The sequence below is a fragment of the Tripterygium wilfordii genome, chromosome 18 (genome assembly GCF_013401445.1).
Source record: "Tripterygium wilfordii isolate XIE 37 chromosome 18, ASM1340144v1, whole genome shotgun sequence".
NCBI lineage: Eukaryota > Viridiplantae > Streptophyta > Magnoliopsida > Celastrales > Celastraceae > Tripterygium > Tripterygium wilfordii.
This window is the reverse complement of record NC_052249.1, coordinates 9,483,707-9,621,859: the sequence shown is the minus strand read 5'-3', so window position 1 is coordinate 9,621,859 and position 138,153 is coordinate 9,483,707. Positions and strand designations below refer to the sequence as shown.

The window sequence follows — 138,153 nt, the reverse complement described above, 5'->3', positions numbered from 1 at the left end:
ACAACGCAGTGCTGATAGAAGCAAGGCAATCACAACACAGTGCTGATAGAAGCAAGGTAGACACAACAAAGTGCTGACAGATTCACAAAAGCAAAGCATTGTTGGTATAATTTCTTTCTGCAATTGTAAGCATGAATACATTTGTCATGGATTCTGAATTTCATACTATACCGCAAAGAGATTTGGGTTCTTCGTCATCTAATGAATTGGCATATGTGCCTCAAGTAGTGTTTGAAAAAATTCCTAAAATTGGACAAGTGTTTGAGTCATTAGACGAATCCCAAAAATATTACAATGAATATGCTAGGTTGGCTGGTTTTAGTGTTAGAAATTATTCTAGTAAGAGAAACAAATGCAATGAAATTATAAGAGAAGAATTTGTTTGTTTCAAAGAAGGGATTCGGGATGAAGAAAGATCCAAAGCCAATTGTAGTAGGAAACGTGGGTTAACATGAGAAGGTTGTAAGGCAAAGATGACTGTTGTGAAGAAAGGTGCATGTGTTTTTGTTGTTTCGCAATTTAATGAGATCCATAATCATATCCTTACAACACCAAGAAAGGTGCATATGTTAAGGTCTCATCGTTCTATGTCAAATGCCAAAAAGGCATTGACACAACAATTTGCTGATGCAAATTTGCCCATACATAAACAAATCAGTATTTTTGAGATACAATCAGGAGGTATAGAAAATATAGGGTGCATTGAGAAAGATTTTTACAATGCTCGAAGGGATGAGGTAAAGTTTTATGCTGGACATGATGCTCAGATGTTGTTTGAGTATTTTCAGGCTGAAAAGGAGAAAAATCATGAATTTTTTTTCTCAATCAAAATGGATGATGATAGCAAGATTACTCATTGTTTTTGGGCTGATCATATATGTAGAAGAGCATATAATGCATTTGGTGATGTACTGGTTTTGATACAACTTATAACACTAACCGTTACGGGTTGATATTTGCACCATTTGTGGGAGTGAATCATCATGGTCAAAGTACACTCTTAGCATGTGCCTTCTTAAGTGATGAAACAACAGAATCATTCTTATGGCTCTTGCACCAGTTATTGACAGCCATGTCAGCAGGTGCTCCAAAAATGATTATCACTGATTAGGATCCTGCTATGAGTAGAGCCATTGCTGAGTTACTCCCAAACACCATACACAGATACTGTATGTGGCATATCCTCAGCAAGTTCTCAGAGAAACTAGATGCAGTCAAATGGAAAGAACAATGCACCCAATTTCAGAAATGCATATGGGATTCTGAGAGTCCAGAGAATTTTGAAGTTGAATGGTCCAGGGTGATAGAGCAAAGTGGCATGTCTGACAATGAGTGGTTAAAAGGGTTGTATGATATTCGGTTCAAATGGATTCCTGCTTATGTTAACGACACATTCTCTGCGGGTATGTTGTTTTCCTTTTCACTAATTACCTTATTTTATTAGCTAGAAAATGTATTATTTGTTTTAACTTGATTATTGTTTGTTCTTTATTGTAATTACTAGGCATGTCCAGTAGCCAAAGAGCAGAAAGTTGTCATTCATTTTTCAAGCATTATGTGTCAAAGAAAAACACATTGATGGATTTTTGTGGTTAGATTTTCAAGGGCACTTAAACACCAACGACATCAGGAGTTATGTCGTGATCATAAAGACATCAATGATCAGCCTATCATGAAGACTACATGGCCAATAGAGAAAAAGATGAGTGAGATATACACACAGAGTATATTTTATAAATTTCAAGATGAATTGTACCAAAGCATGGCTTATATAGTAGCAATGGACCAAGAGGTAGGAGATAAGTGCATGTATATTGTTAGTCGGGCTGAGATTGTTGATGGACGCGTAAGAAAAGTCATTGAAGATAAATCCATCAATTATGTGAGTTGCAGTTGCAAAAAATTCGAGTCTTTTGGAATTCTTTGTCGGCATATATTGGCTACCTTCAGTAGGTTTTAGTTGCAACAACCATTGTCTAGTGTTTATCTATTACGTAGATGGACCAAGGCTGCAAAATCACTAAGTTCATTTAGTGTTGGAGGTGGTGGTGGGAAGGATAGTTGTGATGATTCTTTAGTTGTGAACCACATGGCCTTACATAAACTTGCGTCGAATATAATTGATGATGCTTTGATGAGCCACGAGACTTGTGAGTTGGCAAAAGATACTTTTGCGTCTCTTCACAGCATGATAAAGTCCATGAGCATAAATGATGGAAGACAATCTACACCAAGTGTTGGTCCTTCAGATGCTATTTACAATGAGCCTAACAAAGTTAGGGCAAAAGGTTGTGGAAAGAGGTTAAGGGGGGTAAAGAAATGGCATTGACGAAGAATAGACATTGTCATGGGTGCGGACTAACGGGACATGACAAGAGGAATTGTCCTTCACTGAACAATGTGTAAGTATTTTTTGTTTTTGTCCTTCACTGAACAATGAGCTTATATGTTTTTCTGAATTGTGTTTACATTTTACAGGGCATCTCAGTCGCAAATTGTGGATGACACTCTGCCTTAGCTTGATTGCTGAACTGTGGACTAATTGGTTGCTATTTGTATTGTGCTTTGGCTTGTTTCTGGGAGATATGTCTTCCTGTTAGATTAGTTTATAGTGGATGGTGTTCTGTGTGATTTTTTTCATGAACTTCATCTATCTATTTTTGGAATCTGAGATTGTTACCAATTACAAATGTAAGTTTATGAACAATGAGTTTATGAGCTCAGCATATATGTGTTAGCTTGTTGAATCACTACCATGATTTTTGAATGGTTTTAAATTCCTGTACTGGTGGTTTGATAATGCTAGTTCAAGCAAGCTAAGGCATAAACCTTCTCTTGGATATCAGTAAAATGAGTCTATATTAATTCTTGCACCAAGGGGGTGCTGCCCATTTGTCATACTTCTTGTTTCGATGCTACGCTTCAACTACATTTTTCATGTAGAATGTTCTTGCACTAAGTTGAGATTGGGTCCAACTTCATTGAATATTGAAATGTATAGAGCACTATAGATGAAGGCAAGAAAACTAACAAGAACATAACCTAGAAAATCAAACAGAGGGAACTCTTTTTGCTTCCATCTGTTAATTAGTTTACCAGCAAACCAATGACGTCTTAACATTGTAAAACTACAAAAACAACACTCTCCGATTGCTCCGATTCAGGATGGATAATAACCCACAATAGACCCTCTGTTCATTGGTTTATCAGTTTCAGCTATTAAGTCTGCGAATGATCCAACAAGGAAAACAACGACAAAAGCCAAATCATGATTGAGCCAAGGCAATGTAAGGGCGATGGGATCGCATAAGCACAAGATCCCCTATCGTCTACACAGCTCCATCAAAACCCAGCAAGGCAAATCGTAAAGAGAAGATTTCTCAAAGAATCTCATAGAAAATCGGCATGGTGACATGAGAAATTTTGGGGATATTGCTTGGCTGGGGATCGCAAAGATCGACGACTGGTTAATCGCAAAGAATCGCAAGAATCCACGGCTGATTTGCACAGGAGGATAGAATCGCGTACGAAATGGACGAAATGGGTCATCTGTGAGAAAAGCGGGTCACGTGGGTTAAATTGGGTTTCATCAATATCACCGTTTGATAAATCGAAGGGTCAAAAGCGTGTGTCCCGCACTTTGCTGAAATAAGGGATCCCGCGTAAGAGAACCACGCTGTAATTCAATGTGTGGAAAATTATATATATATCACTGACAAAAAGCCTTGCTTAAAAAATCAACCCTCACAAGTCACAATTAAAGAAAACTGAGTCCGAGATCATGACTTGTTATGGTCCCCCAATGGCCAATCCTTCTTTAATTTCTTTGAATGAATTAACTTGACCGCAAATGTTTTTAAGTCACGTCCTCAAATGGCTCTTGTCACATCCTTGGCATTGAGATCATGAATTCTCAATCAACCCCCGAGTATTTTACAATACTTTCACTCATTCTTCTATTATTTTAGTTACTTCCATGAACCATAACTTCAAACAGATAGCGTACGTACTCACTCTTGATCAACGTTGGTGTTCACTTTGATGATTAAGTGAAGGAAACATGTATAAATATTCAGTAAGTAATCAGCATAGATATATCAATTTACAAGGCTAAACACATACACACATATATATATTGACGCGGTGCGGTAATACGGATCGATTTATTAGTTTACGACTAAGCCAACGTAACTTAGAATCTACCAAGAAAATTGAGAAAAACCTCAAAATAACGTGGACTTATTTTATTTCAAATATTCAAAGATAACTTAACCTGACGGCTTACTACCATATAAATATTAAAACTATAAAATTAAACCCTAATTGATATGAAATTACCAAAAAGTACTAATAATAAAATTAGAAATACTAATCTGACTAGAGTTCCTATTAAGAATTAAAAATAAAACTCTTAATAACATAATAATAAAAATTCCTAATAATTAAGTAAATAATACGAAAAGTGTCCTACATCATTATAAGAGCATCTGCATCAGTTTCTCTTTACAGATTCCCTAAAATACAGATAAAATGTCACTTTCCCCTATTTTACATATTCCCTATCCAATCAACACTGCATCAGATTACCTATCGTATTCTCTATTGCATTAAAATAATATTTATTTCTCTTTCCTTTATTTATTCTATTCATATAAATTACTTCTATTTAAAATAATAAATTAATTACATTTAAAACAATATATTAATTAAAATAATAAATTAATGTTATTAAAAATTAGAGAAAAAAATTGAGGAGAGAGAAAGAAGAGAGAGAAAAAGTGAGGAGAGAGAAAGGAGTGAAAAAAGTGAGGAGAGGAGAGAGAAAGAGATGAGTGATGAGAGAGAAAGAAGAGAGAGAAAGAAAGGAGTGAGGAGAGAGAGAGGAGAGAGTGAGGAGTGAGAAAGAAGAGAGAGAAAGAAGAGAGAGAGAGAGAGAGAAAGTGAGGAGAGAGAAAGAAGAGAGAGAAATGAGTCAAAATGTGAGGAGAGGAGAGAGAAATAGATGAGAGAGAAAGAAGAGAGGGAAAGAAAGGAGTGAGGAGAGAGAGAAAAAGTGAGGAGAGAGAAAGAGTGAGGAGAGAGAGAGGAGTGAGAAAGAGAGGAGTGAAGAGAGAGAGGAGGGAAAAAATGAGGAGAGAGGAGAGAGGAGAAAGTAAAGTAATAAAAAATGTTATTTTATGTTTAGGGAAGTGAATAGTGGTTCTCTAGATGTAGGGAACTACTGTTCATATTCTGTAAAATAGGGAACCTCTAGTTAATCTGATGCAGAGCTCTATTTTGACAAAATCTCTATAATCTTTCCCTATTTTACAGACAGATTCATATTTAGGTAATCTGATGTGGATGCTCTAAGTCAGTAGCAGTCGGTTTCCCACTTTCTCTTGCCAAATGTTTTTTTTTTTTTTTTTATAAGCTCCCTTGCCAAATGTACTTCTCCATACTTCACATCTAATTGAATACAGATAACTTGCGTTTGATTATCATGTTTTCGGTTCATCATACCTCAAATTCGGATTAGTCTTGATTGCTACTTAGTTTCTTCATCTGCTACTCATCTAAAGAGAGACAAAAACTACTTCTGTAATAGTTCGTTGTCGACTAGACTAGTGTAATGAGGCATTTGACGAGAGTTCGTCACGCTCATATTTGTTGCAGTTTTTCGTTTATTTAGTGGTGCTTGCAATTTTTTGCTTATTTAGAATAGTGGTGCTTGCTTGGGATGAATGTTTAGTATGCTAGGGACATGATCAATTTGAATTTGTTTGACTGGGCACTGTGAGAAAATAGAACAAGGCAAGATCATAGTGGCTCACCTTCGAATTGAAGAACAGCCAGGAGATTTTATCGACAAAGTGATGCACGGACGATGTCCCACATCGGTAAATCATGGACTCCAAATCTTGTTTATTAAGGGTGGATAATTATTCATTTTCTAGTGATGAGTTAGGCATATTCCTTGTCACTGGACTTGCTTGAGCCCAGGCCCGAAAACCCTCTTGGGTGTGTGCGCCCTATTTGCATCACAAAGCCTCTTTCTGCTTGAAGTCTACGACACCTACTTTCCAAGCTAATCTGCTTGATCAAACTCCTTCCCCTTGCGACGGGTGAAAGGATCGGTACTCGTGACATATCTTGTTCACCATAGATTCAGCTCGCGCGTTACCTAGTGATCACCATTTCGCCAGCGGGCTAGGCCCGCCCCGGTCCGAAATTTTATCGGGCTTGGGCTCCATTTCTGGGGTTGGGCTCAGCCCGACGCCTCAGGCCAATTTTGGCCCGATCAATGTTCTGCATATATATATATGTGTATATGTTCTGCATGACTGCATGTGTACATATATTTTTTAATCAGTTTTGCATGTGTATATATGTTCTACATGTACATACATATCACACACACATATATACATATATATATCTCTACATAGCACACAGATATATCTATCCCTTATGCATGTATATATGTATATATATGTATTATTTCAACTTTTCTCTATCCCTTCTGCATGTATATGTATATATATATGTCGGTGTTTGTGTATATATATATATGGTATGTGTGTGTATATGTTCTGCATGTATTAACACTATATTTAAAACAACCAAAAAAATTAGTCAAGGCCCATGCCCGGCCAGAGTTTTATGGGCCCGGCCTGGGCTTGGGCTGTATTTTTCCAATCAAGCCTGGCCCGAAACCCTATGATCAATACAAGGGTTGGGCCTGAAAATATCCGGCCGACCCAATGCCGAGCCCTAGCCTTACCCTAATGGCCTAATCGTTGTCTTTGTCTTCCTCTTGAAGACGAGATCGTGTTTGTCTCATCAAGAGTAATGGGATTAGATTAAGTTTATTCATTGGGTCACACAAGTTGGGCTTAATCAAGTGGACTGATATCATTCTTATTATCTGGGCCTAATATTGTCAGCCCATGTCCATCATCCAGTCGTATTATTCAAACACAATAGGATACTATTTTTAGTCTACATCAAAAAAGCCGTTGGCTCATTATTTGTTCTCATATAAATTGACATATCGCCGTTGTAAAACTTTAACTTTGATGAATGAAATACATTGTCATCTCTGTCTCTGCTGTTCTTATACCCAGCCGAACCCTTGGTTGAAGGTTTAGAAAATGGTTGTCGAGGGGGGGGGGGAGGGTTAGAGCCGAATCCTCCGAACCCAACCGCCAAGCAGTACCTTAAGAGGTAGTAAAGGTAAACAACGGTGGGATATTTATCAATGCCTACCATAACTCTGGTCAAAATGGCACAATTTCATGGACTCGTACACTTTTATCGTGGCTCATCCAACCATCCCCTAAATATGGACACAAGGACAGTATGTTCATCAGCTCTAAAACTCCACATTTTTGCTGCAAACTTACCGTCCAAATTTCACAATTAATTGCTCTTCACCTTCTTATCCACTACATTATATACGTACATACCTTAGCCAAGACCATGACATTACATAACATCACCACCTCAAAGTTTGTGTGCAATGTAACATACCCAATTCAGACCACCAAAGCCGTTGACTGGTTCTCTTGGCTGTCCAAAACCACTCTTGAGCCTCCGCTAGTCTATGAATATGGCCTTGCGTTTGCTCGGGACGAGCTCGAATCCGAGGATTTGCCCTACTTCAACCATGCGTTCCTCCATAGTATGGGAATTTCAGTAGCTGAGCATAGACTAGAAATTCTCAAGCTTGCCAAGAAGGAAATTGGACCGGGCCGAATCGGCGGGCTGTCGAAGCTTGTTTGGGCAATGAACATGACCAAGAAGCGCATCAAGAAGTGTATCAACAGGTGGGGTTTTCACAAGGAGTTGATGATTCAAGCAGTGCCTGAGGAGGGTGAAGAGGAGGTGGTGGTAGAGAAGGCAATTGTGCAAGCAGGAATTGTAGCAAAATCTGGGCCTGTTGATGGAAGAATTCAAGAGAAGAAGCTGATGGCCACCAGGCACCAACAGAAGCGTCAAGGTATCTGGGCCTTTGGATGTGAATCAGTTGCAACAGAAGTTTGTGTACACATGTACAAGCCCACAATTCTATGGGACACCTGATCCAAGAAAGCAACAAAACTTCATGGACAGTAAAAGAAGCCCAATGATTTTTGAGCCCGTAGATAGAAGAAGTCCAAGCCCATTTGAACTGAAGGTGAGAATGGTAAGAGACTACAGTGATCCTGATTCACTTTGGGCTACACTTTTTAGGGACATAAAGCCCACTTGAAAAGCATGAGCCTTTTTTTTTTCTTTTTTCTTTAAATTTCCTGATCTATTACGTTCAAGTTGGAATATATGATGGTGATGTTATGCTAAAATCAACAATAACTCACACAATAGCACCAACTAAGTTGATCAATCAAGCATCCAAATATCAAATAAGCAAGTAAATAAAGCAAGAAGTAAACGGACACGAGATTTACGAGCTTTGGCTTAAAGCTTATGTTCACGAGCGGTAGAGATCTTTTGCACTATGTTGGAGAAGAGATACAAAGGAGAAATCAGCGTCATACAACAAGATTAGGCCCTCTCTCACTCAGAAATAGTGTAATTTATCTTTCAAAGTCGACTCTCTAGCTATATGCAAAGTTAGGGTAAAATCCTATTTATATTTATTGGGCGAATTGCAGATTATCGACATGTGTCCGGACAGTTTCTCAACTGAAGGTCCACCTCGAAGACACTCTTGATTTACAAAGTAGGTGTCCGGACACTTGTCCTGGGTGTCCGGACATCCCTGTATGTGTTTGTATGCAATATGTGAATTTGCCTATTTTACTGGGTAATTAGTTTTCGTTTATATTTCTAGAATTCTTCATGTTGTTCCCATAATATTGTTTTATTATGCCCTATTTTTGATCTTCCAAGAGAGATTCGCCACTCCTTAACATATGCTGCTTTGGTGCCTCAATGTCATATATATACTCTGCCAGTGCCAGGTGACCTGATAAAAGAAATGCACCGAGAGGATTCCCCAAGGATATGAAGTTGTAAACTAAGAACAGAAGCCAGAAATCAGGCTTGATTTACAGCTTCCCTCAATTTGAAGTCCTCCCCTCTTCTCTTCTCACCCTCAGCAAGAAGCATAGCCACCTCAGACCCATCATCATTTTCAAGAAAACTTCCAAGTTCCAAGCTTTGCTTCCAATATTAATCAATGTGTGATGACTTTTATATTGTGCAAAAGGCAAGATGGGCCATTAATCTTCCATACAGCTTAATTCTTTTGCCCTTGAAATAGTTTGGTATGTACTTCATATAGTCTATAACGACACAACTCCTCTGTTTCCACTCGACCTTATCTTCTAAAATTGTGTGCAGAAAGCTTGAGAACATGAGATATAGATACATCCATTTAAGGTTATCCACTTGGGGCTGATAATAGGATAAACCTTTGATAGTAAAAGCTTGTCCAGCAATTGATACTTGATAGTAAGCCGCTTGTCCAATATCATACAATAATTTTTATTAGAACCTACCGACCCATAACGTGTCTCGACTCAAAGATGTTTAGTATTTGTCTAAATTCGGATGAAACATATATGGATTCATTTCAATCTTTTATATAGTTCTACAGTAGAGGGTTCACGTCATGCCCCCTAAGCTAGGCCTCCATTAATAGGAAAGACTCAGTCTAGTGAATTATTCAATTTGTCAATGCTTTACTCTCACATATAGTCCTACCAATTTTTTTAGAAGTCAGGTCTTCAATCATGAACAGTAGACAGTTCTATAATTGTTAGCATTCTTCCACCCATTGCTTTGTAACACTAATGCCTTACCTAAAAAAACAGTTTTATAATTTATATTCTAAAGACCATAGTTGTTTTTTTTTCAATGGTTATGTACTTAGGTGATCGAATCCGGAAAATTAGATGGAGACCCAGATCCACGTATTGTCTTTTACCTTATATTTTAACATTTAGATCAAATTCAATTTTATTTTATTCCACTAAATCAAAATTCATTTTATAGTCCAGGAGTTCATGTTCTCTTCCAGCTTCCCATGCCGTTCAGGTCCAGATTTTCAATCCTTTTCTTAAACACAAGTGATTTTTGAAGAGCAAATACCCCTGTAAAAAATTAAAAGCAAAAGATAGGGAAAATCATAAATAAATAACATAATACAAAAGAAAAAAAAATACTTAACCTTCAAGACTCGAGCAGAACCAAACCACGCATATAACCGGCGGACGAACGTATACGGATCCTCACCTCACACGAAAACCCCCTACAAACAGCAATACACGTAATACGTCAAAACCAAAACAAACGGCAGATACGACGGAGAATACACAGAACGCACACGGACTGAAATCAAAATTGAAAAACCAAAGAGGGAATGAAGAAGATGGAATCATCTCTGAATGATAAACACGACGTATGGAACGAATTTAACGAATTAATTTCAATTTTTAATTGCGTTTGATTTTGAATTTAGGTTGTTTTAAGAGAGATTAGTGTCCTGAGAGTCTCAAATCCACCATTAATGGCCGCAAAGGTTCATATATAAGCTGTATATACATAACAAAAAGAAGTATAATATAATGTAATCGCAGTTCTCCAATCGGATTCTGTGTTTCGGTCGCCGGAATACTCTAAAACAAGTCCGCCCCGAATCTCACGCGCCGCTCAGTTTAATAAGGATCGACAAAAATAATGGAAGCTTCGTTCCGTTGGAGAATTTCAGGAATCTGCGGCTTTACACATAACCGATAACCTGCTCGGCCTCAGTTGGAAAGCGGTGCGGCGGCGCTGTTGGTGCGAGGACGGACGAATCAGGGCAGCAAGGGCTCTCTTGACCAGATCCCCTTCCACTCCACCGATCCTCACCAGAGAGTTCGTCATCGCCGATCTGCGCGCGTTAAGCCGATTACTCGCCGAAACACTCCCTCCCTGCGAATTACCTCCGAAATTCTTGTGGAGGCTGCACCGGAAGGAGCCCGGGTGCGTTGTAGGAGAACACAAACAGGTCCGCTTGGGACCACTCTGTCTCTTCACAACCTGATGCGAAGGTTTGGCACCGACTGCGGACATGGAACGGTTAGGGGACACCGGTCGGTCTAGGGAGAACCAGGAAGACATGGCGGAATGACCGTAGACGTTGACACGTGTCGGAGAAGCTGACCGTTGAAAGAAATTCGAGGGACGAGAGGAGAAGCTGGAGCTGGAGGAGGCAAAGGCGGAAGACGAAGAGCTAGGGAATCTTCCGGACGGAGAGTGAGAACGGAAGCCCGGTCTTCTGGAAGATGCGGATGTTGCCGCCATTAGTGATTCTGCTATCGTTGTTGCAGTGCAAAGTAGAGCGAGAAAGATGAGAGAGAGAGAGGAATATTTAATTGTATTCCTATAAGCCGTTGTTTGGCAGGTTCTTTCGGCAAACCTAGCACCACTCAAGCGATGAGTCTCGAGGGAAGGGAGAACCGCGGGACGAGCGAGAGATTGCGAGTTTTCGCGATATTTTCTTGTTTAGGACATTTATTTCCAGCTTTTACATACAGATCCCCATATTTATTTCTCTCTCTGTTTACAGCCTTTTTTTCCTAGAAACATCCTCCCCCCTAAATATTTTTTTCCAAATATGAGTCAAAATGAAATAAATTAAATTTTTTTGAAAACTTTCCCAATTGCATAAAAACCAAAAAATGGCAAAAGTTCAATTAATCTTCTGCCTATGGCCCTATGAGTAAATATGACCACATAATGATTTGTCATGCAATGAATCACATTATTTTGTTACCAAGTATAATCCTCCTAATGTGGTTACTTAAAACAGATAAATATATTCTTACATTTTATTTGGATTTTCCAAAATTAGGAGACCCACTTTTTAGCAAAAAATACAAATACAGGGACTTGGATGCAAAAGGTCAATTCTTGACTTTGACTCTTCGAGATGAGTGGATCTCTAGCACATCAGTTTTGTGGGATCCAACGGTTTTGAAGGAAAAGCTATGGGCAATAGCGGACAGTTTTTTGATCCGTTTATCTGACAACTTTATGGGAGTACTCAAAAGAGGACCTGCCACGTATACTGTTACTGATGATGACACACAATCTTTACATTCCACGTATCTCTTCACTTGAGTAATTGAAAATTAGGTATTAATAACGTATGCCTTAAGAACAATTACAATGACAAATTTTTGTTGAGGCTAACAAACTGTATTGAAAGATGTGTTTTATTATTGTGATTGGATTAACAAAATGTATTGGTACAAATGTATAAATTTGTTAACTTGATTTTTGTGTAATAGAGGTGGAACCTAATATTGATTTTTGTGTAAAAATATGTGTGTATGTTAAAGTCGGTCTCATATTGACAAAGTGAGCCAACTAGTCTCCATACTAGTATGCTTGGGCCAACATAATAAGGGCAATAAATTGACCTTGTTGTATCAAAAGTACATTCATAGGCAAACAAAATATCATTGTTGCAATTGCTCAAGAGTAACCACAATGATGGTTTTTTGTTGGGGACAACAAAATATATTGAGAAAAGTGTTTTGCTGATATGGTTGAGACAACAAAATACATTGATACAATGGTGTAAATTTGTTTTATCAAAAAAAATGATGTAAATTTGATGGCTTTATTTTTTATATAATAGAGAAGGGACCCGATATTGATTTTTACATAAAAATGTGAGTATGTTAGTGGCGGGACTCACATGGTGAGCAAACCAATGTCCCCTCCTCTCTACATGCCACAACAAAAATAAACTAAGAAAATCTCATTGTTGTATTCATCAATTTATCCATGCCCCATCAAATGTTACTTTTTGAGCATCCATGTCCCCCTAAATTCCTACCATTGCAATTGCTCAAGGGCACTTGTTAAGAATTCATTACAACAAACCATGATATGTCATGTGTGATGAGTATTCGAATTTCTAAGGACAAATATTATCATTTTCCTTGAAAATTTACCACAAATTTTTTTTTTTTTTGGAAAATTAATCTGGAAATGGTGTTGGGTATCGGATTCCATGAATGAATTATTGCTACAATAATGTAAATTTACTGGCTTGATTTGTGTGTAATAAAAATAAGACTCAATATTAATTTTAGTATAAAATGTGTGCACGTGCACTATGGGGTCCAACTGCGAGCAAACATATGGATATTTGATTTGCCATGCCCACATCCATGGGAAGCAAAAAGAGACCAGTAAAATCATACCGTTGGAGTGTGAACAGCTGCATGCTGGCCAAATTCACTTTTTGTCATCTATGAACAAGTAAAAAAACCCCATTGGAATTGCTCTTAAGGGTACACATTATCATTTTCCTTGAAAATTTACCATGATTTTATTTTATGCCCCTGTTTTGGGAAATTCGTCAGGAAATGATGTTGGGTATCGGATTCCATGAATGAATTAAAATGTCAGTATTATTTGGTGGGTGCACATGGGGGTAGGGTCATGGATCTTGTTTGGTGCTCTTTAAGATGTACCAAATTGAATAAAATTATAAATAATCATCAATAATTATTATGCTGTCTCAATTAGTTTGTTTATAAGCTTGCTTTGTTATGTCAGGATGTGAGATAGTAATGAGTATGTTAAAAAAAGGATAATTGGCATTGGGTAAGAATGGCAATCAGTTTATGACTACGGTGTTTATCAATAAATTTTTTTTTTTATGAATAAGGTAAATTTGTTTGCCAGTTTGGTCAGGCTTGGACGAGTGAATCTTTTTGGGCTCAAAGTGTTTGGACTCGGAAAGTCTTGAGTTCAGTTTATACTGAAACAATATTGGAACGCATTGAGTTATGACCCAATTTATTATTGTCAAGTAAAAAATTTCTGTGTATGCGAATCAGACGGCTCGAGTTTAGATCCTTGTTGACGTTCAAAGAACAAACTTACATAATGTAATTATAGACTACTTCAAAAAAGTATGCATCTGTTTTATAAATACAATCCCTGAAATTGTGATCATTGCGTTGATAGTTACGAAATGCAGGGGTCATACTAATTTTTGTATTAACAAAGCCTCCATGATGCCACAGCTTGTATAATATAATGTCCACTAAACAAGTGAACAAAAAATGTATTAAAAAAACAAAAACAACGGCTCCATTGTTGAGTAGCCGCCTTGGTGGTTGGTACAACCTTCAAGTTTTGAAAATGTTGACTTTTCCTCCAATGATGCCAACCTTGGTCAACTACCCTCTTATTTGCTTTCATTTATTTTTTCCAAAAATAAAAGAGCATAAATTGCTATCCCTATATTAAAATTTCCGATCATTTAATTTTTGAATTTGATTTTTGGAACTTTTTGATCATTTAATTTCCCTCTCACACACTATGCTTTCACGAATTTGGCACTTAATTTTTTTATTTTAAAATATTGTTGAGAAATATATTTCTCATTGGAATCAAACTTTGTAAACAAATATGTCTAACTTAGCCGATTGTCAACGAACCACCTCTCGTCGGTAAATTTGGCACCTAATTGTTTAATTCGTGGACAAATATATGCATGTACATAGGTGCGAAGTATATTGATAAGAAATGTCTTTGTGTGTAACGCTTGATTAATTAATTAAAAATGCATTTAGGTGCGAATTAAGGTTCAAATACATGACTAGTATGTAATAAATTCATGAATAACGCCTAAACGTGTGGGGCACAGCGATTAATTAAGGGTTAATTGTACAAATTATACACGTACCCTACAAGGGTTTTATTTTCACTTTTAATTGTTGTCTCTATCAGTTGAAATTAAAGGTAGATTTCCTATCTCTTTCTTTTGTTTTTATTTTTTTTTATTTTAGGAAAATGATGTATTGACCAGGTCTAGAGTTACATGGATTGGTTGTCCGAGGAGAGAATTTTAATTTTAATTTTTATCCTATCCACAAATATTAATCTTCTGGTTACAAATTCGTAAATTTTTAGAGAGTGAAACGATTCAAATATCTAAAAAGTTACTTTATTAGTGAGATCAAACAAGTTATTTTAGAAATATGTCAATGATAATATAATACTTGATAAAAGAAAAAAAAAAGAACAAGAAGATAATCAATTCTTTTTTGTCAAGGTAATTGTGTGCCTTTGACACCAGCGTAGATTCTTGGGCGATGTTTAGATTGCCAAATTGGTCCATTTATCTGAAAATACATTGGTAAATCGCAGGATGTTAATATGAAGAGTTCAGTTTAAATTTCGCCGATGAGAATCACTTCATTTTCAGCCAATCTATCTATCGTCGAAAATGGTGAGGAAAATAGATAACTAGAAAAAAGCGTGCTAAGTATGCTTGCAAATGAAGCTTATTATCACATTTGAAGATCTAATAAATCTCACCATCATTGGGTTTTGAAACGAACCAAAACTAGATCATAGTGACAAAGTAGCTCATAGAAAAAGTAGAAAGGAAGTTTGTTCATGTTAGGGCAATCATTAAGTTAATTGGTATTGTGGATGATAAAAATCCTATGCTAAGTTAGCTCGACGACTGGCAAGGAAAGAACTACTACATAGGAGTTTTCTTACGCGAGATTAGCTACAGAGAAGTTTTCCAGGTCAAATCGTGGAGGATTTAAATCTAGATTATTCAAATTCAAACCAGAAGATGGAGATGAATTGTTGAACTCAAATTTCAAATAACGAAATCAAAACAAATTCGAGAAAAGAAAATTCCAACAGACACACTCCACAACAACTATAAAAGAAACATCACACCTAAGAACGACGTACGCACTAACAATCCACTTCGGAAGCTCTTTGATTTCTCTCTATGAAAGATTCTAACTTGAGCGTCGAAGTGTTCCCAATTCACGAAAGGCTGTTAGTTTTTATCTTGCAGGTAAGGAGGTTCACCATCTACGTCATAACCTAAGGTTATTATCCCATATTGATAAGATGTGTGGATTATTACTTCTTTATAAGGACAAATCCACCTCTTTACAATATAGTTGATTGCATAAGACTCGAGATTTCTTATTGGTGAGTCTTTTTTGGGAAATAATTTGTGTCCCTAAACATTAAAGTCAGCGTTGACCGTCTGACTTTATTAATGTTTTTCAAACCTTAGAAGATCAACTAGTGTAGCCACCAATATTGAACTTCTTTTCCTCCAAACAACAACTTCCCTACACAGTCACATATGTCAACCTCTCTTATTTAATGGTATTTTAGTTTGTTTTCTATTTTTTTCCCCAAATTAATGGTGATTTTATTTTTTTATTATTTTTCTAGAAACATCATTTTTTCCATTTTCTGTATTCAAACTATTCTTCACTATTTTCAAGTGATTTTTTTTTGTTTTTCGTGTTTTCTAAAATGAACAACCAAACTTATTTTTGGGGTTATTTTCTATTTTTTGAAAAATAAAAAACAGAAAATACATGGAAAATAAGTATAACAAATATATTAGACAATATAAAAATATGTGCAGTGTACATGATATGAAAAATGGTTCATTGTAGGAGAATATTCTTCCCTTCACATGGATAGTTTTAGATCTCCCTAGTTAACTTTTGAAAACTGGTATTAAGAAACTAATTACGCCAATAACTACTTTATTAAAGATATACTTTCAACATAATTCGTTCACTTTCAAATGTTCTAGATTAGGAGGAAATCTATGACTATGACGACATAGTCCTTATCAAAATGTGAAAAGAAGGAAAAGTAATTGAAAATTCGAGACTTTACATTTAATTAATTCGTGTAATGATTCTATCAAAATAAAATAATTTTGTGTAATATATATACATATATATATACCATTCAGTCGACACACTGTTGGGATGTTTTTAGGATGATAACTGCAGACATATGTGGCACTTATGTTTTCTTAATTGTGAAGTATTAATTGCATGGATTTCAATCTATTTTTAATTTTCAAAATTTTCTAAACATGACCACAAGTTTTGTTTGTTAATTTTCTCGAGAAAAATTCAAAGGCTAGCTGGCTCTCTCCAAACCAAACAAATGGCACACTGCCCTCCAATGGCATCTCTAGTGTTAGTGTGGTGGTCCTTAATATTTTGGACTTTTGAAAAAGTAGAAATAATAGATTAAATTTTTTTAATAATATTAAAGATTAAAAGGAGTAGTAAGTAATATTCGTCCGCGTAATTTGGAACCCCACAACTTTGGAGACTTGTCCCTCTTACGACACCTCTACCGATGAATTATTCAAGGTCAAAGTCAAGCAACGAGATCTTTTGACCTAATAAAGAGATTTCTTGGGGAAGAAACTTTGATTATCGATCCTACCCTTATGAAGTATGAACCTTCTTGGGATGAGGGGGTTTGCTGTAAAAAAACTAGAGGGTACCCACAGTATTTTTTTTTAAAAAAAACACCAACATAATGTTTTTATAAAAGGTAATTCATGCGTCTTTAATTGAGTTTAATCTAATGATATACTTTTTGTCCCAACAAAAATCAAATTGAATGTGAAAAATACATAAAAATTATAGATCATTGAATATAAATACGAAGAATTTTTTTCACATCTAATTTGATTTTTGTTTAAGACAAAAAAATACCGTTGAACTCGTAAATCCAATTAAAACACATACATTATTTTTAAAAAAAAAATTGTAGTGACTTTAAAAGCCACTTTCACGATCCTTGTGTGTATCGTCCAATTTTTATTATTTGGTGCTTGATGTTTCTTTTTTTTTTTTCCCGAAAATGACATGTAGTCCATCTATTTGGTAGTCCAACAAATTTATTTCATTGATTTAATCAATAGAATAGTTTTATTTACACTATTTTATCCCATAATTCATTGTCCAAAATTTATTGGTTTAATATAAATTCTATTGTTTTTTAAAACACAGTTTAGAATTCATTGTTTTAGTTCTGAATTCATTTGTTTTTGAAATTCATTGAAAAAAAACAATGAAATTAAGATTTACCCGATAAAACTCATCGACAGTGGATCTTGTTAGAAAAAATTTTATGCGCTGATTCTAAATATGTAATTTAAAAAAAAAAAATTAACATGTATTTTAAGAATTAAAACGTTTCAAAATTTCATTTAGGAGATTTGGACTCCTATGGGCTACCAGAGTTACCTAGCACTACTGTTTTTTTTTTTTTGATAAGTATTGGTGTTCGATGTTGGAGCTACCAAGTACCAACATATGGAGGAACAATTTGGTAATTGCATTTCTAAAAACTAATTAAGAAATAAAATCATAATTTTACATTGAAAATCTATATTTTTTCTTATTATAAGTAGGGTAACCAAATTGTTTACAAAGGGCCATTTTGTCGTGCCTAGTCCCGACTCGACTAAAGTTCTTGGGCCTCACTTGTTGTCTGGGCCAGGCCTATGTGAAATTGCAAATATCAGGCCTACACAACTGGCTTATAATGTGATGTCTAAGATATGAATGCATAATAGGCCCGGCTTGGCAATTCATTCAGGCCTATTTATTGTGTCCAGGCCCATCCCATGGGCCTAAACTTACCTGCCGAAGCCCGCCCTTTTTCATATTCTGATCGCCAACCTACCCCTTGCCCTTGAAAAAAAAAAAAAACCAGTAATGGCATTGAAATCTCCGTCACCTACAGTCTGTGACATCGTAAATCTCGCCCCCTTCTCGTTGTATATGGTACTTGCACGCTGCATTACACTCTAGACTCACCAGAACCCACCAACTTTGCAAACCTCTCCCCTCTCTCAACAATGGCAACAACTGCTTTTGCTAATTCACTGTTGCCTTCTGTTTTGTCGTCTTCATCTCTCAGTTTTGATTCTACGTTTTCGGATCGTCCGACTAATGTCTTCTTCTGTCCCTCTCGAATTTCTGCGTCCCTTTCCAGCGGATCTCATTTTGCTTCGTCTCGTTTGAAGAAGAGCAGTTCGCGTCCTTTCACTGCCTACTGTTCTCTTGATGCTGCAAAGGATCCTGATAAAGAAAAACCAATTGAATTAAGTACGATTCTTCCTTATTTCGTGTGTTTTATGCTTGTATAAGTTGTTCAATTTTTTGAAATTCAGTGGATTTGTTGTTGCAGGGTATGGGGCATACCCTAAAGTGATGGATATCAACAAGATTCGCGATATTTTGCCCCACCGGTGAGTTAATTCGTGTTGGTATATGGGTTTCATCATGCTTGCCCGTTGTAACCCGTTCTTTGCCTGACAAAAAAAAAAAAAACTCTTTTTTTAGATTGAATTGTTGAAAACCCATGTTTGGTTGCTGAGAAAGTGAACACAAAATGAAAATTTAGGAGATGATATGTTCTCTTTTCCTACTTAATATTGGGAACTAAGAAGGGACTAATTATAGTATGATGTTTTCCTTCTCTTTTCCTGGATGTGGTCTAGGTTTCCTTTTCTTTTGGTGGATAGAGTGATAGAGTACAATGCTGGTGTTTCTGCTGTTGCTATTAAGAATGTGACAATAAATGATAATTTTTTCCCTGGGCATTTTCCTGAGAGGCCAATCATGCCTGGGGTTCTCATGGTTGAGGTAATTTCTTTGATTATTTCCATATACTTTCTCATTTATCTCATTTCCTTTCTCCTTCGTGTTTCTATTTTTAACACTTGACCAAATAAGTTATCCTAAATTTTTTATTACCTTTCCTAGGTGATGTTTATTGCTTAGTAAATGTACATTGTTACTATGTGATGGATCAATTTGTGATTCTTCATTTTGTCCTAACTTTTGACTTGTGCTTTCTTAAATCTAGCAGCGGCAAATAGATGCATTGTAAGCACACATTATCTTCGCATTTAGTTTTTTTTTTTTTTTTTTTTTTTTTTTTCAAGTTTGGGATATCTGATAGGAAGATTTGCAAGTTTCTTCAATTCTATCTTCACGACCACTGGCCCATTTTGGAAGGCGTTCCATTGCTGGCGCCTCATTAACAGGTTATTGAAATACATGTTTCTCATGCTACTTTGAACATCTTTGGGCAATAATGCAATATTCATTTCATAAACCAGCATTTTTTTCTTTTTCTTCGGCACATATGGAACTTTTTTAGTTTTCTTTGGTTCTTGAATGTGCTAATCAAATCATTTGATTGAAAATGATGACTTAAAATAAATATCTAGTGAAGTTCTGTTGACAAGTATGCTGTAATGTGCATTCCTTTTCTTCATCGTTAGACCCCAGTGGAGGTGGTTAGCTTTAAAGAATTTGATTCATAGCTTTTCAAATTTCGTTTCTCTTCAATACATAGCAGATAGATGAATAGAAGACATAAGATAAAGCATTTTTGTTTAGCTTAGCCTTTCCCCTCTGAATAAGTATTGGTTGTTTCCAAGTTTCAACTGCCTCAGTGATTTCTGAATAATTATTTTGACAGTATTTACATATACTTGTTGACATTTAGGTTTGGAAGTTACTTGTTATTATCATGTTGTGCATCCTAAGGAGTAAGGACTTTGTTAAAGGTTTTCAGTTCATGCTAATATCCCTTGGATTATTAAAATTAGCCAGATGTCGTCAACTAGGAGGATTGGATTATTAATTCTTTCCCTAGTATATGACTATCTTATTTGATCTTTGTCTCCCACAGTTAAGAAAGAGTAGAGTTAAGCATGATAATAACTCAGAGTATATAAGTACCTGTTTACTCTTTATGCTTGATTCCCTTCATTTCTTATTTTATACAATGGATTAGTCTAGCTACTGTAGGTACATGTTTATGGTGGTTCCATGGTATTGAGCTAAATAGTAATTTCCATTGATGTCAACTGCTATGGGCTGTTTGGGAGTTGTGGGATTGGTAAAAAGTTTGTTCTGATAACACTGTTTTTTGAATTCCACAAGAAAGAATCTGATGACCTTTGTCTGGATTTTATGGCAATTTTTCATTTCATTGTCATGGATTCTCGGGTGTTTAAAATCGACCACCTGCTTAAATACTATGAGAGCGTCAAAAACCATTTGACAACTAATTTCTGGAATGAATTTTTATCTCTAAACGACCATAACAAATCATCAGCAGAAGCTTCTTTATATAGCAGCCTGTATGTAGTATTCTTCATCCTGTGGACATGGCAGGTTTGTTTTAAGAAAGACAAAAGATTGTAAATGGTACAGGGAATGCAATTGTCTGGGAAAAGAAGTAATTACATGTCATGAAATAAATATTTTTGGCATTAGATTTATTGAAAGCAAGATGAAGCACGCACATAAAATATATTAAGCAAGCAAAATCTTCAAAATATTTTATAGCAATTAAAATGTAGTTTTAAATTTTGTCGTCCTCTGTAACTTTTGAAATATTGATTTACTTGAAGATTATATCATATTCATGACTGTTCTAACTGCTTTCTGTTAGGTTATGGTTATTGCCATGCATTTTTATTATGATCCCAGATCCCATGATTATAGTCTTATTTTCTGTTACAAATGGGCATAGGGTTTCCTTGTTCTAAGATGAATTTCATATCATATTTCTTCAATGGTTTGATAAATGAGTTCAAAGCTCATTTGGCTTCAATCTGGAAACTGCTGTATTTAAAAATTCCATAGAAGGGTTTGTCAATATTAGATTTTCGACACATTCTAGTTTAGATAATTTACGAGCAATATCACTTGTGGTTGGATCCAGGCAATGGCACAGGTTGGTGGAATTGTAATGCTACAACCAGAAGTAGGAGGCTCGCGTGAAAACTTCTTCTTTGCTGGAGTTGACAAAGTAAGATTCCGGAAACCAGTGATCGCTGGTGACACCTTAGTTATGAGAATGACCCTTGTCAAGCTGCAGAAACGCTTCGGAATAGCAAAAATGGAGGGCAAAGCTTATGTTGGGGGTGATGTGGTCTGTGAAGGCGAGTTTTTGATGGCTATGGGGAGTGAATAATTTTTCCATGCCAGCAGTGGTTCTACCCGGCCTATCGAGCTGTTGCAGTTACTTGATGTTCTTGGACGGCTGTCACTTTTCTATTTAATTTTTAATTTAGTTGGATCAAACAGTTCAATTGACACTACTGAGACTTGAACAGGTGTTCCTCATCTTCAGAAAAAAAAACCATGTCAATTGCAAACCTAGAGGCCTTGTATTACTGTCATTTATCAAAGCTTTAGCTCTCAAAGGCCCATAAGATTTCTCGGAAAACACAAATTTTCTGTTTCTTGGGTGATCCAGGGAAACATATTTCATACATATAGTTCACAATCATACATATTTCACCCTCAGAACCGAAGAAAAATTGACATGAGAAGTGCTCAATGCAAGAAAGTTCAGGCTTTTGAATTTCGTCTCTAGAATTATATCTACATTACAGAATTTTCAATTTTCTAGCTTTCTACAATCCAAGAGCACCAAGAGGTGTCTTGCCTTGTCCAGCCTCGAAATAGAAGATCAGCATAGCCACCATGGCAAGCCTAGCATGCTTAATCTCAGCCAATTTGAGTCTCTCAAGCTTCTCAGTATCAGGAATGTACTCGCCATCCTTCAATGTCCCAGCAAACCCCAGTGGATCAAAGAACTTGCCTCCCGGGTACCCCTGTTCACCGGTGGAGTTCGCAAAGTTCTCGGCGGTTCTCGACCATGGTGTTGCCCATTCCACGGACTGTGAGTCTGGGTTGAAGAAGTCCACCCACCGCTTGCTCTCCACCCAACCCATGAGGAGTAGCTGAGTGCCTAAGAGAGTCCCGAATGAAAATGGTGCAACGGCACCAGGAGCTGCTCCGGCCTCAAACCAGGGAATGCCACTCCATGCTTGCCCCACGAAGATTCCGACCACCGCCGCCATAGCCCACCGGCCATGGATGAGCTCGGCTTCTCGGTACCACTTCAGGAATGCTGGGTCCTTTCCTAAACCAAGTGGGTCAAAACCATAGTCACCTGGGAGCCTAAACAAGTCGAACTCAGTGTGTTAGAGAGAACATAAGTTATTTGACAAAATGCTATAGAGAGAGTTGTACACAAGGTGTTCGACAAAATGTATGAGAGAGTGCTTACGAGCCATCGAGCCACTCGGGGTCAACCAAGCTGCCACCGGCTTTGACACCAGGAAGCCAAGACTTCTTTGGCTGAAGAGCGGCCGCAACCACCAACTTCCTGGTGCCGGCGACGGCACCACCATCCCATCTTGCTGCACCAGCCAAGAAGGCTTGACTTCTCTTCCCTCCACTCAAGAAGGAAGAGCCCAACCCATTTAGCAATGCACCGGATGTAGCTGCAGCCATTTTCCTTTCAAGGTTGGTTCAGTTGTTGTTGAGTGAGAAATGAGGATCTAAAGGTGGGTTTGTAAAGAGTCATGTAAGATAATGAGAATCTAGAGACGAAATCTTGGCAACGAACTTGGATAGATTTCGAACCAATCAGAGATTGAGCTCAATCCGCATGGGAGCCAACCACGTGTACCTTTCTTCTACTCACCAACTTGAATATCAGTCCAGTGGGGACATGGTCCTGGTGTTGTGTTTCCTCGTCCACAGATCAAAAGTGGCGTTTATTACCTTGCACATTCGAAGCAATCTCTACTCTCTACCAGTAGTTTGTTCAACAATTGAATGCAACAAAGAACCTGAGTATCAGCATTTAAAATTCTTTTGACCATGAAAATTAAACTGTTATTATGTACAAAAAAAATCCAATTAAACCGCGCAAACCCTTCTTTTCGAGGAAGATGAACTCACTAAAAGCTCAGCCCACGAATTCCACCTTAATGATAAATCTACGGGTCATATTTAATATTCGTAAAAAAAATGAGCCGGCTAAGTCATAGGTTGAAATTCAAAGTGAAAATAACGTCAAATCGCATCAGAATGAATGTTAGAACTTACAATCTCTCATGCACGTGTGGGTTCAAATAACTAATTTAACCATGTAAACCAACTAATTTTTGTTTATATATGCAGAAATCCAATAGAAATGGCAGGCGAATTTTAATTTGACAAGTTAACGTATAAAAAGATAAATTAAAACCTTAATTGGATCAGCTGAATTGGAATCCAAACAATCGGGGCGAATCTCAATCCGTATGGGGAATGGCGTTAGTTTGGTTAGGTTCGGGTCTTTTGAGATCCGGGTACGAAATGGAACCATTTGATCAAATACTACATTACGTCATTACCAACCTTATCCTCGTGCTCCCGGCCGGGAGGTTACTCTCTGATCACTCTCTGCATCGAATGGCCGATCCTCTTTTCATATTCCAGAGGCCTTTCACCATCAACACTTTCGTCTTCGCTTCCTTTCCCTTTAATTCCTATCCGAGACAACGCCGCCGTCCTCTCAGGTTCCTTTCCGTCCGAAACAATCACACGTCCCCGCCCGACGTCCCCCGCATCGACGTCATTTCGACGACTGGTAGGTACACTTGCATTGTCAATGCTAATATTTTGAATTCATTGAAGCTGTCTTTGTTTGTTTATGTACCTATTGGTGGCTTTCGCAGAGCTTTCTGATGGTAGCGTTTTGTTCCGATTTGGGGATGCAAGCGAGATGGCTAAGGAGAAAGTCGTAGAAGATAAAAAGAATAATAACAGTGTAGCAGATAATCATAGGGCTAGACGGAGCGAGAAATTGTCGAGAGACAACGTTGGAGTGGTTGATGATAGAGGGACATCTGAGCATTGCGATTCTGGAAAAGCTATTTCTACTACTCTTGAAGTGAAATTGGAAGCGGAGAACAGTTATGTGACTCTTCATGGGGGAAAGGAGAGCATGAAGAAGGAAGACATGCGTCCTTCTGTGGCTACCATGGAAGATGGTGATGCGGGCAATGTGATTGTAGAAATTCCAGAGTCAGATTCCGTTCATTCAGTGGATGTAATTGTTGAGACAGATAGAGTTGAGAGTTCCAAAAAGGTTAGCTCTATTCGATTTCAGTTTGGTTGTGAAGTCGCAAGCAATTTGTCATCTGCTCTGGCGTTAAGTTGTTGTGAATTACTTTGGTTTCCAACTAGAAATTCGTGATAGTAGCTTTACTGTAGCCGTATTTTGATACTGAATTACCTTAATTCAATTAGGTTTGATGTTACTTGTAGATAGATGACAATGTGGCTCTTGCTTCAAGCTCATTAGATGAAATTACTGAAGGTAATGCAAATAGCAGCAGTACAAAGGCAGACGCTTCCATTTTGAATGCTGCTGAATTGCCAACCACTAGAGCTGATGTGAGCAGGTACTATCACCATGCACCTATTTCATTACTATCTCCAAACCTCATATGTTGTCTAGAATGGTCAACCTCACATACAGATAGTTTGGGTTTGATAAATATTAAATACTAAATATACATGATATACGGGAATTTGGTGTTTTAATAAAGGGCATTCAATGGTAAAAGGTAAAGATAAAAAACTCTCGTGCACAAGGCTCCCGCAATGGGTGAGGTCGAGGACATGCAATATGTATGCAGACCTTACCCTCACATAATATGTGGAGATTGTATAGGCTATTTCCAAGAATTAAACCTGTGACCTCTAAGTTGCACCCTTGCAACTCTATCATTGGGTGGGCATTCAATATGTAAAAAATAATAATAAAGGACATTCAATAGCCCAGCATTAAATTATTTGTATCTCCCTTGAGCCACCAATTGTCGCATTGTTGCTGTGTTTCCTAGTGTCCTTTTATATGTGTTCCTACGTGCCATATCATTTTTGAATCCGGTTAAAGAAATTTCAAGTAAGTGATTCGAGCATGCATGCAGCATTGTAAAGAGCTTGTTGTCTTTTCCTTTATCTTTGTGGGTATTGTTAGACCTTTTTGATCTGTTTGCAAATGATTGATTCTTTGTGGCGTTTCAAAGTTGTTTGGCTGAATAGTGATTTCTTAACAAACTTTCTTTTCAATGAATCTATCATTGTTCGTTGATTTTGAAACTGAATAGAAAATGTATGTGTGATTGATCTCTCATAAATTCTGAGGTGAGAGAATAATTCATATGGTCATTGCTCTTTTCTGCTTGGTTATATAATATCTAAGTAGGGAAGAAGAAAATTTTACAGCGACATTGTTCTTGTCTTCGGGTGCTGCTTCATTACGGCATTCCTCTGAGGTAATTTCATAATTTACCATATGTTAATCGCATTTCTCCTTTCTCTTCATGTATTTTTCGAAACGCACATCTGAGCTTACAGAATTATTTCATGACTTATGAAGCAACAATGCTTACTTGAAAAAAAAAAACTTGAAAAATGTGAAATTAGAAGACTGTGGTAACATTAAGATTTTTGTTGTAGACTTTAAATGTTCCAGGTAAATAATTCTAGAAATAATGATTTCCAGGCATTGACAGGTGGTGAGGATGCTTACTTTGTTACTCACCATAACTGGCTTGGGATTGCTGACGGAGCTGGTCAATGGTCGCTTGAAGGTATTTGTTTCATAGCCAAGTTCTCTGTTAAGCATCTCAGCTTATGCAGTTTTATATCCCCATATCTTTTATTAATCAATTAAGAAAGGTGTGGGGCTATGTTTATTTTTATGCGACGCCATTAGCTCTACCACCTTCCTTCTTTGTCCTTTGTTTTATGACTGTATTGCAATCTATTCATTCCATGGCAGTTGTCGCTATCCCCTAGAGGCAGTCATCAATATCAAAGTTGGCAATTCAATGAAAATATGATGTTTGAGATCTAAATAAGTTATGAAAATTTGAGGATTTTAATGAGAGGTTTTGAGTTTTGACTTTGAGTTGCCGCTATTTATATCATGAGTGTGATTGGCGAGTTTAATTATTGAGTTTAAATTCAAGAATGAGGCACTCGGAGGCTAAATTGCATCAAATGTGATAGTGGGAACTATATTTTATCAATGATCGAGAGTTCAATCATAGACAGGAAAGTTGTTAGGCACCTTTTCACTTGTTTCACTGTTGGTTTCCCTTGTGCAATATCATGAGGCATTATATAACCTGTGTTTATGTCTTATTTGGGATACTTTATTAAGATGTGCTTTATTCTTTAGGGATTAATGTTGCTGGCCTATTCACTCATGAGCTAATGAAGAACTGCGAAAAAATTGTGACCGATGACGACAACATTTCGATAAATGACCCAGTAGAAGCTCTTATGAAAAGTGTTGCAGTGACAGAGGCTCCTGGATCATCGACCGCATTGATTGCTTTTTTTAATGGTCAGGTATGATATAAACTAAAATGAATATACTTTTCTTCTGTTTTGCAGTCTAAACAACTCACTTGCGCATTGTATACAAAAATGGTTTGATCTTTGTTGAAGAGCTTAGGCATGCATATTTTCAGTCAATGTATATTAACGCACTTGTTGATCTATGTGGTACCAATAATTAAAAGACTCAAATGTTGCATTATACTTAATGCAAGCGTTGATCAACTTTTCTGGACTAAAGAAATTTTGGTACTGAAGCAAAGTGAACTACCTCTCTTTCTCTGTTTTTAGTGATACAGTGCTCTTCAATTTTGAAGCTAGAAATATAATGATTTTTTACTTTTTGTGTTCTATGTTAGTGCCACTGCCATCTTTAGAAAACTTACAATCAACAGGTTCTTCATGTGGCTAATATTGGAGACACGGGATTTATTATTGTAAGAAATGGCACTGTGGTTAAGAGGTCTTCTCCAATCCATCATGAGTTTAACTTTCCAGTACGGATTGAGAGTGGCGATGATCCTTCAGCAGTTGTAGAGGTACAGTGCCATGATCTTTGAACTCCAACTATCATTTCAGCTGTCAACTTGTGATTTCTTATCGTTCCAATAAAAATAGAACTGAAATTTACACTCACCTTCTACTCCTGGCAATGTTGATCAGAATGGGAATACTCGAATGGTATTGCAAATATCCTTCTTTTTTTCTTCACTTTTAGTTTGTGTACCAGAGACTTAAAACCAAGATTTAAAAATTGAACATGGATGCTTATTATTATAATTGTTCCTTGTGTCAGGAATACAAAATAAATTTGGATGAGGGCGATATCATTGTCACTGCTACAGATGGTCTTTTTGACAATCTATATGAGCAAGAAATAGCGTCAATTGTATTGAGGTCATTGAAAATTTGTTTGAAACCTCAGGTGCAGAGTCTCAACTCTAGCCTACTTATAATTTTCTTAGCTTTTTCTGAAATGATGATTTAATTTCTGATGGAAATTTGTCATATGAAGTGATATGGGATTGACTTGCTAGGCGGGTGATGCACGTATTTGTTAGAGATATATTATGTTTTATTAGTCTTGAGGTAGTTTAGTCATTCTCTTCTTATGTTCTCTCTATACATGCTTGTAACTCTAAGACTCTTACTATATTCTATTCAATATAATCAACTCTTTCATGTTAACATGGTATCATAGCCAAGTTTTGATCTTGGGACCTGTGGGTTATGGACCCACCACGCTTGAAATGTTGGAAATTATGTGAATGTTGAATTGTCAATTTTCTTTTCTTTTCCTTCTCTCTTTTTTTATGGTTCTCAGTTTCTTATTGTAGATCTTCCATCATGAGATCATTATATCGTATAAGAGAATCATTAAAGTTATACTCAGCACACTAGACTCTTGTCGTGGTGGTGGAATTTGGGGAATGTTAGACATGCGTTCTTGCCCCCATTTTGTGGAGAGAATGTTTATGTGGTTTGAACTTATGACAATAGGGTTAGAATGGGGCAACTTTACAACCATCCCAAGATTCGCACTTACAAGAACCATCATTATATGTAAATGCAGATTGGATGTTGACCAAGCTAATACTATTTTCTTCTCTTTTTTTTGGACCAAACTAATAGTTTTTGTTTTACTAATCACTCTCTTTTCTTGTTGATTCATGAGCAACACAATTGACAAATGCAAATTTGTTGGTTCTAGAAAATTCATATTGTAATGTGGCTTTAATGAGTTTGTATTTATGAGTTTCAGGAAATAGCAGAATTCTTGGCTGCAGGAGCACAAGAGGTCGGTAGGTCCGCCAGTGTGAGGAGTCCGTTTGCGGATGCAGCCCAGGCTGCTGGGTATGCAGGGTACAGGGGTGGCAAGCTTGATAATGTTACTGTTATTGTGTCTTTGGTACAAAAGAAATCCGACTCTCACTTACAGTAAGTTTACTGTCTTTCTTTCTATTATTTGTTTCAGTTTGTACATACGCATCTAGATTTTGTTGCATCTTCATAAATACTGGCCTCGTTTATGTATTTCTTTGATGTGGAAGAGTTGGTTAATTGTAACAATGTTCTTGACACTATAAGTCTAACAACTGTGTAATCTCTGGTCTGCACCTGCTTGGTGCCTTAATAAAAAATTTCTATTCAAAAAACAAAAGAGAAGAAATTAATAATAATTGATAATTTGTTAAAGTAGGAAATATCAGCATCAACAGTAAGTAGTGTTGCAGGTCTGACTAACTAAGTCATGGAGAAATGGACCCTCCCCATATAGTTATTAATTGGGAGGACCACCATTATTAGACCAACTACTACAGTAAGAAATGCCAAAGACAGGTAGAATATGAGTTCAACTGGGCCAAAACTCAGCCTTCTTCACTTTCTTAATGCTCTCCAACACTCCAATTGGTGATACATGTCCCATCACTGTCACCCTCTTGTTCTCTAGATCTATGCTGAACGATGTAACCCCTATAAATACACAGATATATATATATATATATATACATACACACATTAGTAATTGTATATATTTGTTAAAAATAAAATTATGTGTTAGAGATTTGTTCACACACACATACCTTCCATCTTAGATAGATGCTTCTTTACTTTACCTGCACAACCTTGACAGTGGAGAGAAACTCTCATAACAACCACCTGTGGCTGTAATGCATTCATACCCATTTTTTTTATATAAGTAGATCTCAATATATTTATTTTGGCATGCAATGTAATGTATTCTGTTCTGTGTAAAATATATTCCCGATATTGACATCGCATTGTAAAATATTCAAATATTCAATTGCTTTAACCTAAATTAACAAAATTGATATTCGGAAAAAAGAAAGAAAAAAGAGAGGTACTAGATGAATTAATAGAGAAATGGATAATAGAGAACTTAAAATACAAAGTTCAATTTATTGGTAGCCTTACAATATATGCAAAGTACTCCAAAAACAATAATAAATAAATATCAATAATTCTTATAAAGCATTTGTAGAATAATCATATTTAAGATCTTGATTCTCACAATCTTATGCTGAATCATACCTCACATGGATGTCCAAAATTTAAAGCCCCCCAAATTTGTCTTTGTTTCAGACAGAAACTCCTCCATTTCTTTAAAGAAGATTATCTAGGAGAATTTCTAGGATAATGTGCACATATATGTATATATGTGTGTATAATATTAAAATATAGCAAAAGAAAGAAGCTATTGACTGACCTGAAAAACATTGTCTGAAGAAGGTAGTGCTGGTGGTGGATCAATTTGGGTGGTCTTCGGTGCCTTTCGCGGTGAGTGGACACCTTGTTCTCTCTTCTTGAGAGAAGCTACGAACACTGCAGGTGGTCTGATCTTATTGTTAATAGGGAGAGTAGTAGTAGTACTACTACTAAGCCTGTGATGAGAATCATGAACCACCCTTGTATAGTACTTGCCACTATTGTCAAGTAATCTTGTGTTATCAGCGGCTTCAAGTATTGTTGATGGCCTTCTCAATGGAACAATGACTGAGTTACCACCACCTGCCATGCACACTGCAGTGGATGAGGACTGGCACATGAACCCCATCATTGTCTTGCCTGACCTTGCATGCTTCATCTTCATAGCATGAGCCATAGAAAGAGTGTGTGTGTTTCTGTGTTTTGTGTTGTGGTGGTGTTGTGAAGAATGAGAGTGGAAGTAGTGTGTGTGGAGTATGGCATGCTTTATTAATGACTTAGCTACTAACATGCATATATGCGCTTGGCTGACACTTACTGCTAGCTGCCCTCTGTTTTATCTGTGTTTTGAATGCATTCACCATCCTGTCTTTTTCTCCATTGTTAATGTCGACAAAACTAACTGGTGTTTCTAACTTTTTATTAATTTGTCCTAGAATTTGACTCCAAAGATTACTAAAATACCATTTCTTATATTGCTGTAAAATCATGATTTCCCAATTATTTTATGATTAAATTTTCAGAACCCTAATCAAAAGAAAGAGAAGAATAGTGTTGTAAACTGTTGGTTAAAGTCTTTTTAATTTTAGCCTCTGAGTCTACTTAATTACAGTTTGTTTCATAATTTAATTTAGGGTTGATGTTTTTAAATACTAAGTTTATGAAACTGTTCTAGTATGTACATAATAAATAAAAGAAGCGTGAAAAAGTGTTCTCTGAAAAATAGTAGGGACGTCGTCCTTGGAATAGGTTGGCATTTTCGGCAATTCATTGTGTTCTTGCTTTGAATCGCATGGGTTAGAACACAATCTTTTTCCTCTTCAATTATGTGAAATAAGATTGACCAAACTATATATTTTTTCTTGTCTAAATTCGTTGGGAATTTCGATTGGGTTGTAATTATATGGGTTATAATTGAATTTTTGAAATTCATCCGATGCACGAATTGATGTACAATAACTAGTTTTTTTTGTTTTGTTTTATGTTTCATGAAGAAAAAGAAAAAAGAAAATAAGTAGTGGACAAGAGGAGAGAGCCAAGTCATAGTGTACTACTAGTTAAGAAAATGATGGTCAAAAAGAAAAGGCAAAGCAAGTCTAAAAGGGGAAAATTTTCCAGTTAGAGTAGCAGATCAGGCAGTTGTAATAAATGTATTTTAGCAATCCTAAGTGACCCTGGTTTCACGGATCTGGTAGTAACAACTAACAACAGTAGTTGATGCCAATCCCTTGTTGGGGGTAAAAAGGGCTTTTGCTTGTTTAAATTCATTTGTTTCCAAACAACTTCTACTTCTCTCACCAGTCTCTCTAACCTTTTGTAAGTTTCACTGCCAAGACTTACATACTTTTAACACGGTTAAGGACCACAAACAAACATATCCTTCTTAAAAAGTTCAAGCAATAATAGGAGGGTTTAAATGATGAACCCCTTTTTGGGTGGTCCATCCCAATTAAAATTTTAGTGGAAAGTTTGTGGGGGCTATTTGGAACTCATCATGCATAATTTGATGCAGAATAGATAGTTCTGTTTGCTTGATCAAAATATAAATATATTTTTTTAAAAAAATGGTTTGAACCTTAAAAATTAGGACTTCATTTTAGAACCTTATTTTAAAACATCATAGGATAATTCATGATATATATACATATATACACACATCATATTGGAAGATATTTTATATATATATATATATATATATATATATGGGGTTCTGGTTGTGGGGATGAACTTATGTGATGTTTTGCTATTGTAGCATATCTGCATATGTAATGTAGTGGATGAACCATATCCTTTTATAGTTTCTCTCTCTAAAGGGAAAAAAAAAGAATATTCATCTGAATTTTAATGCAAGAATTACGCACTCTCGAGTCTCGAATCCAGGTTTGTACTGGACTTAGAAGAAAACATGGGCCTCAAATGAATGTCTTGGCCCAACCCGATTAGTTAATATAGATCCATTTGGCTCACAGGCTGAGTCCATGGGCTTGACATTTTAGACACAGCCCACATTTGATCCATCCCAAAAAAAGCAGCTTCTACATGAACTTCCCAGGTCTTTGCAACTCATTTTATTTGGGGGAAAAAAAAAACACTTCTAATGGAAAATTATTTGCCAAAATAGGAAATTACTTTTATAGATTTTTCTCGTGTGTTTGGTTTGGTGTAAATTTTCGAGTATTTAAATAGTTTTACTTTTTGCATACCCTGATATATTAAAGTCAATGCTTCTTGTCAAACTCTCCTGAGCCAAATTGTATCAACTTGAAAGGTCATGATCCATTAGAAGTAATTTGTCATGGCAACATGCTGAATTTTAATCAAACTTTACCTTTTCATCATGTGAAAACTTATGTGAGCTCGGCCCGACGGCTCGAGTTTAGGTTCATATTGAATATCTAAAGTACAAATTTATAACTTATTATGTTGTCATGTGAGAAATTTATATACTTGTTTAGACTCATATCGGTGGTTCAAAAGACAAAACAAACCTGTATATTATTGTTCTTGATTATAAAAAAAAATAAATTAAAGGGTAAATTAAAGTCTGATAGGGTAAATTACACGTACTCTTTTCTTGGTATTGCGAAGTACTAATATTTAAGATATACATTTTTGTATCCATCTAGAAGAGTAAAGCTATAAAGAAAGTTTTAATATATATATATATATATATATATATATAGAAGAGGACAAGACTACAAGTCATGTTTATTTTAATATTATTAGTATTATCATAATTAATATTTAATATACGAGACAAGGACGAAAGAGTAAATTTAAGAATAGATGAGGTCATCGGGTGATCTGGCAACGTACGTATTACTACTACAATTTACAAATGCTTAAAATTCCACAAAATTAAATGCGTAAACTGATGAAGAACGGACAAAACAGAAACGCTCAAGAATAATTGTGGTTTGTTCACACAGCGCACACAACCACAGCAGCTACCGTCTCTGTAGCAAGGCGAATCAACGACCCAATCGGGTCCTCTCTTCGTCTTCTGAATTTCAAGGTAATTCGTTAATCTTTTGGTAACGGTTGCCCGGTTGGATTCCGGAAGGAATGAAAACTTTTCTACTCATTTTCTTGGTAGACTAACTAGGTATCAGTTTTGGGCTTCATTTTGTTTCAATTTCAACCCTTTTTTATTTGTATTTTCTGTTGGATTTCGTTTTGATGATGGGGGTTGTGTATTCTTGAGCTGGAATTGCACTCTTGGTTCGGTGCGTAGTGTGAAGGTTATTTTCGCTGATTGCGTTATTTTGGAAGATTGGGGCTATTATTTCTGTTTTATGTTTGTTCGTTGTTCTGAATTCTACGTTTCTTTGCTGGAAGATTTGGCTTAATTTGGTGAGGTTTTGAAATTTCTGTTTTGCAGCCAAGAATATTGGGTCACCTTTACTGAGAAATTAACAAATAGAGAAGATAAAATGTTTCAGATCGAGGAGCTAGAATCTGACACTTTTTTTGTAAACCTCCAATCCCAGCTCGTGCGCCCAAAAACAAGTAAACAGCACTGTTTTGCAATGTCTTGTAACTCTTTGACTATATTTGGTGAATAGGTCATGTTTGCTAATGTGTATTAGAGGATTTTAGAATTCGTTGCACCACTGGATCTTTTGATATCGTGGACGTGTGATAAGGTTTCGATGTGTGACATACTGTGATCTTGTATTTCCTCATGATCGTCCTTTCAAGATATCCTTGCTCTCGATTTGTGTCTGTGCCAACTTGGGTATAATGCCTGTTTCTATATGCTTCAACAAATAAGTAGGATATCTTTATGAGTACAATAACTGGCTCTGTCTCTCTTATGCTTTCGCACCACTCACAGGCACATGTTTTGCTTGATGCTATGTTCTTTTATTTTTCTTAATAATCGTATGCTTGGGTGATTGCATGTATTTTAAGTTGCCAGTCATATTGTGTTTTTCTTATCGACATGTGATATTGTAGCTAACTCCTTCCGTTTTCTGTGTTGATGCTGTAAGCTCAGATATGAAGTAGCTGTGTGATGGTCTCAGAACAGTGTCTTTATAAAGCCAGATTACCTTACCTCTTTGGTAAACCAAATTATTCTGATGGGGACCATATTGAGCCACAATAGTTCTAAGACTGGAGTTAGTGAGCCCTTTGAGGTTTCACAGGCTGAAAGGTGCAAGAGGCTGAGGCTATCTACAAGTACCTGTGATGAGGACGCAAGATTGATACCTAGCCTTCCTGATGAAATCTCAATACAAATCCTTGCTAGAGTTCCTAGGATTCACTACTTGAATTTTAAGCTGGTATCTCGGGCCTGGAAAGCTGCTATGGTGAGCACTGAATTATTTATTGTGAGAAAAGAACTTGGAACCACAGAAGAGTGGCTCTATGTATTAACAAAGGTCGAAAATGCCAAGCTTATGTGGTATGCTGTGGACCCTTTGTCAAGAAGATGGCAAAGGTTGCCACCTATGCCAAATGTTACTTTTGAAGATGAATCCAGGAGGGGTTTGGCTGGCCTTCGGATGTGGAGTATGGTGGGTTCAAGCATCAAGATTGCAGATGTCATAAGAGGCTGGCTTGGGAAGAAGGATTTATTGGACAGAATGCCATTCTGTGGCTGTGCTATTGGTGCTGTCAATGGCTGCTTGTATGTGGTTGGGGGATTTTCTAGAACATCAGCCATGACATGTGTCTGGCATTACAATCCAATCTCAAATGCCTGGAGTGAAGACAGTTCAATGTCAGTTGGTAGAGCCTATTGTAAGATGAGCATCTTAAACGACAAGCTTTATGTTGTTGGAGGGGTTACCAAGGGTCGTGGTGGATTGACTCCACTTCAATCTGCAGAAGTTTATGATCCTCACACAGATTCATGGAGCCAAATACCATGCATGCCCTTTTCAAAAGCTCAGGTTCTACCTACTGCTTTTTTAGCTGATTTACTCAAGCCCATTGCAACAGGAATGACGTCATACAGGGGAAAATTATTTGTGCCACAGAGTTTATATTGCTGGCCCTTCTTTGTAGATGTTGGAGGAGAGATTTATGATCCTGAGATGAATTCATGGGTTGAAATGCCGATTGGCATGGGTGAGGGCTGGCCTGCAAGGCAGGCAGGAACAAAATTAGGTGTCATAGTTGAGGGTGAATTGTATGCATTGGATCCTTCCAGTTCTCTTGATAGTGCTAGAATCAAGGTATATGATTACCAAAATGATTCTTGGAAAGTTGTCGTTGAAGAAGTTCCCATCCGTGACTTTACTGATTCCGAGTCCCCTTATTTACTTGCTAGTTTACTTGGAAAGCTTCATGTGATAACTAAAGATGCAAATCACAACATAGCAATCATGCAGGCAGATGTGCAAAACCATTCAGCTCCCTCTCCATCAGCTTCATCTTCTTCATTGGATAACACATTCCATGAACATTCCCTTTCCATGGTTGAATCAGACACAAATACTTGGAAGGTCATTGCCACTAGGAGTGGTGGAACGGCTGAACTGGTTAGCTGTCAGACTCTTGATGTTTGATGTCATTCATGCTGCTTCCGATCTTGGAGTCAATGATCAATGCTTAAAGGCTGTTTGTTGAGGGTACTCTAATGCTGTTCCGCATTTATCTATTTCACAAAACACTGATCTTGGATGTGCGCAATTTACTTATTCGACGTGAAAATTCTCTTGCATCCCAAGTTGTATGTAAAGAAATTATATTTTTGGCCTTCTTGGCCATAATCCTTTCCAGTAAATTGATATTCTGTTTGATACATGATGATTGGTAAAGTAATCTTCAGTCTGCTGCTGCTTTTGTATTTTGATAGTAAATCAAAATACAAAATCATCTCATTTTATTGCCCTTTTTGCTTTCGTGTTTTTAACTGCTGCTTAGGCAACTAATGCATGTGTGATGCCCCATTAACTTTGAAGTAGAATGACATTAGTGCCATTTTAGTAGAAAGAATCCGTTGTGAATCACTCAAGTGATCATGATTCGAAATTTCGAATCCCCTGCTTCATAAAATATGCCAAAAAAGCTTGGCACATTTTTTATTAGTAAGAAAACCTACTTAATTTAATTGAACCTACTTCAGAAAAAGTAAATAGAAAAATTTCAGACCCAAACCACTAGTCAAAATGGTATGAATGCATGATCATGGTTCGAAATTTCTTAAACACATTTCAGAACTTCAAGTTTCCTGTAGACTTCTTAATGCCCTAAATCGTCATTTTCGCCTGCGGCGTCTTTTGAACGCCAAAACTCGCTCTGTTTCTCTCCCTTCTCTAGTCGGGAATTCTCGACTATTCGAGCAGCAACAATGTCTGCTTTCGCGAGCACCAGTTCTGGTAATCCAAATCCAAACAAGTCGTTTGAGGTACTTCAAACTTTGTTTTCATATATTTTTAGTTTCGATTTAGCTGCATATGCTGCGTTGATCGACTAATTGATTTTATGCAGGTGTCTCAACCTCCTAACGACTCTGTTTCAAGCCTCAGCTTCAGTCCTAAGTCCAATATTCTCGTCGCCACTTCTTGGGATAACCAGGTTCGTTTGTATAAATTCTCTAAGTTCCGTTTGGTCGCTCTGAAAATGTTTCGAAACGAATTAATACACGCGACTCGGACAACTTCCCCCCCCCCATGTTTTCTCGGCAAACAAACGGCACGGTTTTTGTTGGTGTTCTTATATTCGGTTTTTGCTTTCATTGGTTAAGTTTCTCCTACGGATGATACTATTGACTTATGAATTAAAATGTAACAGGTGCGGTGCTGGGAGATAGTGCACAGTGGATTAAATGTTGGTAGCGTGCCCAAAGCATCAGTTTCGCATGACCAGCCTGTAAGTTCTCGTCAGTCCTTGCACTATTTTGATTAATTGAGGACACTGTGTTAGGGATATCACTGGACTTTGGTTTTGTATAATGAAATATTGGAAACAATGGGAATTGAGTTGTTCATCTAAGACAAACATTATTTGATGCGATAGATAGCACTAATCGTTATAGAACAACAATGGCTACTCAATTTTGTTTGGAGATAACACCATAAGCACAGTCTTAATTTCCTTGATGGATGATGTGCTCAGTTACGTGGAATCATGTACTTGGTCTGCCATGTTTGCAGCAGATATCACTTATTTTTCAAACGTGAGTACCCTCATGATAACCTTCAGCTTGATATTTTGCCAAAGAGAAGAACATAAGCCATCTGTATGAGATTAGTGCCAAGTCATCATTGACTAGCTTTGTTTTACATGGATGGATATAATCTAGGAGGTTGCACATGGTAATTACAAATTTGGGATCTGTGAGGTGGTCCAGAGATATGTTCAAACTTGGCGTGAAGATCTACTTATCAAGTTGGCGCCTTCTTTTCATTTTTGAAGCATATGATAAAATAGCTAAATAAAAAATCTTACATGAGTTACATACGTCCTTTGGAGTTAAGAGTTTGTCTAATTTAAGTATTTAACGTGTATTTGTGTTGTCATTTACATCTTTCTTTTTTTATGAGTGTAATTGTTCCGAGACGTTGAATACTTGTGATGTGTCCCTTTTTTTTTTTTTTTTTAATCTCATTAATGCCCCTTTTAGCAATCTCATTTATGAAGTCACCTTCATCTTTTCCTATGGATTACATTCCAAAAAAAAAAAAAATACATGGGTGCTTCTATTGGACAACTTGGGAGTATCCTTGCAGTTTCTACATGCCTTTTTATTATTTCTTCTTTCTTTCTTTCAACCTAAGATAGAGATTGAAGCCACGGCTAGATCTGGAAGCATTTCTGATTTAGTAGGATACATAAGTTTTAAAGTTCGGAAATCTACGAATCATGCTTTTTCCTCTAATCTTCTTGTATCTGATTAAACCGAGTTCTCTTAGTTAATTAGCTACCTTACATATTTACACCGGGTCCTTTGCTCCACTTGGAAAGATGATGGATAAACTGTTTATTAGGGAACATATTTGTTTTGATGTTTGGAAACCCAAGCATTATACTTTTCTTTTCTAATTTTTTCGTACTGTGTTAAACTGAGCTGTTCTCTCATTAAATTATCCGTTAACATGTATTTACTCCAGGTCTTGTGCTCGACTTGGAAGGATGATGGAACAACTGTCTTTTCTGGTGGGTGCGACAAGCAAGTTAAGATGTGGCCTTTGCTATCTGGTGGCCAGCCAATGACAATTGGTATGCATGATGCACCAGTCAAAGAAATTGCTTGGATCCCTGAGATGAACCTCTTGGTCTCCGGAAGCTGGGACAAGACTTTGAAGTAATTCTATCTAGATTACGGTTGCCTTGTTGCTTTTTAGATGCCATTGTCTAATTAATCCTAAAAAGATTGAGATTTGCCGTAGATGCTTGAGAAAGCCATCTCTCACTACATTGTGGTAACAAAAAATGACAATGCAAAAATGTGAATTATTTGCAAAAGGTTCTTATTCATGTTTTATATTCTGAATTGCTGGGAGTAGATGCTAGTCCTACTCCCAACGACTGCGATTTCATGGATCTATTAAAAGCATTATGTGTATCTTTTTCATCTAGGGCCTAATTTGATACACAGGAACATGCTATTCTACCCAGGTTTTAGCCTTCTGCAATATCAGATATTTCATGCACATGCACATTTACATTTAACAGTTTTCTGCTTGCCTGATTTATCATTTGTAATTCTCCCCATGTTTAGGAGAATCTTTGTTACCCATTTTCAGGTACTGGGACACAAGGCAGCCAAACCCTGTGCACACACAACTACTCCCAGAGCGATGCTATGCACTAACAGTCAGATATCCACTAATGGTTGCTGGTACAGCTGATAGAAATGTGGTTGTTTTCAACTTACAGAACCCTCAGGTAAAGTTTTTTGGCCCCTGAGGTCCTGAACTCTTTCTTTTCACTTGTTATTTTCTAATCCATCCGACGATTCGATTGTAAATGTTGAACTGTTAATGTAATACCATTCAAAAAATGTGAGTGTAAGTTGTATGATCCAGAGGCTTTAGGAGTTAACACAATCCTAGGTAGCACCGAGTCGGATGCGGGTGCTATGACATAGGGATTCGTAATTCTCAAAGAATCAGGATGCAGGTGCAGGGGGACTCGGCAAATAAAAATATGTATATATAGATTTTAGTAATATCTTACTCATGGCTTCACCAGAAAACCACCTAGTCGGAATCATACTGGCAGACCTTGGATTATTACACTGCATAATACGCTGAGCTGCTATTCCATTCCCCCCTTGGGCTTTGAGAATTCACTTTGAAAACGTGGCAGTGCACAGCTTCTCATTACATTATTTTCAGTGCTTATTTAAACATTTAAAAGGATATTTACATGAATTCCTCTCTGTTGGACTTTAAAGCTATCACTATGGCTATCTGTCGGTCCATTTCTTCCTCTCTACTTTATAGCATATGACAAGGCTTGTGGTCTTTGTTTTATGCCTTTTTTTTTGCGGTGAATAACCTTCACAACTAAGTTCATGATTAGGCATTTATGGTTTTCTACAACTTTTTGATGATGGTTCTCCCGTCGTATAGAATCTTTTTTGCATACATAATGTATTTGTTACAACCCAAAATGCATCCTTCAGGCAAAATTTAATTGTATGATCAGAGAACTATCCCTTCTTTATGGTATACCGTATATGAACAAGTGCACTTTTCTTATGTCACAATTTGCTTTATTGCATCTTTTTGGGGGGTATCAAAAGGTGATTTATCCTTGTGCACATATAAAGTATTTAGCTGTTTTTTTATATCTAAAGAGGCTGATGTAGCACCACTTTTTTACTGTAAATTCTAATCATTGCTCAAAAACAAACAGACTGAGTTCAAGAGAATCATTTCACCTCTCAAGTATCAGACGAGATGTGTTGCTGCCTTTCCTGATCAACAAGGTTTCTTGGTGAGTATTTTCTGTAATTGTTTCTTTCCCTTTTGTGTCTTATTTTAGATTATCTCCCCAATTCCTTTCTTTTACCTTTTCTCAACACAGTTTGGTCAGTATGGGACTTTGGGTACAAAAATTTTCAAGCAAAAACATTTCGAGTTGGTTTCCATGGTGTGAGGAGTGTGTGCAATTTATTTAGGCTTATTAATGTGAATGCTGCCAGAGTGATGTACCAGATGTTCTTGCTGAGAATTAGGTAACTGATGGAATTGTTGTTACCTTTCTGGGGCAAGGGTGCCCTAGGATTTTCTGGAGCAAGGTCTGTCCATGATGTCTGAAACTTTGCTGTAATGTGTCTTCAGTCCAGTACTCACAATAGATAGCTTTTTTTTTCGTGTTATTCGTGACTCCATAATGCATAATTAAAACAAGTGTACGCTCGCATAAAAACTTGTGGCTGGATTAGGTTTTAGGATGTAGTATTTTTTTTTGTTGTGACCCTATGTCATATGCTCTGCAATGTGTGGAAGACTGAATCTGGGGCCATGAAGCTAATGTATGGCGCTTGCTGTGTGAAAGAGATTAGTTGCTGATCTTAATGCATCTCTTGTCTACTTAATTCATGTTGTTCCTTTCATCTGTTCAAATAATTCTTTCAGTTTTCATTCTCATTTGCCCATGTAATTTCTTTTCTTCTCTTTTTATCTTTTGCTTCCTATACTTCAGTGAATTAAAGCTTTGTTTAATAAATAAGAAATTTGGCGCGCATAAAAAAAACCTCATTTTATTCTTGTTTGTCTCACACCGCATGGTCATGTTTTTTCATTGTTGTAGTGCAAAAATATACTTGTTTTCAGATTATGAAGTCCTCCCCTCTGCTTTAATGATAACTACTCTTTGATTCCTGGATTAAATGATTATATTGTTAATAATGATTTTTACTCTTCTTAGGTTGGTTCAATAGAAGGAAGGGTTGGAGTACATCATTTGGATGATGCGCAACAAACTAAGAACTTCACCTTCAAGTGCCATAGAGAGGGCAATGAGATATACTCAGTGAACTCCTTGAACTTCCATCCTGTAAGAATCTCGTTGTATTGTACTGACATGGTTATTTAAAACTTGAGTTCTGAACAGTTGAAATTTTTTTTTGCCCTTATTGCTAGCGGTTATTTGTGAACTGCTGTGTGATCGGTCCTAGTCTTGCCCAATTTTTCATCCATGGGTAGTTCAGTTGTTTGGAGGAAGAATGGCTGAATGGGTGCGAGAAATGTCGTGTCATCCTTGTTATTTCCCTAAGTATTACCTGGAAGTTACTTATGGTAATCATGTCATGTGCAGAAGGCCAAAGGAGTTGAGAATCTTAACTTGAGATTTACCTTACCAATCATGGACCCTTTGGTAACATTTTGAACTGGGTTTATATTCTCTCTCCATTCCTCCTAAGGGTTAATTTTATAATATTCTAGCTAGTTAGACCACTCATAAAGTCAGTTGTTGGGTTCCAAGTTCAAACATTTCATTGAAATCCTCTTGATTTCCGTAAAATGTACAACACTAATTATTTCTGTATTTACAACTTGGATTTAGCTCAGCTACTATTATAGTTATTGTTCGAACAATTATTCACTTTGTGTTGGAATCATTATCACAATTAGTAATAAATTGTTTACACTTTTTCTTGAAATGCACCCTCATTTACTGTCAGCTATACTGGGGAATGTCCAATTATTTTTGAAATCTTGTATGTTTTCACTTTTCAGTTTAATTTATTGGAGATCTTGGTCCAAGAGTTGCTATTTCTATTGTCATTGGAAAATGTGGCTCATCACCTCAAAAGCTTATTGGCCTTTTTGTTGTTTTAGATTCATCACACATTCGCAACTGCCGGATCTGATGGTGCATTTAATTTTTGGGACAAGGACAGTAAACAGAGACTAAAGGTTTGCTTTAATTTCAATATTTATTATTTTTTAAAGGATTCTAGTTTATTGACTGTTGTAACATAATCTCTCTCTCACACACACACACTTGTTCAGTGTATTCTTTTGGTCTGTTGACTAATGCAATGTTTGCTTTTCCACCCCCCCAACCCTCATGGTCACACAAAATAAAGTGAGCTACCTTTGAAAAAATTACACATGGTAGAATCTGATGATCCTTAATGGTTGTTGGTCAATTGGGGCTCAATCATTGTACCTCAATAATGTGATTGTATATAGCTCATACGGTTAACATTTACTTAGAAGGTGTCAGTCATACATGCTAGTAATTTGTGGGGACATGTTCATCTCATAATAATAAGCACGACCATTAGGCTGCAAGCCTGGTAGAATAAATCAATCGAGTTGGTCGAGCCATGTATTTGTCTTCACAAAAGATGGTTAGATGGCAAGGGAAGGTATAGTAGGACAAAAAAAAGGACATTAAACATTAAGCAGATAATGTTTGTTAAGAAAGTTGGTAAAATACTGTTTAGGCTTTTGGGTGCGCTAGTTGAAAAATGCTAGTTCATAGTATTAAAGGGGATAAAAAAATATGAGGCTGCTATAAATCTCAGAGGTTCAAGTAGTAAAACGGGATTTGATCTCGAATAACTCCATGAAGAATATTTCCTTTGACCAACTAAGGGAAGCTATTACTCATTTAGCTGTCTATCAGGCATGGGAGTTAAGTCATTTGAATAATTTCTTATCCGAGAGGTTATCATCCTATTGAAGGGTCTTTAGCTATCAAATACTCATGTGGTTGTGCATGTTAGTGATACCTACCAATCTTAATTGGGCATTCATATTTTCGATGTTTCTCGTGTTATTCATTTTCGGCTTGTCTTGTTCTCATTTTTTCATTTGGTCCCGTTTGACCATCTAACTGAAGCAGATATATTGCCAGACACGTCTTAACTCAAATCTTTAAGCAACCAGTCACTTTAGTGATCGAAATTTCAATTACATACAGCACACAAAATTCTCTATTAATTGGGATATTTATGAAGCGATGTTATTGGTTGTTTAAACTTGAAAGACTGAAGTGGAGAAAGTTATATGGTGTTAAGATTTAAAAAAGGCTTTACACAATTCGAAAACTGTCACTTGTATCATACTGACAGTTGCATTGATATTTTCAGGCAACGTCCAGGTGCAATCAACCTATCCCTTGCAGTACTTTTAACAATGATGGCTCAATATTCGCATACTCGGTATTCACATTTTCTTCTCTTCATGCATATGCAACGAACGCTGATCCAACATTTCCGCATCATTTAATTGTTGATGCATACCGTTTATCATTGTAATGGAATTTTGTTGAGGCCAAAAAGCGCTCCTGTTGGTTTGATGAGATAACTATAGCACCTGCCATACCCTGGTGCTGAGATTCTACTAATAACTAAAGTTCCTGCATTGTGGTGAATAGTAATTATCGCCAATCAAGTGGGTTAACTTCCTTCAGTATATACTTGTTAATTTCCTGATTGAAAAATATTTTCGCTGCATATTGCACGAGACTGCTCTCTATAATTTGCATGCATGGAAATATCAGAGACATTCCTAATACTGAATTTAGTTTCATGAAAGGTAAATAATGCCTTAAAAATTGCGGGTTTGCATTATTTGGTACTAATTGCTTGAATTTTAACTGTCAGGTGTGTTATGACTGGAGTAAAGGTGCTGAAAATCATAATCCTGCAACGTCAAAGACCTACATTTTTCTGCACTTCCCACAGGTACTCTTTCTTTAACTATATTTAGATCAATGAATCAATGATACTATCTGGTTACGTGGTTAATAATCTCTGATTGCATCACTGATGCTTTGTGGAATAAAGGAGTCCGAGGTCAAAGGGAAACCGCGAACCGGAGCTACAGGTAGAAAATGAAGATATTGCTGCACAACCATGTAAAGCCCGAAGCAAAACATGGAATTTTGGCTCATTTTTCCAAAGCGGATGTCATCCTCTATTTCAAACGGCGATGGCCACTCAGATGCGGATGTCAATTGTCTATATAATGTATAGATTGTACAGTTCTGTGTTGAAATGCTCTTCTAGTTGACAGGCAAGTGCAGGCTTGGATTATTTTTGATACTTGCCAGTTGCCATAATAGTCCTTTAGTTGTTTTAGTCTTATTTTAGAGTCTTGATTTGAAAATCCATTTTCAGTTGAAGCTTTCTGGTAAGCTAAATAGAACCAGCCTGACTACGTCGGATCAGGAAAAAGGACTGAAAAAAGAGGTCTCTCCTCTGTGCCTCTTGGGAGATTCATGGTGTTAGCATCCAATATCTTTATGCTGTTGTCGTCGACCCCACACTTGCATGAATAATTGTCGTATGCATTTCCTAAACAATAGAACACCAACATGCAGGTATAAGACTAGTGTGCTTACGAAGAAAAACCAGTTCATGCCTCTCATTACCACTAGCGTATAGTTTGTACCATAGCAGGGTTTTGGTCCAAAACAATTGACCTTAACTTCTGCATGGAGATAGTGAAATCATTGAATATTTGAAGGTCATATGCCCTTAATCAAGGTCGTGGACCAGAAATATGAACATATTTATTAATTTAATAGCATTCAATAATTCTTGTGATACATAAAAGGACTTTCCTTTCCTGTTAACAAGCACAAGAGGTTTGCAAATGCCAGTGGGCAACCCTCTATAAGAAATGCAGCTATGGATATCAAGTGACTGACTCCAATATGTAATATAAACTACACGTCAACCCATCCCCGACGAGAGAGAGTGACGAAAAAGGAAAACAAATGGAGAAAGAAAAGGACTACGTGCACAGATGTGTAAGAATATACCTAATTGATCTTGAAAAGACGTTCATAAGGTGAAAGGGAAGGATCATCTAGGACCAGACAGTTCATCCGGAGGGATGTTCGATGTGGAATCCACGAGCCAAGGCGCATTTGGTAGGTCGGGATGAGTAAATTCCTCACGAGACATATCCGCTTTCTGCCATTCCTCCCATTTCTCAGCCAAACCATCACCTTCAAGCATTCTTACTACCTCTGACATCTTAGGTCGTTTCATTGGGGAATCTTGCGTGCACAGAAGAGCCACCTGGATCAGCTGTTCCACTTCTTCGTCAATGTAATTGCCCTGCATGTCCGCATCAACCAGTATCTCCAATTTCTTATCTTTTAAAAGACCTTTCACCTGAATCCACAAGATAAGCCAGAGAGGAAAGAATAATCAGGAGACCAAAGGTCAAATTTTACAAAACACAATTTAACAAGCCAGTATCCAGATTGCAAGTATTTGTAGAGGGGAACTTTACAAGTTTACCAATTTTTTGGTATGTGAAACAGATTAGTGCTCTAAAAACCAATATGAGCTATTATGAAATAAATACTATAATATGCTCCAACCAAGCTACCCAAATGCGTGCTAATTACTTTCCTTCATTTACTGTCAGCAACCATGAAATTGGTAAACCCAACCCTACCATTATCACAGAAAGCCTTTGAGACCTAAGATAGGACAAGAAGTTCCTTAATTTACACAAAGAAACAATTCTAAGAAAAAGTATTCCAGGAGACATCATTCCCAACATAGCAGGAACGAGAGAACATTTTGTAAACAGGAATGAGACAATGTCGGCCAAAGAAAATCAGAGAACAAGATAGAGTGAGGAACAGTTTAATTGTCATAAGGATCACTAAAACAATTTTTTCCATTGTCCCAAATGTTCCCTCTTTCATTGCCTTTTCTTTTCCTTTTCTCTTTTTGGTTTCTCTGATAATATTTAATAATTCATAATTTTTTGCTGTAATGTATTTAAGCCAACCTCGAACAGTAAGTACTTGAATATATAAAGAACAAGGAATTTAGAAACGTAGGGTAATGAAACGATCAAGCACTTGGCTTTAGGTAAAACTTAGGAGTTAGGCAAACTTTAACACCATAGAAGTCAGAGAATCACATTCCATGCTCTATCGAATACAAAAAGGAGCTAGTTTACTCTCACATGCCATCTAACTCCCAAACGACCAAACTAAGGGCACAAGGAAAAAAAAAAGTAAACTCCCATGCACTAGGCTTCCGCAATGAGTAGGTCGGGGACAGACAGGATGTATGCAGACCTTACCCCACATAATATGTGGAGAGGCTGAAAATAGTTTTTTTTTTAAAAAAAAAGAAAAAAACACTCTACTGTCCTTGTTGGGGTAAAATGTAGAGGTGTAAAAGGGAGAGAGTATATGGATATACATACCCAATCGAGTAGCATTGCATCATTGTCATTTGCCAGCCGTGCAAGATCAAACGCCCTCTTTCCAGTTATCAGTTCAAGAAGCATGACACCATACCCGAAAACATCAGTCTTCTCTGAAGACTTTCCAGTTGAGAGGTACTCTGGGGCAATATGCCCAATTGTGCCACGTACATCAGTTGTAACATGAGTATCTTTGTAGTCCATGAGTTTTGCCAATCCAAAGTCTCCAACAAGGGCTTCAAATTCCTCATCCAGTAGTATATTTGCAGCTTTTACATCACGGTGAATAATCTTGGGGTCACAATGATCATGCAAGTAAGCAAGCCCTCTTGCAGCTCCAAGTGCAATCTGCTTCCGCACTGGCCAAGCAAGTGGGGATTGCGATTCTGGGCGATCTATAATAATGCACTGCACGAACTAAATTAGTAATTACATCAAATCAAAGTTACAACAAACTTCTCCAGGGGTGGGTCCGATGCAGCCCTACCTCTTAGAGGTGCCACGTTCTCAAATAAAATAATCAAATTTCATAACTATAAAAAGAAAATTCGGAACATGTATTTTGAAATAAGGATTTGTATTGAACTGCATTGAAGAAGAAAATGATTTATTTTCTTTGTACTTGAAACCCTCTTTCAAAGCATATAAAGCTAAAACCATAAGGGGTTGACCAGTGGCAAGAAATATAAATGCAAAGACAGATTAAGAGAAGACATTGGCGTAAACATGCTTAATTTAGTGAACACATACAACAAACACATCAGCAGAGTTTATATTCTACTTCTAGCAAGCAATACCTCTTAAACACGATGCTACACTTCCATTTGCCATATAGGGATAGACAAGCAATCGTTCCATTGGTGTCACGCAAAAGCCATGGAGACGAAGCAGATTCCGATGCACAGCCACGCTGATCATTTCCACTTCAGTTTGGAACCGCAGCTCCCCACCCTGAGTACACTCTTTCAATCTCTTTACTGCCACTAGAGAACCATCAGCTAATCGTCCTTTATAGACTTTACCAAATCCTCCTATACGCAGAATGTTGTTATTGCTAAAAGCATCAGTTGCAACTTGTAGTTCACGCAGAGAAAACCTTTTGAGCTCTCCTAAATGGACTTCTGGACCCTCTTCAGCTGCAAAGAAATGCAGATTTTAGATTCCATTCAGAAATCATTTGAGGCCTTTTTTTCCCATAAAATACTAACCGGGTACATCAAAAAAATGATCTCGTGGTTTTATCCGCCGCCGGTAAGCAGGTGAAATTGCAGGAGCAGCAAATAGTAGAGCAGCACCGGCAGCAAATAGTAGAGCAGCACCGGCAGCAACTCCCCCCGCAATAGTTGCAGTGGCAATGTTACCTTTTGAGGTGACATTTTATGAATAAAAGGTGCCAAACTTGACTAGTTTGCAAATATATTATTTTATCAGGTGTGTCAATCCAATCGAATTTTCATTTGGTGTCTATTATTCACCAGTAATATTTTCCATTATAAAATTGTTTGCAGCCAAAGATATTTCGAAAGAAATTAACTTGTGTTCCTGATATTTTATAATATCATATGGAATAACTATTCCCTTTTATTGAGTGGCTTTTCTTTTGAAGTCTTTTTCCAACGTTGCACCAAATGCAGAATTTTTGTTCTATTGGTTATCTTCTGTAACATGATAAGTTGTAACTCTCACTGCAGAAGTTCAATCCAAAATGAAGACAAAAACACGTCCGGGCCATCTTTATGCAGTTAGAACTTAGCCATTTAATTGATTACAATGGTTTGACCAGGACCATTTTGTTTGGGGCTCTAAGCACAAGCAGGTGAGTCTATCAGGGGAATTATAACATGTACATAAACCTTTACTGAAGGCATCAGTTAATATTCAACTCCACTGCTTACAAATACTCGTTCTTGTCACTATAAAGAACAGAAAATCTCATAGTAAAGACTACAGAGGAAACCAAATTTGAATTTTTGCGTATGTACTGTGATGTTAAGTGGCTGGTCTATAAGACAATATCAAGCATCAACTGCAAAGGCACCCCACCACTGATAGTTGTTTCTTAAACATGTTTACTCATTCAATTGTTTTCTTGCACATATTGGTTCTAATTTATGTTAAAAATAGAAAAGAATCATGAAACAAATTTAAGAGAAAGAGCAAAGAAAATTCTGACTGAAATTAAAGGAAAAAATATAGAGATCATGACTGCTCGATAGAAGTGGTCAAGGTATTGGCTGGAGTCTCCTAAGTCCTAATCCCAATTCTTGTCAATGGAGCTTGTATTGTGACTTCAACCCAAATCATTGAAATTTCATTTCAATAAATGCATGATAGCTACTCTTTACTCCATTATTCAACTAAATTTCCAAGAACTTGACAGAAAGAATTATACTCATGAAATTTCCATACTTAATATAGCTTATTCTCCTTATCCATTCAAAAGAGAAAAAAATCTCTCTTACATTTTTCTGTCCATAGCAAACCATCCTCATCAATCAAAGCCTTAATCCCAAACAGTTTTATCTGCTCTTCACTAGCTATTTTCAGGATCTAGTTCACAGGTAACAAAAATTTAAACTCTTCAATTTCAAAAGGTATACTAACCAGCAGATGGAGCTGGGGGAGTTGGAACAATCGGAGGAGGGGGAGAAACTGTAATAATGTTAAAATGATTATTTTGAAAACTGCAAAGGAGGAATGCTGCAGTCAGTAATATAAGTTGATAGGTTAGTCCACTAAATGAGCGCAAAAATTATAAATCACTCAAGGAAAACCTGATGGGAGTAAATTGTGAAAATGAGCCATTGACTGGGATATCCCCGGTCAGATTGTTGTTTGAAAGTTCCCTGCATGGCAATATAAGTTAAAGGAAAGATATATACCACACCTGAATGAAACTGTAAATTGAATATCTATTTTGTACTTGGAGTACCAAAGACATCATTCAAACACTTACAGGACTTGCAGCGACTTAACAGTAGTCAACAACCAAGGAATAGTTCCAGTTAAGCTGTTGTTGTTAAGACGCCTGTACTATCAGAGCGAATATTATTTCTTGGGGCAGAAATTAGACCAAAGATATTAAATTCTAGAAACCCATAACTAATGCATAATAATATCAAATGGCCAAAAGGATTTTGCTAAATATTATACTCTTATATAACAGTGTCACATCTCTGATTGCAACTTTGTTGTCTAGACAACTGAATTTACACTCTCTTCAAAGTTATAGCCTGTGAATTCTTCCAAATAAATAGCCTGTGAATTCTAACTCCTATTATGAAAATAATTAGGGAACAGACACCAGAGTAACATAGTGCAGGCCTGTTAGTGCCAGCTTATCATTACAAAGTAGCAATAAATTGACTAGCTTATAATATTAACCACCATGGGAAGAGACATTTTTCTCGTGTTGCTGTAATTACTACTATTTTAGACTCTGGCCGTCAAATATTGTACCAAAAGTATAAGGAAATTATGAGAGATAAAGCATAAACATCATAAGTTCACGGATTAAAAAAGCGAGATTAAAGATATGTGTCCATACAGGAAACGAAGTTTCGAAAGTCTGGCCAAGGTCGGTGGAATTGTACCCACTAACTTGTTCGAGTAAAGATCCAAGCTCACCAAGTTTGTCAAATCCCCAAGCTCCACTGGAATTTCTCCACTTATGTTATTGCCATAAAGTTGCCTGTCATAAAAATAGTAAGTATTTCATTGTAAAAGAAATGGAAGCACATTCGACACTCAAAAAAACATAGAAGGTTCCATTATACACATTCAAGTGTGATACGAATGTCCCACATTGCTTAGATAGGTAACTTATGATCTATTGATAAGGAGGGCAAATGTCTTCCTCAATCAACCAACAAGTTTTCTAGATAGTGGCCTATTAGGCTTGTTGGTTGGTTAAGGAATATATGGGCCTACTGGATGTGTGTATGGGCGCGCACCTGGCCTGGTTCTTAACAATGGTATCAGAGAGGTTCAGTGCACATGTGGGTGTTTGGATCTTGGACTGAGCCATCATGGAAAGGGCTATTAGTGGATATAGTGGTATAGGTAAGCCCCAGCCCAGTGAAAGACCCCCACTGAGTGCAGCCAACTTGGGCGTCGGCTCCGTCCAGGTATGGGATTGGATTGGGTCACCACGGAAAGGGCTACAAGTGGATCTGATGGAACGGATAATGACCCCAGCCCAGTGAAAGACCCCCATTATGGGATTGGATTGGGTCGCCACGGAAAGGGCTACAAGTGGATCTGGTGGCTGGGAGAGCACCTGACCTAGTTCTTAACAAAGTGCATGCAATGCCAAAGAAACATTATGAAGACAGAAACACAAGGCATAAAAATCTAAATTTTTTATTAAAACAAATGAAATGTCCTGATAGAACAAGAGGACCATCACTCAATAACCAAGCCCCAACCCATCCACAGGCCATTGGGCCTGGCCCATACCATGCAGTCCAAGGCCCAAGGGGGGTTGTGGCCAAGCCCTTCTATGGGAAAAGCTTGGTTACTAAGGAGAGGGAATACCTCTCACCTATATACAACACTTCCTCCCCTCTCCTAACCGATGTGGGACTCTATCAATACCCACTCCTTCAAGACCTCTCACCTATATACAACACTTCCTCCCCTCTCCTAACCGATGTGGGACTCTATCAATACCCACCCCTTCAAGACCAACATCCACGTTGGTCGAGCACCTTGGCCTGCCATGGCAGGGTACTCAGACTCAGACTCAGGACTCGGGACCCTTCCCTATCCCTATCATTTCGGCCCCATATAACAGAACACCAAGGCCGGCCACTTCGCGGACGCGGCCCCAAAGGCCAGGGGCACAAGGCCCATGGATATCAGAGCTCCCCACAGGGCAGGAAGTATATACAACACTTCCTCCCCTCTCCTAACCGATGTGGGACTCTATCAATACCCACCCCTTCAAGACCTCTCACCTATATACAGCACTTCCTCCCCTCTCCTAACCGATGTGGGACTCTATCAATACCCACCCCTTCAAGACCAACGTCCACGTTGGTCGAGCACCTTGGCCTGCCATGGCAGGGTACTCAGACTCAGGACTCGGGACCCTTCCCTATCCCTATCCTTTCGGCCCCATATAACAGAACACCAAGGCCGGCCACTTCGCGGAAGCGGCCCCAAGGGCCAGGGGCACAAGGCCCATGGATATCAGAGCTCCCCACAGGGCAGGAAGTATATACAACACTTCCTCCCCTCTCCTAACCGATGTGGGACTCTATCAATACCCACCCCTTCAAGACCTCTCACCTATATACAGCACTTCCTCCCCTCTCCTAACCGATGTGGGACTCTATCAATACCCACCCCTTCAAGACCAACGTCCACGTTGGTCGAGCACCTTGGCCTGCCATGGCAGGGTACTCAGACTCAGGACTCGGGACCCTTCCCTATCCCTATCCTTTCGGCCCCATATAACAGAACACCAAGGCCGGCCACTTCGCGGACGCGGCCCCAAGGGCCAGGGGCACAAGGCCCATGGATATCAGAGCTCCCCACAGGGCAGGAACGAAGGCTCCGATACCAATGATAGAACAAGAGGACCATCACTCAATAACCAAGCCCCAACCCATCCACAGGCCATTGGGCCTAGCCCATACCATGCAGTCCAAGGCCCAAGGGGATTGTGGCCAAGCCCTTCTATGGGAAAAGCTTGGTTACTAAGGAGAGGGAATACCTCTCACCTATATACAGCACTTCCTCCCCTCTCCTAACCGATGTGGGACTCTATCATGTCCATATTGAATATTTAAATGCTCATTTCATCTGTTCAACCAAACAGGAATGAATCATCAATCCCACTCGGAATGCATCTAGTCAAGGCCGTCAGATTCTCAAAGCTGCTTTTACAGCAAATGAGGTTGTGGATTATCATTTAACGCTGAGCAACAACTTCTTCTATGGAAGCTCGACATGGAGAAAGCATTCGATAACCTCAATCAAAATTTGCATGTAAGGAATACGCAATCCATAAATAGTAACAAGCATTATCCAATCAGAACCACAAAAGACTACAATCCGAAAAGCCTCAGCACATAAAGAACTTACAAGTACTGCAAATTTGGAAGCTGACCAAGCTGCGAAACCAATTGCCCAGATAGAAATGCATTTCCAAGATCACTAAGTGAACAAAGATGGCAACACAATGTTATCATGCTTAAGTAAAACTAAGAATGGAAGGCATGATTAGTTCAAAACAGTCACTGAGAAAGCTTACACTCGTGTGACACTATTTTCACTATTGCATGTGACATGAAACCAAGTGCAGGGATTAACAAGGGTAGCATCCCAACTCTGTAGAATGTGTTTAGGATCCTCCAAACTAGTTTTTAATGCATTCAAAGCATCGCCTGCATCACACGACATAACAACCACATAAATCATCAATAACACTGTAGAAAATAACTTGTCCGCATAAGTGTCATGAATGAGGTCAATTAATGCATGGAGATCAACATTAAGCCAAAAATCTCTAATCCAAGTACTACTATTTACAACAGGAAATCATAAAATCAGATATGCCACCATAATTACAAGCTCCACTCATCATAATCCTAAATTGAATCCCCTAACAATAACAGGAAAAACAAAGTCCACAAAACGCTTCTATACCACACTGTCCACGCCAAACAAATGAGATTGAATCAAAGAAGTGAAAACCGGTACACACCTTCAGAATTAGCAGCGACTATCGAAATAATCAATTGAAATAGCAAAACTGAGCAGACGAAAGTCGAGCCCGAGATAACCGTTACCGCTCGCTCCATCGTTCTCTAAAACACCAATATCTTCTTCATACCATCAAAACGTCAACATTTCAACGCTCCGTCATCGGTTAGAACACCGATTCCCTCTTCACGCTATCAAATTTTGAGCAATTTCCAATGTTGACTCGAAAGGAAATCCAAACCGCTTGTTGCTTCAGAGAAAATGCAGATAAATATAAAAGGAGACGAATTTTGGGGTTCAATCAAAGCTTCGATTTGGGAGGGCGCAGTCGTCCGAGTACCTGCACCTCCGAGTCTCCACTCTCCAACATGACATGAATATTATATTAGGGAATATACTTCTTTTTTAAAAAAAAAAAAAAAACTATAAAGTCAAATACAAGGCAAGACTTAACAGGGTCAAAGTCAAACCGTCAAAAGACGCAGAGTGTGGGACCCAACAGAGAAAAACGCACCCGGCGTCAATCACAAGTATTAAAGTCTTGGGCTTCAGAGAGAGAAGTTGGCCCACATTTTAATGGACTTGCTCACTAGCGGTCCATTAGAGCAACCATAATGGTGTGGTTTTGTTGGGACCAACAAAATACATTGAAGTATGTGTTTTATTGATGTGTTTGGGTATTTTGATGATGTGGTTGAGACAACAAAATATATTGATACAATAGTATAAATTTGTTGGTTGCTCTTATATTATATTAATGGTATTATACAACACTAGTCAGATCCCCGTGTTTCGCATGTCTTTTATGTATCTATTTATCTATATATATGTATAAAGTAGAAGCTCTACCAAGTATTGATATTATCTTGACACTTGACTTGCTAAAATTCTCAATTTGTTCTTAAGGGTTGGGATTTGGGTAGTTTTCCATCCGTTGTAGTGGTCTTCATGTCCCTTGGGCATGGCTTAACGTGTGTGTGACTTGTGGGTCTTAAAAAAAAAAAAGGCACTTGTGGCTGGATTAGGTTTTAGGATGTAGTATTTTTTTTTTTCGTCTTGTCCCTATGTCATATGCTCTGCAATGTGTGGAAGACTGAATCTGGGGCCATGGAGCTAATGTATGGCGGTTGCTGTGTGAAAGAGATTAGTTGCTGATCTTAATGCATCTCTTGTCTACTTAATCTATGTTGTTCCTTTCATCTGTTGAAATAATTCTTTCAGTTTTCATTCTCATTTGCCCATGTAATTTCTTTTCTTCTCTTTTTATCTTTTGCTTCCTATACTTTCAGTGAATTAAAGCTTTGTTTAATAAAATAAGAAATTTGGCGCGCATAAAAAAAAAAAAACCCTCATTTTATTCCTGTTGGTCTCTGATGAGGATCAGGGGAGATTATTGAAGAATGCATACAATAGGGGCCGAAGACTGAAACTCAAAAAGAAGCAGGGACATGTAACAGCCATGCAAGCTAACTTGATCGTGGACAAGCCAGCTGGAGCATCGGCCACATCAGCAGAGGAAGTAGTGGAAGATACTATAAGTTCAATCAGAGAAGCAGAGATGTGCAGATCTTCTTAATTGAAGGAAGATATTGGAGTCAACAATTTATTTAATAAGCATAATATTACTACCAATAATGTAGCCTAATAATTAGGCTTGAATTAAAGTTTCCTGATTCTAGTTTCCTTAACAAGTATGGTTGATATGTAAACGTCTGGGGTATAAGAACCAGACTAGTATGAAGTATTAGAGAAGAAGAAAAATTATATACAAAACTGAGAGTTATTCTCAAACCCTTTGTTTTCTTGTCTTCAAGTAAGTTCAAGAATTCATCATTGGTGCTCTCGTTGAGAGCTGAACTCAATGGGATCTCTAAAGGAGCGAGTTGACGCGATGGAGTCCAATCTCCAAGCCGTAAACATGGAGTTACAAGCGGGTATCCTAGATGTGCAACAACGGATGATGCGACTCGAGGAGGTGATTATGAGGGAGTTAGGCAATCGCAATCAAAAATCAAGATCAAAACCAAAAAGAAGCGTGCAAACCACAAGTAGTGATTCAGAATCTACACAAAGTTCTGAAGAAGAGGTATCGTCCGAAGAAGGAGAAAGAACGGCAGCCGCAAAACTTCAAGAGAAAAACACTACCATCAATAAAGCAAGAATGAACTTTCCGGCCTTCAAGGGAGAAGACCCGATCGCATGGCTGAGCAGGGCGAATCAATTTTTTAAGTTCCATGATATTGAGCAATCATCCAAGGTGCAGTTTGCGGCCTTCTATCTAGAAGGGGAGGCTAATTTATGGTGGCAATGGATTGAGAGGATCTATCATAAGAAGAAGAAGGAGATTAAGTGGAAAGATTTCGAGAAGGAGGTACTTACAAGATTCGGACCAACAGGCTACGTGGACTATGATGAAGCATTATCCCGAATCAAACAAACGGGAGACCTGCGTGATTATTTGAAGGAATTTGAGAGACTATCAAATCAAGTATGCGGATGGCCGGAGAATGCCCTCATTGGCACCTTTATTGGAGGACTAAAGCCAGAACTAGCAAGAGCTGTTAAAGCAAGCAGGCCACGGTCATTGAGAAAAGCTATAGAGTGCGCCCGTTTGGAGGATGACCATCTAAACGACGCAAGGAGGAGTATGAAGAGTGAATATCGACGACCAACAGCAGCCACTGAAGCTACAAATCCAAAAAACACCGGCACCACTAATATCGCCCCAAGATCTCTTCCACCGGGGATCAAAAGGCTATCATGGGAGGAGATGCAGAAACGTAGGGAAAAAGGATTGTGCTTTAACTGTCAAGAGAAGTTTACACCGGGGCACAAGTGCAAGGTCCCTCAAGTTTTCATTATTGGAGCATATAAAGAGTCTGAAGATGAAGTAGGTACTGAAGAAGAGTTGCGAGATTCTAGTCTCGAAGGGAGAGAAGAAACCGATGATCATATGATTTCAATGCATGCTCTAGCAGGTGTAAGAGGCCCCAGAACCATGAGGTTCCAAGCACTGATTCAGAACCACCAGGTTTCTATTCTTATTGATAATGGGTCGTCACACAATTTCATCAGCATTACCACGGCAGAGAAGTTGCAGTTGCCAATTAAACCGGTGGAACCTTTCAACGTCCGAGTAGCAAATGGGGAACAGTTAACGTCTAATGAGGTATACTATAAGGTTCCCATTAAGATACAAGGTATATACATATGTGTGGATCTGTTTGTGCTCACCTTGGTAGGCTTGGATATCGTATTGGGAGTCCAATGGTTAGAGAGTCTCGGGAGAGTGGTGTCCGATTACCACCATATGACCATGGAATTTGCTTGGGGTGATGGGTGGGTGAAACTTACCATGCAACCAACGGAGAAAACAGAAACAGTGCAAGCCCGAAACTTGGAGAAATTATGCAAAAAAGGAGGGCAGTGTTTTTCAGTACAAGAAACAACCGGCCAAGAAAACAAAAACCCAATTGTTGTGCATGATGACGTACAAGTATTATTAGAGGAATTTGCCTCTGTGTTGGAGGAACCAAAATCACTACCACCGTCAAGAGCTTTTGACCATAAAATCCCTCTCAAAGAAGAAGCAAAGCCAGTTAATGTGGCACCCTATAGATATGCGCATTTCCAAAAAAATGAGATTGAGAAGCAAGTAGCGGAGATGCTTCGGAGTGGGTTCATACGGCCTAGTAACAGCCCATTCTCTTCGCCGGTGTTGTTGGTCAAAAAGAAGGATGGAACGTGGCGATTTTGCAATGACTATCGGGCCCTCAACGAAGCCACAATCAAGGATAGGTTCCCAATTCCAACCATCGATGACATGTTAGATGAGCTGGGCGGGGCGCAATTTTTTTCTAAATTGGACTTGCGAGCCGGATATCACCAGATTCGAGTACACGAGAAGGATATTCACAAAACGGCGTTTAGAACGCATCATGGCCATTACGAGTATCTGGTAATGCCGTTTGGACTGTGCAATGCCCCATCCACATTCCAATTTGCAATGAACTCCATCTTCGGTATGTTCCTTCGGAAGTTCATATTGGTATTTTTTGATGACATTCTTATCTACTCACGGACTTGGGATGATCATATTGCACATCTACGTACAGTCCTTGGTATTTTGAACTGTCACAGGTTTCACATTAAACCCTCAAAGTGTGCATTCGCGCAAGAAGAGACTGAATATCTCGGTCATATTATTTCCCAACAAGGAGTACAGGTGGACCGTCGAAAAATTGAAGCAATGATAAATTGGCCCAAACCGAAGAATCTATCAATGCTAAGAGGATTTCTCGGACTAACCGGGTACTATAGAAAATTCGTGGAGCATTATGGTCTCATTGCCAAACCTTTGACAGACATGTTGAAGAAGGGCGGGTTTCAATGGACCCCGAAGAGTGAGACAGCATTCGAGTACCTCAAAGAGGCTATGTCGAAGACACCCATCCTTGCTATGCCAGATTTCGAGATGGAATTTGAGGTTCACACTGATGCAAGTGACATGGGGATCGGTGCGGTGCTAACACAAAATGGTAGGCCTTTGGCTTATCTCAGTAAAGCCCTCGGGCTGAAGAAAAAAGGGTGGTCAGTGTATGCCAAGGAGATGTTAGCTATCATCGAGGCGGTTCGATTATGGAGGCCCTATTTGCTTGGACGAAAATTCAAAATTCTCACCGATCAACGACCCTTGAAGCACTTATTGGAACAAAGAATCATCACACCAGAACAACAGAAATTCGTAGCGAAACTGTTGGGGTACGAGTTTGAAATTCACTATCGTCCTGGCAAAGAGAATCATGTGGCGGATGCACTATCACGGAGGGAAGAAGGGTCGGTACTGACTGCAATCTCAGGTCCCAATTGGCCTATTTGGGATGAGATTAGAGAACAAACCCCACTGTGTCCAAATGGCCAAGACATTAAACGGCAGTTAGAGGAACAACCTGAGGAGGAGACAGATTATGAATTGAAGCGGGGACTAATTCTTTTTAAGGGACGAGTATGGGTACCAACTGGAGCCGACCTACGGAGCAGAATTATACAGCATTTCCATGACTCGACTATAGGTGGTCATTCAGGGATTTATCGGACATGGGCGCGGATAGCTCAAATTTTCTACTGGCCAAGAATGAAGCAAGAGGTACGGCACCATGTCTCTGCGTGTGATATATGTCAACGGATCAAGAGTGATTCACGTAAGCCGAGTGGTCTTCTCCAACCATTACCGGTTCCACAGAGGGTGTGGGAGGACATATCCATGGATTTCATTGTCGGACTACCTCGGTCTAATGGGTTCGATGGGATATTAGTAGTGGTGGATCGACTAACGAAATATGCTCACTTTGTGGCCATGGTACACCCATATACAGCCAAATCAGTAGCCCATATATTTGTGAATAATATAATCAAACTCCATGGTATACCAAGGTCAGTTATCACAGATCGTGACCGAATCTTCATTAGCAATTTTTGGAGTGAATTATTTAAGTTGCAAGGGTCTAAATTATCAATGAGTTCAGCTTACCACCCTCAGACGGACGGTCAAACTGAGGTAACTAATCGATCATTAGAGCAGTATCTTCGAGCATTCACGCATCAGAATCCTCGAAAGTGGGAAGAATTTTTAGCTTGGGCAGAATATTGGTACAACACTACGTACCATGCTTCCACCAAGCGGACTCCATTCGAGTATCTCTACGGACGTACACCACCAGCTTTGGTCAGTTATACAGAGGGGTTATCACCAAATGATGAAGTGGATAAAGAATTAGTGGAGAGAGACGAGTTGCTCAAGGACCTCAAGAATAACTTGGAGAGGTCTAACAACCGGATGAAAAACCATGCTGACCAACATAGAAGAGATGAGCAGTTTAACCCTGGAGATTGGGTTTACCTGAAGATTCAGCCACATAGACAGAAATCACTATCTCAAAAGGCACTCTATAAGTTAAGTAGTCGATTCTACGGACCTTATCGCATTATACAGAAGATAGGTGAGGTCGCATATAAACTAGAGTTGCCAGATGATGTTCAAATTCATCCGGTATTTCACGTGTCCCAACTCAAAAGAAGGATAGGAGATGGCGTGGTCAGTACCCCGGTCTTACCGCCGGTAGATCCTGAAGGAAGAATGTTGCTGTCACCATTCAAGGCCCTGGAGTATCGAAGGATCAAGCGAGGAAACCGCCTACGGTGGGAAGTTTTAATCCAATGGGATTCGTTAATAGAGGAGGATGCAACATGGGAGGACGTGGATATGTTCAAAGTGCAGTTTCCCAACTTCACACTTGAGGACAAGTATGTTCTTGAAGGAGGGAAGAATGATGAGGATCAGGGGAGATTATTGAAGAATGCATACAATAGGGGCCGAAGACTGAAACTCAAAAAGAAGCAGGGACATGTAACAGCCATGCAAGCTAACTTGATCGTGGACAAGCCAGCTGGAGCATCGGCCACATCAGCAGAGGAAGTAGTGGAAGATACTATAAGTTCAATCAGAGAAGCAGAGATGTGCAGATCTTCTTAATTGAAGGAAGATATTGGAGTCAACTATTTATTTAATAAGCATAATATTACTACCAATAATGTAGCCTAATAATTAGGCTTGAATTAAAGTTTCCTGATTCTAGTTTCCTTAACAAGTATGGTTGATATGTAAACGTCTGGGGTATAAGAACCAGACTAGTATGAAGTATTAGAGAAGAAGAAAAATTATATACAAAACTGAGAGTTATTCTCAAACCCTTTGTTTTCTTGTCTTCAAGTAAGTTCAAGAATTCATCAGTCTCACACCGCACGGTCATGTTTTTTCATTGTTGTAGTGCAAAAATATGTTTGTTTTCAGATTATGAAGTCCTCCCTATTGGAGAATTTTCGACAATTTAGAAAGGCACGGATTAACGCTTTCGTTAAAGTGTTATTTGCCTCCACCACTTTGGTGTGCATAGGATAGCAGCAAATACACTTCCAAGATATAATGAAGCACCACGTATTTAACGTTTGATGTTCGGCCTTTACACAAAGGAAGAATACCCAAAAATGATTAAGAAAAACAGAAGTTTAACAAGTGCTTGGAATTCTATTTTGCAAGGATAGAATCCAAGTTTGAGAGTTTTTGAGATGATTTTTAAATTTTAATTGAATGTCTTGGCGTATTTATAGAGAATAACACACCTTTTGATAAAATGTTGTATCCAAAAAGAAACACACCTTTTTGGTGAAGGGTTGTGTCTAAAAAGAAAGACATCTCTTGTCAAAAGAAACACACCTTTTGTGAAGGATTGTGTTCAAGAGAAATTGTAAGAAAAGAGTTGTATTCATTGGTATGAAACTACCAATATAAAAATTTCTTTATTATTTTGAAAATATTTCAACACTCTCCTCTGCTCTAATGATAACTAGCTACTATTTGATTCTTGGATTAATGATTAGATTGTTAATAATGATTTTTACTCTTCTTAGGTTGGTTCAATAGAAGGAAGGGTTGGAGTACATCCTTTGGATGATGCGCAACAAGCTAAGAACTTCACCTTCAAGTGCTATAGAGAGGGCAACGAGATATACTCAGTGAACTCCTTGAGCTTCCATCCTGTAAGAACCTCGTTGCATTGTACTGACATGGTTATTTAAAACTTGAGTTCTGAACAGTTGAAAGTTTTTTTTGACCAACTAAGGGAAGCTATATATTACTCATTTAGCTGTCTATCCGGCATGGGAGTTGTGTTGCTCATTTTCGGCCTGTCTTGTTGTCATTTTTTCATTTGGTCCCGTTTGACCATCTAACTGAAGCAGATATATTGCCAGACACGTCTTAACTCAAATCTTTAAGCAACCAGTCACTTTAGTGATTGGAATTTCAATTACATACAGCATACAAAATTCTCTATTAATTGAGATATTTATGAAGCGATGTGATTGGTTGTTTAAACTTGAAAGACTGACGTGGAGAAAGTTATATGGTGTTAAGATTTAAGAAAGGCTTTACACAGTCCGAAAACTGTCACTTGTATCAGACTGACAGTTGCATTGATATTTTCAGGCAACGTCCAGGTGCAGTCAACCTATCCCTTGCAGTACTTTTAACAATGATGGCTCAATATTCGCATACTCGGTATTCACATTTCTTCTCTTCATGCATATGCAACCAACGCTGATCCAACATTTCCGCATCATTTAATTGTGGATGCATACCGTTTATCATTGTAATGGTATTTTTTAGGAGGCCAAAAAGTGCTCTTTATAATTTGCCTGCATGGAAATATCAGAGACATTCGTGATACTGAATTTATTTTCATGAAAGGTAAAGAATGCCTTAAAAATTGTGGGTTTGCATTATTTGGTACTAATTGCTTGAATTTTAACTGACAGGTGTGTACTGGAGTAAAGGTGCTGAAAATCATAATCCTGCAACGTCAAAGACCTACATTTTTCTGCACTTCCCGCAGGTACTCTTTCTTTAACTATATTTAGATCAATGATACTATCTGGTTACGAGGTTAATAATATCTGATTGCATCACTGATGCTTTGTGGAATAAAAGAGTCCGAGGTCAAAGGAAACCGCGTACCGGAGCTACAGGTAGAAAATGAAGATATTGCATGTAAAGCCCGAAGTAAAACATGGAATTTTGGCTCATTTTTCCAACGCGGATGTCATCCTCTATTTCAAATGGTGATGGCCACTCAGATGCGGATGTCAATTGTCTATATAATGTATAGATTGTACAGTTCCGTGTTGAAATGCCCTTCTAGTTGACAGGCAAGTGCAGGCTTGGATTATTTTTGTCAGATTCTCAAAATACTTGCCATAATTGTCCTTTAGTTGTTTCAGTCTTATTTTAGGGTCTTGATTTGAATGTCCATTTTTTGTTGAAGCTTTCCGGTAAGCTAAATACAACTAGCCTGACTAGGTCGGATCGGGGAAAAAGGACTGCATTTACTGTGTGTAGTCGTAGCCGATGGGTGACGATCGGCTACTGTTGTCGTCGACCCCACACTTGCATGAATAATCGTCGTATGCATTTCCTAAACAATAGAACACCAACATGCAGGTATAAGACTAGTGTGCTTACCAAGAAAAACCAGTTCATGCCTGTTATTACTACTAGGGTATAGTTTGTACTATAGCAGGGTTTTGGTCCCAAACAATTGACCGTATCTTCTGCATGGAGATAGCGAAATCATTGAATATTTGAAGGTCATATGCCCTTAATCAAGGTCGATGACCAGAAATATGAACATATTTATTAATTTAATAACATTCGATAATTCTTGTGATACATAAAAATGAAATGGGTGTGCTCTAATGGCCTTTCCTTTCCTGTTAACAAGCACCAAAGGTTTGCAAATGCCAGTGGGCAACCCTCTATAAGAATTGCAGCCATGTACATCAAGTGACTGACTCCAATATGTAATATAAACTAGACATCAACCCATCCCCAACAAGAAAGAGAGTGACAAAAAAGGAAAACAAATGGAGAAAAAGAAAGGGACTACGTGCACATGTGTAAGAATGATACCTAATTGATCTCGAAAAGACGTTCATAAGGTGAAAGGGAAGGATCATCTAGGACCAGACAGTTCATCTGGAGGGACGTTCGATGTGGAATCGATGATGAGCCAAGGCGCATTTGGGTGGTGGGGATGAGTAAATTCCTCACGAAACATATCCGCTTTCTGCCATTCCTCCCATTTCTCAGCCAAACCATCACCTTCAAGCATTCTTACTACCTCTGACATCTTAGGTCGTTCCATTGGGGAACCTTGCGTGCACAGAACAGCCACCTGGATCAGCTTTTCCACTTCTTCGTCAATGTAATTGCCCTGCATGTCCGCATCAACCAGTATCTCCAATTTCTTATCTTTTAAAAGGCCTTTCACCTGAATCGACAAAGTAAGCCAGAGAGGAAAGAATAATCAGGAGACCAAAGGTCAAATTTTATAAAACCACACTTTAACAAGCCAGTGTCCACATTGCAAGTATTTGTAGAGGGGAACTTTACAAGTTTACCAATTTTTTGGTATGTGAAACAGATTAGTGCTCTAAAAACCAATATGAGCTATTAATGAAATAAATGCTATGATATGCTCCAATCAAGCTACCCAAACACGTGCTAATTACTTTCCTTTATTTACCGTCAGCAACCATGAAATTGGTAAACCCAATGCTACCATTATCAGGGAAAGCCTTTGAGACCTAGGAGAGGCTGAAAAATAGTGTTTTTTTAAAAAAAAAAAAAACTCTACTGTCCTTGTTGGGGTAAAATGTAGGAGGTGTAGAAGGGAGAGAGTATATGGATATACATACCCAATCGAGTAGCATTACATCATCGTCATTTGCCAGCCGTGCAAGATCAAAAGCCCGCTGTCCAGTTATCAGTTCAAGAAGCATGACACCATAGCCGAAAACATCAGTCTTCTCTGAAGACTTTCCAGTTGAGAGGTACTCTGGGGCGATATGCCCAATTGTGCCACGTACAGCGGTTGTAACATGAGTATCTTTGTAGTCCATGAGTTTTGCCAATCCAAAGTCTCCAACAACAGCTTCGAATTCCTCATCCAGTAGTATATTTGCAGCTTTTACATCACGGTGAATAATCTTGGGGTCACAATGATCATGCAAGTAAGCAAGCCCTCTTGCAGCTCCAAGTGCAATCTGCTTCCGCGCTGGCCAAACAAGTGGGGATTGCGATTCTGGGCGATCTATAATAATGCACTGAGCGAACTAAATTAGTAATTACATCAAATCAAAGTTACAACAAGCTTCTCCAGGGGTGGGTCCAATGCAGCCCTACCTCTTAGAGGTGCCACGTTCTCAAATAAAATAATCAAATTTCATAACTATAAAAAGAAAATTCAGAAAATGTACTTTGAAATAAGGATTTGTATTGAACTGCACTGAAGAAGAAAATGATTTATTTTCTTTGTACTTGATATCCTCTTTCAAATCATATAAGCTAAAACCATAAGGGGTTGACCAGTGGCAACAAATATAAATGCAAAGACAGATTAAGAGAAGACATTGGCGTATACATGCTTAATTTAGTGAACACATACAAAAAACACATCAGCAGAGTTTATATTCTACTTCTAGCAAGCAATACCTCTTAAACACGATGCTACACTTCCATTTGCCATATAGGGATAGACAAGCAATCGTTCCGTTGGAGTCATACAAAAGCCACGGAGACGAAGCAGATTCCGATGCACAGCCATGCTGATCATTTCCACTTCAGTTTGGAACTGCAGCTCCCCACCCTGAGTACGCTCCTCTTTCAATCTCTTTACTGCAACTAGAGAACCATCAGCTAATCGTCCTTTATAGACTTTACCAAATCCGCCCCTACCCAGAATGTTCTTATTGCTAAAAGCATCAGTTGCAACTTGTAGTTCACGCAGAGAAAACCTTTTGAGCTGTCCTAAATGGACTTCTGGATCCTCTTCAGCTGGAAGGAAAAGCAGAAATGCAGATTTTAGATTCCATACAGAAATCATTCGAGACCTTTTTTTCCATAAAATACTAACCGGGTACATCAAAAAAGTGATCTTGTGGTTTTCTCCGCCGCCAGTAAGCAATTGCAATTGCAGGAGCAGCAAATAGTAGAGCAGCACCAGCAGCAACTCCCCCCGCAATAGCCCCAATGGCACTGCTACCTGTTGAGGTGACATTTTATGAAAGAAATTAATTTTCCTGTGATTTTATAATATTATATGGAATAAAAGAATCTATTCCCTTTTATTAGTGGCTTTTCTTTTCTTTTTTTTAAACTTTTTCCAACGTTGCACCAAATGCAGAATGTTATTCTACTGGTTATCTTCTGTCACATGATAAGTTGTAACTCTCACTGCAGAAGTTCAATCCAAAATGAAGACAAAACACCTACAGGCAATCTTTATGTAGTTAGAACTTCGACGTTGAATTGATTACAATGGTTTGACCAAGACCATTTTGTTTGAGGCTCTAGGCACAAGCAGGTGAGTCTATCAGGGGAATTATAACATGTAAATAAACCTTTACTGAAGGCATCAGTTAATATTCGACTCCACCGCTTACAAATACTAGTGTTTGCTCACTAAAAGAACAGAAAATCTCATAGTAAAGAGGAAACCGAATTTGAATTTTTGCAAATGTAATGTAATGTTAAGTGGCTGGTCTATAAGACAGTATCCAGTATCAACTGCAAAGGCACTTCACCACTGATAGTTGTTTCTTAAACACGTTTGCTCATCAAATTGTTTTCTTGCACATACTGGTTCTAATTTCCATTAAAAATAGAAAAGAATGTGAGAATACAAGTGAAACTATGAAGGCACTAATCATGAAACAAATTTAGGAAAAAAAGCATAGAAATTTCTGATTGAAATTAAAGGGAAAAAATACAGAGATCATGACTGCTCGATAGAAGTGGTCAAGGTATTGGATAGAGCCTCCTAACCCCAATTCCTGTCAACGGAGCTGGTATTGCAACTTCAACTCAAATCCATGAAATTTCATTTCAATAAATGCAAGATAGCTACTCTTTACTTCAGGATTCAACTGAATTTCCAAGAACTTGACAACGTGTGAAAGAATTATATTCATGAATCATGACACCACCATACTTAATATATTATTCTCCTTATCCATTCAAAAGAGAGAAAATCTCTCTTACATTTTTTCCGTCCATATCAAACAATCCTCATCATTCAAAGCCTTAATCCCAAACAGTTTTATATGCTCTTCATTAGCTATTTTCAGGATCTAGTTCACAGGTAACAAAAATTTAAACTCTTCAATTTCAAAAAGTATACTAACCAGCAGATGGAGCTGGGGGAGTTGGAACAATCGGAGGAGGGGGAGAAACTGTAATATTGTTAAGATGATTATTTCGAAAACTGCAAAGGAGGAATGCTGCACTCAGTAATATAAGTTGATAGGTTAGTCCACTAAATGAGTGCAAAAATTATAAATGACTCTAGGAAAACCTGATGGGAGTAAATTGTGAAAATGAGCCATTGACTGGGATATCGCCGGTCAGATTGTTGTTTGAAAGATCCCTGCATGGCAATATAAGTTAAAGGAAAGATATATACCACACCTGAATGAAACTGTAAATTGAATATCTATTTTGTACTTGAAGTACCAAAGACATCATTCAAACACTTACAGGACTTGCAGCGACGTAACAGTAGTCAACAACAAAGGAATAGTTCCAGTTAAGCCGTTGTTGTTAAGACGCCTGTACTATCAGAGAGAATATTATTTCTTGGGGCAGAAATTAGACCAAAGATATTAAATTCTAGAAACCCATAACTAATGCATAATAATATCAAATGGCCTGAAGGATTATGCTAAATATTATACTCTTATATAACAGCGCCACACCTCTAATTGCAACTTTGTTGTCTAGACAACCGAATTTACACTCTCTTCAGAGTTATAGCCTGTGAATTCTTCCAAACAAATAGCCTGTGAATTCTAACTCCTATTATGAAAATAATTAGGGAACAGACACAAGTAACATAGTGCTGGCAAGATAGTGTCAGCTTATCATTACAAAGTAGCAATAAATTGACTAGCCTATATTATTAACAACCATGGAAAGAGAAACATTTCTCTTTTGTGTTGCTGTAATTACTACTATTTTAGACTCTGGCTGTCAAATACTGTACCAAAAATATATGGAGATTATGAGAGATAAAGCACAAACATCATAAGTTCACAAATTAAAAACGCGAGATTAAAGATATGTGTCCATACAGGAAACGAAGTTTCGAAAGTTTGCCCAAGGTTGGTGGAATTGTACCCGTTAACTTGTTCACGTAAAGATCCAAGCTCACCAAGTTTGTCAAATCCCCAAGCTCCACTGGAATTTTTCCACTGATATTATTGCCATAAAGTTCCCTGTCATAAAAAAATAATAATAAGTATTCCACTGTAAAAGAAAAAAGAGTGTAATGGAAGCACATTCTACACTCAAAAAAACATAGGAGGTTCCATTATACATTCAAGCGCAGGCAGTGCCAGAGAAACATTAACAAGGCATAAAAATCTATATTTTTTATCAAAACAAACGAAATGTCCATAAAGTCCATATTGAATATTTAAATGTTAGTTTCATCTGTTCAGCACTTCAGCCAAACAAGAATACTACCTAATGCAGCAAAAGAAAGGTCTACAAAACAAACACAGGGAAGGGATAAGAGAGAGTTCTTGAAAGATCACTTCTTAAATAACTTTCCTCGTCGTGATAAACACAAGCAAGAATTTGTTTTGGAAGGAATAAATAAACTGACATTGAAGAAGCATTTATCATGTAGAAGCAAACTACGGTAATCAACCTCTGCCTACCAATATTCCAGCAGAAACATAAAAGAAGTATATGAGTGTTATTGAATGCACAGCCGGAAGCTGGAGAATGAGAACTACTCGGTTAAAGACAAGCAGTTGCAAGAGATAGGAGATATAGGTGTTTCCTTTGTAAAGAAGAAGTGGAAACTGTTAGTCACCTCCTTATCCAGTATGACTGTCCTAGATTATCTTTTGTGTAGCTTAATTATCTTCTTTTTTTTACAGACCAATATGTGGCCTAGAGGTAGAATTGCAGTTGTGCAACTTAGAGGTCACATGTTTAATTCTTAGAAATAGCATCTCCAAATATTATGTATAGGAGTAAGGTCTGCGTACATCTTGTCTGTTCCTGACCTTGCCCACTGTGGGAGCCTTGTTCAAGGGAGGAGTTTACCCTTTTAACCCTTACTTGTCTATTTTTTTCTTCTCCTTGTACTATATTGGGTGGAACCCCCTTTGTGACATTCAATAAAACATTTCCCATTCAAAAACATAAAAGAGAGAGGAGGAAAAAATACTAATGGCACAAAGATTGACAATTTGACATATTGTTGCCTGTCGATTGCTACGTTGAGCGAGGGAGAAAAGAGAACAAGCCCATCAATATACTATGCAAGGTTTATAGGTGGCTATAGAAATTCCTCAATAATAGACTTAAGCAGGAATAAATCATCAATCCCACTTGGAATGCATCCAGTCAAGGCCGTCAGATTCTCAATGCTACTTTTATTGCAAATGAGGTTGTGGATTATCGTTTAATGCCGAGCAACAACTTCTTCTTTGGAAGCTCGACATGTAGAAAGCGTTCGATAACCTCAATCGAAATGTGTAATTTGCTGTTACTGGAAAGGGAGGTTTTAGTAAAAATAGACCAACTGGATGAGGGCCAACATGACTACAGCCTCGTTTTCTGTCATTATAAATGCTGGAGCTTCCAATTTTTTTCATTCTTCAAAGCCTTTGTCCCCATTCTTGTGCATTCTTGCAATTGATACAATGAGACCAATGATAGATAAGGGAGTTGAAGACGGGTTTGCAGAGGGAACTGAAATAGGGGGAAAAAGATTGGCTGGAATTATTCCACCAATTTCACCAAATCTGCACCATTGAATGGTGGGGTGTGGTGTTGTCAAATCCAATGCAATCATGCATTGAATGGTGGAGATTTGGTGGAATTGGTTGGACTAATTCCAGCCCCCCCTATCCCAAATAGGGAAGGGTGAAAAGCAAGTCATCTTCTCCCAATTTTAATACGCAGACATACTTCAATCATGTGCGGTGCTAACCTAGATCACGACATTAATCTTAGACCCATCTTGTTGGTTGAGGTGGCATCTGGTTTGAAAGTGAACATTGGCAAAAGCAATATCACAGTTGTTGGTCCTGCTTTCGGTGCAAGTGCTCTAGGGTGCGAAATCCCTGCTTTACCTGGCTAGTATCTTGGCTGTCTACTCCGATTAATCTATCAGAATCATTCAAGGAGTTCTTAGAGCACATCAGATTGATTAACTTTGAGTCAATTCTAACTTTTCTTCCATATTATTCACTTTTCTACTTTTCTACTTGTCTTTGAGGGCTATGTTGTTTATGAGTTTATCCCATTTCCTAGATCCAACTGTATATGAACTCGTCATTTTAGAGGAGCAATAATAGTTTAAATGGTAAAGCTCCATACTGCCCTGCACAAGAGTAGGGATTAAGAAAAAAGAAAGGAATTAAGTTTCTACAGATTTAAGATTATTGACACAGTTTTCTATCCGTAACAAAGATTAAAAAATAAAAATTAAAACCAATCAGCACCCTACTGTCAAAACTCAAAACCCTGTCGCTGCAGTTCGTAACACTGCAACTCCATTGTCACTTAAGACAATGCATATTGTTAGAACTCATTGTATAAGAGCTTGCTCCCTAGAAACTTCATGAACTTGTATATGGTATCTCATTACTCCACATAGGCTACCATAGTAAAACTTTTAACCACTATTCTTATCAAAATGCAGTCTTGTTTAACCGAGGAAAGGCTAAATTCAGGTACTATAAAATATAAAAAGAAGCTTGTCTGTGTGCTATGATTAGTGAAAAAACTGCAAGAAAAAAGGCATACGCAATCCATCAATAGTAACAAGCATTATCCAATCAAAACCACAAAAGACTACAATCCGAAAAGCCTCAGCACATAAAGAACTTACAAGTACTGCAAATTAGGAAGCTGACCAAGCTGCGAAACCAATTGCCCAGATAGTAATGCATTTCCAAGATCACTAAGTGAACAAAGATGGCAACACAATGTTATCATGCTTAAGTAAAACTAAGAATAGAAGGCATGATTAGTTCAAAACAGTCACTGAGAAAGCTTACACTCGAGTGACACTATTTTCAGTGTTGCATGTGACATGAAACCAAGTGCAGGGATTAACAAGGGTAGCATCCCAACTTTGTAGAATGTTGTTAGGATCCTCCAAACTATTTTTTAATGCATTCAAAGCATCGCCTGCATCACATGGCATAACACCCATCATAAATCATCAATAACACTGTACAAAATAACTTGTCCGCATAAAGTGTCATGAATGAGGTCAATTAATGGAGATCAACATTAGGCCAAGAATCTCTAATCCAAGTACTACTATTTACAACAGGAAATCATAAAATCAGATATGCCACCATAATTACAAGCTCCACTTCAAGTTAGAAATTTAAATGTGCCCTTAATGTATCCATATTGGGAGCTAAAAGTAAATTCTAAAATTCATAACTACTAAGCCTGTTTGGTAGAGTTTATGTTGGAGTTTATATGCTAGCTTATAAGCTTCAAAATAATCTCTGCCAAACACCCAGCATAAGCTAGCTTATAAGCTCTAATAAGCTAACTTATAAGTTCTAATAAGCTCCAAAAAAATAAGCTTCAAATGGAAGCTTATTTTAGAGCATATGTTTGTTTTTTTCATTTGTTTTTGTTTCTTCTATTTTATTAATATTATATATAATACTATAAACTTTTTATTTTATCTTTTAAATTAAACTTAAATAGACTCTTTTTTTTTTTGAGCTTATAAGCGAGCTTATATTACAAGTTTCGTCAACTTATAAGCTAATTTATAAGTTGTCAAACTGAGCCTCAAGTATAGATCATCATAATCCTAAATTGAATCCCTAACAATAACAGGAAAAACAAAGTCCACAAAACGCTTCTATGCCACATAGTACACGCCAAAAAAAATTGAGATTGAACCAAAGAAGTGAAAACCTGTACACACCTTCAGTATTAGCAGCGACTCTCGAAAGAATCAATTGAAATAGCAAAACTGAGCAGACGAAAGTCGAGCCTGAGATCACCGTTACCGCTCGCTCCATCGTTCGCAAAAACCCCAATATCTTCTTCATACCATCAACACTCAAACATTTCAACGCTCCATCATCGGTTAGAACACCGATTCCCTCTTCACGCTATCAAATTTTGAGGAATTTCAAATTTTGACTCGAAAGGAAATCCAAACCGCTTGTTGCTTCTGAGAAAATGCATATAGAGATAAAAAGAGACGAAATTGGGAGGGCCAAGTCATCCGAGTACCTGCACCTCTGAATCTCCACTCTCCAACAAAGCTTCGGTCGGTATCATGAAATACAAGGCAAGACTTAAGAGGGTCAAACCGTCAAAGACGCAGCGTGTGGGACCCAACAGAGAAAAACGCACACGTAGTCAGTCAAGTCAATGACACCGATTAAAGTAACAAGTGGGCTTGGGCTTGTTCAGAGAGAGAACTTAGCCCAGTTTTTAATGGACTTGCTCCCTAGCAGTCCATTATATTTATGGTATTTATATTTTATACCACACTACACTAGTCGTGGTTAATTGGAACAACTCTTAAATTTATAATCTGGAATATGGTTCAATACTTCAGTTTTGCTATGTCAATGTCAATATCATTTTTGACGAACAGAATAAGCAAGTATCAATGTGTCCTATAAAATAACAAAATTAAGAACACATAAAAATTTATATGATGATTATTGTAGATTTTTTTTAAAATATTACTAATAGATAAGAAATTTATATATATCTTTACATAATTTTTTAACTCTGTATAATATATGTGTGTGAAGATTTGAAGAAGATGTGATGTAGATCAGAACTTTAAATAAAGCAAAATTGAGTCCCTTCGTTGACATCTGATCAAATATACCAAAATAGAGATTCTTGACAAATGCTTCCTGATAACCTCAAAACCAGGTAATGATCCTCAATTGAAAAGATGGTACAGACAAACTTTTTTCTGAGCAGATTATTATTTACTCAGTATAGGAACCTGAATTCCGCCATGATTGATTGTAACATGAGAAAGTTTCAGTTTTATGGCTTCAAACTCAGCACTCTGTCTCTCTTCATTTGTCAACCACAATGACAAGCAACGATCGATCAAATCTTTGCCGCAGCTCAAAGGGGAACTTCCTTTGAAAATCCTTGACCTCCCAAACCTTGTAACACAAGCTAAGTTTGAATCTGAAGGTTCCTCGGCATAGTTCTCCAGAATGCCTCTTATGGCACTGTACCAGATTGGTCGAGCTACCTTAAGGAAGTCGTGCAAAACCAGAGTAGGAAGGTTCACACTTCCCAGTTCAGACTCGCCATGGCCACCCCTCCCATGATAATCTGATCCTCCAAGCTTCAAAAGACCATAAGCATCCGCAAGTTCACTGTACGCTGTTGATCAAACAACATAAAGTATGTAAAAACCATTTGAACAAAAATAAGCAAACTGCAACATGCAATACTGTTGCATACGCGCCAATGTACAAAAAAGTCACCAGTTGCCAAGGATCAATTTGACACTAGACACCCACACTTGTGTAGGTGATTGGGGGATGGGGAAAAAGGCACCCAAGGAGTAGAGACAGACGGACCCTGATAAGAAGTTTCCTGCCATATGCTTTTTGCAATGTCGCCCAGAACAACTGCATCCTATTAGTCATCCCATCAACATGTCAAAATACTTTTCTATACACCAGTGTCTGCAATTGATTCCCCACCCTCAACCACACCCAGCCTATCTTCGGTAAGCTTTCCAAACACAGGACCAGCTAATAGTCTTCATAAAGATCATCATTAGTGTTGGATTTCAGATTGCCAACAAACCTCAAATTTCTACATCATATCATTGTAAGAACATCAAATTCTAAAACCACAAACCGACAGCTGTGCATCCTATGAAACCATGGCCGGAGTGGTTTGGATTTTGAAGTAGTTTCATTGTTTGATTTGTTGTGCTTCACAATTCTATCCTCATTCTGTTTTGTTTTGTACTGCAACTACTATAATGGGCATAGCTATGCCATAGAATGATAGTATTTCTTACTGTATCAAGGACACTGCTCACTTTTTTAGCAGTCCGTAGAGCACTATGTAGTTTGTATTCATTTACTTAGTTTTTTTAAATGCGACAATGATTTTTCTTAAGGCTAGCAATATCATCCTTAGCATCATACATGGTTTACGGATGGATAGATATCATATCATCAAGACATGTGAATAATGAATATAGACATATATGTTTCTCCTATGTTAATCTCTTGCTCACTTTCTCTATTTTATCTGCACCATGCCCTTGTATGTTCCATTATTTCTTCTTAATATACTGCAAACGAGAAATTGAATCCTTTCATGCTAAACAAAATCTGAGATCAACAACATAGTACCTGCCAGTTTTCCATCACTCCTGTAAACTTCCATCCCCTGAAGTCCTGCATCTTTCAACCTTTTGATGATAGCAACAGGATTCTTCAATGCCCATGGATGAGCCAGCACTGCAAGACCCCCTGTTTTACATATAAGTTGCACAGCTTCCTCTGCTAAAGGCTCATTTCCACTGATTGAAATAAAACAGAAATGAAAATGAATGCCATCAACTTCTGAACAAGAGATGTGCAACAATCAGAAATACAGAGATAAAAATACTTGTTCCTTACGTTGAGTAAGCAGGTCCACCATCATATAGATATCTAGCAAAAGCTTGTTTCAGATTCTCCACATAACCAGCTTCAACCATAGCTCGAGCTACATGCAATCTCCCAGGAGCAACACCATTACCGGCAATCTTGGCGACATGCTCCCACTTAAGGGGAAACTTTAGCTTATTCAGTTTCAAGACCATGTTCTTTGCACGAAGGTAGCGGCCATCCCTGATGTTAGCTAGGAATTTTTCCACTTCTTCAAATCTTGTTGGCCCACAGCTACTGTAATATGCAAGGATATGCACCGGTTCCTCGGATTCAGAGTCTCTGCTTCCCAAAAAGTAACCAAAAAAGGCATTCAATATTCTATGAAAACGAAAGAATCCTTTTAAGTGAGATTCTTTGCGGTTAGCAACATCTGCATACAAATTACATGTTTGTGCAAGGTAACCCTTCTAACTTAACAGAACATGATGATCTCACTGATAAAATTGAATGTGAAGGATTGCATATAATGAAGATGATTATAATAATTGGACAGAAATTTATGATAACCTTGAGAAGATTGAGCTTATTTCGATGCCAGGGATTATCTTTATACCAAATCTGCGTGCTGCTTCCACGGCCTCGGGAATACCAGACATTGTATCATGATCTGTCAAAGCAAGAACTTTCACCTGTTATGAATGCACTGTTATGGTTAAATACCAATAATAAGAAAGAGGACCAAATAAACAGAATCTAAAAACTGCCAACGCCATAACTAAGATAAGTTTTTAGAAGCAAGTGCAGAATTTTTAAGTAGAAGAGAAACTTCTAGGATGGAGTGTATCCACCTAACATCAACATCCACATTAATCTAGGTCACTTTTTAAACAATCTCTTGTATATATTCAATCACTTCTATAACATCAGGACTTTACAAATATGATGATTTCTTCAGACCATGTTTTAACATCAACATTCACATTAATCTAGGTCACTTTTTAAACAGTCTCTTGTATATATTCAATCATTTCAGTAACATCAGGACTTTATAAATATGCTGGTTTCTTCAGACCATGTTTTGCACGTGCATGGTATTTGGCATGCTGTTCTTGACAGCTTCACAAAGAAAACAATTCTCGTGCAGAGTAGCTAGAATTCCAATCCCGTGCAAATATGCCTGGGGAATGTTATATTACACCCTTACATTACAAGTTCCAAATTAACCCAGAAACTTTCACCCACGTAACTCTCTCTTTTACATGCCAATACACAAGGCTACTGCAATAGTTTCTAGGAACGAAGGTGATTGCAGGACTTACCTATATATTATGGAGAAGCCCTTTATCTGGTCTGACATTGCAATGAAACAACTTAACCACTGCACCAAGGTTTGACCTTGGTAGCCCACTATTTCAATTATGCAAACAAAAAACCGGTAGTATTTATTCCAAAAGGCCAAAGTTTAGCAATCAAGCAATTTCTTCCTTACGTTCACGTTCCAAATCTTCGGTCCAAACTCCAAACAGACAAGACAAAGCATCTGCTAAAAATTGGGGAATGTAATACTGTAGGTCTCTGGCAACGAAATAGAAGGAAAAGATACAGTCAAATCACCCCCAAACTGAGGCAGATGATGACTACAAATTTTAGCAAGCTCTAAATTCAATATAATTACATATCTGTAGACTAAGAAGCCCAAAAGAATGACCAAAAATGAAAGACAAAAAAAGCAATACATTTAGACACTCATCTTCTCTTCTCAGAAGTCACAAATTCACTAGTATCCATTGAAAGCAAAAAGCCCATTTCGTCAATCATTCAAAAATTATTTAGCTCAGTTAATAACTTAACGTTAAAGCCTATGTAAGTAATACAAAATTTCAGCTTCCGTTCAAAAATTAAAGAACCCTAACAAAGCATAGCAGTTGTGAATATATTCAATCAGAAATGGAAACCCAGAATGACTCACCCCATTCCCATGAGCTCTCTCCACGAGCTTGGAAGGCGACAAGTACCCGTCACTGCATTTCGAATGGGAGTGTAATTCAAACACCAGCTTCTCCCCACCTCTTCCAGCACTCTTTTGTACCCCAAAATCGTCGGCGAGAAAAGAAGCAGCAACAGAGGAAACCAACGGGGGAGGCTGATCCAGATACACCCACTCACACACCGATTTGAAGGCCAGAGTCTGCTCAACGGTCATCTTCTTCTTGCTGCCTCCACGCTTCTTCTTCTTCTTCTTTTTGTCTATTGCTTTCTTTGTGTTTGCGGTGGCCGTGACCGCAGTGGAGTCATTGCAAATTGAACTGGTTATGCTGTCTTCTTTGGCGCTCTGGAGAACAAAAGCATCATCCACCATGCCTGTGTCGAAAAAAAAAAACAGCTTCCGATAGAAAAATTGAAAGAGAGGAGGAAGAACAGTAGGAGATTTGAGGGTTTTTCAAGGCTATAGCCGATAGGGTTGGGTAGGGATATATGTGTATATATATATATATATATAACGTTCGCAGAGAATACAATGACGGATTAGAGCAGGCAAGGACAGCCTCGCGTACCACAGGTCACAGGTGTCCTCATTCTCCTTGTTCCTGTTCTGCTCTGATCTGGCAGTGCCAGGTGTAATCTCTCTCCATATTCATTTCTATTTTCCATAATTTTTTAGGATCCTATTTTTGTTTTTTTTTTTCCCTTACATTATTTTGTTTTTGTTTTTCATGAAATCCTATTTCGTTTTGCTAAGAGGATCTATGAAAAAAAAAATACAATGTAATTATTCAAATTTATAGGGCAATTAGTTGTGTAGATTCATGATGAAATGTGATCACTTTTTTTTTTTAGCATACGTGTTGACGATGGTAGAGTTGATGACTTCCATCAAAGACGATGAGAGTATCTCCACAAGACTGAGACGTCCTCTCAATATAATACCGAGTATAACTCTACGGTAATTCGTGAAAACTACTTAGAATGATAGGATTCACATTCTTGTAAATCCTCTAAGATTAGGAAAATAAGATCTACTCGTTTCAAGACGAAAACTCATCTAACTATAGAGAGAGCGTGCTCTGAGAATCAAACACTCCACCACTTATATCAAACACTCCCCTGCTTATAACTGACTCACTTGAGTGTTGGAGAGGTCCTTCGAAGAAACTATCCTTAACAATACCGAGAACAACTTTTGACGTCTGTTTAATATGTCACCGAGACCGAAGATTGTTTTGGACTGGTTACCCTTGGTATGATTCTTTTTCCGATACAATTCAGGCAATGAATTGTTAGGCTGACATTGAATTAGATACATCAAATCAACCAAATTACTAGTGGGTGTTCACGCAATCCAGTTGCCCATTTTCACCATAAAAATTTTCAATTTGTGTGTTGATGGGATGGATGAATGTGTGACAAAAATCATGTTCTGACAAAATGTGTAAATGCAGCCACGTTCCTGTTTAATGAAAGGTGAACGTCGCAAGCAAAGAGTCAAGCATATGAGACCAGAATACTTTCTTCCATATCTGCAGGTTGTGTACCTTACGGTGTTAACCTAGGGATTTGAATGGCAACCGTATCTCTGTCATCTCTCTTTCCATTGGCATCCCATTATTGCCTTTTTTCATATTGTGTTGCAGAGAGAACAGAGTTTGCATTCGTTTTGTTTTTACTCTATTAACTGCTTTTGTATTCAGACTTCTTCTGGACAGACATTGTGGGAACATGTGACACCATCTCATGATGTATGTGTGCATACTGTAATTGAAAATCTACCCAACACCACGAATCAATATTATCCGTTTTTAGACCTAAGCTCGCACGGTTCTATTCTTCTAGGCCGTTGATTATAGTACTTGAGCTAAGAAAAGTCGGTGATTGTGTGAGAGAGAGTAAATATTTGTTTATAAACCATTCAGTTGTATTATGTCAATCCAACGCGCGGGGTTTTTAGTCTTGACAAATCCTACAATGTATTGAACAGTAGTTCTTTGAGCTAATTTGCATATATGCAGTCATTAATGGCATATCCAGAAGCAGAGAGCAGTCTGTGACTGTGTGGTTTAATGGCATCAGTATATAAGGTATGAATACACCCTAAGAACCCATGAGTATTAACTTTGTTTAGTTTGTTGTGTGACTTGTGAGAGGGACATGACATGCTTTCTTTCTCTGAGGCTGGTTGTGAAGATAAGATAAGATTTGCTAAAAAGTAGGAACTGTTTGTTCTTTTTTTTTAACCCTTAAATATAAGACTGTCCATCTAAAGGTTCCATGACCGATGACTGGTCATATTTTAAAGAAAGTCATTGTATGGCACCAGATAAGACCTGTCCAGAACAGTTTAGTGATTCTGGTTATTGCAATTGATTGATGACTTTCACTACAAATCCAATTTTTTTTCCACCTTTGTATAGAGGTGATTTACATCAAAATTTTAACAAGAGACATCGCATCAACACAAATTCGTCAGTGCACAAGATTTTCTTCAATGGTATTTGATCAAGCCAATCAATATGCCGGTTATAGTTTCATTGGATTTGAATTGTCTAATCACTAGGTGCTCCAGGGAAGTGCCTGTTTTGGGTTCAAAAGCCTTGTTTATGTCTTGAATACCTGTCTGTAACCGGTGATCAAAATCCGAATCAGAAAATCTCTCAATCCAAACAGACTCAACAAATGTAAGAATCAGTACACATCCTTCATAACCTTACAATGCTCTAATAGCTTGTGTCCTTTCCTAGAATCATAATGTTAGCCATTCCTACCATTTATGGAGCACAGGCACAGCTGTTCAAATCCTTTTTTCTATATGATCTCTAAGAATGCAGCACCTTGTTTTTTTTCCTACTTGAAATTACATATCGACTGCAGAAGGAATGCACCTCACCGAATTGGAGAAACATAGTGCTAAATGATAGAAAACAAAGCCAGACCCAAAGGCAGGCTTACATTAATTAAAACAACAGTTCTTATTCGTTTAAGCATGCCGCTCCGAGTGAAGGGCTTAATGAGCAACTGTCGAACGTATAATGAGAGCAAAGCTACAAAGCAGTGTAATGCAGTTAAGAGCATCCATATGAAAAAAAGAAATCCCCGAGCAACCATTGGCATTCTGCAGTTAAATAAACCTATTCCATTTACAACCGACGGGTGCAAAAATTCTATTCAGCTGACAATAAACTCTCACAAATGACAATGGTGTCAACAAGTCACGTTAAGAATTTTCAAACAAGCACTTCGACAGGCCTCTGCCAAAGTTTCGGCTTTAACTTCAATAGCACATGCCACTGACACCTCCCGAAGTCTAACCATGGCATTCAGTCAAGCTTTCACTACGGGGGCATATATCACTCTCGAGATCAAACACAATAAAAGTTCCCAGGCAATCAAATAATTACAACCAACCATAACAAGAATATGAGTTGGGTTATAGGTGCTTTTTGGAGTGGTAAACACCGGAGATGGACGAAAGAATGGCACTTGGATCGGTTAACTTTGAAATCCCGCAAAATTATAAACCTCAAGTGATAATGAAATTGGCAGTGATAAAATGATCAGTTCTAGCTTCTTAATTGTTTGACACCACATTCAAGGAAAAAAACCAACTTTAACAACAAAACCCAAGACGCAACTGATCCCCACTATGATGAAGAATTGATCTCCTAACCAACCCAAAACCCAAGGATATGGAAAAACAAAGAAAATATAGATGATCAGAGAAATTAAGCAAGCAAAAAATATCAACCACTAAACACATTTCCCACACTCATCCAAACAAGATTGTAATCCCACCAAAAAGGCTCCCAGGACTAGAGGACCTAAGCGGACAAGCCCACATTACCTCCACTGCCTTTAAAAAATTATTTTGATGGTTAAAAAATATGATGATTAGATCGCCAGGGAACAAATTTTCCACTGCATCAAGACTCAAGACTGGAACACAATGTACATTCACAAGTACCAAGCGTACATAACTTTATATCTCACAAAAAGAACAAATATATACAAGCCATACACCAAATGGTGTGTACCAAAAGACATGAACCAAGAAAAATTAAATAAAACAGTTATCACAAATGCAAACACCACAAACTAGAAAAAGAATATCGGAACTAGACAATGTAAGGTTCAATGGACTTGCATCAAAAAAGATAAATGTAAGGACATATATATGTGCCACTCTATGCTGCCAAATTTCTAACTAAGCAACCAGCACTCAGAAGTTGATGCCAACAACAGGAAGTGATACCCTAAATGAAGGTGCTTGCTTTAATATAGAACAAGACGGAGAAAAATTGGGGATGGGAAAAGACTAGCACAAGAGAATAAAAAAGTAAACTAGAAAAATGAGACCTACAAAAACGAAGTAAACAATTCTACTAGCTAAACCTGAAAAAGCAGCAAGTATATCTACTTAAAATGGGCTAGTATAATCGTCATGTGAACGTGCCAAAGAGGAAAGAAATACCAGACTTCTTTTCTATTGTGTTGTATGCAAAACCTCATGACGACTTCTGACAGAAAAGATAGCACTACATATCCTCAGCAGCTCAAAATATGCACAGCAACAATATCAAAGCAGTTCTTTTAATTTGACTGCAAGCCAGTAACACAGCTACAGAGTCATCATCAGTATCAAAATTGCTAGAAATATCACCAATCTGACACCAGCACGAAGGCCAGCAACAGCCTGCTACAAGTCTTATTCAACAGTACTTCAAAATACCCACGAACCACATATCACACAACAGAAAGGCACCAGCTGCAACGTCACAGCTACAGTTACTACATTTAAGTAAAATTATGTTATAAACTCCACATGCTGTGGTTAAATGAAACAGAAACATGTTACCATGTTTGATAAGTCCAGCTGCGAAGTTCAGTATATTATTATGCGTCCGCATCAAATTTACTGAATCACAGGTCCACCACATATGCAGCCTCAGCTACAGCTAAAGTGACACGTACACCTTGTGTCCACCACTCACACCATCACAGCAACAACCAACATATTTCAGGATGACAGATTCGGAATCAACAAAGACCACACATTAATCAGATAAACATAATACACCTGAATGACAGCATTTTTCAGGAAACCAGAAGTTGACTAGATCTTACCAATCCTCAGATCAGAAAAGGAAAATTAGTTATCTATTCTCCAGAGAAATCAGCACACCCCTATAATCAGCATCACAGTCACGATCATGCATCTATGTTTTACAAACAGCATCGACAGCCACAATAGCCAAATATCAACATTTGTGTCCATCAGCCACGAGTCAAATCTTTTCTCGAACAGAACTATAAAAATCCAATAAATGGTTTGAGATATCAAGATTCCAATTAAAAACTTGATCCATAAAGATGTCATACGTTATCAAAAGGTGTCATCCAGGTAGAACAGAAATGAAAAAACATAAAGAAACTAAACTCAACCAGGAAAACGAAAAAGAAGAAGAAACCTAGTAAAACTACAGAAGTCTCAACATAAAACCTCCTGAGGATAGTAGAAAACCAACCTACAAGTATTACGTACACGCATACCAGATGCACTACAGTAACGAGCAATATGGTTCCCCATAAAAATAGTAAAACCGGAGCACTAGTCCCTACCAATACCAGAAATCTAAATCTCTGATCAGAAACACGATGATAAAATGACCAACAACTGCAACAAGCCATAAGACATAAATTCCTGATAATAGCTCCACGACCTCTCCCGCATCATGTAAGAGTTATTCCTGCATAAAAAGGGAAAAGTGAGGAACAAAATTATCAATTAACGACTATAATAACATTGAAAATATGAGATATCTCAACTCACATCAGCATCAGAATTCTGGGGGGATGGGCTTTGGGAAGCAGCAGGTCGAAGTCTTGGAGATGCACTACGAGGAGTGGGAGAATGTCCATTGAGACTGCGATTTTCAGGGCTCTTGCCCCTAGAAGGAGGAGTCCTGCTAGGGGAAAGATTCCTGCGAGGAGAAAGGCTCCTGCGAGGTGAGGGGCTCCTGCGAGGACTTCGACCTCGGCGAACAGGGGAGGCACTATGATAAAATCATAGAACATCAGGAAGAGATTTAAAAAAAAAAAAAACAGAGAGAGAGAGAGAGAGAAGAAATATAGACTTAAAAATGCTACAGCTTAAAATGATGATACTGAAGTAATAAACATAGCCAACCTCCTATCTATTGACCGACTAGCACTGCGTCGGTCCTCATCATACCGGCCTCCTCCGCGGCCCCTAGAGTAATCAGGGCTTGCACTGCGACTCCTGCTACGACGGCGAACATCCCTATCCCTTCCACGATGTCGGTCGAGATCATGCCTATCATAGCTTCTGCTGCGACGACTTCTCCTGTAATCCCTGTCCCTGTAGTCATCTCGGTATCTTGCAGCACCAAAAGTCAGTTATCCACACAAAATGCGAATGGGATATCTAGAGAAGAAATCTAGCTACATGTATTATAACTATCATCATAATATTCCATGTACATGTTTTAGTTGTTTTCAGCTGCAGGGCACAGTTGTTTTTCAGCTGAAGATCATACAAATACTTGTAGATTTATGGTAACCTAATTTACTGAAATTTACAATAGACAGCACAAATCAACATCAAATCATATTTTGAACTCTAATGTATTGACTTCTGACATAACTATACTGTGCCGAAAATTTAGGACATTAGTAAATATAATGCATTCAATAATTAAACGATATCAATTTCCTATTTTGACCTCTGGGATTTAACTTCCAATTTAAAACAACATATTTTGCAATTTTAAATTTTACTATTTCAAGTGATGACTTGGTCAAGATTCTTTGAACTAATTTCATCAGTTATTGTGTACAAAAAGCAACAACTTAAAAAAAAACACAAAGATGTTGGTTACAAACAAAGTTAGTAGCCACAAGTTGAAAATAACAAATTGCACATCCACATTATATGTGATCATATACTTAAAAAGCATTCTTCCACAAAAATAATTTAGAAGGTGGAAGAAAGTTATATCATTCATTGAACAAATAATTTAAAAAGAAAGATTCAAAGCACCCTTCATTTAGCAATCACATAAAAGTCCATTTCATTCCTCCATCCTCCACCAGGTTACGGAAAAAAAAAATCACAACATTCCAATGCTCAAAACTATGTTGTATCAGGAATATGAATCTCCTGCTTACTTCTTTGTAATACCATTTGGGTGCACCAGCAACAATTAAAAGGAATTTTTTTTTCTTTTAGGTAAGTTGAGGATTGGAGGACTCGAAATTGGGCTCCATAGGCCGACATATATGTCAAGCACTGAGACAAGTAGTATTTTCACGATTAAAGGAAAACATAGAAACAAAAGCATACCTTTTTCGAGGGCTGCGACTTCTTGAACTGTACTTTGATCTAGGTAATGATTCAACAATCCTTCCTTTTTGACTGAAAGAAAGGAGAAACATAAACTCATCGGTAAATGAGGTTCACGAGGAAACAGAAGTTACTATTTATAACACAACCACACAAATAGAGAAGCAATGCTACAGAAAACCATATTCAATGCGTAAAATAAAAACAACTTCCAGCAGTAAAGCTACAGGAAAACCACAAATTAGGGAAACAAAAAGAACATGCAATTCAAATTCCAGAAGAGCAGATATTTTTCAACTAGGTCTCCTTCCAATGAGTAAAGGTAATGCTAATGACAACCACTACAATAGATGGGCTTATTGACAAAAAACAGAGTCCAGAGAGTCCATCACTGCCAAACCTATCACAAAAAGTAAAAAGGAAGTGGCTGGTGCAGAGAAAACAGACACCTGAAATATAACATGGGTGTGGTAACACTTACTGCAAGGACAAACAAAACTAAAAAAGCTCATCTTAGTCAATTTTTTCCCTTTCAAATCCACCCTCTTTAATGTCAAAGGAAGCATGCCACCTAGGTCAATTGTGGCTGGCACTTCACCAACCTGCCCTCAGGACAGGGATCAGATTCTTCCATCTACCGAGCCCCAAAAAAAAGGAAAAAAAAAAATACAGGTCAACTATGGCTCGCAACACACCAACCTGTCCTCAAGGTAGGAGGTCGGAGTCCCCCATAGGGCCCATACCTCCTGCCGTCACAGCCCAAAATACGAAAAAAGAAGCTCAAAAATCATAGAAACTCTAAAAAATGGTAAATGTCAGAAACTCCGTCACCTGAGCAACCCATTATTAAACAATATAACAAATTTTCCAAAAACCAAAATGAAGAAATGAAAAGTAAAAACCGTCTAGGGGAAAATAAGAGATTAAGAAGACCCCCAAGCACCAGTAAATCACGTAGATATAATAAATGGAAAGAAAAAAAATCCAACTTACAAGCTGCACCAACAAAGAAAACTCAAGTACGTCAATATCATCTCAATCATCAGATTTCAGATACTCCAAGCATAAAACAAAGAACCAAAAACTCCTTTAGCCAGTAAACAAGACAGCAAGAGAATAAATAATGCAGCAGTAGTTAAAACTCACATCTTCTCTGCATTTGGGCCATATTTGGCAAATTGAACTGTTATCTCCCGACCATCAACAACTCTCCCTGAAAAGAAAAACGGAGATGCCAAGTAAAAACTATGGAGTCCCATAAGCTGTAATGAAATTAAAAAATCTTATAGAAGAAAAGGAAGAATGATAGCACCACTTAAACATGCAACCACACTAAAAGAAATTTATAGTCACACCATCTAGCCTTTCCACAGCCTTTTGTGCTTCGTCCGCGTACTTGTAGCGCACAAATGCAAAGCCTCGTGAATCACCACTCCTAAAACACAAGGTAACTTTCAAAATAGTAAAAGAAAATTAACAAAAACAATTACAGAAACAACTACCAAAAAATAAGTTACCACATAATGCTTCTCCCAAATGAAAATAAATATCCAAAATAAATGTTTAAGCATACATATCCCTCAATTCTACTTAGCAAGCCTGAACAAGCTACCTACAGTGGACTAAAGTAGGCATCTATTCAGCAGGATTGACAACAACCGCACAACAAAGAACATCAAACTCAGTATTTTCACTCTTCGGTGGTTCTCTCCGTCAATTGCCCCCCCATTCAACTAGCCAAACTTACATAATCAACTTATCCAGGGTTCCCGTAACTTCTGCTTTTTTGGAATAAAAACAGAAGTTTAGGAAATTTCAAGAAGTTTTCTTTTACAAAATTGGTATAGAACAAATGTTGAAAAAGTAACTATTTTCCCCAAACGAAAATATGAAATCCAAAAGCTTGATTTTCCTTAAAGCGAATGAGGCCCAAGTATACTTCAGATATTGATTCAATGATTCTACCAAGACATGGTTCTCTAGTCAACAAAAGGACATTAAGGAAATGCAGATCACCCAGTTACAAAAGCCCAAAATCAAAGAAGACACCATCAATCTTATGAAACAACTTCAAGTTAAAAACTATATAACGGGTCTGTCAATTAAACATATATTAAACAACGATTGATCAGACATAGACGAGTCATGGTTTGAGACTATAAGTTACTTGTGATCCTATAAATAATTATAAACTAATGAATACTTGTGAAGCGACAAAATGCTATATTTAACCATCCCCATTTTCATTGAAAGTAAAGCCTCCAAACAGGTAAGGAAACAAATGGACCCAATAAACCACCCATGTTCAAGTCACCTAATTCTGGAATAGGGTTCACCAAATAGCAAAATTTAAGCCATACAAAAATTAAACCAATAAACGGGGAACTAAAATCTCCGTGCATTCTTTTTTTATCCTTCCCTCTATCACATCCAAAAGAACCGAAAGGGGTTTCTAAGCATCTCAAAAAACGAAACAAAAGCATAAGAAGAGACAAAGGGAGCGTTATGAAGAACCTCCGATCTCTAGGGATGAAGATATCCACAACCTTGCCATACTTATCAAAAAGTGGGAACAGATCGTCCGCAGTGGTACCTATTATTCGCCAATAACAGTTAATATTTGTCCATCAAAATCAGATACGTAAGCAGTTTAGAATAAAATATACGCACACAGAGAGAGTTAAAGAACATACGGAAGGTGATGTTGAGGACGAGAAGAGAGTAGGTGTCGGAGATGTCAGGAGGGCCGGACCTCCCAAAGTGAGACATGATTTCTTCAAAGCTCGGCAACAGAGAGATGGACAGAAGGTTAGGGTTGGGGTGTGGCTAAGAGTCTCAGAACTTTCGTGAAGAACCTTGGCAGGTCCGCTTTTTCTAGTATTCAGAGAGGATCACAGTTGCCCCTATATTTCTATTAATTACCGTAACTGCCATTGCCATTGTCCCATTGTGGCTTTTTCCTTTTTTTCCCCGTTGGTTTTTACGGGGTCTTATGGGAATTTTGTACAAAATTCTCATAAAAACATAACTTTCTTTGTTTGCTTTTTTTTTTATTTAATAAATTTGTTTACCATCCCTAACAAAAGGAATCAATATGCCTCGTTTGATATAAATTATTTGCTGTTAAAATAAAATAGCTTATAAATTGTAGTTAGTTTATAAGTTGTGTTAGGTATTTGGCGAAGTTTATGACATAAACTAGCTTATTAAGTTCTAAAAAAAATGTCTATCTAAATTTCATTTAAAAGATAAAAAAAATTATAATATTATTTTAATAAAAAAGAAGAAACAAAAAAAATGGGAAAAAAAATAACATCTAAAATGAGCTTCAATTTGAAGCTTATTTTTTTTTAACTTATTACAGCTTATAACTTATAAGCTCACTTATGTGGGATGTTTGACAAAACTTATTTTAGAGTTTATAAGCTTTGCCAAACAGGCACTATATTTCTGTAATCAAGATATAACAATGAATTTTAAATACGAAAATCTCCCACCCCTGTGTTTTCATTGTGACTGAATTGTTCATGACAAAGAGGATGCCCAGTTAACATTTATTGACGTCTTCATCGGTCTAATATGTTGGATCAGTATGGCGCATGGCTTCGGGCGGATCCTCCATCTCGTAACCATTCCACAACCCATACTCAGTTGTCTATGAAGTTTTCAACTGGTGTTTCGTCTCTTCCGAGCATAACACCGGTGTAGGGTGACTAACCTGATCCATTAACGGTTGCACATTCATCCAATAATTCATGAAAAGAAGTCGTGATGCCTGAGAGTTGTAATCACTGGCAGGAGTTGGTTTCCCAAAAAATAATTGATGGTGGGGTTTAAATATTTCAATTGTTCATCCTCATTTTGTCTTGCTTATTTGTAGAGTTTCATGGTTGCACTCATTTTTATCAGGCAAGGAAGATGTATGTTGTTTATGGGGAACACTCTTAAGTGTTCATGTCCAGAGTGGTTTTTGTGGTTTTTCCTCCATCAATGAAATTCAGGGTAATACCCCTTAAAAAAAAAGAAAGAATAAATGGAATGCAAATTTCTGTTAAATGAAAAATAATGATTTTAGTGGTAAGTTCTTCATCCAAAATGATAAAACAATATTATTTATTTAATGATAAATTATTTTTTTTTTCCAAAATCACTCATGTTGAAAAAAAATCCCAAGTTAAGCTATTAGATATCATTATAACATATATATTACTAGCCAATTAACACAAGTCAGATTTGTCTCCGAAAACTCTCTATCTCATATCTAATCATCACCTTCTCTCTAGAAAAAAAACCCACCTCCTATCTCGAGTTTGGAGAGGAGAAGTCGGTGCTTTTTTCCACCGCCTCCTCCTCACTCACACCAACTTTTTTCATGCTTTTTTGTATTTTCTATTTTGTTGTATTTCAATGATAGTGCAGATTATGGCTTTCTCCACTAGAAATTCTGATAGGAATATGGTTTGGCTTCAAGAACAGCGTATGATCGGAGATCCTTTAGTATGTTTTGAATTCCAAACATCAAGATCAAGTATTGCTAGTCATAATAAGTGTTCAAATGGCCAGATTTGCATTGTTTATGTTAGTTTTTCATATTTGTTTGTTTAATCCAGCGTAGTCCGGTGGAATATGGTGCATGTCGTTCGATGTTCGATGATATTCACTGAAGTTCGGCATGGTCTAAGGGTGTCCGGCGACGATCGATTTTGTGTTTTTCTTTTTTTAATTATCATTTTATGGGATGTATTCGATCTTTATGGTGGTTCGAGTGTCTACTGGTTTCAAATTCTCTTACCTAATTTATTGGATAAATGAATACAATCAGATCTGTGATCTTTTTTAAAAGAAAATTACTAACCAGTTGGTAGATAACACAACACTTTTGTACTCAATTATACATTGTTCTGCGGAAAATTAATGGCACATCATTCCTTTATTTCTCCTTGTCCAACAGGTAACAAGTATCGATTATAGTTTTCCTATATTAAAAAAGATGAACCTTATTTGCACCCCAACTTTTGCTAAGTACATCTCAAAAATCACAAAAAATACTCATCTATTCACACCCTCTCCTGACCCTATCATTTCTCTCTACTATCTCTCTTTCTCCTTCGTTTCCCTCATCTCTCTTCTGCTAAGCTTCTCTCTTGCCCGATTATCGCGATTCTTGGTCGATTTCGTCGTCGAAAACTTTGATGGATTGATGGGGCAGTTGTTTCTGCTTCAGATATAGAAAGTTGGTGCATTATTGATGTTGGATCAACCAATTCATACTGATTTGAGGAGGTATGCTCTCGATTTGCTTCTTTTCAGCTCGTATTATTGTTTTATCATGTTTATTTGGACTCCATGATCATAAGGCTTCATCGGACTCCCAATCCTTACATAGTTTATTGGTTTTGCCAGAGTTTTGTCAATGAATAAGAGTTCTTCTGTGCATCTCTTTTGAAGCCGTAGTTTAGGGATTAGGTTTGATTTGTTTCTATGTTTCTTCCTTGAAGCTTCTGGCTCATGTTTCCTTGCAGGCCACCAATCTATTGACAGAACACCCCTAGGGTGGACAAATGATTGTAGCGGCCATTGATAGAAGAAAGTTCTAGGGAAGAATTGAGAATTAGGGTTCAAGGGGAGTAGATTGTGTTTTTTAGAAAAAGCACAAAAAGGGGTGAACTCATAATTGTTTTAATTTATGCTGGAGTTTATTTAGAATGGGGCGTACTCAGCAAAAACTGAGGTGCAACTAAGGTTCATCATTAAAAAAAGTGTTGATTGTAGTTTGATTTCTTCAAGGAGTCAATTAATTTATTTATATTTGAATTATTACATTCTGATTTAGTGGATAAATATTATACACATGTATGTTTTAGTTTCTATAACCATACAATATAACCTATAAATTTTTCGTTGAAACCCTAAATCCTTTTGTCAAGCAAGAAAATAATTTATCACTAAGGCCTAGTTTGATAAAGTTTTTTGAAAGTAGCAGATATGCTAGTAGAAATTGTGGTAGCAGATATGCTAGTAGAAATTGTGGTAGCAGAAATGCTGGATAATTTTTAATAACAGACATGCTGCATGAATGTTTGATAGTGTTTGGTTGAAATTTTGTTGGGAACATTTATGCTATGTTGCGGTATAATGAGGATAACAATGAAATATTGAGGATATAATGAGAATATGATCCAAAATGCTATCAAAATTGTTCATTTTTAAGCATTTTCAAAAGAACATAAAATGCTCCCAAAAGTGTCTCGGTTTTGCAACCTGAAAATGATCGTTTGGCAAGCAAAAAACATTTCTGCTAGAAAGTAGTATAAATGTTGCCCAAAATGTTCTACCAAACTGGCCCTATATAGTTTTTATCTTAAATTTATTCTTAACGCTCTACACTTATTAATTTGGTATGTAGAAGGTCATATGTTCTTACAAGATTGTTCCTTTCAAGGATCAAATTCTTTTCTACAATTCTTAAATTTACAATTGATTTATTAATTTACAAACCCCTAATTTGTTATATTCTGTAGATGACTTTAATTCAATTATTTATATATTTTTTAAATTATCTTAAAATCAATAATATTCTTCATTAACTAATTAATAATTCAAGATAATATATATATTGAGAGTTGAACTGGATATATAAGTAACTCCATGAAATATCTGAAAGTACGTATAGAATTCTGAGTACATAAAAGCATATTTTATTATCACAGAAAAAAGAAAATAAAAAACAAATGAAAATAGAAAACCCCAATACCCATGTGGTCTCTAGAGACAAGAATGTAAATTGAAAATCCATACATATATATCACACACAGAAATTGTACCAATAAATGTCCAATTAAACAAACTGGCAGCAGCAAAGAGCCATTCTAGTTGTTGCTGGGTGGTGGAGACAGGAATGGAATAGATGGAATAGTGGTTGGGATTGTTGGGATAGAGGGAATGCTTGGCAATGGAGGCAATGTTGTTGGCAATGAGGGTTGTGGCAAGTTTGGCATTGTGGGTTGTGGCAGATTTGGGATGCTAGGCAATGGAGGCAGTGTTGTAGGCAATGTGGGTTGCGGTAGATTTGGGATTGTTGGCAAGTTTGGCAATGTGGGTTGTGGGAGATTTGGGATGCTAGGCAATGGAGGCAGTGTTGTAGGCAAATTTGGGATTGTGGGTTGCGGCAGATTTGGCAAATTTGGTATCTGTAAAAGATGACGAGCAGCTAAGCCGACCTCCATGCTGGAAAAACTTAGAGCAACAGAGAAAGCCAACATGAAGCAGTATTTGCCAAAAGAAGCCATTGAATTGATAGACAAAAGTATATATATCTCAAGCTCAATCGCAAGATTTAGGCCGATGAGTATACAATTCTCTCTTGGGGGGTTTATATAGCAAAAATATGCAAGAAAGTCTTGGTTTCTGAAGGGTTGAGAAAATGGAATAATTTATGCCTTTTTAGTTCCTATATATGTTGTTAGTTCACCTCCCCATAACTATTTATGACATAGAACTCTTTGAATCTCTGTTTAGGTTATCTAATATTGAGTTGTTCTTGGTATTTTTGAGGCCAATTTTGGGTCCAAAAACAAATCACCTACTTCACCAAAATGTCTCATTGCATCAGAAGACAGAAGTTATGTGGTTAATTTATTAATTTTCTTGGGCTATGCTTTGGTAGCTCAACCATCCAGGAAATCCATTGATGTTAAAACACACACACGTTCGAGGATATTAAGGTAACTTTGGACCTGAGCCCACATTGCCACGATTTGCTTGGATTCCAAAATGGGTTGAAGCCCACTTTGCTGGCCAACATGGCCTTGAATTCCAAAATGGGCTAAGCCCACTTTGATACCTAGTTTGGGCCCATAGTCTCTGCTCAATAAAGTTCAGCAGTATTTGCTGCCCTGTTTACTTTTGTTCAGTTTTATGTATTTGTTGTTGATTATAGGGTGTGACAAAACTCTGTTCAGGTCATCGATTTTTTCTTCTAATCCAGATTAAATTAAGTTTGAATATAAATTATATGTTTGAAATCCGGATCCAAACATAAAATTTTTATCTGATTTAAAATCGAGTCTTAGTCCAAATACAAAAATCTTGTGCGATTTACTTGTTTGGACCATAATCCGAATTAATTGTCCAGTTTATTTGTCTGTATTTAAACAAATTCGAGTTTGGTCAATTAAGTACGTTCGAAATCCAATCCAGATTAGGGTCTAGGCATGTAAATATTTGTTTACATTTCATAAACACGTGATATTATTCGATCCGAAACCAACCTGGAACTGATTTTTTGACACCCTAGTTCATTATAAATTTATATGTGTCAAGTTCAGACATTGTTTGGAATTGTTATCGTTAAATAAAAATGAGCCAGTTTTGGTTTCTTACTTTTTACCACGCGTCGTCCTCTAAATTGGCAACCGCAATTCACCTTAGTTCACCTTCCTTCTGGTTTCTCCTTTCCCAGGAAACTCAAAAAACCCCGAGTCCGGATCTTTACAAAACCCCCCACACTTTTCCCCTTCACATTCCAGATTCAAATAAGCCGACTCGAATTAGAAACAAGAAATAAAAAAAGAGAACAACGAAAGGAAAGCAAAAAATCTCTTTGAATAGGGGGCCGTTCCTCTCTCTGAAATCTGAACATAATCGGATTGCGTAGCTTCCGTGTCTTTGCTTGAGTCAGCCTCTCTGCATCGGTCCTTTTTTTTCTTTCTCATGGCGGATCGTGGATCGTACGGATTGGGTCCTCGATTAGGTCAGATTTTTCAAAGTCCTTTTTCTTTGTTCGTTTATTTATTTTAGATGTTTTCAATGGATGCGGTTTAGATCTGTTTGTTTTTTTAGAATTTGAGATAATGTGATTTCCACCTAATATTGATGGATTGATCATTGTATCAATTCTCTGTTTGTTGATGCTTGTTTCTCATGAGCTTCTTTCCTGGAAATAGATCAATTTCATGCTCTTTGTTTGCGTTCAAAGCTCATTTACTGAAGAAATATTCGTTTGGAGCTTGCTCAGGAGATGGTAGTCAGGGCGAATGAATTATTTTAGAAGAAGCTGTTAATTCAATATTGATTAGCATGTCAATGGAGGCTGATGTGGTGCATTGGGACTAATTATTGAATTAGGTTTGGTTATTTGATAGGCATATTTGTTTGTGAACCATTGCGCAGAGATAAAAGTTGTATGAAACTATGAAAGTGATCTAACTTCTGTGGTATGGTCTGCATGGATGGTTATTCATAATAATGTTCAGGCTGGCCTAAGTGGCCTCAAAAGCGTGTTTCAATAAGGAAGGAGACGGGTCAATTGAGGGGTGTAGATTGTAGGTCCAGTAGGAACAATCTGGTGTCCAATTGGACGAAATCTGACATATTGTTGCAATGCATTATGCGAACTAATTCGTCTATGTGAGGAAATTCCCAGAAACACGAGAACAAATAGATATCTTATGATTCATGAAGTCCTTCCCAAAATTTCTCCTCAGTAAAGACTTGGTGGTGTTGCACATGATTTTTTTGGGTGTAAATTATGCAAAGAATGTTAGTTTGAGCACTTTTATTGGAAATGGTGAGTACGAAATTGCCTTATTTGCAGAACTAAATGCTAGTTTGATAGTAAAATTGAATTTCTTCTGATTAATTAGGAAAAAAGAATTGACTGACTACACGCAATATGGAAGAAGGACTTCCTCATAAAACAAAGTAAGTTCTAACTTCTAAGTTCTAATCCAGTACAGATAAGGTAGGCTAGAATTTTAATTCAACTCCTAATTACTGAAGGACCCAAGCCTTAAAATTACACACTTAAACCTTGTACAAGGAAATTGTAGGATACCTTTGGTTACTTTGTCATCTATTATAAATTTTTTAGTATGCTGTTAATGAAATCCACACAAGTTTCTAATTCTTTGCATTACTTCTTAGTTCATACATGATACATCAATGTGTGTGTGAAGTCGAACTTGTTTGAAGCAACATGCAAATGACACCTGTTGGTGTGAGAGGAAGTAAAAAAGTTAGTGTGTTTGCTGTTTATGAAAGAGTTGATGCCTTACTCATTGTAATTTTATAAATTGATGGAAAAAAATATGCGTAGCAGTGAAGGATACAGAAATGGAAAGTGCCAAGACATCGGAATGGTGATGTGTTGTGTGATTGATTGTTTTTTGAACAGGTGATTGAATTTTGTACTCTGTGGTGGTTGGTGGATGCTTAAATGTCTATGGCCAGCTGGTTGTTGACAGGATTGGGATTGAATATCTATAATGAAATTAAGATTCTTGTGTGTACAAATGGAAAAGGAATTCACATTATTATTACTGATCAATCAAATTTGGTGAGGAGTGGTACATTATACAGTGGCTGGCCCCGCCTGTTGCTCTGCTCGATACTATTCTTTAGTCCCTGAAGTTCCAAATTCCACGTTAATTGATGTCTTCCTGATGTATGAAATGAAATTGCTGTTGCACTATAGTTACACTCGTTGTTCACCTTCGTGTAGTTTGCTTCCAAAAGACCAAAACCTTTTTAAGTAATGGATGGTTTTATTTCTTTGCAGATATAGGGCAACTACAATTAGAAGCCCAACATCGATGGTTGAGACCTGCTGAAATCAGTGAAATTCTTCGCAATAATCAGAAATTCCATATCTCTCCAGAGCCTCCAAACATGCCACCAAGTATGATAATTGAGATAATATGATACAGTTCAATTACTGTCATTTCTATTTATTTAGTGGTTACTTTTCTAGACTTATTGCATGGACCTTGAGGTCTATAACATTATTACTAAGTAAGTTCGTGATTCTTTCTTGTTTGCAATGCTGTTTGTGGAGCCATGTTTATGCAAAAATGTCTTATAGGAGAGTCAGGGCTTGGCTACTTGATTTCCTACTCTCCACTTTGAACATTAATTTTATTTATTTTGTCATATTTGGGATAATCTAGGCCTAGAAATGCATGAATTTTTGACCTCTTATCCTCCTTCTCCCTTTTTACGGAACGTCAGGTGGTTCTCTTTTTCTTTTCGATAGGAAGGTTTTAAGATACTTTAGAAAGGATGGTCATAATTGGAGGAAGAAAAAGGATGGAAAAACTGTCAAGGAAGCTCATGAAAAGCTGAAGGTATGTTTTCAAAAGGAAGCCTTGCTTGCATCTTGAGTAAACACGTGTGATCATTGCACAAGCTATAATGTTCTTTATATTAAACAGATAGCTGAGCTATTTAGTAGTTCAAATCATCTTTTTTTGCATTGTTAGTAGCTTTATATATATTGAATGAAGAATTGGTTTCGAAAAGATGTATTTGATTCTGATGGCTCAATAACTTTTAGGTTGGAAGTGTTGATGTACTTCATTGCTACTATGCACATGGTGAAGAGAATGAGAACTTTCAAAGGCGCTGTTATTGGATGCTTGAGCAGTAAGTACGAACTTGTATTTTTTTCTTCGCGTTGAAGGCTTTTTCTGAGCCCATTTTCTTTTTCTGGTATCCTTAAGAAGTGTCTAGAACCATAAAACCATATGAAAAATGAATTTGTGTTTGCTTTTAGATCATAGTTGTCAATGGCGCAAGGCGCAAAGGGTCTTATATAGCCTAGGCGCACTTAAAGCGCACGCCCGAATGAAGAAAGACGCAAAATTAAAATTAAAAATAAAAATAATTCTAATAATAAAGAAATTCAACATAACAAACACATAAGTGATAAGTCATAACATCAACCACACTGCAAAAGTTTAAAAATAAACTCAACTCATAATCATAATTCACAACACATAACATATCTTAAGTTCTAACAAAATAAAATTTAAAGTCATAAAGCCTTGCTTTCCTTTGTTTCCTCTTGAGTAGCTAAGGGTTCCCTAAGAGGATTAGCAATGGTAGCTCTTCCTCCTAATCGTGGTTGTTTGCTCTCGTCGAATCACCAACTGTGATCGATTGCCCTCGCTCACTCGCATCATACCTAGCTCGCTGGCAACGGAGATAAACTACCGACTGCTGATGAAATGATTCGAACGCTTTTCATCGGCATGTACCCTAACTCTTTCATTCTCGCGATTTCTTTTTTTGAAAATCGACGCTGGCATTAGAGCTCCTATGATCGATTTAGGTTAGTAGGTTTTTTATTTTTTTAAAAGAAAACAACCAAAACGACGTCGTTTTGTTAAAAAAAAAAACTCAAGAAAAAAATCGATCTTTCACTGAATTTGATGAGGCGCTGCGCCTTGCGCCCGTTGCTTGAGCAAAGGTGCTTGTCTAGGCGTCGCCTTTAGCAAGGTCAGCGCCTTGCTACTGTTACAGTCGCAGTGGCTGCGCCTTGCTGCACCTTTGCGCCTAGGCGAGCGCCTCATGTGCTTTTGACAACTATGTTTTAGATAATACTCGAAATAGAAGTATAAGATGGTAAGGGTTAAAAGGTTGTCCTATCACTCAACAAAAAGTCATTGGTGCAGATGGTGAAGTTAGCTGTTTGAACATCTTAGCGCAAGTGTGCAGGAGGTCGCAGGTTCTAACTCCCACGCTGATGTGATTTGGTGTTATTTCCGCACTGGGCCATAGGCCCATGTCTTAACTAGCCCATGTGATTTGCGGGTATTGCATGTGGTCCGTGGGTTTATCTTAGATGGGCTGGGCTTTCAATGGGTTCCCTCGTTACCAAGAAAAAAAAGATTGTCCCGTCACTCCCTTCCCAGATATGGGTTGAGATTCATTTTATGATAAACTGCTATAATTTTCCAAATCCTCTTGGGCATGACTCAACTAGGCACATTGTATATTGCGGTTAGCAAGTTCTATGATGACCCGGGTCACGCAATCCATCTGTAGTTCTTGTAGTAAGAAATCAGGGTCAGTTACAGCTTTGCGCCAGGCAGTGGTCATTGACCCTAAGGCCCCAAGTTGTGAAAAATCATACATACCCTTTGAATTCCAACTTTATAGCCCCTGAGCTCAATGTCACTTGAGATTAGTGCATTAGCATGTATGACCACAATATATTATGTGTATAGTGCACTTTTTGTTGCAATTTTGATTAAGTTTCATGGGGAGCCTTTTCATATTTTGTCCATGCTGCGGAACCTATGATTGAAACCTCGTAGTCGTTGAAGTCCGAAAGTATAGCTTGTGGTGGTATTTTGCTGGTGCAATTTGGTTGGAGGGTTTTAAGAATGCATCATTCTAGAAGAGAATATTGCAAACAAAGGAAATGTTCATGCTATGTTGGAATGCATGATTTAGGTCTTATTTTATTGTTTTCTTATTATGTAGAAGTTCAGAAATATTTGAACTCTGAGAGACGCAACTGCTATAAGCTTCATCTTTTTTTGCATCAGGAATGTGTCTCTTTGATTTCTCCCCCTTGAATTTTTTTCCCTTCACCAACTTTATCTTGTGGTTAGCAATACTAATACTTCATATGATTATTCGTCTTATTTCCCTGAGTTTGAAACTGTTTCCCTTTTTCTTTTCCATCATATCTAAATTGTTAATAACAATTTATGTGAATTGTGATGCCTGTAACTCTGCGGTCCTCAAAAGTCAAAACCAAATTATTCAGTTTTTTGTTTTAGAAAAATTATTTTGATCCCTTAATATAATTTTGTGATAGGATTTCTCATTTATAATCTTCTCCAATGTTGCAGGGAGCTAATGCATATCGTTTTCGTTCACTACTTGGAAGTCAAGGTACTTAATACTTAACATCGTTCATCATCATTTTTTATGCTATCATTAACTCTTCCCAATTTTGATGAATTTGGAATGCAGCCTTGCCCATAATTTTTAGTATGTCAGTATAATAGGAAAGTTGGGATTCTTTGCGATTTGTACTCAATTTTACATAGTGGGTGCAACTCCACTGGGAGTGCTTTCTCTCTCCTCTTTCTGTCTCTCCCCTATTTAAAACCTATGGCATTATTAAAAGGAGCCATGTATATCTAAGGTTGAGATGGGAAACCATTTCCCCTATGCTTCCTGTTCCTCTCCCAGCACATAGGCAGACAAATTAAATTAGTGAGAAAAACTCCTTCAAGCCCATAGCTCTTCTCCAACTGTCTCAGTGACCACCCAAGCAACTTAATTCTATAAGCCACCTCCAAACCATCCAACTCAGCTACAATACAACACTAACTGGCAAACTGATTCCTTATCTGGTTTTTATTTTCGTGAGATAGACCAAAGTTTTCGTCCTCTTTTATAATTATCATCACGATAATAGTGAAGATAGTCCACAATAATTAGCTCGGGGTGAAGATTATCAATTGTCAACTCTCCTCTATAATGTTTTACCTCCCAAGATTATCAGTTTTCAATTGTCAACTCTCTTCAATTATCAATTTTTTATTCTCCTTGTCTTTCTGTTAAGATTGCCTGGATAATTGCACTCGTGAATATTTCCTGTTCATCAAGTTTCCATTTGGATATAACTTACAATTCACTCCCAAATCTGTTTATGCTCTCTATAATAATTCACACCATAATTATCTCATCCAGTCATCCTTCATTAATCATCTTCCCTAATTCACTCCACATGGATCTCTGACCTCTCTGGGTGTCTAACCATTATGGTCCAAACTTTATTTTGCAATAACAACTGTCCCCCAAAGAAAACTTGCAGAATATTTTATGCTTTAACTTCCAAAAAAGACAGAAGAATTCCGAAATTCAAGTCTTGGCCTCTGGACTACATTAAGAGAACAATTCTCAATCTCTCAGTTTTTTGGTGTGTAGGTTTGTAGATAGCATAGTATAGTTAAAATTTGAAAGCCTTCAATTGGATATCAATATCAGCAATATGAAGAAATGCAGATTTTGTTTGAAGTATCATAAATTTTTAATTTTTCAACTATTTCATTTGTGGTGCTCCTGTTGTCTATTTTTTATGAATATTCGAATTTGTTGTTGGTTATCCCAACCAACCATCCAGATTCATTCTTGAGTTCCTTTTGTTTTTTACCCCCTTAGTTTTTAACGTATATAATCTAATGAGCATATTCACTATAGAATTTATACATGGATTATCTGGTTTACTTTTCAATCAGGGTAACAGGATGAATGGCAGTCCTTTGAATTTTAGCTTTCAGCAAAATCATAGCCAAGAGCCTTCAGGAAGCACAGATTCAACAAGCCAAACCAGCACTCTATTATCATTATGTGAAGATGCTGATTCAAGTAATTTCTACTGTTGATTTGCGAATACTGTTTATATATCTATCATCTCCAGGAAGAAATTACTTTATTATGCTGAATATTTTTATGTAATTACAGTAATGCTAGTGTGCTCTTCAACAGTGTAACGATTCTTGATTTTAACTTATGGTGCGATTTAATGTAGAGGACATCCACAAAGCAAGTTCCAGATGCCACTCATCTCCCGAATTGCTTCAAATGCAGAAAAGTACTATGATGGACACTATAAATGCTGGCCTCAAACACTCTTCTGCTATGCATCCTAGCTCAGGTAGCTTGTTTATAGTTTGCAGTCTTTCTTCTTAACCAGGGAGTGCTTCCCTAGTTTAAGTTTTCTGTCCTTTATGCAGGGCCTTTTACTAACTCCTATGGTGTACTTGCACTCTTATTCCCAAAATAGGCTGTGGCGCACGTCATGTGGATGGACCTAAAAATAATGATGGTGGTACTCAAATAATGGAGTCTCCAAATTTAGCTTCTTGGGAGGATATTTTTGAGCAGTGTACAAAGGAATATGATAATCTACCTTCTCATGTAACTGTGTCTTCTAACCAACCTGCTACCATGGGAGCCACGCTTGAAGGAGAAGAAGTGTTCTTAGGAGAGCTTTTGGCAGGGGGGACTGCTGTTAGATCTATGCCTAGCGAATCCAGCTGGCAGGTAATTACTGCTGTTTCTACTATTTTTCTTACTGCTTTGGTATATTTACTTAACTTTAAACAAAATGATGAACTGAACTGCGGGTTGCAGAGTTCAAAATTTGCTTATAGGATTTCTCAGAGTTGGCTATCTAGAATTCTTCTTGAAATGTCAAGTTTGATTCAAAGGAACACGAATATCATAAATTTAAGAATGATTTATCTGGGTTTGTTTCTGGCATTCTGCATCTGCACCTTCAGGCTAACCCTATATCCCAATCTTTCAAAACATTCATATGGATTTGGCAAGCTTAAGTTCGAATTGGTTTTCAATTGACCAGAGAATGTTGATTATTTTTCCCGGTTTAGGTTTATTAGAATGTTAAAAGAGATCCAATTAAATAACCCAGTGCACATGGCTCCTTCTACTGTGGTGTCTTGGGAAGGTTGGTGTACACCACTTTAGCCCTGTATGCATAGAGATTGTTTCCACGGTTTTAACCTGTAACTTTCAATATGAAGTGAGTTTTGCCACTGTGCCAATTTTTACCCTTGAAAGAGATCCAATTAGTAGTCTACTTGTTTTCGGGACATGTACAACATGAATGATTGATAACTGAGGAAAGGAAAAGAATACAAGCATTAACTGAGTCATTTATTTTTGCCTCCCTTAAGTATCTATGGGAAGGTGTTGAACATCACAGAGACATATACTTTCTTATCCAATCAGGGGTTTTATTTCTCAATTTAAACTTTGTTTTCCAGATTCCATTTGAAAACAGTTCCATGCATTTTCCTGGACACTCCATGGACTCACCATCGAATTTGGAGCTGGGATATGATTTCGATACCAGTATCTTTGAACAAGGAGGACCAAATCTTGCAAGTATGCGGAATCTGTTGGAGCCATTTCATAATTGCAGTGCTCAGGAGAATGAACAGGCTCTTCGAAGGCAGCTTGTAGATGCAGAAGCGGTTGTAACAAAATCAAATTCCAAGAACAATATGCCCCTGGAGGGAAACATCAACTATTCTTTAATTGTAAAACAATCATTATTAGATGGAGAAGAAGGCTTGAAAAAGCTTGACAGTTTCTCTCGATGGGTTGATAAAGAACTTGTGGAGGTTGATGATTTGCAGATGCAGTCCTCATCTGGCATTACTTGGAGCACTGTTGAATGTGGAGATGTAGTAGTTGACGAGTCCTCACTTAGTCCCTCTCTCTCCCAGGACCAGCTTTTTAGCATTGCTGATTTTTCACCAAAGTGGACCTTTACAGATTCGAAATCTGAGGTATGATATCTATCCTACGTTTACAAATTACAATTAAGCTTGTGCAGAAAGTGCCGCAAGTAAGCATTTAAGCGTACACTGTTTATATTTTTTCATGCAATTACTAGATGTTTACAATGTCATTAAGAAAAAATGAAAATTCCTTGTTCTTGAAGACTGTTGTTCCTCCCAATCCGTATCATCCATATCATAGACATGGGGATCAATTGAATAATGCTCCTCTGACGTTTGTTCTTCCTGATTGGTCTCCAAGCTAAAAGATGCATTTGACCAAATTTTGCAGACTACAAACATTGTAAAGGTGACTGGTTGATTAAAAGCAGGCGTTGCATAGACGAGATCGATTAACTAGAGAGTTGACCCTTCTTTGTAAATTATCCATAGTTAAAATTCTTTCCCAAACAACCTCCTAGCAGAAGAAGGCAACTTTAAGAGAAGCCTTGGACTGTATAATGTTATAATTGTCTGTATTATAACTTGGCTGCATAATGTTTTATTCCCCTCTCTTCAATTAATTGTTTTTATAGTGTTCATCTAATAAGAGTTGAAAAATCTTCTCATTGATTATCACACACAGGTTCTTATCACTGGAACGTTTTTGAGGGGTCAAGAGGTGGCTGAATATAACTGGTCATGCATGTTTGGTGAAGTGGAGGTTCCAGCTGAGGTTCTGGGAGATGGTATTCTTTGTTGCCATGCTCCTCCTCATAAAGATGGGCGAGTTCCTTTGTATGTGACCTGTTCCAACAGGTTTGCTTGTAGTGAGGTGCGAGAATTTGATTACCGTTTGGGCTCTTCTAAAGATGTTGATATCAAGGATATATATAGCGGAAGCACATATGAAATGCTTCTTCACATGCGACTTGTGAGGTTACTATCTCTTAGATATTCTAGCTCTCCAAATAATCTATTTGAAGATGCAAGGGAGAAGCAAAACTTAATTGGCAGAATTATGTTATTAAGGGATCAAGAGGAATGTTACCCCATGGTAGAACCAGTATCGCAGAATGATTTGTCTCAACACAAAGTGAAAGAGCATCTCTTTCAGGGGCTGGTGAAAGAGAGGTTGTACTCGTGGCTCTTCCATAAAGTAATTGAAGGTGGTAAAGGGCCAAGTGTATTAGATGGTGATGGACAAGGTGTATTGCATTTAGCAGCTGCTCTTGGTTATGATTGGGCCATAAAACCGAGTGTAACTTCTGGAGTTAGTATCAATTTCCGTGATGTGAATGGATGGACTGCACTCCATTGGGCTGCCTTCTGTGGCAGGCAAGTCCTCTCGATCTTTTTCCTCCTTTTTGATATACGTTGACGTAATTATGGAGAGTCTTTTGTTATGATATAAAAAGTACAAAGCTTTTGGACAGTATACCCTGCCTGCCCCTCTTTCTCTGCGCAGATAAAAACTCTTATTGAGACTAATTGTGTTTTCTCAATCTGAGCTTTAACAAATGAAATTGTGTAAAGCTTGAAGCTAAATATTGTTTCACAAATTTGCAACTAAAGTACTGCTAGATGTTTTATAAACTCCCTTCAGGATTGATTGCATTTGTTACCCAGGTTTATACTCATTGTGTTGTCTCTCATACCTTATGTTGTCTTATGAACTGTTTTATGTTGACTCGTGATCGTAATTAGTAATTACTGACGGCTGTCCTTGTCTATCTGAGTGCTTTAGCTGGATATTGCTTTGTCGATTTCCAAATAAAGTACTCATAGATCACTTTGATTACCTTATAAACATTCTAAGAATTATTATTGGGCTTATGCTCAACATGGTTTCCCTTAAAACTTCTAATTTGTTGTTTTGTGTTTGTTCCCTGGACTCAAAACACTTCAGAGAGCAGACGGTTGCTGCCCTTATTTCTCTCGGTGCGGCACCTGGAGCATTGACAGATCCGTCTCCAGAATTTCCTTTGGCCAGAACACCTGCAGACCTTGCTTCTTGCAATGGGCACAAAGGGATTTCAGGTTTTCTTGCTGAGGTTTCGTTGACCAGCTACTTTTCATCCCTTACTATGAAGGATCCCAAAGAAGATGGTGCACAGGAGGTCTCAGGAACAAAAGCTGTGCAAACTGTTGCAGAGCGGACAGCAACTCCTGTTAACTATGGTGATGTCCCTGATGTATTGTCACTGAAGGATTCACTTACAGCTGTCTGTAATGCCACCCAAGCAGCTAATCGCATACATCAAGTATTTAGGTTGCAATCGTTCCAGCGGAAACAAATAACTGAGTATGAGGATCATGAATTTGGTCTGTCAGATGAGCTTGCTCTTTCAGTTGTAGCTGCGAAGTCACGAAAGCCTGAAGGTATGGATCATTCTGCTGCAATACACATCCAAAAGAAGTTTCGTGGTTGGAAGAAGAGAAAAGAATTCCTGATAATCCGGCAAAGAATTGTAAAAATTCAGGTTATTTTCTTTATGCCTTTCTTAAGCCTGTCTTTGTTTTTGTTGTCATTAAATGTCACTTCTACTATTATTTTCAACTTCAATGGTCTCATTATAAATTCTTTGAATAATTCCATTCTACTGTTAGGAACTTGACTTTTGTTTGACATCAGAAACTACTGCTTTTATTTTGAAAGAATCTGTTTGCAAGACAGAGTTCAAGTGAATTTATGGTCCAGTTGAATAATTTGATACATATGAATGAGTATGGGCACGGAAATCATCTTGTTGGATTTCAGTAATTATGGAATGACATATGGTTATTTCTATGCATAACAATATGGTCGTTACTGAGGCTACTTTTCACCTTGGACTCATTTAGTCATACTGGTCTGTAAATGGCTTTGCAATCTATTTTATTATGCTAAAATTTGACGTTCTATATTTAATTTTTGAAGAAAAATTCAGTAATGTTCTGAGCTTTTTGCTGCTGGACGATCGTTTTTGTATAGAGTGTCATTCTTTGAGCATTATGTTATGTACTGACTTTTAAATATTAATTGTGTGAAGGCCCATGTGAGGGGACACCGAGTAAGGAAACAGTATAGAGCAATTACCTGGTCAGTTGGAATTCTGGAGAAGGTGATATTGCGCTGGAGGCGGAAAGCGAGTGGTTTGCGGGGATTTCGACGAGATGCATTTCCTGATCCACCTTGCTTGTCCTCGAAAGAGGATGATTATGATTTTCTCAAGGAAGGAAGAAAACAAACTGAGGAAAGGTTACACAAAGCACTCAACAGGGTGAAGTCCATGGTTCAGTATCCCGAGGGACGAGCTCAATACCGCAGGCTGCTGACTGTAGTAGAAGGGTTCCGTGAATCAAAGGTATATATATGTCATTTTATTTTCAATATTTTAGTTTGCAAGCTCATAGCCTTTGATTTTACTATTATTCCAATTCGCTCTTGCTCACCACTAATTAAGGGTTGCTACTTGCTTGACACCATACCCCAATTGTTTTACTTAATCTGTTGGAACAAAGTTCAGAATTCTCCCATCACTGCTGTTAGACAAACTCATTTAATTTTTTCTGTCCTCTAGGAAATATTCTGTTTGATTATTTGATGGTAGTCATACAATGCTCCCTTTTAGTTACTTGAGGCTACTGAACATTCTACAAACTCTTGTTTAGCTGTTTCTAATTCTTGTCATGTGTGCCAAAATTAAGAAGCCTTCACAAGTTCACATTATGCTGGAGCCAAAATAGGAGAGGATTTGATTTTCCATTTTTAGCGTCTTTTCTAATTCACGACGTATCAATAAACAGCCATAAAATAAATCCAAAGTTGCCTTGGCAAACTTGTTTTGATCTTGATGGGATCAGAGACTAACGTTGGTGTTTGTCCTTGCGAACTGTTGATGTTTGTCAGAGTCGGTGATCCTTGTTTTGACTTTTGAGAGTTCATATATTGTTTGTTATTGTTAATAGAACTTTTGATTTCAATTTGGATATAACTTGGTGGTCCTAGTCATGTGTAAGAAACATCGAACTTTCATGTTTTGTTTTTCCCACCAGATGTCCTAATGCATTGCCCTTCAATGGCGGTTTTTATCAGGTTTCTGATATGGTATTGACGAATTCTGAAGGAACAGGGGATGATGAAGACGACCTTATCAATATTGATTCACTTTTGGACGATGACAATTTCATGTCTAGCATTTGATCACTGATTTGCTCCATGTACATAGGTGGTTACTTCATTTCAGCATTATGAAGAGCCTAACTTCATTTTGTCTATATATATATATATATATATATATATATATATATATATGATATTTCTAATCAATGAAGCAAATGTTCCATGATAGAATTGAAGGGTTGCAGGGGCGTCAAATGCTAGTTGTACACTTTGCTAGAATCGACTGATTTAAATTATGTAAAGTCTTTAGTTTTGGTCCGCACATTATGTGGCGTATAAGTTATATAATAGTTATTTATTTAATGTGAGTTGATGGCTTGTTGTATAATTACTTAAAATCAAAGAAATGGAGGAATAGCAGCAATTATTGTGAACCTAGGATTCTTGGTCTATGGATTAAGAGATTTTGTGTTGTACTCATGCATGCATGCCTGTATGTGTATTAATAATTTGATATTTTTCAGTTTCCGGGAGATAGCGACTTTTTTCTGGTGGTGACGTTTTCGATTGTAATTTTGAAGGGCTGCAATTTTTAGCTATAATTTTTTCAAAAATTATGTTAAATCATCTTTTTTTGGAAATAAAATATTAGAGTAGAAGAGTTAGGGATTGGTTTTTGGTGTTTAGAGTTTAGGAATTTACCAAAAAAATAAATTTTAGGTTTAGGATTTGTGGTTTAAGTGGTTACAAAAAAGTTTAGGGTTTAGGTTTTTTGTTTAGGGTTTAGGAGGTTACCAATTATGAACATCAAAATAATGGATCACACATTTAAAACATGGTCTAACATATTTTTGGGAGAGAATTGTAATTAAGAATTGGAGCCTTTATCCTTTAATTTCCTGCGTATCCATCCAATTCATGATTATCATTCTTAATGTAATTTTTGAATTTTATCTCTTTGTAAATATATCTGGAATAAACGAACTTCATACGATTTAGTTTAGTTTTTGTAATGGTGATATCTGATCATTGATTGAAGGGAGGACAGTGAACTGTGGCAATAGATTGGTAGGTTACCCGGCAAGAATTCCCTCAAAAGTCAGAACGTAACAAGTAATTCTTTCAGATTAACTCTGTGAGCTAGTTCCTTAAATTTAACTTTGGATGCGAAATAAATTCATCAGTTTTCCAGAGGACTGAAATTATGTTCTTCATCAACGTTAGCATAAGAAACTCATCCACAGCTACAAGGTCATGAAATAGTTCGTGATTGAGTTCATGAGCAAACTTGTCGACAACTGCTCGACAAGAACTCCGAACATGAAATCCTTTCACTCTAGAATCCTGCACTTGTTTCCACCCTTCGCTTTTGCCTTTGAGCTTGTCTACAACTTCGGCCGCGTTAATAGAAGGAGCACTTATTGATTTCCAAACTACATATACGCAGGGAAACTGGAAAATGATTGCATATGAAACTAACCAGAAACTTAAAACAAATTCTATAATTTTCCACATTTCCCCTTCTTAGATGATGATCTCCCTCTTCCAGTTTTGGCTTCTCTTTTACTTTTTCATCCCAAAGAATTTGATTCCTGACCGTCGCAACTTAAAGCAGTCAAATCGTTCATCTGATTGGATGATACTGATCCGAGACACGCCTTGGAGGTAGCTTCCTTAGGATGAACAGTACCAAAGCAGATGGTAAGATCTCTACCAACTGCATATAAAAGAAACAGGAAAGCATGTCAAAGTGAGTTGCATATAAGTCGAAGGATACCACCCACTTCAACTGCACAATCAGCAATATTTCTCTAGTTTCATGTACGAGAAAATATGGAATTTATAAATTATCAGCTTTTGGTCCATTGAAGGCTGCAGAGTTAACAGAAATCTTGTTAAAAAGAAAAGGTTGCAGTCACCTTCCATCAATTTAGTCGAGCATGAATATATATATAGATATATATGCTCAACAGTTGCTCACTGCAAAGATTTGGAGTAACTAACAAGTTTAAGCTGAAAAGCCCTTTGTATATCGCAGTACACAAACTTTCCCGTAAACTGATTCATATAATGTAAATAAGTACATGAAATATTAAAGTTGCACTTGGGTAAAGTATGGATAGCTGAAAAAGATAGGTTAGACGCAGCTTCAAGTTTTAAGCTTTGAGGAGAGGTTAATTGAGTCTGACTAAAATATACATGCAGTCAGAACCCTTTCACCAAGCAAGTTTGAGATTCTGATTTCCTAGATAATGCCTTTGATTCCATTGGCTGGAAGCAACAAGAAAGGGACCAACCCTCTAGAATTAGTAGGAGCATAGGTTAAGAAAGGAACAAATGGGAAGAGAAAAAAAAATCCACTGGTGGACTCCACTTAATTCCTTTTGTGAATTCATATAGCTAATCCCAAATAGTTTTGGATAAAGGCTTTGATAATGATTGGACGCTTCCTTGTAAGAGGTCCTGAAAGAATCCAGGCACTCAAAAATTTGGAATTACCAAATATACAGAGAGCAAACGAAGTGCTGAAACTTACCATGTAATATATGAGGTTTAAAATGGGATGATCCAAGACATCAATATCAGCATCCTCGTCAAAAGCTGATAAAGCAGACTACAACAGAGACAAAAATTAATGTTCATTGGATGCAAAACTTTCTAGTTTTATTATAACTTTTACAGTGAAATGAAACTCACCATAAAGCACCTTATCAAGAAACATGTACAGCACACTCCAGTAACACAGCCAACCTGCCATTATAATATGTTAACTTCAAGTAATTCTATTGATTCATACCACTTTCTATAACACAGATTTAGGTTCTTTGGCTGTAACCAGGATTTTCTGTACTTCTTGCGATTTTTCACTATTTAACACTTGATTTGCAGTGGGAACAATTCTCAAACAACACCAAGGTTACAAACCTCATAAAGCTTTTTCTGACGACCTCTAGATTCTATAGGGAATCGTCTCAGCATTACAAACAACCTAAAAGGGGGGAAAAATTGATCAACTCCATAAATTACAGTATCAAACCAAAACAATAAAAAGGGGTTGGATCCACTATTACCTTCCACCGTATACCAAAAATCCCAGAGCAGCGGACAATGAAATAACAGCAAGAAGAAATCAAGATAAATGTTGATAAACAGACTACTACTACTTTTCCACAACCTCACAAGTTACAACCAACAAAGCCCATCAACAGCAACCAATATTGAAATCTGAAACCTATATTGGGTATCAACCTCCAGAATATAGTATTTGCCCAAAACAAACTTATCATACCAACAAAATATTCAGAGTGTGTTTGAAACAACCACCACCTAAGAATCAAATTCTACGCCAAACAAGCATGCAGGCAACTCAAGTTGTCAATAATGATGTTTACCTGCGAAGAAGAGCCTGGCAGCTTCCACAGCAATGGGACTCTGGCTTAATCTCATATATATCCAGATAAAAACCTATCACCACAACACCACAGCTAAGCAAATGAGATGCACCAAAGTGTAACTTGCATCAAATGTTTAAGGCAATTCCCCTAGGAAATTTTATTACAAGTGAAAAATTAGATTGTTTTACCTCACCTGCATGAAGTATACAACTCCATTGACAATATAATATGTAGGCCTCAGTTTATCAGTGGGAAGGCTTCGTGCCTAAGCCATCATAGACAATAAATCCATCAGTATCTGATTTCCAAGGTTCATGAAAGTTCACATTGACAAAAAAGTTAATACCTGGTGATATATCTCAGCCCAGAACAGCACAAGTAATGTATATGTCGAAAAAAACAGAAGACCAGGAAGATCCAAAATCACTATTTCAAGAGTCTGTTCCAAGTTATATTTCTTCAGTGCAAAGAAACAGATCAAATAATAAATGCAGGGTGAAATAAAGTTGTGATGGTTAGTTGGAAAAGGTAAGGTTAACAACAAGCTTCCACAGGAGGAAAGTTCCGGGAAGGACAAGGCTTACCCTTGCATTACTGCAAGGCATTTTCCAATACTTAGTGCTTGTAATTCAGTGTTTTCTCACCACAGGTGAATACCTTAATGGGATTAGAAATACTTCCAGCATAACATGTTCAAAGTAACACGCCATTATAAATCAAAGGCTGAAGTATGCAAAGACCTAAAGACTAACTAGCTAAGTAAAGGTCAACAGCTTAGCCGAACTCCCAGTTGCAGAGTGTAGAGCAAAGAGGTAAATTTGACAGCGACAACGATGAGAAAACAACAAAAATACAGGACCTTGGTTTTACCCTTTTACCCTGAATTTTCTTTTTGACAGAATTTATCTGTCACCACATATGTTTCAGTCCTACTACTTACCATTGACAAAAAAATAGCATCAAAGAACACAAATCTAAATATGAAAGTACCTTTGGCTTAATATGAAAGACACTCTTGTAGAGGCCAAAGAGCACAGCCCTCACTGTCAAAATGCAATTTGGTTCACTGTTTAGTTAGCTAATACAGTAAATCCAAATCAAAACGATGGCAAACAAAATACAAGCCTTACATCCATTCACAAGAAAATTCATCAAGTGGAAAACCTTTTGTGTTGTCCAGCCATATTCTGGTACTCTCAATTGGATACGGATAAGTTGTACCTGAATACTCAACCCCAAAAAAATGAGGGACCTCAATTCCTTAGATGTTCTATATTCCTTATTTCCTTCTATATTGTCAGTTAAATCTACTGATGCTAAAGAGCCAAACAAGAAGCATATTCACTATCAATTCCACTATTGCAAGAGACAGTAGTAACGCAAAATCTGGGATATCACCATAAAAATTTTCATCCATAGATGAAACTTCATGCCATTGAGCCATTCCTCAACCGAATTACATGAGAACAAAAATGTACCACCACTGCTGAATAATTTCTTGATCTCTCGGAGATGTGTATACGTGGATGACAGCAATCGAAAAACAAGGAAAAGTGCCCTTTACTCAGACTTCTGCATGCACAAGATTCCTTTCACGTGGAAGTCACTATTTCAATGTGATGGTGCCACGAAATGGAGACATCATTTTTATTTTTTACAATATTGACACAGTAGAAAGGATTTCTGGATTTATTTAGTGGTAAATGCAACAAAATCTACTAGGATCCCCAAATTGGTGCATTGAGCCATTAACTTCAGAAAATTGAAAACCATGGGTCTGTCTTGATGGTTAAATCTAATTTCGTTTGTCAATCATTTGAAATATTAGAAGAGAGAAAATATGTGGCAAAAACAAGGAACATCACTCAAAATTAACTACATGTTAAGGGCTTCAAGAACTATATTATGCATGAGGAGTATACATTTTAAACACGATAAACCCTAGGTCTCAGTAAATCGATCATTTTTAGGCTTCTATTTCAGTCACTTAGCATGAAATTAGATCAAGAAAAACGAAATACAAGAAGAACTATTTCAAGACAAAAAGCTTATAGTTTCATTGTCTATAATTCATGAATTTCTCCAGTTCTTCTACACATGTGACTGATTCATCAATAGATACAAGCGATTTCACATTCAACAGTGAGATACTACAATCAATCGGTGACCAATATCTACACCGAAGAAGAACATATTCAACAAACAATGCGTCTGCCTAATGCGCCATAAGAGAAGGAGTTGCACAAACATACCAGTGCCACAAAGGAGAGCAATGCATAACACGCACACAAGAAATAGAAAATGCCTCGTTGCAGATCCGCAGATTCTTCCATCTCGTCCCACCAACTGAACAAGCCGCTATATCCACTGTAGCTTTCGTGCTCTCTATACACGAGGCTCTTCGTCCTCAGCGTCCAGGACTCCATTGATGCTGCTCCGCAGACTCCAATGGAGAAGGAGAAGACGTAAGAAAAGAAGAGGAAGTTGGGCTTTGTAATGCGAATACTCTGGGATTCGAGAGAGCGATGACGCGTCTGATGGATGGTAATGCCACGTATGAATCTTCGTAACTGCCAAAAGCATGGCATATTCGTTAATTGCGCAACAAACATGCTTTGATTGTAGCTTCCTCTCTTTGGTGTTTAGGGAGATGAAGGTTAATTCCGAGGCTTGCAATTGCATGCCAATCTTGTTTGGTTTAGTACTTTTTTTTACATGGTTTGTGATCTTGATACATTGGATGGGGAGGGGATCAAATTCTAATGGCTTGTTTGAATTGATGATTTAGAGAGTTAAGTGAGGAGGGTTAAGGAGGGAGGAATCAGGGGTGGAGCCAAGATTTTTTGCGAGTGGGACGAAAAATTGGTAGAGGTTCGGGGATAACGTCCTGAAATTTTTTTTAGAATTATTTATTAAAAATTTAATTGATTTCTCATTGATTATATAACAAATTAAAGTAAAAAAATAAAAATATCATGGAGTGCATAGATATTATGTACTTACAAAAAAATTAAGATGAATGCAATTATAATTTGATTAGCTTCTTATTAGAGGATGCCATCAATGTAGTTTGCAAAATAAAAAAAATTATAAATTCTTAGTATTTTAGATGAATATATTGAATATGAAACCCTTTGTTACCTTCATGAAAGTTCAGGAGCCATGTCAATACTTATTCAAAGTTAAAATAATGAAATACTTTCAAGAACTTCATCTCTTAGCCAAGTGCGCATTAGTCAATATGCAAATCCAATGGCACAGTTTCAAACGTACCCAAGGGCTTGGCTTGCCCGAAGGAGTCGTTTCTTATATTGACGCCGCATCGAGCTCTTGATCTGCGACAAACGGTTCGAAGTAATCATGCAACCCATTTCAAAACAAACTCAGATCTGCTACAAAGTAAGGAAGAAGAGACCTCCCCCAGATCTGCGACAAACCCATCCTGGCTCTCCAAGCCTTCTTTCCTGATTTTGATACCAATCCAGACCTATCTCTGCTCTTCAAGCCTTCTTCCCTGATCTGCAACAGACCCATTTTCTAAGGGGACAGAGTGGGTCTAGTTCCGGGGGTCTAACTCAGGCGAGAACGGACTGTATTGATTGACTATCGGACTGAGTGGGTCGAGTTCGGTGGTTGAAGAACAGGGGAGGCGATGGCGCTTATGGTGAATTAGGGTTTTTAGGTAGAGGTGGTTGAAGAAGACTAAATTTTGTTTGAAAATGGTTGGGATTATGTGTATTACAATTATTTGACCACCTTTAAATTTTTTGAACAAAAATTTAGTAATATCCACATTGGATATGATTTTCCACTTAACAACAATGATTTAACGGTCAATCTGTCACCTCAACAGGTTGATTGATCAAAATTGATCAATTCTACCCGAGTGGTTTAATCGGCACAAATTAAACTGTCAGGATTAATTTGGAATAATTAAAAGTTCGGTGGTCAAATTGAAACACGGACCATCTTTCAATGATCACAAATTGTATTAACCCGTGTTTGATGATTGATTGAGTGAACATTATGCATAGATGAGGATGTCGGACGGATGTTCCCGAAACTCACAAAGAAAAATGAAAGTAACTTGGATAAAAAGAAACGGAGTGGTTTAGCATTCAACAAATTAGTTGGGCTCCATACGTTGAGCATGACAAAAATTCGTCCAAAATTTATAGAGTGATTTTATGTCCACGTGGCTTTTAACCCTAAATGTATTGAGATTAACATAATCCAAAGACTTCAAACCTAGTCCAATGAGGATGCTGTAGTGCTTGAAACTAGTCGTCTCTATTGTGGATGCTCTAAACAACCTCTATTTCTCTGCAATTCCCGATTCCCTCTCCATGTGACACATATATTGAAATTTTCGAACCCTTTATCTATGTCAAAGGCTTTGAAGCTGATCAAGGTGAATGCGTCGAATCCGAAGGTATGGGCCGTGGTGATCGGCGTAAGCGTGGCGGGGATTGTAATATTGGCAGAGACGCAGAGGCGGAAACGCAATGCCAAGGCCTTGCTGAGGAAGGATTTCGGTGCTTTCATCAAGCGGTTCGAGATTCTCCCCTTCCCTCAGCTTCCTCCTCCCGCCGCCAAGCAGACTCTTGCCGGCCTTACATTTGCCATCAGTGACATGTTCGTGGATTATCTTTGTTTTATTTATCAATGAAACCTGTATCTATATATTTATGCATATGCGTTTACCTGTGCTTGTGAAGTTGTGAGTGTTTAACGTGCTTGTACAAAGCGTTGTGTTACGTACCATGTTTTATATATGTAGTGTTCACTTTTTTATGTGGTTCTAATTACACTTTTCCGGTGGGTTTTTGCAGCTTTGATGTAAAGGATTATGTAACTGGATTTGGGAATCCAGACTGGGAGAGAACACATGGGGTGGCTGACAAAACTGCAGTTGCGGTGACTGCTCTGTTGAGGAATGGAGCTACTTGTGTTGGAAAGACTGTAATGGATGAATTGGGGTTAGGGTAAGCCCTTATGTTTCCTCAATCTGCTTTAAGGAAAGATATGTTATAATTAGTGAACACGTCTTCTCCTTTATGTATCAGAGTAACTGGGGAGAATATGCATTATGGAACCCCTGTCAATCCTCAAATGCCGTCATATGTCCCTGGAGGTTCTTCAAGTGGTTCAGCCGTTGTCGTTGCTGCTGAACTTGTTGACTTTGCTCTTGGTAAGTTGCATTAGTCTGTTTTAATTTGCAAATGGAAAATCTTTTGCTAACCGTTTTTGTATTGTACTGACCATATGTAATGGGCAGTGTGGGTAACCCTCTACAATGTTTCTGATTCCGTTTTGTTACCAGTTCGGTGTGAAGTGGACATTTTTTTAATGGTGATTTCAAATTCTTGAAGTAATAGATTTAGAAGAGCATTAAGTAACTTAAGCTTCTCTTTGTATTTACAGCTCCTAGGTTATTAAGGAATTGACTCCTACACCCTCACAGGTTGTTGCCTTAATATTTTTTTTCCTCCCCTTTTTGATTGTTGGAGGTGGTGGTTGTGTTTAATAAATTTTATCACTAATCTACTTAAATATAATAGAGCTAACTAATTTGATTCTCTCATTTTGTACTTTCTGATTGTTTGATGCTCTAATGGTATTATAGGTACTGATACAACGGGAGGATTGAGAATTCCAGCATCATTTTGTGGTATCCTTGGCTTTCGACCATCACATAGGGCTATCTCTACAATTGGAGTTCTGCCAAATTCACAGAGCTTAGACACTGTTGGTATGCCATATATTTGTAATTCTCTAAAATGTAAATTTTTGGCCTGTGATATAGGTTTTTAAATTTTTTTTTCGTAAATTATGTTGCAGGAATTAGACTTGTGATTGATGATGTCCTTCATTATGCTTCACCTTTGCCCTAAAGTCATATAAAGAATGTTACTTATCATCAAGTTATATATTGTATTCTTTGAAAAGTGAAAAGTAGTGCTTTGCACCAGCGGTGGAGCTCTATCTCGAGTTACAGTGAATTGAAAAAAAAGGGTGGAAATGGTGAGAACTGTTTTTGCATTTGACTGTGAATCTACCGTCAGACAATGAATAATATTATGCTAATGGATTGACGCTGGCATTTTTAGATAGTTATGGTGGACATTTTGCCTTGTTCCAAAAATGTTTATCGGTTTCTGGTCAATTGGTCATTCTATTACTTGCATCTTTCAGGATGGTTTACTCGTGATCCATCAACTTTACATCATGTTGGACATGTTCTGTTGCGGCTGAATGCACTGGAATCTAGAAGGACAAGATGCTTTATTTTTGCTGATGACCTGTTTCAGCTTTCAAAGGTTCCCAAGCAGAAGACAGCAGATATTGTTAGCAAAACAATCGAAAATCTATCTGGGTGTATGTCGCAGGATTCTGTTTTTATTTTTTATGATTATATATTCAATTATTCATCATATCTTTTTGCAGTAACACAGTTCCGTACTTCTATTACAAAGTTTGTAGTTTCTGCAAGACAATTTTATCGGGATTATACAAAGTACGTCTTGATGAAAAATAATGTAGTAATAATTAAAGGTGTTGAAGTTATCTTGCTTTTTCATTGATTTCACAGATGAGCCTCCACAGCATATGAATTTTGGCCAGTATATTGCTTCAAATATTCCAAGTTTAAAAGGTTTTCATGAACCAGCAGCCAGCATGCAGAATGGAACATCTGCCTTGAGAGCTCTATCTTCTGTGATGGATTCACTGCAAAGGTATTTAAGGATGATTTTGTGTTGCATGTGTATAGTGCACATGAGTACAAACATATTGGTAACAGCAATCGGCTGATGCATCATGCTGTCACATCAACTGCAGTTATAATAAGTTACTGAATTTTCATAATTCTTTTCTATTTTTATCTGATAATTTTTTAATGTTAAGAGACTTCTGCTTTCTTTTGAAGGAACTATACAATTTCACAAGTCCTCTAGTGAATTTGCAACATTTTTCTAAAATGAATAATCTGACTGATGCCGACAGGTGGCTGGTTAATGATAAGTCAAAGTTTTTATGTAAGGTTACAAATATTTGATTGTTTTTCATGGCTCCTCTTAAGTGCATTTGATTGGTTTGTGAATATGTTTAGAGAGCATAGAAATATTTTCCTTATAAGTTTCTAAAATGGTTGCTTTATGATGCAGCTTAATGAGTTTTCCCTTATAATGGGGGAGAGGGAGACTGTCATATCAACAGGCCTAGAGTGATTGTTGTACATTATCACTACAGTTTACTTATTTGTAGGTTGTGGGGAACTTTGGTAATTACCTTCCCACCCTCCAACAAGGTATGGAAATACTCCTCTCCTTCCCCCTTCCTCCTGCCCTACCATAAAACCGGGGGGGGGGGGGGAGGTTGGAGAAAACTACAGACGAGCATGAACTAGAGCTAATATGAAAAGTTTTCCACTCTTACCTGTTTGGTTTTGTTGGAGACGTTCTACATACTCAACAAAATCTGGGAATTTATGAGGTACACTGATGCTTAGAGTTTCTGAGTTCCATATAGGTTGGTTAACGACAATGGAAGAATCTTCCCATTACGCAATATTAGTTGTTGGCTGTTGCTTGGTTTTCCTTCTTTTCTGTGTTTTCTTTATGTTTTCAAGGTTGAGCTTTGATAATGAAGCTTTTACAATCTATTGTGGCTGAATGTAGGTAAGTCCTCATTTACAATATATTGCTGCTGCAAAAGATAGACACCCTAAATGTAAGAGTTCATTAAAACCACAGGTCCATTGTATTGGGTGAACATGATGTAAACTGTTTAACAGGAGTGGCTTTTGGAATCAAGTGATGATCTATGTCGTATGCATTAAGGTTATAGCTTTTAGCCTCAAAAAAGAGTTTGTCTGTAGTGAGTATTGTTTAGCAGGTTTTAGCAAAAACATTCAACTTATTCTGATGTGCTCTACTCTTTGAACCATTTTCTTCCTGTTGATAGATGATCTTTTATTTCATGAATGTTCAAGGGTTGAACATTTTCTTTCTGTTTTTTGTGTACTTGACATTGACAAGATCTTTGCAATTGAAGACTTGAAGAAGTTTAAACCTTCTTGTCTTCTGTTAACCCTTGTTTCCATTCTGACTAACATACGCAATGTTTTGTTGATGCCTTTCAGATATGAATTCAAAACAAACCATGAGGAATGGATTAAATCAGTAAAACCCAGGTTAGCATCTGATATCTCTGAATATGTGACTGCAGCAGTTAACTCTACGCCTGGGTCCATCAAAGGTCTGTATAAAGTCAGGACTGAGATGCGAGCAGCTTTTCAAAGTTTATTGAAGGTAAACCCTACTTGTGGCAAATTGTTGTTGTGATTTGACCGAGATAGTCATGTCTTTCCAATTGTGCAATTGTTTTTCTTTATTCTTGAATGTGCAAGCTTTTGAGTAGCATGATGTTATTTCTCTTGCAATGAAAGTTTCAGTTGTTGTTAGTGTGTCTAGTATTTGAAGGAAACAACACATAGTGTAGAAGGATCCACAGTGGTGGCAGGGTGCTAATTATATCGTGCCTGGTCACTCAACGTGCTATTTGATTTATTTTTTTTGCTAAATTATAATTGATGAGAAAAATTAAGGTGAAACTACTGTGGATGATATACTTTAAACAAATTGTAGATGGGAAGTGTGGCATTATTTTTTTTCTTAGTAATCATTAATTTTCAGTTGACTGAAATGACCAAGTGTGCTTTTATTGTTGGGCTACATGTTATGGAAAGCACTTACCTTGACAACAATTCACCAAGGAGGAAATTCTGCAAGATTTCTATTTCTTTGGTGGACTATATGAGGAGAAACTATTCATAGGTTTTTATGTTGAAAATGTTTCCCTTAGTAAGGTCCCCTGGACCGGTCTGCAGTGTATTATCTGACATGGAGGACAAACCGCGCTTAGTGTGGTGCTCCATTGAAACTCAGGAATCATAGTTCAAATATGAACAAATCATCTTTTAAGGAGATTTATATACTTCCCATATTTTGCTAACTCGCTTTCAATTTTCTTTTTCTTCCCTTTTCTTGTGCTGCATACTTTTGGATTATGTATGCATATTAACATTTGTGACACAATCTTCTCAAAAAAAAAAAAAAAAAACATTTGTGACACAAAATCAAGTGACCATTTCCATATATTGAAGATTACCAGGCAGTTCTTATATTTTATATGTGTACTCTCTTCGTTTCCAGGATAATGGAATATTAGTAATTCCCACAGTTGTGGATTCCTCATTGAAGAGTAATTTGAAGAGGGGTTATTCTACTGAGTTTCGTGATCGAGCTTTGGTTCTATTGAGCATTGCAAGCATGTCTGGTTGCTGTCAGGTAATCAAGTTGCATGATAACTTTCATCCAAACTATTGAACTACCTTGGTTCACGTTTCTTTGCTTAATTCTTTGATTGTTTCTACATTTCATTGCTAGATGATAATTCCATTGGGTAAGCATGGCGAGTTTCCTGTATCTGTTTCATTGATATCATTCCATGGGGCAGACAAATTTCTGCTTGATACCTTGTTGGATATATACTCACCTCTTCAAGAGCAAGTAGGCATTGTGTCCAATTCAGCAGTATTGCCAGACACCAATGGAAATATGGATGCTTCTGCATTCTTGAAAGAGAAGGTAGGTTTGTGAGAAATGGATTCATACATTTTTTTTTTCATAATATAAAAACCAATAGTTCTGTGTTATATTAGAGTTTGTTTACCATGCTATCATTGATACATGCTCAAGAGGTACATGTGCGAGCACTTTTTGCGTAAGGTCTTGTGGGCTAAATTCCTTGAACCCATTTATTTTAAGCTCTTAGTGGTATGGACATGAATCTTTCTGTGTGATCTAGGAATGTGGTGTTTGGGATTTGTCATGTGCGAATTTGTTTGGCTTAGTCAACCTAGAGGTCACATGTTCAATTCCAAGAAACAGTCTATCCACATATTATGTGGGAGTAAGGTCCACGTATATCCTACCCATCCCCACCCTGCCCATTGCGGGAGCCTTGGGTAGGGAGTTGCTTACCTTTTACATAAAGTAATATATTCTCATGGTGTCAGTATCCTTTCTCACCCTGCTCTTGCCTCACCAACTACGGGTTATTATACTTTGATATGAAGCAGTAGTACTCCACCATGATCTCTAAGTGGGATTTTATAGCACCTTATCTAAGGATTAACTGGTTGGTAGTCAGTTGGATATGCTGCAGCTAATTGCCTGATCTCATCATTTCCTTCCCGCTCTCCTATCTTTTCCTTCAGTTTTGAAGGCCAGGTTAGCGTGCAAGCGATTGAAGATGTTTCTTGGTTTTAGATTATTAAGAGAAGAAACAAGGAAAATCATTGAAGTAAAATGGAAGCCTAAGTTCTTTGTGCTGTCTGTTTATCTTTAGGTTTATCACTTTCAACTTTGCTTGAATGCAATTGAAGGATTGTTGTATCAATGTCTCTTCAGTCATAGTAATCTCATTTGACTTGATATGATTCTCATTTGGGGACTTGAAATTCTTATGCCATTCCCATTTATATGCTTGTGCTGGTTTTCTACACCACCGTTTTTCAGTTTGCATCTAGGATGGTCTTTCGCAGTGGGCTACTTACAAAATCTGGCTCTTGGTTGCTTTATGTATCTATTCGTCATGTGTTCTCTTTGCAGTATACTTGATTTCTCATTTGATTGTTGTTAAAAGTTTCCACTCCCATGTAGGATTGCACTAGAGCTTTCCATTCTGCTTGAGCTCTGAAGCTACATTTACATCGATTTGAAGGAAGAAAGAAAAAGGCATAAGAAAGAGAACAAAACGGCTGTTGTGAGCTTTTTTATAATTCTGATAACTGGCTAGTTTTTATATAGGGAAATGCTGCATTTAAGGGAACGCAATGGAATAAGGCTGTGAATTCAATTATTACGGTGAAGCTATTAAATTAAATGGGAGTAATGCAACTTACTATGGCAACTGTGCTGCAGCTTATAGAATTAGCATGGTCTGATATTTCTTTATTTTTTTTAACATGTCATCCTTCCCTGGGTTATTGTGCATTAAAATGGTTCTTACTGTTGATTTCACTGTATGCAGTTCTCGAGAAGCTGAAGATGACTGCAATAGGGCAATATCACTTGATAAAAAGGTGACGAGTCGAACTTTGTGATATTCAGTGCTTGTTGTGAAACATTAATTTTTCTGTTCCTGCACTTTTTAAGTCCGTTTATTTTTGCCATCCGCTTTGGTACCAAAAATGTGGCCTGCTTTGCTTAATTTTGCTTCTCTCTGTTATTGTCAACTGTTTCTTCAAGTAGAACTCCGTATATGATATTGTGGTAAAATTAGTTTCACTGTGGGATGTAGCTTGTCAGGTAATCAAATTACTAGTAAACGTATGCTTGTTAAAGTCAAGACCGGAACTCAAGTGTGAAACTGAACTTTACCACTTCTGTTGCTCACTGTTGCTGTAAATCATGGAATAGAATCTCGTTATTACCAGATGTATAAAATCTTCCTTGAATCTCTTCACGCCCTCTAATATACTTCAACATATTCTCAGAATTCTTTGTTGGGTTTCTTGAGGGGTCAATCATGTATGCTAATGGTACAACTTATTAGATGTTGAGGTTACAGTTGGGTGAATGATTCGGGTCTTCAGTTGTTTGCTGTTGGCTTATCATGTCACATATCCATTTATGTTGCACTTCCACCCCTTAGTATGTGGTAGCAGGTACAACTTTACTAGAAGAAAATTAAAATACTGTGGATTTCGATATACTATGATTGTAACATCAAATGCACCTGTCATCTGCTGTCAGACACACCGATCAATAAAGGAATGCAAGGTGATATCTTAACATGGTGGATTTTCATATGCTTCAGTTACTTCATTAAATGCACCTGTAATTTGTTGTCAGACACACTGATTGGGAAATACATGCATGTTGACATTCTAATAGCATCTTTACATTCTACATAGCTAATGACAAGCTCATCAAACAATTCTTAGGCTTCTTATTGTTGTTTGTTGGAATGAGGTAGTGTGAAGTTTTTCACCCACAGCTGTATACATTTACTATATTTATGAATTAAGAAAGGAACTTCGTCATTGCTATGCAGAATGTGAAGGCATATCTGAGATGTGATTATGCTAGAGAATATCTTCTCCGTTGCACAGAGGCTATCCAAGGTGAGATCTTGGTTTTCTGTTGCTTATCTACTGCACCACTAACTGGCTCAGATGGGTAATTTAGTTCCCAATGGGGAGGTTCAGGTTTCAAAATGCAGTATGAAAGGGGTACCTGTGATTCTTCAACCAATTTCAAGTAAAATAGCGGTTCTGTGTGTTGTGAGTTGTACTATTTAGGTTTTCATATGCCATGCGGACAATTTTTCCATAGGATTCAATTTTAGTCATGTTTGGCTAGAAAACTAGTTGGAATCCACTATGTGGATTCGTGTGCATTGCAACTGGGGAACGTTCCCAACTCCCAACGGAACTTCTCTTTTGGTTTCGTGTTCACATCGTTTGATAAGTTTTATACTGGTCAGTCCACCAACCTGCTGCTATCCTCCCCCAAATCTGGGCCTCAAATTTGGGCAAAAAATTACTAGTATACAATAAAATACTCAAATCTCAAAATAAGCCCAATAATTTTAAATACAAATTAAATTCTAATTGGCCCAACTCTTTACCCAAAACCTCATACGATAGATTAAATTGAGAGTTTGAATCCAAAGAACTTGCCCCATCTGAACTCCACATCTCGCTATTGTTGTCTTCAAGGCCGGTTTGCTCTCTATTCTCTTGGCAAGAGATTGTAAGGTACTTTCGGCTTCCCATCTCTAATATCTCCTTATCTGCGTGACTGGATCAGTGTTTTTATTTGTTATATTTGAATGATTGATGTGCTATGTGTCTCTTCCTGGCTAAATGGGTTTGGCACTTAGGCTTGTGGGGTTCGTTATAGAAGCTGTTTAATTGCAAACATGGTGTTAAATTCTCAGAATCTCAATAATTCCTTGTTTGGCCGACTAGGGTCTTATTGATTTAAGGGCCTATGTATTTGGTTGCATAAAACAAACAAGAAAAATTGTGATTGGAAGAGTCTAGATCCATTTGTAATTGATTCATAAATTTATGATGAGGATTATTTGCACCCTAGAGTTAGCTAATTGATTCATAAATTTATGAACTTCCTTTTCTAATTGATTCATAAATATATGACGGGAACTATTTGCACCCTAGAGTTAGCTAAGTACACTCCAAAAATTAAAAACCCTCAATCTAACCACACCTCCATTGACCCTACCAAATCTTGTTTCCCTCAATCCCTTTGTCCTCCTTCTCCAAAACGTTAAAGCCCTCTGCTAAACCCTAGAACTCTCCAAAGACTAGAAAGAATGATATTTTGAAGCCCAAAGTGGACACTAAGGTCAGAATGTATGCATGTGGCGTCTGATTTTAGTCATATTAGTGTTTGAGAAGGATTTGAAGTGGTGGTGTTTGAGAAGGATTTGAGATTGGTTGCAAATCTGCGACTGAGATATGAAGCCATTAGAGCATTGCTAAGGATTTCCATGTTGATATGCTACCGAGATCCAAACCGGTCGCCGAATCTGAATTGATTTTCCGGCTAGATTGAGGGGTGTAGATGATATTTTTAGAAAAAAATGAAATTGGGGTGTATTCATAAATGTTATGTTGTTGGTTGGGGTTTATTTAGAATGAGGTGTACTTAGTTAAATGAGAGGTGCAAATAGTTCTCATCTAAATTTATAAAAATTGAAAGGCAAAAAAATTCAGAAATTTAGAAAACATTGTCACCAAAATTCCAACATAAATTTGACCATGATTTATCTTTATTTTCTTTTATTGTACTCTTATAAATATTGTATTTCTTTCTTAACAAACACTGACACATTTTTACTTATATATATATATATATATATATATATATATATTTGTATAGGGGATACAAATGCACAAGATTGTTGTTAATTATATGTGTTGGTGGAATGAAAAACAAGAAGAGACTCTTCATGTTTGGTGCTTTGGAGAGATCCTTGAGAAGCTTTGTGTCTACAAAACAAAATGCTTTTCCGCAACATCAAAGCGCTCTGAAGCTGAAAGTTGAGTTCTCTGCATGCATGCAGTTCCAAGTTTATGATTCTAACATTACTTGAAAACAACTTATGTATAAATAAAAATATAAATAAATAAACTTTGTGGCCACCTATGGATTCGGAAGGTCATGATTTGATTCTCATTGGGAACAATATCCTTATGGTCACACATTGGGTTTTGGTCAAAATTACTTTATCATCAAATGGGAAGCTTGAGTGCAAGCCTGATGGTCGGATTTTAGGCTCATATCGAATGCCAAAAAAGCGGTGAGATTGAGAGTTATCAAAAAAAATAAATAATTAAAAAATAATTAGGACTGACCTGTATTATTCTGTTGCCGCAAAACAATCTTCTGATTACCTTGGCTAGAGCACAACCTTCTAAGTTAGCTTGTTCGATTCTCTCGTTTATCAAGTCGAGCAAAGCTTCATAAGTTAATTCACGATGTTCCTTCACTACTTGTACTAAAAAGAATGTCATTACACCATTCATTGTCGCGTCTGCACTCAAAGCCTGCATAGTTCTGTGTTAATAATGCAAAACATAATATATATATATACTCATCAAGAGCTACAATGAAAAATGTAAAGAGACCAGAGTCCTACAGTGGTATCAGCAGCAAATTCATGATCTTCGCAAGCGCTAATGGAGATTGCTAATCCACCTTTTGTACCTTTCCATATTGATGGATTGGGAGGGCGGTTATCTGTCCACTCCTTCCTGTTCAGTTTGCATTGCATTCACACATATATAGATATAATCTCTATCAAGACTAAAAATCTCACATTGATCTGGCATAACTCAACTGAATGGTTTATCGGTGAAGTCCAGGTCTTCTCACATTGAAGATATGTTTTCATGGGCCTAAGAACATGACCCATGAAGAACAAATTCGTTTCAAGCCTGTGGTTCAGAGCGAACAATATCTTCAATGTTTTTGGAGCAAAGTTTTGTTCCAATTAGATGAGTTTTTACTTGTCCACTTGTTGGGTTTGACTTAACCCAACCCATAAGTGTGAAGACTAAAAATTCCACTTTGAACTGACATTACCTAGTCGTTTGCTTTATAAACAAAACCCAGCTCCTCTGAAGACGCGTTTATACTCATAACAATAATAACGACCCAGCGAACAATATTTTCAATGTGTTTGGGCTAGGAATTTCAACAACTCCCCTATGAATTTGGATGCAATGTTAGATTAGAATACTTACTTTTCTGTGTCGTAGATATGGATAAGATCGAGCATGGTTCCACTATGACAGGCATCGATAATTGCATGTAGTGTGACACCCTCAGTGAGAGGCTGAACAATGGTGGAATTAATTTCGTTGTCATGAATCATGCCTTCTTCCATGAAATCAACTGGACAGATTGTTTCGTCGAACCCATCTTGCTCGTCTTGGTTGAAATCAGGTTGTCGGAGCCCGTGCCCAGAGAAGTAGAACACCAGTGAGTCGCCTTTCTGGCAGTCGGCCACAAGCCATTTCAAATATCTCTGAATGTTCTTCTTCGTCGGACTCAGATCTTTGTTTTGCTCTTTCTCTGCAATAACTTGTCCATGGTCATTGCAGCATCGGCTCATTCCAACAATTTCAAATTTTGCAATCTACTAATTGATAACGATTCAATCAATTTTCATCTTATTAATTGTTGTAAATCTATACCCCATACACACCAACAATATTATTATCTGGGTAATCCGATTCCCGAGAATATATTGGGCTCGCATGGCTTTGTTTTTGCTTTGCCCAGCTACTAAGGGCTGAAGCCCATGGATCAAAACTCAACTCACTTAGGGTAGGAAAAAGCCTTATTTATGTTAAGGGGTGGGCTAGCCCTGGGTGGTCCGGTTCCGGAGAATACATTGAACCTGCATGATTTTACTCCTCCTTAGCCCAACTATTAAGAGTCGAAGTCTATGGGTCAAAGTCCAATTCACTCGAGCTAGGAAAATGCCTTGTTTATTTTAAGGGGTGGGCTTAGCCTTAATTAAGGGGAATTATGGGTTGAGTTATGTTAGGTACAACAAGTAGAGTGGAGGTCATGTCCATTTGGATTGAATTGCTCCGATACCATGTTATAAATCCACAATCCCATACACACCAACAATATTAACCGTTCTGCGTTGTCTAGTTTCCGATGATACATCGGGTCCCCACAACTTTATTCCTCCTCAGCCCAACTATTAAGGGTTGAAACCCAAGCAGAAACTATGATTACGATCAAATCAATGTTTAATCAAGAAAACGAACACTGAAATCCAACAAATAGATAAATATGTATCAAGTATTAGGGAGAAGTTAAGAACCTGTGAGGACGATGATATTCTCCGGTGGAAAACGAAAAGTGGTAATCAGCAAAGATTCGATGTTGTTAACATCATTGACAGTACCCTTGAGTTTGAATTTCCGTTGCCTGTAACTAACTCCGCAAAGCAGCGCACGCTTTCTCGGATGATCATCATTTAGTTGCAGGCTGTCAGTACTACCTTTGCTGTTGGATTTAAACTTGGCCCGGCGACGACGTTCTTGATTGTTACCTGATGATGATGATGATCTCGTCGTGCAAGCACGAAGACGCTCTTGATTATTTGATGAAGAATTTGGAATTTCATACCTTAGACATGGTTGCTGTTCTGTGTTGCTGCATCTGGTTCGAGAATTACTGAACATTTTTCACTTGACAACCACGATGACAGACGATGATGAAGAAGAAGAAGTTGTTGAAAGGCCTCACATTTATATTCCACTTCTCAACCTGTGTATTAATTAAATGGTGGTGGCACATCCATGGAGAAAGAATAATGGTATCCAGCCTCAGAATGTCATCAATGGGTCAATTTAAAGTAGATGCTTCCGAAAGGTTGCCTCGGCGGTAAAGGAGCCAATTCTGGGACACTACGGTCTCAAGTTAGAAATACCGTTATCTGGATCATACCGATTAAGTGATTGATATGCGGTATAACCGGTTGTTGCACAAAGATAAAAAATAATTGTTTTTTTTTTTCAGAGGATAGGAGTAACAAAAAATCATATGTTGCTTTAAAGGTTATAGCTTAGGATTTCTTACATGAGTGCCCAAATTCAATACTATTTTGGCTTTTTTTTTTTGAACTAGTACAACACAAAAACTCACAACGAAAAATTAAAAGAATTTTAAAATTTGCCGGTTCAATCGGTTTTGACCGGAATGACACAACCTCCTAGTATTTTACGTTGATTCGTATCGGTGAGAAATCTGACACCCAGTTGAATCGATATATACCGGTCAATATTTAAAACATTAGTAGAATCCCAATAGGGAATCAAACTCACTCAGCCGACTTAAAAGATGTGAGGAATAAAAAAACTGCGAGATATGCTTTAACTTGAACTCTTGAAGTCAATCCATATACCATGACAAAACAATGTCACACTAATAGTAGAAATTTTGTTATGGAAGACAACAAGTTAGGAATTGATCTAATTAATATTCTTGTAGGTAGCTTTATTGATTTGAATTCTCCTTTTTATTGCTGTGGGGGGTTCATTGCTTTATCCTTCCTCCACCTTATCATGTGTACGAGAATTAGATCCTTTTCTTTTAATGGAAAAAGTCGGGCTATTCTCTCTGTCAGGCCCAAATTCGTAGTCAGGTCCTCTGATAAAAAAAACTCCTCGCTATGCTTAGTAGAGGAGGGAAAACAATGGATGAGCTGCCTTTCTTTCCTACTAGGAAGAAGGTGGAATTTATTTATTCTGTTTACCGTGGCTCAAAGCGTAAATTCTCTCAAGAGCGGTAAGCTTAAGATCAAGTCCATAAACTTGGTTAAGAACATATATACCATTAACAATTCTATAAAAGTTTGAGTTGAGTTGATGACGTGTAAGGCCGAATAAAGCAAAGACATTTTTTGAAGAACCTGAATAGAGGGAATTGTAGGACGCTCAACCACGACAACTATGAGAAACTTAACCCATCCAATTGGAGGATCTCCCTCCTCGAGCCGAACTCACAATTGGCGGGAAAACCATAGATATTTGTCTATCCATGAAGCTCCACTAAATCTCTAGCAAAAATGAAATACTTGCCCATGGGATCAAAGCATAATCCCAATCAAGACAACTATGAGAAACTTAACCCATCCAATTGGAGGATCTCCCTCCTCGAGCCGAACTCACAATTGGCGGGAAAACCATAGATATTTGTCTATCCATGAAGCTCCACTAAATCTCTAGCAAAAATGAAATACTTGCCCATGGGATCAAAGCATAATCCCAATCAAGAAGAATCGGGGCAAGAGACTTACTGTAGGGGTTTGATCCAAAAGAAAGTCCAGCAGTCAAAAGTTCTTGCAAGTGCAAAGCAGTTCTACGAAATAGCAATTCGAAAGACAAATCTCACTATTTATAGGGGTCCAACAGGGCAAGGACCAACAGAGTGTGGCCGACCAACCTTGCTGCATGAAATGGACCGCAACAGACTGAAATCGGGTAGCGCCGATCGAACTAGTGGATCGACTTGACGTCAACCCAACTAGGGAACTGCCTTCCTAGCGTCGACCCAACTTGGGCGGGCTGAACTGGTGGACCGACCTAGCTTGACCAAACTTGGGCCCAACTGGTGGACCGACCTAATGCCGGCCGAACTGGGAACGTGCCAACTTGGCGCGACCAAACTTGGGAGCAGACAAATTGGGTGGGCCAACCTACGTTGGCAGATGAATCTGTGCTGGCAGAACTGGGGCGGCCGAATAGTTGGGGCGGTCAAACAAGTGCGCTATAACTAGGTATGCGACTGCGAACGTCTAAGGTGGAGTTGGCATAACCGAGCCAAACAGCATGCCAGTTCAACCATTTACCTTATTGTTCTCTCTCTATCTCGAAGTATTTGGTGTCTAATGTGCAACACACATGGAAGTCATGTATTTATAGGAAAAGAAGCGACACAACTACACAAGAGTACACACTACAATTAATCCTGGCATAAGAGGAATCTTGGCCGAATAGATCTCAAGATAAATTTGTAGCAGCACGGAGACTAAGTTGAAGTCTTGATTGAATAAAGATCAGTATCCGAACGACATCCTCTGGTACACGTAACAAAATCCAGTCCAGATAAGTCAAACGGGCTTTTGGGTGTAAATGTAGGGGAATAATTCAAGATGGACAAGTGACACAAGCTTATTGTGCACATAAGAGATGCTGACCTAGCTATATTTAATGCCCCATGATTTTCGTCCATGATAGGCTGCCAAATCATGTAGCTGATTTGGTAATCTCGGCTAATTCGCCGAACTAGGCTAGTAGGCACTCAAATCATTCATTTTATAAATAGGAGAGACACTCAAGGTAAAGTTTAAGCTCTAATTGTTATTTTTAGGCTAGTGATAATCTTGGAGACTTACTTGAGCGTCGGAGTGGCCTCGATCGTCCAACGACCGTCGGATTCGCTGATCTTTTTTGTTTTCAGAGTTAGGGTAGCCGGATCACAGAGGAGATTTACTGATTTAGGCGGACCTCATCTCTATCAGCGAAGGAGGAGTTTGGCTAGGATAGTGTTCACTACAATACTGTTGTCGCATATTTTGATTTCCATAACAATGATTTTTATCATGCATGAAGCAATTCTATACCATGCCAAATTTATCTTCAATTATGCATCTTAGAGACTCGAGTGTTCGAAGCATGTCAGGTGCCAATTGTATACAACGTTTAGGCAAAAAAAATAACTCACTTCTGTACATGAACATTTCTCCTCTGTTTTGGAGACTTGGAGAGACTGAACTTTTACCCTGTTTTCCTTGTCTTTTGATACCGCTCGATCGAGTTATTTTTTCTTGGCGAGATACTTGTTGAAAATACTATATGAAGATTCTCATGACGAATGCAATGCAGTGGCGTACCTGAATCTTTAGGGGCCCTGGGCGAAATTTAAAAAATGGGCCATGTTGAGAAAAAAATTTAATGCTGTCTATCACTTAAAAATATGAATTTTGTAGCATTTCGAAATGTAAAATCACCAATTATATTGGTTTAATAAACTTTTTCCGTCAAATCATTTTCAATAGAAAATAAAGCTAATTTATTTAACATTTCTTATAACTACTATATTATTAATAGTTTAGCATTTTCAAAAATATGAGACCAAGGGATTTGGGGGCATGGGCGACCGCCCGTCTCGCCCGCCCTAGGAACGCCACTAATGCAGTGCATTAGTGGTACTGTCTGATACTATTTCTTTGGATTCATCTGTTGAACATGTAATTAATAGGCCCATCTGATGAATTATTTCAATTATTATAACTAAGAATATGAGTAATTGAACTAAGAATATGAGTACCATTGCTTATAAAAAAAAAAAAAGAATATGAGTACCACTATAAGAATTATGAACTTCCTTTTCTAATTGATTCATAAAATTATCTAAATTACAAGGCAAAAAAAATTCTGAAATTTAGAAACATTGTCACCAAAATTCAAACATAAATTTGACCATGATTTTATCTTTTATTTTCTTTTATTGTACTCTTTATAAATATTGTATTTCTTTCTTAACAAACACCAACACACAATATTGTTATTAATTAGATGTGTTGGCAGAATGAAAAACAAGAAGAGACTCCTCTTCATGGTTGGTGCTTTGGAGAGACCCTTGAGAAGCTTTGTGGCTATAAATCAAAATGTTTTTGCGTAACATCAAAGCGCTCTGAAGCCGAAAGTTGAGGTCGCTGCATGCATGCATTTTCCAAATTTATGATTCTAACATTAGTTGAAAACAACTTATATATAAACAAAAATATAAATAAATAAACATTGTGGCCGCGTATGGACTCGGAAAGTCTTGAGTATGATTCTCACTGAGAACAATACTCTTGTGGTCACGTGCTGGTTTTAGTCCAATTTGTCCTGTTGTCAGGTGCTGGTTTAGGCCCATATCGGATGTTCAAAGAGAAAATGTTGTTCTTCTCGGTTAAAAATAATTAGGACTGACCTGTATTATTCTGTTGCCGCGAAACAATTTTCTGATTAACTTGGCTAGAGCACAACCTTCTAAGTTAGCTTGTTCGATTCTCTTGTTTATCAAGTCGAGCAAAGCTTCATAAGTTAATCCACGATGTTCCTTCACTATTTGTACTAAAAAGAATGTCATTACACCATTCATTGTCGCTCCTGCACTCAAAGCCTGCATAGTTGTGTGTTAATAATGCAAAACATAATATATATATATATATATATATATATATATATATATATATATATTCTCATGTACTCATCAAGACCTACAATGAGAAATATAAAGAGACCAGAGTCCTACAGCGGTATCAGCAGCAAATTCATGATCTTCGCAAGCGCTAATGGAGATTGCTAATCCACCTTTTGTACCTTTCCATATTGATTGATTTGGAGGGCGGTTATCTGTCCACCTCTTCCTGTTCAGTTTGCATTGCATTCACACACATATATATAATCATTAGTTACACAATATAAACATCTCAAACTGCATTCAGCCATGACTAAAAATGTCGCATCGGTCTGACATATATAACTCAACCGAGTGATTTATAAGCAAAGTTCAACTTCTATCACGTTGAAGACGTTTTTTCATGGGTCTAAGAACCATTGGTGACGTCCCATGAAGAAGAAATTCGTGCAGGCATGTGGTCCAGAGCGGACAATATTTTCAATGTGTTCGGAGCAACTTATTGGTCCAGTTGAATGAGTCTTTACCTGTCCTCTTGTCAGCGAAGGTGTGTCAAAACAAAAAATCCCACATTGAAGACGACCCAATGAGCAATATCTTTAATGTGTTTGTGTGGAAAATCTCATCCTACTCACATCCATGATATTGTCCGTTTTGGTTTACATTGGACCCACACATCTTGTTTCTCCATAAACCGTCTCACTTAATGGTACTTGGGTCTAAGGGAAAAGGGCTCATACATGTGAGGGGGCCTTGCTCATATAAACCCATATCACTTGGCTTAGCCAAGCAATGGGGGACATTTTTATTCGTCACACTCTCCCGCACTTGTGGGCTTGGTTATGTCAGAACTAACAAGTGGACAGATGGAGACCAGTTCAACGAGATCGAGACTATGCTTCGATACCGTATTATAAATTTTCAACCCATACACATCAACAACATTGTCCGTTTTGGGTTGTTCAGTTCCTATGGATACATCGGGCCTGCAAGACCTTCCCTTCCTAGGAGGTCACCTATCCCAATAGTACTCCCGCATAAGCACGCTTAACGTGCAAAGTTATTATGGGATGTGGTTAGCTCCTCTAAAAAAACGCGTTGTTGTTGGTAAGAAACTCGATTTTATCTGTTTTAAGCTAGGAATTTCAACAAGCCCTATGAATTTGGATGCAACGTTAGATTAGAATACTTACTTTTCTCTGTCGTAGATATGTATAAGATCGAGCATGGTTCCACTATGACAAGCATCGATAATTGCATGTAGTGTGACACCCTCAGAGAGAGGCTGAACAATGGTGGAATTAATTTCGTTGTCAAGAATCATGCCTTCTTCCATGAAATCAACTGGACAGATTGTTTCGTCGAACCCGTCTTGCTCATCTTGGTTGAAATCGGGTTGTCGCAGCCCGTGCCCGGAGAAGTAGAACACCAGTGAGTCCCCTTTCTGGCAGTCGGCCACAAGCCATTTCAAATATTTCTGAATGTTCTTCTTGGTCGGACTCTTGTCTTTATTTTTCTCTTGCTCTGCAATAACTTGTCCGCGGTCATTTCATCATCGCAACAATTACAAAATTAAACAATGTACTAATTAATACTGATCCAATTAGTAATTATTTTCTTCTAAAAGGCATTGCGAAGAAAGATTCACAAATATATGGGTTTAAAATGCGTAATTAGAACATAGATCTATGGTGCAACTTAGCTTTGGAGCAAAAGAGATATATATATATATATAGTTGTTAGGGAGAAGTTAAGAACCTGTGAGGACTCTGATATTCTCGGATGGAAAATGAAAAGTTTCAGTCAACAAAGATTTGATGTTGTTAACATCATTGATAGTACCCTTGAGTTTGAATTTGCGCTCCCTGTAACTAACTCCGCAAAGCAGCGCACGCTTTCTCGGCGTTTGCTGATGATCAGTTAGTTGCACGCTGTCACTACTACTACTGCTGCCTTTTGATTTAAACTCGGCCCGGCGACATTCTTGATTGTTACCTGATGATGATGATGACTTCGTCGTGCTTCGACGAGGTTGTTGATTTGTTGATGACAACGACGATGATGAATTTGGAATTTCATGTCTTTGAAGTTCTGTGTTGTTGCATTTGGTTGGATACTTATTGAACATTTTTCACTTGACTCGGACGAGGACGTACAATGACTGATGATGAAGAAGTCGAAAGGCCTCATATTTATGTTCCACTTCTCAACCTGTGTATTAATTCAATGGTGGTGGAACATCCATGGAGAAAGAATAATGGTATCCGGCAGACCAGCCTCTTTCTTTTTTTGCCGCAAAAATGTCATCTCAATACAAGTAGATTCTTCCGAAAAGTTGCCTCAGCGGTAAGAAGCCAATGCTTGGACACTACGGTCTCTAGTTAGAATCAGTGTTTTAAATACCGCTACCGGAATCATACTGGTCAAGTGACTGATATGCGATATAACCGGTTCAAGAACCAAGCAGCACACAGACAATATATATATATTGCAAAGGATAGGAGTAAAGAAAATCATACGCTGCTTTAGAGGTTGAGGCTTAGGATTTCCTACTCAATATTCTTTAAACATATATTTTTTTTAACTCGTACAACAAGAAAACCACAACGAAAAATTCAAAGAATTCTAAAACTTGCTGGTTCAATCGGTTTGGACCGAAATGACACAATATAATATTTTAGGTTAATTCGTATCGATGAGAAATCCGACACCCGGTTGAACCGACACATACCGGTTGGTATTTAAAACATTATTAGAATCCCAATTGCGAGATATGCTTTAACTTGAACTCTCGGAAGTCAATCCATATAGCATGACAAAAAAACTGTCCCACAAAAAATAGAGATTTTGTTATGGAAGATAGCAAGTTAGTTATTGATGTAATTAATATTCCTTGTAGGTAGCTTTATTGATTTTAAATCTCCTTTTTAGTGCAGTTGGGGGGGGGGGGGGGGTTCATTGCTTTATATATATCCTTCCTCCACCAATTATCATGTGTGAGAATTAGATCCTTTTCTTTCCATGGAAAAAGTTGGGAACTCAAATTCCTGTCTTTGGTTGCGGGCTTTGCTTTATTTGATTCCCACTACACAACGGTGTGAAGACAATTGCCTGAGGAGGAAGCAATGCCACCTAATTAATTTGCTCAACTGTTGGTTTTGTGGGAGAGGAGAAGGGTTTTGTGGGCTGGGCCGTCCTGTTTGCACGTTCAGAGCATACGCCTAGTCGTTGAATTGGAAGAATGGACTACCATCCGTGGGATCTTTATATTGTATGAGTTTGACAGTGTGTTGCAACTGTGTTACTTCACAGCATCACAGTTTTTTATGACACGCCAAACAATTTTGCGTTCCAACTCACCTTACAGCACCACAGCTTTTTACCTCACCACACCTCACAGTACTCCCAAACACTTACAATATATGTTGAATTGTCCTACGTAATTAAATTAAGTCAATTATTTTATTTTAGATTAATGTACAATGTAAACCTTAAGTGATTTTATATTAATATTATTAGTCATCTAATATAACCGTAATTTATATACGCCAAACGCACCTCACAGCACCACACCACCGTTTTAAAAGTGATGCGCCAAACAGTCTTTTGAGTTTCAACCCATCTCACAGCACCACAGTTTTATAACTCACAACACCACACCGCACCTTACAACATCTTACAGCATTCCCAAACAAACCCAATTATATTCTATTATATAAGGATCTTTGCTCAATTGTTGGTTTTGTGGGAGAGGAGAAGGGTTTTGGGGCCCAATTACTACGGGCTGCTTCTTTTTTTTTTGATTACATGAGGGGATGGAGTCGGGGGGAGACTCGAACTCAAAATCTCTATAAAATACCACACACGAGTGCCATATGAAATATTCGTGATTCTCTTCTTTTTACTTTTTTTTTTTGTTGATCTATAATTCTATATCATCCTAATCCCTGATTTATTTTTTTATGTAAAACTTTACAATGTGCAGATTATGTGTAGGAATTGAACCCACGACCATGTTGTTAAAAATCAAGCCCAATTAATTTTATTTATTTACTTTATAAAATCAAGTCGTGCAAACCCAATATATTCACGGAAACCGATAAGCCCAAAACAGACAATATAATTGGTTATATGGTAGCGTGTATTTCTGCCAATAGGCAAGTGGGGAAGGGGAATACCAACTTCAATTCACCTCACTACATCGAATACTCAACAAGCATACAATCATAATTGGGCTTGCCTTGTCATGATACATATAGTTATTCAACACACGAAAAACAAACATACAATCATAATTCTTTTGGTTTCTTACACATATCAACTGATTCCATAAACAAAGAGAGATCTCTCATCCTGAAAGAGAGCCAAAACTTCAAAATTTCTTACCCGGATCGACAAAGAAGTCTCTGACAGATTTGATCCATCTTTTGAAGTAAGAATTTCTCCTTATCATTGTTCTTCAATTCGTGTCTGTGAATTTCTGCCGGATCAAAAGTTGAGCCCCTTCGACAAGTTTCCTAACTACTTCACCAGCAGGTATGATTTCTTTGATAAGGCCTACACCTTGGCCAGCATACATTGCCATACTCTCAACATCACCAGTTGCTGTTGCATTTGGAACAGGACCCGCAAACCGGTGAATCTCTTTTTCCTACAAGGAAAAAAATAAAAAATGTGTGAACACAAGGAAATGGGGCATAGCCACAGAAGCTTCGAGTGATAGAATAATCCAAGAGTTTATAGAACATAATCAATTCTAGGGTTATAGAAGTGCTAAACCATCCTGAATAAAACAATAAAGATGTCCAAAAGATATAGAAATTTATGTTTTCTAAGTACAACGGGGAAAAAAAAGTTTCACCTGTCCATTTATTGTCGAATGGCCAATGACAGGCTGGTTCACCTCATTTTCATGAGGAAGCGGTTTCCATTCACTGAAGAAAGGTGTTACAAGGGCCCGTTGTGGTGCATTAGGCCACCTTGCCCTGCCAAATACATCTGTGTACTCAGTTTTGTCCAGTTCAACCAATTTCCTCTTGTATAATGGATGAGCATAGCTTTCTTCAGTAGCCATGAACCTACAAAATTCGAAGATTAATGAGGAGCTGTAACATGAATGATCAAGAATCCAATTTAAAGATTCAGCTAAGGCAAAAATAAGTATTAAAATTCCACCAAATTAACCACCTAAAATGTGGGCAAATAGACCCAACGAGAGATGCAAATGGAGACTTAAAATACTTTACATTTCTGATTTCGCCAAAAACTACTACACTTGAAACAACATAAATTTTGTTCAGAAGGAATATAACATTCCTCCTTGTGTGGCAACTTGAAAAACCTTTTCTACATAGGTATGGTATGTTAAAACTTTTTTTTAATATAAGATATGGTATGTTAACTTGATACATGTAGCCGGATTTCCAAAACAATTTCCCCAGGTATGCTTCATAAGAAACAAATATTTCAGACCTTGTACCCAAACACACACCATGAGCACCAAGAGCCAATGCTGCAACATAACCACGTGCATCCACAATACCCCCAGCAGCAATTACAGGTATATCGTGGTCCCCAACAAGATCAACTACCCTTGGCAGCAACGAAATCAAACCCTCCTGAAAATGTTAAGAAACACGAGTTTAACTAATATATATTTTATGAAGGTCCAGCTTGAGCAGCTTGTACTGAGAGGCAAGTGAGCATACACAAGTCTTAACAGGCATGGAGAGAACTAACTTCATATGCTTTTTCAATAATCATTCCACAAGTCTTAACATTCTTCAGTAGAACACAGTTCATCAAACTAAACACATCCTTTTGCATGAAACATGATATACGAAAGAGACCAAGGCATAAGAAGGAAAATCACAGGACACGCTATATAAAAAAAGATAAATAGTGGGTCAACTTAAAAATTATTTCCAACCAGCAGAGGACGGACCGAGAACATGTGACCCGATTGTAGAATTGTAGGGGTGCAACCTAGAGGTCGTAGGTTCATTCTTGGAAACAACCTCTTCACATGTTACGTCGGAGAAAGGTCTGTGTACATCTTGTCTGTCGCCGATCCAGCACACTACGGGAGCCTTGTGCACGGTGTCATTTATCTTTTATTTCCAACAAGCAGAGGAAGATCCAATGGTTGATGATAATAAACTTCACTTACTAGTAACAAGAGGATGCCTAAAAAGGCGATTGAGACTCTTTCTATTATGTAGAACATAAAATGGTTGCACAAACACTTTAAGTCTTTCCCAATAAAGATGACGCATGTTAATAAAGGCTTTCTTTAAATGTTTTGTCCAGCTTAAGGTCAGCTCTTTAAAATTGTAAGAATCTCAAGTTCATTGCCCTTAATCACCTCTAGTGTCCAATAATAAATATTGAATGCTTCAGTAAAGTTTTAGATAATGGCAAGAGTTTATAGTCTCCACTATCTGTACATATTACTAAAAATGATGATATGGTATGCATCATGTGATTGTATTTTCTACAATAAGACCACAAATTAGAAACAAATATTACATAGTCCTTTATTCATATCAAAATTTTATTTGGATGATCTTTTTTACACTTCAAATAAAGATTTCTCAAAATATTGAGGGAAAAAAAGCTGAACATAACTTGTGAACTGGTGAGTAAGATCAATGAGGAAAAGTTAATTGGTGAACGTAAATAGCAGTCATCTAAGTCATAAAAGAGCTCAATTATTAGGGTTTCTTTGAGGTACCCATGAAACACTAGTTTCATGCCTAAAAATTCAGTTTTTCTCTAACATGAATATTAAAAAATATCTAGAAACAAAAATTTAATCACAAGTCCTACTGTGTGAAGATGTATGAGAGTTGTTCCGTACCTCTCTTCTATTTCCTTTTCTACACCATTCCTATATGTCACTTTTTCCTTCACCTTTTTTCCTTCTTTCTTTAAAAATGTTAACTTTTTCAGCTCCAAAAACAAGAAAAGAAAAAGGGAAAAGTTTGTAACATTATATTATTTCTCATTTTAGACACCACAGGCACACGAGCTATCCTATAATATTACATGATCCTCATATCATTGAACTTTCAAAAGAACAAGCACTCACACCTGACCAATTACATGTCCTCCAGCCTCACGTCCTTGGACAATAATTGCATCCACACCAGCATTGATTGCTTCTCTTGCTTCTTCAGCACTCCCAACCTACAATGGAAAAATATGCACTTCATGAGATACTATGCGATAAAAATGAAAGGTCACTAACTGTTTTGCAGTCCAAGTTATGAGGCTGTGGAAATGGACAGAGAGTCCCTAACATAGCGCCTTACCCTAAAAACGTAGTTCGCTTAAATATCAAGGATATTTTTTTCGAGGGTAATAGTTTTAAACTTTCTTCACTGCCCAAATTTCATTCCTTAAAAGCACATATATATGCCTGCATGGTGGACTAAATGCTGTGCAACATTTCATGCAAGAGATGAAGAGTATCATTTTTGTATTAAAACTGTAATTAAGGCACACGCTCACGATAATTTAAGCAGCCAAGAAGAACGTGGTTTAGCATAATCCTTGCACTCAATATAAATATGAAAGGCAAATAAATGTGTTCTACCACAAATAGAATTATCAAATATGCAAAGTACCTATACTTTACAATGAACCAACCCTTCATGACAACGAAGTTCGTAAAATAGCACCACTACAGGGGCAAGTGCCCCTTGCCTGTTGCACTAGTAAAGTTCTATTTAGCCAGCCAATGTGATTAAATAACACTTACTTGGGGAACAACCTTGACCCCGGCAAGATGAGCCTCAAGTACAAGTTCCTTTGAACACTTTCCCCAATACACTTGCAAAACTGCAACCTTTTCGTCCAGGATAACCCTTAGGTTTTCTTCATGAGGAAATGCCAGAACAACTCCAACCCCAAATGGCTTGTCAGTTAAGTTACGTGTCTTCCTTATCAGACCACGCAAGTAATCCGGTGACTCCTGGCATCAGTGTGTTTGGAGAAAACTAACTTCGTCAACAAGTGAATTCATACAATGAAAACAATCAAAAGCTCACAGAAAATAGTGAATCATTGTAACCCATTTCCCTGGTACAAATGTGTTTGAGAAAACCAACTTTCTTCCACACATTAATGGACAGCAAGTGTAAAAGATCATTAAAATGAATCCCTCTATGCTGTTCCCACCACCACGACAAGCATCAATCACGAAAGAAAAGGAACAATAAAAATATACCAAATCCAGAACACATAAACTCTAACTTATTGCATCGTCATATAAAGTAGTTAATTTCCTGTCATGTGACTATTATCAAGAGCGTATGCTCACTTATTTTCCTACTCCTGTTTCCCACTGTTTAATTTGCATGCTTCAGAATTGATGCAGAAGTGGAATTTCTGAGTGACAGTAAACCCCAATTATGTACTGCCCATTTCAAATTCCTTACAGAAAACCCTCCATAAGAATTTAACTCAATTCTGGGTGATCTACTGATTTTCAATTATATAAAAATTTGGCCACAGAGACGTCAACACCCACATAAGCATCTTCATATACATGACAAGTACAATTCAAGAGAAACACACTTCAATCTGATCGCTCAAATTCAGTGAGAAGCCGGAAGAATGAAAGCAAAGGAAACAACATACCCAATCAGGGGCTCTGAGAAACCCAAGTCCTCCAGCATTAGCAACTGCAGCTACAAGCTCAGGACCAGAGATATCAGGCCCCAATGGTGCTTGAACGATTCCATATTCAAACCCTAATATCCCTTTCCAACCCATTTCTTATTCTTCTCCTCTCTCTCTCTATCGCTGATGGTGGCTGTGATTGATCATTTGATCTCAAATTGGATTGCTCTTTCTTTATGAAACTCCAAACGGTGACAGCTAAAACTATATTTTATATGCCGCATATTGACAAACAAATCAACATCCAGAGTGCCGAAAGATAATTCGGCTTGCTCTTTTACTTCCAGAGTTTGCTGCAAACGTAAGAGAGGACGTGTTTACCCACCTCGCCATCGCAAAATGCGAACTAAAGCAGGTCTCTTGCATTGACTCCACAGGTTCACGCACTGTGGAACCAAACACTCCATGACTGTAATTTTGTCATATTATCATCTTTTTTTTTTTTTTGTTTTTTGCGATCCAAATATTATCATCTGTTTTAAGAAAATAAAATTGGAATAAAAACTCAGGGCTGAAAGCAAGGCCCAACTAGGGCCCAAGCCCAATACTCTAAACCGAACCCAAATACAACACTCGAACTCTAATACAAGGGGAGCGTTAGTCACACTCCAAATTTCTAATACACCCCTTGTTAAGCACAATCCATGAAAATTTCAAATTTTTATAAATACATTAAAAGTACATAAA

At 37.5% G+C, this 138,153-nt stretch overlaps 18 protein-coding genes and 1 pseudogene across 31 annotated transcripts; 7 read left to right on the top strand and 12 right to left on the bottom strand.

Annotated features, from left to right (window-relative positions):
* Positions 1-1,153: 1,153 nt before the first annotated feature.
* Positions 1,154-1,615, top strand: LOC119983809 (protein FAR-RED IMPAIRED RESPONSE 1-like). Its single transcript, XM_038827535.1, has 2 exons — positions 1,154-1,403; positions 1,505-1,615. The coding sequence occupies exons 1-2, from the start codon at positions 1,172-1,174 to the stop codon at positions 1,594-1,596; spliced, it is 324 nt and encodes a 107-aa protein (XP_038683463.1). The 5' UTR covers positions 1,154-1,171; the 3' UTR covers positions 1,597-1,615.
* Positions 1,616-10,472: 8,857 nt separating this feature from the next.
* Positions 10,473-11,384, bottom strand: LOC119984453 (putative protein TPRXL). The gene has a single exon (XM_038828398.1). The coding sequence runs from the start codon at positions 11,272-11,274 to the stop codon at positions 10,693-10,695; it is 582 nt and encodes a 193-aa protein (XP_038684326.1). The 5' UTR covers positions 11,275-11,384; the 3' UTR covers positions 10,473-10,692.
* A 7,135-nt stretch (positions 11,385-18,519) lies between these two features.
* On the top strand, positions 18,520-21,988 carry LOC119984848 (3-hydroxyacyl-[acyl-carrier-protein] dehydratase FabZ-like). Its single transcript, XM_038828978.1, has 4 exons — positions 18,520-18,914; positions 18,997-19,057; positions 19,310-19,454; positions 21,553-21,988. Exons 1-4 carry the CDS (start codon positions 18,665-18,667, stop codon positions 21,802-21,804), a joined length of 708 nt encoding a protein of 235 aa, XP_038684906.1. The 5' UTR covers positions 18,520-18,664; the 3' UTR covers positions 21,805-21,988.
* A 59-nt stretch (positions 21,989-22,047) lies between these two features.
* Positions 22,048-23,208, bottom strand: LOC119984847 (chlorophyll a-b binding protein CP24 10A, chloroplastic-like). Its single transcript, XM_038828977.1, has 2 exons — positions 22,909-23,208; positions 22,048-22,799 (listed from the first exon to the last, which is right to left on the bottom strand). The coding sequence occupies exons 1-2, from the start codon at positions 23,133-23,135 to the stop codon at positions 22,250-22,252; spliced, it is 777 nt and encodes a 258-aa protein (XP_038684905.1). The 5' UTR covers positions 23,136-23,208; the 3' UTR covers positions 22,048-22,249.
* Positions 23,209-23,911: 703 nt separating this feature from the next.
* Positions 23,912-30,559, top strand: LOC119983548 (probable protein phosphatase 2C 71). 6 transcript variants are annotated; one of them, XM_038827211.1, is made up of 10 exons: positions 23,912-24,261; positions 24,350-24,762; positions 24,942-25,078; positions 25,885-25,957; positions 26,188-26,275; positions 26,869-27,041; positions 27,425-27,568; positions 27,826-27,954; positions 28,792-28,967; positions 30,282-30,559. In XM_038827211.1, the coding sequence occupies exons 1-10, from the start codon at positions 23,940-23,942 to the stop codon at positions 30,283-30,285; spliced, it is 1,659 nt and encodes a 552-aa protein (XP_038683139.1). In that variant the 5' UTR covers positions 23,912-23,939; the 3' UTR covers positions 30,286-30,559. The 6 variants fall into 6 exon arrangements, with proteins under 6 accessions (XP_038683139.1, XP_038683138.1, XP_038683137.1 ...); XM_038827210.1 differs by having other exon boundaries at positions 30,279-30,559; XM_038827209.1 differs by lacking the exon at positions 30,282-30,559 and adding an exon at positions 30,135-30,269 and having other exon boundaries at positions 25,888-25,957.
* Positions 29,191-30,931, bottom strand: LOC119983549. The gene is made up of 3 exons (XM_038827214.1): positions 30,259-30,931; positions 29,615-29,696; positions 29,191-29,504 (listed from the first exon to the last, which is right to left on the bottom strand). Exons 1-3 carry the CDS (start codon positions 30,766-30,768, stop codon positions 29,383-29,385), a joined length of 714 nt encoding a protein of 237 aa, XP_038683142.1. The 5' UTR covers positions 30,769-30,931; the 3' UTR covers positions 29,191-29,382.
* Positions 30,932-33,332: 2,401 nt separating this feature from the next.
* LOC119984711 (F-box/kelch-repeat protein At1g22040-like) lies at positions 33,333-36,233 on the top strand. 2 transcript variants are annotated; one of them, XM_038828790.1, is made up of 3 exons: positions 33,333-33,492; positions 33,859-33,986; positions 34,477-36,233. In XM_038828790.1, the coding sequence occupies exon 3, from the start codon at positions 34,562-34,564 to the stop codon at positions 35,993-35,995; it is 1,434 nt and encodes a 477-aa protein (XP_038684718.1). In that variant the 5' UTR covers positions 33,333-33,492; positions 33,859-33,986; positions 34,477-34,561; the 3' UTR covers positions 35,996-36,233. The 2 variants fall into 2 exon arrangements, with proteins under 2 accessions (XP_038684718.1, XP_038684719.1); XM_038828791.1 differs by lacking the exon at positions 33,859-33,986 and having other exon boundaries at positions 33,339-33,492.
* Positions 36,234-36,629: 396 nt separating this feature from the next.
* Positions 36,630-44,415, top strand: LOC119983876 (protein RAE1-like). The gene is made up of 11 exons (XM_038827607.1): positions 36,630-36,837; positions 36,921-37,007; positions 37,224-37,301; positions 38,543-38,736; positions 39,179-39,320; positions 40,296-40,376; positions 41,313-41,441; positions 42,227-42,304; positions 43,489-43,560; positions 44,005-44,085; positions 44,188-44,415. Exons 1-11 carry the CDS (start codon positions 36,781-36,783, stop codon positions 44,236-44,238), a joined length of 1,050 nt encoding a protein of 349 aa, XP_038683535.1. The 5' UTR covers positions 36,630-36,780; the 3' UTR covers positions 44,239-44,415.
* A 22-nt stretch (positions 44,416-44,437) lies between these two features.
* LOC119983869 (BRASSINOSTEROID INSENSITIVE 1-associated receptor kinase 1-like) lies at positions 44,438-53,670 on the bottom strand. Of its 3 annotated transcripts, XM_038827601.1 has the most exons (12): positions 53,295-53,670; positions 52,842-52,974; positions 52,673-52,744; positions 50,130-50,273; positions 49,539-49,610; positions 49,357-49,428; positions 49,187-49,266; positions 47,791-47,943; positions 47,380-47,718; positions 46,583-46,977; positions 45,168-45,525; positions 44,438-44,697 (listed from the first exon to the last, which is right to left on the bottom strand). In XM_038827601.1, exons 1-11 carry the CDS (start codon positions 53,389-53,391, stop codon positions 45,211-45,213), a joined length of 1,872 nt encoding a protein of 623 aa, XP_038683529.1. In that variant the 5' UTR covers positions 53,392-53,670; the 3' UTR covers positions 44,438-44,697; positions 45,168-45,210. The 3 variants fall into 3 exon arrangements, with proteins under 3 accessions (XP_038683529.1, XP_038683528.1, XP_038683530.1); XM_038827600.1 differs by lacking the exon at positions 44,438-44,697 and having other exon boundaries at positions 44,863-45,525; XM_038827602.1 differs by lacking the exons at positions 44,438-44,697; positions 49,539-49,610 and having other exon boundaries at positions 44,863-45,525.
* Positions 53,671-62,480: 8,810 nt separating this feature from the next.
* On the bottom strand, positions 62,481-71,242 carry LOC119983866 (BRASSINOSTEROID INSENSITIVE 1-associated receptor kinase 1-like). Its single transcript, XM_038827599.1, has 11 exons — positions 70,885-71,242; positions 69,986-70,118; positions 69,817-69,888; positions 67,037-67,180; positions 66,444-66,515; positions 66,262-66,333; positions 66,092-66,171; positions 64,822-64,950; positions 64,401-64,742; positions 63,605-63,999; positions 62,481-63,177 (listed from the first exon to the last, which is right to left on the bottom strand). Exons 1-11 carry the CDS (start codon positions 71,009-71,011, stop codon positions 62,860-62,862), a joined length of 1,884 nt encoding a protein of 627 aa, XP_038683527.1. The 5' UTR covers positions 71,012-71,242; the 3' UTR covers positions 62,481-62,859.
* A 508-nt stretch (positions 71,243-71,750) lies between these two features.
* LOC119983871 (3',5'-nucleoside bisphosphate phosphatase) lies at positions 71,751-76,047 on the bottom strand. Its single transcript, XM_038827603.1, has 5 exons — positions 75,534-76,047; positions 74,132-74,253; positions 73,592-73,903; positions 73,322-73,491; positions 71,751-72,329 (listed from the first exon to the last, which is right to left on the bottom strand). The coding sequence occupies exons 1-5, from the start codon at positions 75,921-75,923 to the stop codon at positions 71,914-71,916; spliced, it is 1,410 nt and encodes a 469-aa protein (XP_038683531.1). The 5' UTR covers positions 75,924-76,047; the 3' UTR covers positions 71,751-71,913.
* Positions 76,048-78,649: 2,602 nt separating this feature from the next.
* Positions 78,650-85,771, bottom strand: LOC119983878 (serine/arginine-rich splicing factor SC35-like). 5 transcript variants are annotated; one of them, XR_005464769.1, is made up of 10 exons: positions 85,613-85,771; positions 85,434-85,512; positions 84,275-84,354; positions 84,066-84,132; positions 82,920-82,991; positions 81,744-81,953; positions 81,387-81,609; positions 81,082-81,303; positions 80,412-80,863; positions 78,650-80,321 (listed from the first exon to the last, which is right to left on the bottom strand). XR_005464769.1 is itself a non-coding variant. In XM_038827609.1 (8 exons), the coding sequence occupies exons 1-8, from the start codon at positions 85,686-85,688 to the stop codon at positions 81,298-81,300; spliced, it is 813 nt and encodes a 270-aa protein (XP_038683537.1). In that variant the 5' UTR covers positions 85,689-85,771; the 3' UTR covers positions 80,880-81,297. The 5 variants fall into 5 exon arrangements, 1 of the variants encoding a protein (XP_038683537.1); XR_005464770.1 differs by having other exon boundaries at positions 81,176-81,303; XR_005464771.1 differs by having other exon boundaries at positions 81,182-81,303.
* Positions 85,772-89,556: 3,785 nt separating this feature from the next.
* LOC119983879 (protein PELPK1-like) lies at positions 89,557-90,220 on the bottom strand. Its single transcript, XM_038827610.1, has one exon. The coding sequence runs from the start codon at positions 90,206-90,208 to the stop codon at positions 89,789-89,791; it is 420 nt and encodes a 139-aa protein (XP_038683538.1). The 5' UTR covers positions 90,209-90,220; the 3' UTR covers positions 89,557-89,788.
* Positions 90,221-91,322: 1,102 nt separating this feature from the next.
* Positions 91,323-104,506, top strand: LOC119983863 (calmodulin-binding transcription activator 2-like). 2 transcript variants are annotated; one of them, XM_038827593.1, is made up of 13 exons: positions 91,323-91,671; positions 93,478-93,597; positions 93,927-94,042; positions 94,252-94,340; positions 96,560-96,602; positions 97,958-98,087; positions 98,251-98,376; positions 98,506-98,765; positions 99,509-100,036; positions 100,614-101,305; positions 101,877-102,450; positions 103,000-103,314; positions 104,046-104,506. In XM_038827593.1, the coding sequence occupies exons 1-13, from the start codon at positions 91,632-91,634 to the stop codon at positions 104,151-104,153; spliced, it is 3,141 nt and encodes a 1,046-aa protein (XP_038683521.1). In that variant the 5' UTR covers positions 91,323-91,631; the 3' UTR covers positions 104,154-104,506. The 2 variants fall into 2 exon arrangements, with proteins under 2 accessions (XP_038683521.1, XP_038683522.1); XM_038827594.1 differs by having other exon boundaries at positions 91,650-91,671; positions 93,952-94,042.
* Positions 104,507-105,659: 1,153 nt separating this feature from the next.
* Positions 105,660-110,141, bottom strand: LOC119983872 (tobamovirus multiplication protein 1-like). Its single transcript, XM_038827604.1, has 11 exons — positions 109,720-110,141; positions 108,598-108,688; positions 108,458-108,510; positions 107,814-107,906; positions 107,661-107,732; positions 107,465-107,537; positions 107,144-107,189; positions 106,998-107,061; positions 106,770-106,823; positions 106,609-106,686; positions 105,660-105,789 (listed from the first exon to the last, which is right to left on the bottom strand). Exons 1-11 carry the CDS (start codon positions 110,077-110,079, stop codon positions 105,697-105,699), a joined length of 1,077 nt encoding a protein of 358 aa, XP_038683532.1. The 5' UTR covers positions 110,080-110,141; the 3' UTR covers positions 105,660-105,696.
* A 1,581-nt stretch (positions 110,142-111,722) lies between these two features.
* On the top strand, positions 111,723-119,993 carry LOC119983870 (annotated as a pseudogene).
* Positions 119,994-121,443: 1,450 nt separating this feature from the next.
* On the bottom strand, positions 121,444-124,428 carry LOC119983875 (metacaspase-1-like). Its single transcript, XM_038827606.1, has 5 exons — positions 123,908-124,428; positions 122,811-123,141; positions 122,204-122,318; positions 121,920-122,111; positions 121,444-121,613 (listed from the first exon to the last, which is right to left on the bottom strand). Exons 1-5 carry the CDS (start codon positions 124,269-124,271, stop codon positions 121,554-121,556), a joined length of 1,062 nt encoding a protein of 353 aa, XP_038683534.1. The 5' UTR covers positions 124,272-124,428; the 3' UTR covers positions 121,444-121,553.
* A 3,635-nt stretch (positions 124,429-128,063) lies between these two features.
* LOC119983873 (metacaspase-1-like) lies at positions 128,064-130,927 on the bottom strand. Its single transcript, XM_038827605.1, has 5 exons — positions 130,540-130,927; positions 129,975-130,305; positions 128,896-129,010; positions 128,572-128,763; positions 128,064-128,308 (listed from the first exon to the last, which is right to left on the bottom strand). Exons 1-5 carry the CDS (start codon positions 130,907-130,909, stop codon positions 128,249-128,251), a joined length of 1,068 nt encoding a protein of 355 aa, XP_038683533.1. The 5' UTR covers positions 130,910-130,927; the 3' UTR covers positions 128,064-128,248.
* A 2,016-nt stretch (positions 130,928-132,943) lies between these two features.
* LOC119983877 (NADH:quinone reductase-like) lies at positions 132,944-137,832 on the bottom strand. Its single transcript, XM_038827608.1, has 6 exons — positions 137,425-137,832; positions 136,544-136,756; positions 135,874-135,969; positions 134,254-134,399; positions 133,643-133,859; positions 132,944-133,432 (listed from the first exon to the last, which is right to left on the bottom strand). The coding sequence occupies exons 1-6, from the start codon at positions 137,557-137,559 to the stop codon at positions 133,241-133,243; spliced, it is 999 nt and encodes a 332-aa protein (XP_038683536.1). The 5' UTR covers positions 137,560-137,832; the 3' UTR covers positions 132,944-133,240.
* Between the last annotated feature and the right edge of the window lie 321 nt (positions 137,833-138,153).

Bases quoted from the DNA above. Each gene is read 5' to 3' on its own strand.
- LOC119983809 (XM_038827535.1), top strand. From the start codon at position 1,172: ATGTGGCATATCCTCAGCAAGTTCTCAGAGAAACTAGATGCAGTCAAA. The intron at 1,404-1,504 runs GTATGTTGTTTT...TGTAATTACTAG, and splicing joins TAACGACACATTCTCTGCGG to GCATGTCCAGTAGCCAAAGA.
- LOC119984453 (XM_038828398.1), bottom strand. From the start codon at position 11,274: ATGGCGGCAACATCCGCATCTTCCAGAAGACCGGGCTTCCGTTCTCAC.
- LOC119984848 (XM_038828978.1), top strand. From the start codon at position 18,665: ATGGCAACAACTGCTTTTGCTAATTCACTGTTGCCTTCTGTTTTGTCG. The intron at 18,915-18,996 runs GTACGATTCTTC...TTGTTGTTGCAG, and splicing joins AGAAAAACCAATTGAATTAA to GGTATGGGGCATACCCTAAA. The intron at 19,455-21,552 runs GTAATTTCTTTG...GGTTGGATCCAG, and splicing joins CTGGGGTTCTCATGGTTGAG to GCAATGGCACAGGTTGGTGG.
- LOC119984847 (XM_038828977.1), bottom strand. From the start codon at position 23,135: ATGGCTGCAGCTACATCCGGTGCATTGCTAAATGGGTTGGGCTCTTCC. The intron at 22,800-22,908 runs GTAAGCACTCTC...CGACTTGTTTAG, and splicing joins CCCGAGTGGCTCGATGGCTC to GCTCCCAGGTGACTATGGTT.
- LOC119983548 (XM_038827208.1), top strand. From the start codon at position 23,940: ATGGCGTTAGTTTGGTTAGGTTCGGGTCTTTTGAGATCCGGGTACGAA. The intron at 25,958-26,187 runs GTAATTTCATAA...AATGATTTCCAG, and splicing joins CATTACGGCATTCCTCTGAG to GCATTGACAGGTGGTGAGGA. The intron at 27,955-28,791 runs GTGCAGAGTCTC...TATGAGTTTCAG, and splicing joins AAATTTGTTTGAAACCTCAG to GAAATAGCAGAATTCTTGGC.
- LOC119983549 (XM_038827214.1), bottom strand. From the start codon at position 30,768: ATGTTAGTAGCTAAGTCATTAATAAAGCATGCCATACTCCACACACAC. The intron at 29,697-30,258 runs GTCAGTCAATAG...AATGCATTACAG, and splicing joins CTTCAGACAATGTTTTTCAG to CCACAGGTGGTTGTTATGAG. The intron at 29,505-29,614 runs GTATGTGTGTGT...GTGTATTTATAG, and splicing joins GCATCTATCTAAGATGGAAG to GGGTTACATCGTTCAGCATA.
- LOC119984711 (XM_038828790.1), top strand. From the start codon at position 34,562: ATGGGGACCATATTGAGCCACAATAGTTCTAAGACTGGAGTTAGTGAG.
- LOC119983876 (XM_038827607.1), top strand. From the start codon at position 36,781: ATGTCTGCTTTCGCGAGCACCAGTTCTGGTAATCCAAATCCAAACAAG. The intron at 37,008-37,223 runs GTTCGTTTGTAT...AAAATGTAACAG, and splicing joins CCACTTCTTGGGATAACCAG to GTGCGGTGCTGGGAGATAGT. The intron at 44,086-44,187 runs GTACTCTTTCTT...TGTGGAATAAAG, and splicing joins TTTTTCTGCACTTCCCACAG to GAGTCCGAGGTCAAAGGGAA.
- LOC119983869 (XM_038827601.1), bottom strand. From the start codon at position 53,391: ATGGAGCGAGCGGTAACGGTTATCTCGGGCTCGACTTTCGTCTGCTCA. The intron at 52,975-53,294 runs GTGTGTACCGGT...CGTGTGATGCAG, and splicing joins AGTCGCTGCTAATTCTGAAG to GCGATGCTTTGAATGCATTA. The intron at 49,611-50,129 runs GTATGGACACAT...CTGATAGTACAG, and splicing joins CTTTCGAAACTTCGTTTCCT to GCGTCTTAACAACAACAGCT.
- LOC119983866 (XM_038827599.1), bottom strand. From the start codon at position 71,011: ATGAAGAAGATATTGGGGTTTTTGCGAACGATGGAGCGAGCGGTAACG. The intron at 70,119-70,884 runs GTGTGTACAGGT...CATGTGATGCAG, and splicing joins AGTCGCTGCTAATACTGAAG to GCGATGCTTTGAATGCATTA. The intron at 64,000-64,400 runs GTATTGCTTGCT...GCATTATTATAG, and splicing joins TGTAGCATCGTGTTTAAGAG to ATCGCCCAGAATCGCAATCC.
- LOC119983871 (XM_038827603.1), bottom strand. From the start codon at position 75,923: ATGGTGGATGATGCTTTTGTTCTCCAGAGCGCCAAAGAAGACAGCATA. The intron at 73,904-74,131 runs GTTATCATAAAT...TTTGGGAAGCAG, and splicing joins ATAAGCTCAATCTTCTCAAG to AGACTCTGAATCCGAGGAAC. The intron at 72,330-73,321 runs GTACTATGTTGT...TTTGATCAACAG, and splicing joins GAGTGATGGAAAACTGGCAG to CGTACAGTGAACTTGCGGAT.
- LOC119983878 (XM_038827609.1), bottom strand. From the start codon at position 85,688: ATGTCTCACTTTGGGAGGTCCGGCCCTCCTGACATCTCCGACACCTAC. The intron at 84,133-84,274 runs GTGTGACTATAA...TTTTCTTTTCAG, and splicing joins GGCTGTGGAAAGGCTAGATG to GGAGAGTTGTTGATGGTCGG. The intron at 81,610-81,743 runs GTTGGCTATGTT...ATTTTATCATAG, and splicing joins AGTCGGTCAATAGATAGGAG to TGCCTCCCCTGTTCGCCGAG.
- LOC119983879 (XM_038827610.1), bottom strand. From the start codon at position 90,208: ATGGCTTCTTTTGGCAAATACTGCTTCATGTTGGCTTTCTCTGTTGCT.
- LOC119983863 (XM_038827593.1), top strand. From the start codon at position 91,632: ATGGCGGATCGTGGATCGTACGGATTGGGTCCTCGATTAG. The intron at 94,043-94,251 runs GTATGTTTTCAA...AATAACTTTTAG, and splicing joins AAGCTCATGAAAAGCTGAAG to GTTGGAAGTGTTGATGTACT. The intron at 102,451-102,999 runs GTTATTTTCTTT...AATTGTGTGAAG, and splicing joins AAAGAATTGTAAAAATTCAG to GCCCATGTGAGGGGACACCG.
- LOC119983872 (XM_038827604.1), bottom strand. From the start codon at position 110,079: ATGTTTGTTGCGCAATTAACGAATATGCCATGCTTTTGGCAGTTACGA. The intron at 107,907-108,457 runs GTACTTTCATAT...AACTTGGAACAG, and splicing joins TCTTTCATATTAAGCCAAAG to ACTCTTGAAATAGTGATTTT. The intron at 106,687-106,769 runs GTGAGTTTCATT...TCTCTGTTGTAG, and splicing joins TCTTGATAAGGTGCTTTATG to TCTGCTTTATCAGCTTTTGA.
- LOC119983875 (XM_038827606.1), bottom strand. From the start codon at position 124,271: ATGTTCAGTAATTCTCGAACCAGATGCAGCAACACAGAACAGCAACCA. The intron at 122,319-122,810 runs GTAAGTATTCTA...CAAACTGAACAG, and splicing joins CATATCTACGACACAGAAAA to GAAGGAGTGGACAGATAACC. The intron at 122,112-122,203 runs GTAGGACTCTGG...AGAACTATGCAG, and splicing joins AATTTGCTGCTGATACCACT to GCTTTGAGTGCAGACGCGAC.
- LOC119983873 (XM_038827605.1), bottom strand. From the start codon at position 130,909: ATGTTCAATAAGTATCCAACCAAATGCAACAACACAGAACTTCAAAGA. The intron at 129,011-129,974 runs GTAAGTATTCTA...CAAACTGAACAG, and splicing joins CATATCTACGACAGAGAAAA to GAAGAGGTGGACAGATAACC. The intron at 128,309-128,571 runs GTCAGTCCTAAT...GCATGCATGCAG, and splicing joins GCGGCAACAGAATAATACAG to CGACCTCAACTTTCGGCTTC.
- LOC119983877 (XM_038827608.1), bottom strand. From the start codon at position 137,559: ATGGGTTGGAAAGGGATATTAGGGTTTGAATATGGAATCGTTCAAGCA. The intron at 136,757-137,424 runs GTATGTTGTTTC...CACTGATGCCAG, and splicing joins TTCTCAGAGCCCCTGATTGG to GAGTCACCGGATTACTTGCG. The intron at 133,860-134,253 runs GTCTGAAATATT...CGAATTTTGTAG, and splicing joins GGTGTGTGTTTGGGTACAAG to GTTCATGGCTACTGAAGAAA.